This window comes from Dendrobates tinctorius, unplaced genomic scaffold (genome assembly GCF_039654945.1).
Source record: "Dendrobates tinctorius isolate UK_male_01 unplaced genomic scaffold, ASM3965494v1 ptg000176l, whole genome shotgun sequence".
Lineage (NCBI taxonomy): Eukaryota > Metazoa > Chordata > Amphibia > Anura > Dendrobatidae > Dendrobates > Dendrobates tinctorius.
The window spans coordinates 2,222,645-2,366,823 of record NW_027361843.1 but is presented as its reverse complement, the minus strand read 5'-3'; positions in this window follow the sequence as shown (position 1 = coordinate 2,366,823).

Sequence of the window (144,179 nt, the reverse complement as noted above, 5' to 3'; positions counted from 1 at the left end):
AAAATCCATTGAAATATGGGTCCATGGCCTCCTGGGCACCGGCAAAGGCATCAACAACCCACTAGAGCGAGAACAAGGTTTAGACCGGGAGCAAGTCCCACAGGACTGCACAAAATTCCTGACATCACGAGACAAGGCGGACCACCAAAAAGACCGACTCACCAAATCTCTAGTACCAAAAATACCTGGATGACCAGCCAATGTGGAGCAATGAACCTCAGACATCACTCTCTTCCTCCACTGGTCAGGAACATACAATTTTCCAATGGGACAACGCTCAGGTTTGTCCTCCTGAAATTCTTCCAGAACACGTCTCAAATCGGGCGAGATGGCAGAAAGAACTACCCCCTCACCTAAGATGGTAGCAGGCTTGGTCACAATAGGAGAATCAGCAAAGAAACTCCTAGAGAGGGCGTCTGCCTTGACATTCTTAGTGCCCGGAAGAAAAGAGACCACAAAATCAAAACGTGTGAAAAACAAGGCCCACCTAGCCTGTCTAGGATTCAAGTGTTTGGCCGACTCTAGGTAAATCAAATTCTTGTGGTCAGTAAGGACCACGACTTGATGTTTAGCTCCCTCCAACCAATGTCTCCACTCCTCAAATGCCCATTTCATGGCTAACAGTTCCCGATTCCCCACATCATAGTTACGTTCGGATGGGGAGAACTTTCGGGAAAAGAAAGCACAGGGATTCATTTTAGATGTTACAGGATCTTTTTGGGACAAAACAGCTCCTGCACCAATCTCAGAAGCGTCCACCTCTACCTGAAACGGGAGTGAGACATCAGGTTGCCGCAAAACTGGAGCAGAAGTGAACCTTCGCTTCAGCTCCTGAAAAGAAGAAACAGCCTCCGGAGACCAATTCAGCACATCAGCCCCCTTCTTAGTCAAATCAGTCAATGGTTTGGCAATACCAGAAAAATTAGCTATAAATTTACGATAAAAATTAGCAAAACCCAAAAACTTCTGGAGGGCCTTCAAAGAAGTGGGCTGAACCCAATCATAAATGGCCTGTACCTTGGCCGGGTCCATTTCAATAGTTGACAGAGACAAAATAAATCCCAAAAATGAAATCCTCTGTACTCCAAAAAGGCATTTCGATCCCTTGACATACAGGGAATTCTCCCTCAAAATCCGGAACACAGTCCGAACATGTTCCACATGAGAGTCCCAATCCTTGGAAAAGATCAAAATATCATCCAGATAGATGATCAAAAATGTATCCACAAAGTCTCAGAAAATTTCATTCATGAAGCACTGGAAGACAGAAGGGGCATTAGTAAGCCCAAAAGGCATCACCAGGTACTCAAAATGTCCCTCCGGAGTATTAAACGCCATCTTCCATTCATCCCCCTGCTTAATGCGAATAAGATTATATGCCCCCCTGAGGTCAAGCTTGGTAAACCAGCAAGCACCTTTAACTCTGGAGAATAGATAAAAAATCAGGGGTAACAGATACTGATATTTAACAGTAATTTTGTTGAGGGAACGATAGTCAATACAAGGCCTTAATGAACCATCTTTCTTGGCCACAAAAAAAAACCCAGCACCTAAGGGTGAAGAGGATGGTCTAATATGACCTTTCTCCAACGACTCCTTAATATAGGATCGCATAGCCTCGTGCTCGGGTACAGATTAATTGAAAAGCCGACCCTTGGGAAATTTACACCCAGGGCTCAGCTCAATTGCACAGTCATAACTCCTATGAGGAGGCAAAGACGCAGACTCATTCTCACTAAATACATCATAAAAATCAGCCAAATAGTCAGGAACATCATGCGACTGGGGAGAGGTGGAGAAAATAGGAGCGTCACTAAGGGCACACCGACAACCCCAACTCACCACAGACACAGATTTCCAATCCGAAACTGGATTATGGATTTGCAACCAGGGAAACCCCAGAACGATGGTATCATGCAAATTATGCAACACCAAAAATCTGCAATTTTTTTGATGGTCTGGGGCGACCCGCATTACCATCTGGGTCCAAAACTGAGGTTTATTCTTCGCCAAAGGAGTAGCATCAATACCCCTCAAAGGGATAGGCGTCCGCAGAGGTGTCATAGGAAACCCACAACGTTTAGCAAAATCCAAGTCCATCAGGTTCAGAGCTGCTCCCGAATCCACAAAAGCCTTAGCGGAAAATGTGGACAGGGAGCAGATCAGAGTAATTGCCAGAAGAAACTTAGGTTGAACACCACCCACAGCAAATGTGTGTGCAAAACGTTTCTCTCGTTTAGGGCAGACAGAAATAATATGAGAGGCATCTCCACAGAAAAAACACAGCTTATTACACCTTCTGAACTCCTGACGTTGCGCCCTAGACAAAACTCTATCACATTGCATAGGTTCAGACATTTGTTCAACAGGTGGCAACACCTCTCGTGCAGTTTTGCGTTCACGCAAACACCGATCAACCATGTGTAGCACGGTCCCCCGAGGAAGCCCTTTGTGTGCGAAACACGTAGCGGCATTGATGGGACCCCCGGTATTACCACTATGGGTAAGAAAAACTTTCTATAACAATGCAGACGGCTGAATAACAAGTGCTCAGGATTAGTATATAGGGTTAACTGATTTGCCATTGAGTTTTGTAATGGTGCATATAGGGATTTCCACTAGAAAGAGACTATATGTATATGTTAAGATGGAACTTGGGGATATTTTCTCTCCTTTAACCCGCTCCTGTTTGCCAATATTCACCTGATCATGACAATACATGTATGTTTTTTACCGGGTGTTCTGACCATGTTGTCTTCCACCATGTACTGACTCATATTTTGTACTTACTGATATTTTTAATTATTTAATGGTTTAATAAAATATTCATACTTTTTTGCACAAAATACTTTTTTGCACAAAATACTTTTTTGTGTGGATTTCATACTTTGACCATGTAATAATTATCCTTTCGGCATTTTCTAACTCAATCATACCTCTGTTGTGTGCATATAATACTGTCTTAAAGACATATAGTTCTGCTATACACAGTCTTCGAATTACCATTCTGTATACTTGAGAAATAATGCAAAGTATCCAAATAACACTGATTATACTATAGCACTAGCTGGTATGCTTTTTTTGTCCTTGACATTTCTCTCCTTGTTTCACTGCTACTGTTAAGGTCCCATACACGTTAGGATAATGACAGACGAATGGGTATAGAAAACACTGTAATGTGTATGTGGGCACTGGCCAAGTGGTATCAGGGGAGATGTTGGATGGGCATGTCCCATGTTTAGAATGGTCGATTGCTATGTTCTTCCTGAGATAAGCTGCCAGCAGAGATGTCCTTCGGTGCTTTCTCATAGAGAACACAGGAGGACCACTTGATCGAGCAAACATTCTTAACTGTAGGAGAGACGACCGCAACGGCTGTTGGACAAAATAAAGTTCAGCCGACAGCTATCTAATGTATATGGCTGGCTTTAGTCTCTCCATAATGGAGAAAATTTGAGCACTGATGCCTTTGGCTGAGCACATAAACCTGTATGACTGTCCATACCTTATAAACTTACTCCTCTCATTTTCCCCCCGGCACAACAAACACACTAAAACGATTCAGAATAAACAAATTTATTGGAGATTAACCATTTAACAAACAACTCTATTCTTTTATATAACACCCATTGTTGGAGGGGTAAGGTCACAGCTCTCATATTAACTATCAGAAGATTGTGGGGTTATGTCACCGGACTCCCGGCACATGTTACCCAGTCTTGCTCTTCTGCCACCTGCGACTTTCATCATCAATCAAATAGAACACAAATTAAAATCCATCCATTAATCATAGCATGGGAGGAAGGGTGGGCCGCTCTCGATCCACTGGTCAAAGAGGCTGAGCTACATCCGGCCCTACAATTTATACCCCTGCTGAGGGAAACCAGATCCGGAAGGGATACTAATTAACCAATCAGTGCGCCCCTGAGGTAAGAACAAAAAACCCAGCTGTTAACCCTTTAGATGCGCTCCAGAGGGAAAATAGATAAAGAACCTGCACCACATTAACTCCAGATGTACAGTCATTGGCCCCCCGCCTATAAAGCCGGGTTCACTCAGACTGTCCATACCTTATGAATTTACTCCTCTCATTTTCCCCCCGGCGCAACAAACACACTAAAACAATTCAGAATAAACAAATTTATTGGAGAGTAACCATTTAACAAGCAACTCTCTTCTTTTATATAACACCCATTGTTGGAGGGGTAAGGTCGCAGCTCTCATATTAACCATCAGAAGATTGTGGGGTTATGTCACCGGACTCCCGGCACATGTTACCCAGTCTTTCTCTTCCGCCAAAGAGTAGCGACTCCACAGAGCTACGACCCCCCCACCCACTGAAAATAATGCCTCCTCAATACCGTCACGCAATCCCGTCAAGAAAATATCCAACCCAATTTCCGTTAAATGCACTCCATCCGCTCGCAAAAACCTGGCATTATTGCCCTCTAACTGCTTGTGCCTAACAACAAAACCCCGCTTAAAATGCACAAAACGAGATATACGAGGATTTACAACTCTTCTTGACCTCTCAATTATTTCAGACCAAACTATCACCAACTGAGAGAAAAGACCCGAAAACTTATCCATATCCGCCCTCATTAACGTTAAAAGCTCTGTCAACTGCATTGATCCCAAATCATTCCCCCCTGCATGAACTACCAGGATAATAGGCGAGGTCACTACTCTTGATATTTGCACAACTTCCAGAAGCACCTGAGACCACAACAATCCTCAAATACCTCTCCAATTCACGTCCAAATTATAAAAACCCAGAGACTTCCCGCCAGGATGCAACTCTGCTCTCCGCTCGGCCCAAAAGACGTATGAATGTCTCAAGATCCACACACTCGGCCTGGCATGACATAAAATGAAAAAGAATGTTAGAAGGTTAGAATTACATAACACTCAACTTACAGTTAACAGTTCCGGTCTGATATATCTGAAAAAACACACCGAATGCCACCTGCCTATCCTCATTCTTTCCTCGTCTCTAAAGCCTGCCCGAGCTGCTTCTGTCGCTGCGCCAATTCTGAAAGAATGAGTGCCAAATTTGCCCGAAGGAAGCCCCAACAGTCCTAAAATACGCCGCATCAATACCGAAAACTGAAATATAGTTAACGGGGCCCCGTTCGCATGCACAAAAAACAATGTACTCTTATTGGGCCTAACCTCCAAATACCTTTTTACCAAATCAATCGGGCATACAGGGCCTTGAATGGAAAACAGTGAAAACCATAAACGACAACCCATAGGATCCGTTTTTGACCACCGAATACGAATCCGGACTCCCCCATTACACAAAATCACATCATTGTGTTGCAAACCCCCAAGTGCCCTAGCCGACGGGGCCACCAGCTCACTAACTCGCAAAGCCCAAAAAAACGCCACGGCAAACGCCGCGGAGAGCATTATAGCTTCAAAAGAAGAGCTGCAACCTGCATTTGTACCCTCAATAATCATAGCCAACAAGGAAAAAGAAATAGGCCGCTTTGCGTTTTTTGGTATACTCAGTTTCTTCCAACCTTTTAACGCTTGCTGTAAAACAAAAGATTTTGTAACATCATCCCAATCCTGAAGCTTACAATGAAAAGCAAAACCTATTAACTTATTTCTTGCCAGCGTAGCAGACGACCCATTGGATGCAAATGTTGAAGATATCCCAATGTCGCCTCCAACCTTGCCTCTTTGGAAGATCCCACCGGGAGATTTCCCACAAATTTTAACCAATGTTCCCAAGCCTTACCATATGCATTCCAGGTTGACGGAGCTACCGAGGCCCGTACCAACGACATTAAGATGTTTCTGGTATTTTATACAGGTATCCTGGGCACCGCATTCCTACCCGGTTGAATGCTGGAGCGAGCTCCCGAAACTTCTGAAAATCAAAGCGTGACAATGAATCAGCCATAGCGTTTTCAATACCTGGCACATGCCGAGAGCAGAACCAAATATTCAAATGCAAACATTACAATACAAGGAACCGAATCAGCCCTTATAACCGGAATGGAAGATGACGACAAATGATTAACCACGTGAACCACATTTTCATTGTCGCTCCAGAAACAAATCTGGGAATTCCGCAGCTGATCCCCCATATCTCTACTGCCACAACCAATGGAAAGAGTTCCAGCAAGGTAAGATTTTTTGTCCACTCATTTTTTAGCCATTTTCCTGACCACCTTTCCGCGCACCACTGGCTGCGAAAAATTACACCAAAGCCTGTAAAACCAGCCGTATCCGCAAACAATGATATCTCTTGACAAGACTTTTCCTCCTCCTGAAAACAAGTGCGACCATTATATTCCAACAAAAAATTCCTCCAAACCCTTAAATCCTCCAACAACGGACGTCCCAGCCGAACCCTGTGGTGAGGGAGTTTAACACCCCGTGTGGCTATGGCCAAACGTCGAGAAAAAATTCTGCCCATAGGCATTAACCCAACATGCAAATGCCAACAAACCCAAGAGCGATTGCATTTGAACCAGTCACTTTCTTTTGCGACAGAAAACCATCAATCAAATCCACTAACTTTAAAAAATTTTCCATCAGTAAACAAAAAACCATTTCCACTGTGTCAATCTCTATTCCTAAAAAGAAAGACAAGAGATTGGGCCAACCATTTTTTCTTCATTTAGCGGAACTCCAAAAACACTCATGATATCCAAAATTTTGCCACAGACATCAGATTCAGCCGGTCCTATAAACAAAAAAATCGTCCAAATAATGCGTAATCCACTGTGACCCAGCTTCCACTCTCGTGACCCATTCCAGAAAACTGCTGAATAACTCAAGATATCTACATGAAATAGAACAACCCATTGGGAGGCAAGTGTCATAATAATAAGCACCATCAACAAAACAACCCAATAAATGATGGCAATCAGGGTGAATGGGTAACAGCCGAAAAGCAGATGAAATGTCCGACTTAGACAATAGTGCCCCGCGCCCTGCTTGTCGCACCAACTTTATCGCCTTATCGAAAGACGCATAAACCACTGAAGCCTCTTCAGCACTAATACCGTCATTCACCGATGAACCCTTTGGGTGCCATAGGTGATGAATCAACCTGAACTCTCCTGGCTCTTTTTTGGGCACAATTCCTAAAGGCGAAACCCTGAGATTCGAAAATGGGAGCGAACCAAACGGCCCCATCATACACCCCAATGACACCTCCTTCCTTATTTTCTGAGCCAAAACTAGCGGAAGCTCCCTTGCAGATTTTAAATTTGATGAGAACGATGCAAATTCAGAAAACTTGAATGGTATGAAAAAACCATGCTTGAAACTCACTCTCAACTGCGCCGCTCCTACTTCATTGGGATACCTGCTTAACCATGGCTCCATCGTGGTGATTTTCACCGGAGTCCTTGCTATCTTGTTGGGACGTTGTCCTAGCAACTGGACCTTTTGTGATACTTCGTGTACATTTTGTGACTGAATGCGAGCCACCTCATGATGAGCATTCGTGCTTATATTTGCAAAGTCCATAAAACCTGCAGTGACCCTCATTAAACAACCAACACGTTCCCGGCTTCTGTATGGCGACTGGCCCCAAAGCCAGGTTGTTGGCTGGGAGCCCCCGAATGAAAGGGCTGACTACTCTTCTGGGACATCATTAAACTCAACCAAGAATCCGTAGCCTTAACACCCCAACCCAGCTGCGGGTTAATAGCTAACCTTTGCCGAAAATCATCATCATATCTCTACCACGCTGACTCACCATGAGTCTTATATGAGTTATAAATACTATCCATGTATAGAAACAACTCCGAGCAATGCTCAGGATGCTTCTTACCCATAACACAACCCAATACAAAAATACTTGAAGCCAATTATTCATTGTTTTCGCAACTTTTTGTCGCCGCTCAAACGGCCTGTCCATCTGCCGCCTCTCACGGTCAACTGTGTTTTGTTCTGGAGACACAAATGACCAAATATCCACATAATCATTAGACCAAATTTTTTCTATGGTCTCTTGTTCTAAATGAGAACCTAGAGGGGCTATACCACAATAAAATACATCCCTGTGAATATCCGCTCTTAATGACGGAGCCGGTTGCTTGGCCACCTTTTCTCCTAATAGCAATTTCGGGTTTAATATCAATTTCTTTCCCTTCAAAATACTCCTTAAATTTTCCATGGTCACAAATCTCTCCTCCGATCCCCCCAGGCTCCCGCATAATTAAACTCACCACTTGACGCCTCAGGAACGGGAATTGCCGACTGACCTGCAACCTCTTCTTCCACGTGCACTCTCCGCTGCTCCTGCCGGGTCTGCTCTGCCTGCCGAGTCGATGCCCAACTCCTGCCTCGCGACCCCAATGAAGATGATGAATGAGGACGTGAAGATCTTGAAAAGCGACTGCACCTGGACCCCGATCTCCTCCTACGACGACGACTGTGACGACTATGACAGCTAACCGCCCCTTTACCAGAGTCAGAGGAAGAGGACAAAGACCTTCTGCGTCTCCTTTTCTCCATGCTCCTACGCCTCAATGTTTCCACCGAAATTTCCATGTTAGATACTCCTGCAGTAGCTAGACCCCCAGTAGGGGCAGTTAACAAACCCTGCTGGTGAGGAATACTCCATGCTCACAAATTACTAGCAATGGCTGAATTTATTGCTATATCCGATACTGATAAACCTATTTGGGACTGATTCTGCTTCGGAGTCAACATCACCCCACCTGCTTGTGAGGTAATGCCCGAACCCGCCGCCACTGAAGGTGTCACTATTGCCAGCGGAAGAGGAGCAGCCTGTGAGGCAATGGCCATAGGGAAAAACCACTGCGGCTGTAAATTTTGCAGCACCTGTGACTGCACAGGCTGCCCAGCTAATGTATCCATCCCCAGCCACATCATAGCCTCTTGCTGTCCACTTATTCCTTGGCTCTTTTTGTTAGCCATATTCTCTGCTGCTTGTACCACATTTTGCTGCTGTGCAGCATTATCTTGTCCCTCCTCAGCCCTGTTATTCCTAATTGGCGCTCTGATAACCCCCCATTTCCACTGTTATTCTGTTCCCCTCTAATGTTTCAGTGGCCGCTGTCTGTATTTTTTCTCCCTCACTCTGCACGTTATTAGTTGCAGGCTGCTGTGGCGTCAGAGCACCTTTCTTAACAGAGAGCCGAGACACAGGATGGCCGTGCTTTTCAACTTTCCCGCCACCTTTTCCTCCTCTCCTTCACACGAGGCATGACCACAGACAAGCCTCCCGCGTCTGAGGCTGCCGGCGTCTCGCTTACAGACGCGGCTGTGCCGCGCGCTGCCAGGCTGAGCATTTCCTGGGCTCCAACGCTCCCGAGGATGGGACCCACCCCCTGACCGCCGACTCCCCGCTGCTGTATTCAGCTGCATCGCCACCAGTGCCTGCATTAATGCCACTATCCAACCCAGGCCCTCCTTGCCTATCCTTTCCCTAATTTCAGCCTCCCATGCTGCCATCCCTGCACGCACCTCCCATGGTTGTTCCTTTCCGCTGAAAGACCTGGCTAGTCATTGCTTGCATTGAGAAACATGTGATGGTGTCTCCGCGGCTGTTGATTTACATGTTTTTGCATATTTCCCATAAGGGATGGGGGCATTGCTCTAGCATCACTGCGTTGAAAAACATGTGATGGTGTCTCCGCAGTGTTGGATGTTGATCTCCATGAGGTCATTCATCCTCATTTTTCAGAGACTACTTCATGTACGCATCATGGGGATTCCTTACACACAGCCCACATCATATCCATTATTTATTTTTTTTTGCATACTCTTATTTTATTATTTATGAAAAGTTACAAAATTTGCTAAGTTCAACCTTAAGTACCAAAGATACAAAGGAATAAAACTTGTATGATATACAAAGTTCTAAGAAAATAAAACAAATGAATACAATAATATTGTAACCCCACCAAAAATTCCAGAATAGAGTAAATTATAGAATCTATTATTTACTTACCTAAAATTGTCCATCATCCACTTCCGTCCGGACGTCATCGAATCCCACAATCCACCTTGCCACACCAGAAGTACACCGACCGCCATATTGGAATACCCAAGTGATGGGTATTCCAATATGGCACCCGCTGGTGGTACCAGGCCCTTGCGCAGTACCACCAGTGGGACGCCGCCGGGACACCCACGCCGGACCCCCCCGGATCACCGCCAGGATCTGCCGCCGGATCGCCACCAGGACTCGCCCCCGGACTCCCGGCTAGGACCTGCCACCTGACTACACGCGCTGGATCCCGCTGCTGCCTACCCACCCACCTCTGTTCAGTCACAGCCGGCAGGAAAGATTACGGCTTGCGGCCTGTGCTGGAGATGGGGTGCAGGCGCCCTCTGGTGGCATCGCACTCCATCTCCAGCACAGGCCGCAAATCACCATCTTTCCTACCGGCTATGACTGCACGGAGGTGGGTGGGCAGGCAGTGGTGGGACACACACTCAACACACACACACTGCCCTCCCAATGCGATAGCATTGGGCCCACATCTAGTGGAACGAAAAAGAAGATGAAAGAGTAAAGATAAGAAGACAGACTTATATCCCATGGTGGTCAGTAAAAAGAAGCAATACTGCTCAAACTTTTTAAGCAGGCTCAACCTAAAAGTGGTGTGTGCTGGGGAGAATCTATAAAATATTACCATGAGAACCATACAGAATGGAAAGAGTCTGAGGAATTCTGAGATTAGCTCCTCATTCTCATTATATGAAGTAATTCAGATAACCATTCCCTAAGAGAAGGAATTACTTTGGATTTTGAATGCCGCAGAATAATCATCTTTCTGGCAGTTAGGAAGTGTTTCAGAATGCCTTTATATACCTGTGCTGCAGACTAACAAATTGTTTGACACAGGGCTAGATGGTAGGCAATGATGTATTACAGGTCTCTACACAGAAGATTACTTCATATGTTGAACACTGAACCGGAGTGTTGATAGACCTCCTGAGCTGTATATCAGCTTTGTAGAAAACTGAACAATGGCTCATTTTCTAGGGCTCAAAGCATCACGCAGGGCCAGCTCCAGGTTTTCGGAGTTCCTGGATGAAAGAGTCTCAGTGGGCCCCTTTAACACATACCATGATTCATGATGCACAGATAGGAAATATAGGTATAGTACAATGTCAAAGATTTCACTTACTTCTTACATTACATGAGTGATATCTATTGCAGAGTGTGTGTGCTGTGGGGATTCAAAAGTCTTCAGTCACACAGAGTGACTGCAGACTTTTCATCTTAGACTGGACAGTATAGCCCTTAATACAGTATTATGGGCACTGCATAGTCCTCTATACAGAATAATGAGCGCTATATATTGCTCCATACAGTATTATGTGCACCACATAGTCCTCTTTACTGTATTATGGGCACCACATTGTCTTCCATACAGTATTATGGGCACCATATAGTCTAGTCTTCTATGCAGTATTATGGGTTCCAGATAGTCTTCCATACCGTATTATGGACACCACAAAGTCCTCCATACAGTATTATATATACACAGTATATATATAGTCCAGTCAAAATACGAAAAAAAATCCTTTACCCTGAACAAATTCCAAGAAAGCGTTTTATTGTTTTTTTTGGTAGTATTACATGTAGGGAAAAACATACTAAAAGTTTATCAAGATAGGGTTACCACAAAGGGTCCAAATGTGACGTCAAAGAATATGGCCGCCAAAGCTGTAAAATGTTAAATGCGACTCGCCTTTCAGTGTCTATCATATTTCTTTTACAATTACTACTATTATATTTATTATTTAACGATTCATTTATCTTCTTTTACAGAGCTGAGAATGATGGAAAGTCAATAAACTTGCCCCTTATGCAGCCATGAAGTAGAAGATGACGGAGAAAGAGTGGTGATTGGTGCGAAAGGAGCTGAAGGGATCAATAAAGCCAGTATTGAGAGGGGCTTTAGCACTGTGGTAGCTACTGGAGCAGTGGTGCACAAGAGATGTCGTATGAACTACATAAACAAGAAGCAAATAGACTTGCATAAGAAAGCTACTTCTGTTCATCGTTCACCTGCCAAGAGAGGTACACAGGTGTCTACTGGATCCTATGATAGCACGATGCAGTGTTTGTTCTGTGGACATGAAGTGGTAAAGACAAGATCTAGTAGTGATTTCGATGACTATAGCTTTGTTAAAACGGATGGATTTGTAAGGTCCATCTTGTCACATTGCAAACAGCGTAATGATGACTGGGCAATCACCATTCAAGGGAGAATCGCGTACTTTGGGAAGGACTTACATGCTGCAGACTGTCTGTATCATCGTTCATGTGACATTAACTTTCGGACAAATTACGGAATTCCTATGCGTCATGGTGGTGGATCTACTACAAAGAAACCATGGAAGGTAGGGAGGCCGATGAACATGGACCAACAGCAAGCGTTCTTGAGAATGTGTGCATTTCTCGAGGACAATGATGAAGAGTAACTGACTGTCACAGATCTTGCAAAGAAAATGACAGAGTATCTTGTAAAAGGAGACAGTGCCGCCTATAGTAATAAATAGCTGAGGTATAGGCTGGAGGAGAGGTATGGCGATTTGCTGTTCATAGCAGAGTGTGAAGGGTTGCCTAACATAGTAACGTTCCTTGAAAAGACCAGAATAATCCTGAGGGACTATTTCCGTAGTCAGGAAACAGATGAAGAAGCCCAGAAGAGAGCCATCATAGAGACTGCGGCCAAACTAATCAAGAGCGATATCAAGTCTAAGATCCCATCTTCAACCGATGAATATCCGAAGACTTCTTCGCTTGAATGTCAGTCTGCCTTAGATTATCTCCCCCTGAGTTTGCTTTGCTTGCTTGAAACCCTCTTTGTTGGAAAGGACATTCACAGGAAGGTCGCAAGCATTGGACAATCAGTTGTCCAGGCTGTACGTCCCAGGGCTGTAGTAGCTCCATTGCAGCTTGGGTTAGCAGTCCAGCTCCATCATCATTTCAGGTCTCGATTTCTTGTAGACAGTCTCTCAGCCATGGGATATTGTTCATCATATTCGGAAGTTCAGCGATTCGAGGAAAACGCTACCGCTTTTGTTGGCCAGGATGTACTCGGTGGTACCATAGACAGACTGGATATGGCACTGCTGTTCGCTGCGGACAACGTCGATCATAATATCACGTTAGATGGGAAGGGGACTTTCCACGGCATGGGGATGGTAGCTACTGTGACTCCAGGAAGGAAGGTCAGTCGCACTGTTCTCAGACGGAAGACTGCGGACTTGGAGACAGTTGAACAAAGCAGAGTTGATGTAAGGGAATACCGTTTTGCAAAACACTCGCAGAAACATAAAATTCAAGCCCTTGCCATTTCTCGACGCCACTGACCATCGTGTTGATGTATTGTGGGAGATGCCTTTACGCTTCAAACAGCCTGCACTGAGCTGGAATGGAATGATGCACATGCTACATAAAGACTGTGATCATCCAGGGTCATCTTCGGTAATCCTCCTGCCCATCATTGACATGTATTCCAGAGACAAGTCATGTATCTTCTCTACTCTTGAGTATCTGTGCAACCTTGCTGATAAACACTGATCCGCTGCAGTTGTTACATTCGATCAGCCACTCTACTGGAAAGCATCAGAAATCAAACACGAGATGCCTGAAGACAGCCCGATTCGAGATGTTGTCCTGATGCTCGGGAGCTTCCACACATTGATGAATCTTATGGGTGCCATAGGAACGTTGATTGATGGGAGTGGAATCAAAGAGATCTTGGGAACAATTTACGGTGACAATGCTGTGCAACACATCATGACTGGAAAGGCAGTTCAGCGTGCAGTTCGTGGCCATCTCCTCCTTGATCAGTGTCTTACTCAGCAAGTTGCAGACAAAGTACTTTGCGACCATCCCGGTTTTGCAGACCTGTTGCAAGAACTTGAGCAGTTGTATGCTCGGACACTGACAGGAGAGAGTGACTTGAATTCGGTCATCACTTCTACCTGCCTTAGTGAAATTGTCCACCTCTTGTCCACCAAAAGAAACAGATTATCCGCTCACTCTTGCACCAGTAAACTATGGATGAATTACCAACAGATGGTTGGAATTGCAAGGGAGCTTATCGAGGCCGATCGTACAGGATCCTGGCTAATGCACCTTCATGCTGTAGCCAAATGTTTGCCCATTCTTGCAGCTGCTGGGCATGGGAACTATGTGAAGGCCGCCTACCTTTACCTCCAGTCTATGACCACTCTGGAAGATGATATGCCATCAGTCTTCCATAGATTTATGAATGGCTTGCATGTTGTAAGGCGGACTGATCAGTACTGGGCAGGCCTGGGTTGCGACCTAGTCATCGAGCAAGCTCTGATGCGCTCCCTAAAAGCTGCAGGAGGACTCAACAGAGGAAGTGGAATGTCAGAACATCAGAGGGCCTTGTGGACTCTGTCTGTGCCCATGTGCTCTTCCTACAGTGATGCAATGCAGGGTTTCACTCGCCAGAGCTTTGTCACCAGTGAACAACACAAGGAGGCAAGAATGTCAAGGACGAGAAGAGATCATGAAGACCTGGAAAAAATTGCAGATAAATTCGAGACCTTTTCACCTTTCTCTGATGAAGTGTCTCTTCGCAGCATTATCACCGGTGTCAATGCGAATAAGGATGTGAATGTCCATAACCTGTTCACCATTGGCAGAGAAATAGTGGCAACAATGGAGGGCCAATCACTGTTTTCAGTTAAGTACAAGCGGTCAATGAAAGCCAAGACCCTGGCATCCAGTGAGGCTATTGACGTTGCTAAGGACAAAACAATAGACCCCGCTCTTTTGTTCCAAAGGTTTCTTGTGGTGTCTCAAACTGCTGATCTTTCCCTTGATGAGGTGATGGCCTATGAACTTTCACCATACCCACCATCCCTCTTTGAGGCAAAACATCTCTTACGCAAACCAAAGCACAACTGATGGCTGCTATAAAAGAATAGAGTTCAGATAATGCAGTACTCAAGGATGTACCAGAAGTGGAACATTATGTTCTTGACGGAGGTTCTCTTCTCCATCGACTGAAGTAGTCAGAAGGAAAGACATATTGTTCAATCGCTGAAGACTATGCATCTTTCACACTAAAGCACTATGGTAAATCTACGATAGTATTTGATGGTTACATTGGAGGACCAAACACTAAGGACATTACCCATCAGCGACTGTGCAAAAAACGACAAGTAACAAAGTGAACATTGCTGAAGGAACAAAATTTGTCGGGAAAAAGGAGGACTTCCTTTCAAATGTGGAGAACAAACAGTCTCTTATCAATCTCGTTTCACAGCGCATGAATGGCAGAGGTTGCCACGCAATGCAATCAGAGGGGGATGCAGATGTGGAGATTGTTAAGGCAGCAGTGTCAATTTCATCCAACAAAATTACTAGTCTCATTGGCGAAGATACAGATCTTTTGGTGTTGTTACTTCATCACGCGTCAACCAGCGATGGCAACAAGCTTTATTTCTACTCAGATAAAGGGAGTCCTGCCACAGTATACGACATTAAGGTTATGAAGAAGTTCCTGGGAAACCATGTTTGCAGCAGTCTTCTGTTCCTTCATGCATTCACGGGTTGCAATATCACTTCCGCGGTTTTTGGAATCGGAAAAAAACTCGGCCTACACAAGGTTTTGAAGGGAGACTCGGTCTTAAATAGCTGTGCTAAAATCTTTTCCACACCTAACAAAAACAGAGCTGAGATTGAAGACATTGGGTGTAAAGCGATGGTGGCATTGTTCGGGGGCAAACCTGGAGTCAATCTGTCTGCAATGAGGTATTCTACTCTCTGCAAAAAAGTTGGTTCAGCCAAAATCTTTGTTACACCTGAACGACTGCCACCGACCTCCTCTGCAACAAAGTATCATGCCCTTCGGAGTTACCTCCAAGTGATCCTTTGGATGGACAATGGTGAGGCCATGGACACTACTGAATGGGGATGGGAATTGCAGAACAACAGTCTAGTTCCAGTGATGATGGATACTTCACCCACGCCAGAAACACTTCTGAAAATAATTCACTGCAATTGTTCTCATGGTTGTAGTACACTTCGGTGCACTTGCAAAAGACCTGTTCACGGGTAAGCGGACCATGTCAAGAAGGGCATTGTTACAATATGAGTGAGGAAGCAGTGTCTGATGATGAAAATAGTGACTATTGACCTGACACGCTTATTCAGTGATGAAGTAGGTCTTAAAATGCATTGTGTATTAATTCTATAATTTCTAGAAATGTACATATATGTCATGACGTCATTGATGACGTCATGAGCTCGCCTGTCCTTGTAGTTAGTATAAAACTTTGTATAAAAATTGTTATATGAAAATATATAGTATACAAAATGCAAACTCTTCTGTAACTTAAAGCTACAGCTTTCAAATAGGGAAATATTCGTTATTTTTAGTGCGATGGCTGTCATCGTCTTATGACGTTATAGTTAGGACCTTTGTGGTGATCAATTTTTGGAAAAGTTTTAATATGTTGTTCCTCACATATAATAGTAATAAAAAAATCATAAAACGCTTTCTTGGAATTTGTTCCGGGTCGAACCGTATTTTGACTGGACTAATACAGTATAACTGTCATGATCTGAATTTGATCTGACAGTTTTAAAAGCACAGAGTGAACTTTTTTCCTTTTGGCAAGTTGCCAAAGTGACTTGATTGTCCCCGGTGGTGGTTAGTGGTATCGCACTTTAGGTTTAATGCGCACATAATTATTAATCAGGTGTGGGGCTCTATAAATGAGTCTCAGGGTGTGTAGTCACGGCTGGTGATATTCATTCATTCATTCATTCATTCATTGATTCTGAGTTGGTGAAAGCCTGGTGGAAGGATGGAGCTGAAGAGGAGTCCTGTGCAGTCAGCCAGAGGAGACGAGTGGCAGCTAATGGTGTCTGCAGGAATTGCTGGCATGGTGTGGAGGAGTCGCAGTTTATGGTGTCGGCAGGAAGTGCGTGCATGGCTTGGTGGAATGGCGACTATGGAGAGAGTTGCACTCGGCATGCTCGACTTGGTTGCCGAGAGCTGGACTCAAGCATGCTTAGATTCTTGGCAGAGGCTGACTCATCCTTGGGACTCTGTGACTGGACTGCTGCAACTGGTGATGGACTCTGCTCCAAGGCTGCACTATGGTGTAGGATCCAGGATGGTGATGGATCCGGGTGGAGGAGAAGACGCACGCAGGTGGTGGGGCTCTGTTGCAGGAGCATAAGCACAGAGCATCAAGCTAAGTGGTGCTTCCCCTGTATTGTCTTCTTTCCTTTTGTGTCTCTAGTGCAGTGGTGGGATTAGTCTCCGCACCGACCGATTCCCTAGTGAGGGTTAGGGTCAGGGCGAGCAAGGGTTTAAGGTTCGCGTGTGGCGACAGGTGCGGAGCCTGTATAGGGAATGTGAGGAGTGCAGGGACACTGGCTCAGGGGAGTGCAGGTGGTCTCCATGTCCCCATTCCCTATTGCAGGGCCCACCATTGTTAAAGTGACCCAGGTCCCCCTTATTATTTATTTAAACTCGCCTTACTGGAGGCGGGGTTTCCAGAATGTATGTATAACGTGTAATTCCTAAATTCGCCAGGTGGAGGCGGCGTATCCATCTGCACGTTTTATTATTTAAATTTGCCCCACAGGAGGTGCTGTAACCAGGGTCACGTGTGTTATGGGTCCGCCTTGTTGTATCATCTGCGTCCAGACACACGTGACCATGACATTATCACCAGCCCAACAGTTTTTTTTTGTTTTTTTTCTGGTGAGCTTTGGCCATGTGGAAACCTGTGAGTAATTGCTGCCGTGCCTCACTGAGGTGAGTGGGGAGCGGCAAGGTGTGTTAGAGCCGCTGCAGCAGCAGTTATCTGGGTCTGGGGCCTCTGCTGAGAAAAAAAAAAAAATGGCGGCTGTGATCTGGCTAAAAGCCCCTAGAGTCGCTGCTGGGGAGCGGGACTTGCCCATGCACGCGGGCGTACCCAGGCAGGTGGGAGGAATGGTGCCCCACGGAGCTGCTTGGTATTCCCCGAGGTGAAGGGGTACATTCCAGTGATGAGCAGACTGGTGTAGAGTCCGCGGGGCTCACGCCAAATCTTTAATGCCATCCCCTCCTGGTCATGTGGAGGCAACCAGTGAGTGTATATTTCCTCCATATCCGTTCCCTCTCCTCCTGGTGTGAGCAGCAGGTGTGCTGTGGGGGAGTAGGGACAAATCTCAACCCTCGCCATTAACCAACCCTGGGAGGCGTAGACCTCATGGTAAGAGGGTTGGAGGGTGGTGTCCCGTGGTGAATAGCGGGGGTGTGAGTGTGGTGACACAGGGGGACGCCTCTGTTGTCGTGTCCAGAATGAGTTCACCAAATATATGACAAACGAATGTGTGCAATAAACGATCAGGTCCGGACCTGTGTGTGAACGAGCATGTATGGGTGCCACCAAAAAACATCTTGTGGAAGTGTGTTGTGGAGTCTGATCAGCTCATAACAAACAAACATACACATACATAAACTCGTTCCCCAGGTCGGCGCTGTGGAGATGAGTGGTGCCTCCAAAATGAACTTTGTTGCCAATACCAGCGGTGTGTTGTCATAAACCTGAAGTGTCAGGTAGTGGTGGAGTGAACTCAGGATCTGGGCGTCCCCGCTGTAGGTGTTTCCCTAATGAGGGGTGGTCTTGAGGGTCCAGAGGCCCCTCATTAAGGAGGGGTACTGTCATGATCTGAATTTGATCTGACAGTTTTAAAAGCACAGAGTGAACTTTTTTCCTTTTGGCAAGTTGCCAAAGTGACTTGACTGTCCCCGGTGGTGGTTAGTGGTATCGCACTTTAGGTTTAATGCGCACATAATTATTAATCAGGTGTGGGGCTCTATAAATGAGTCTCAGGGTGTGTAATCACGGCTGGTGATATTCATTCATTCATTCATTGATTCTGAGTTGGTGAGAGCCTGGTGGAAGGATGGAACTGAGGAGGAGTCCTGCGCAGCTTAGCCAGGGGGGACGTGTGTCAGCTATGGTGTCTGGACGAAGGGCTGGCATCGCGTGGTGGGGTCGCAGTGATGGTGTCGGCAGGAAGTGTCTGCATGGACTGGTGGAGTGGCGACTATGGAGAGTGGCACTCACCATGTGGGACTTGGCTGCTGAGCTGGACTCAAGCATGCTTGCCTTCGTGGCAGAAGCTGAACTCATCTTTGGGACTCTGTTACTAAGCAGCAGCAACTGGTGGTGGACTCTGCTCCAAGGCTGCACTATGGTGAAGGATCCTGTTATGGTGATGGATCCAGGTGGAGGAGAAGACGCACGCAGGTGGAGGGCTCTGTTGCAGGAGCATAAGCACAGAGCATAAAGCTAAGTGGTGTCCCCCTGTATTGTCTCTTTCCCTCATGTGTGTTTTTAGTGCAGTGGTGGGATTAGTCTCCTCACCGCCCTATTCCCTAGTGAGGGTTTAGGGTCAGGGCGAGCAAGGGCTTTGAGGTACGCGTGCGGCGCCCGGTGCGGAACCGGCATAGGGAACGTTAGGAGTGTAGGGACACTGGCTCAGGGGAGCTCAGGAGGTCTCCACTTCCCTTTTCCCTATCGCAGGGCCCACCATTGTTAATGTTTCCCAGGTCCCCCTTATTATTTATTTAAATTCGCCTTACTGGAGGCGGGGTTTCCAGAATGTATGTATAACGTGTAATTCCTAAATTCGCCAGGTGGAGGCGGCGTATCCATCTGCACGTTTTATTATTTAAATTCGCCCCACTGGAGGCGCTGTATCCAGGGTCACGTGTGTTATGGGTCCGCCTTGCGGTAACATCTGCGTCCAGACACACGTGACCGTGACAATAACCACTTTATACCTTGTAATGAGTAAACTTTAGTACACCACCTGGAAAAATTCATCCCCGTGGAATACAGAAGTGAGCAGGATGGAGCCGGACTAAAGACTTTTATGAAAAAGGAGGAAAAATAAGTTCTAAAGGACAAAACAAGAATCTCCTGGAGGACAGACAGCAACCACCAGGCAGCACCAGGTCTGACATCCAGAGGACAGCAAGTACCCTCAGGTAGGACCATCCTCAGCCTCACCACACTCATAATCTTGCCAGAACTTAAAACTATCAGAAATAAGAATTAGAATTATAAAAATGGAAAATGTTAATTTGGAACAAGGGAAACAGAACAAAGTAAATACTGATAGAGAGCCGGAGACACAAGGCAGCAGGGGGTCAAAGATCCTGGAGATAACACACCCTGAAGGGCAGAGGAACAGTCATACAAAGAAAGCCATAAAAACTGCCACAATTAGAGAAAACCCAGAGACGCTCTATGCTGACTTTACATCTAGTGAGGAAGATAAATGGAAAACCAATGTGTTATTCTTCACAGAGCATCTCCCGGCCTGGCACACCGCCCTGTGCAAGCAATATCAACACACAACCAAGTCTGATACCAATAATGGCCAGCAGATTAGAGTCAGAAACCATAAAGACGATGAGTGCAGCTCACTTACCATTACTCTATACAACAGTGGCACCGTCCTGGTACAAGGGACTGAGGACAATCTGGAGCAATTTGAAGACAGGTTCCCTCATATTAAACTCCAGGCCCAATCCCACAAAGAACAACAAACCACAGACACCTCTGATGTCCACAGGCCAACAGAGACACCACTGCTCCCAATGCTTCACACCCCTCCCCCCAGGCCCTCAGAGACTGTTTATCTCAACTAGAAAGAGAATTTGTACAATTTAAGGAAGACCATCTGAGAAACACTGGTGATAGAAATGCTAATGACCACATAGTTAACGAGATAAACAAACTGAAATGTGAATACAGGTCAGCCCTGCAGGAAATAAGAGCCGCAATGTGTGAACTGCAGAAAGAAAATGCCAGGCTGAGACAGGAGATAGAAAAGCTGAAAGCACCAACACCTGGACATCTGAGCCAGGAGGGGGCCATAGAAATGAGGAGTGCAGAGGACATGACCTCCACTGACCAGGAGGCTGAGAGGCCAAACAACCCCAATATGGAGGAACCCGAGTCTGATCAAAGTGAGCCAGAAATAAAAACCATAGAAGAGAGAAGAGAACCTGCTACTAGCATAATCTCCAGCACAGACCCCCATCAGCAGCCACATCCCGCCCAACAACAATACAAAGTCCTGACACCGTCCTCATAAAGGACTCAAATGGGAAATACCTGAATACAAGGCGGCTATTCCCAGGAAAAAGGGTCAATAAAATCCGCTGTGCAACTATTGAGCAGGTGAAAGCGGTCATCAATAATCCACAGTTTTCCAACCTAAACCATATCATTATACACACGGGTACAAACAAGCTGCCAGACCAGCACCAGCAGATCTCAGGACAACTGGCCCAACTAGCAAAGACGGCACAACTAAAATTCCCTGACAGCAAAATCATTCTGTCATCTCTGCTCCCAAGAAAGGATATATCCAGCCACACCATCCAGAACATCAATATGGACCTAACAGCAAGAATGAAATCTGTGCCAGGAGTGATTCTGGCACAACACCCCTCCATAAATCACCATCACCTCTATGACAGTAAGCACCTGAACAAATCAGGGGTCAGCCTTCTGGCCAAAGAGCTGAAGGACATTGTACTAAACAGAGACCACCCTAGGCCTGGAGCCAACACCAACCAGAATCCTGTGAAAAGACCCCCGACAATAAGAAGGAAAGAAACAATTATATCAAAGGGAGCTGAAAACATACACCCTCACCCAAAATTGGACCATCAGAGGAGGAGACCACCATGGAGGAGTTCACCGACCTCACACAGAGACATGCGAAACAGAGGCATACAGAGCAGAGACATACAGAGCAGAGATATGGAGGAGATAAAAGACTCTACTTAACACAGTGTGCAGGAAACTAATGTGACTGGACAGAACCAACACCATTAATAAATCAGTCAGAGATCCGGTGTGTTCTACACAGCCATACTCATTATAGAATCATAGAATCATAGAATCGTAGAGTTGGAAGGGACCTCCTGGGCCATCTGGTCCAACCCCCTGCTCAAAGCAGGATTCGCTAAATCATCCCAGTCAGATGTCTGTCCAGCCTCTGTTTGAAGACTTCCATTGAAGGAGAACTCACAACTTCTCGTGGCAGCCTGTTCCACTCATTGATCACTCTAACTGTCAAAAAGTTTTTTCTAATATCTAATCTGTGTCTCCTCCCATTCAGTTTCATCCCATTGCTTCTAGTCTTTCCTTGTGCAAAAGAGAATAAAGTTGATCCTTCTACAATGTGACAGCCCTTTAGATATTTGTAGACAGCTATTAAGTCTCCTCTCAGTCTTCTCTTTTGCAAACTAAACATTCCCAAATCCTGCAACCTTTCCTCATAAGACAGGGTTTGCAGACCGGTCACCATTCTGGTCGCTCTTTTCTGAACTTGCTCCAGTTTGTTGATGTCTTTTTTAAAATGTGGTGCCCAAAACTGGACACAATATTCCAGATGAGGTCTGACCAAAGAGGAGTAGAGGGAAATAATGACTTCACGTGATCTAGACTGTATGCTTCTGTTAATACATCCTAGAATTTCATTTGCCTTTTTTGCTGCTGCATCACACTGTTGACTCATATTCAGTCTGTGATCTATTAGTATACCCAAGTCTTTTTCACATGTGCTGTTGCTTAGCCCTATTCCTCCCATTCTATATATGCTTTTTTCATTTTTATTGCCCAGATGTAGTACTTTGCATTTCTCCCTGTTAAAAACCATTCTGTTAGTTGCTGCCCACTTATCCAGTTTATTTAAATCTTTTTGAATCCTCTCTCTCTCTTCTCTAGTATTAGCTATCCCTCCTAGCTTTGTGTCATCAGCAAATTTAATCAGTTTACCCTCAATTCCTTCATCTAAATCGTTGATAAAGATGTTGAACAATACAGGGCCCAGGACAGAGCCCTGTGGTACCCCACTTGAGACATTCTTCCAACTGGATGTGCAGCCATTTACGACCACTCTTTGGGTCCGATCACTAAGCCAGTTATGAATCCACCTAACAGTTGCCTTGTCCATTCCATACTTAGTCATTTTTTCAATAAGGATTGTATGAGAGACTTTGTCAAATGCTTTGCTGAAGTCAAGATATACTATATCTACAGCATTTCCTTGATCCACCCAATCAGTAATACCGTCATAGAAGGAAATTAAATTAGTCTGACATGACTTATTAGTTACAAACCCATGCTGACTCTGTTTAATCACTTCATTCTTATCCAGGTATTGACATACATGTTGTTTAATAATTTGTTCAAAGATCTTTCCTGGTATAGAAGTCAGACTCACTGGCCTATAGTTGCCTGGGTCCACCTTCTTCCCCTTTTTGAAGATAGGAAAAACATTTGCTCTTCTCCAGTCTTCTGGCACTTCTCCTGTTCTCCAAGAATTTTCAAAGATTATGGAGAGGGGTTCAAAAATTTCTTCTGCTATCTCCTTCAGTACTCTGGGGTGTAATTCATCTGGACCTGGAGACTTGAATTCATTTAGGTTAGCTAAGTGTTTCCTCACTATCTTTCTGTTTATAGATATCCTGGATTCTTCTATTCCCTTAATAGGACAGTGAATAACAGTTGATGTTACATTTCTTTTCTGAGAGAAAACAGATGAAAAATAGGAATTTAAAAGTTCAGCCTTCTCAACATCCTGTCTTACCATTTCATCATTTTCATCCTGTAAAAATCCTATAGCATCTTTGACTTTCCTTTTACTTTTGACATATCCCCAAAATCCTTTATTATTGCTTTTGACATCTCTTGCAAGCCTCAATTCATTTTCAGCTTTAGAAAATCTTATTTGTGCCCTGCAGGTTCTGCAGACAGCATTATATTCTTCTTTAGATATGCCTCCCTCTTTCCATTTTATAAACATTTTTTTCTTCCTTTTTAGCATGTGCTTAAGTTCTGTGTTCATCCATCCTGGTTTCCTTAAATGCTTCCTATTCTTCCCTCTTTTCGGAATTGTTAACAACTGTGCTTTGAGAATTTCATTTTTCAAGATTTCCCATCCTTCCTGGACATTTTTGTCTTTAAGGATATCCAGCCATTGGATCCCTCCAATTCTCTTTCTGAATCCCTTAAAATCTGCCTTTCTGAAATCTAACCTTGACGTCTGAGTGTTCACAGGTCTTCCGCCTCTAGTTATCCAAAATTCTAAAATAGCATGGTCGCTACCTCCTAGGGTCCCAGCCACTTTTACCTCCTCAACCATTTCCTCCCTGTTTATAAGGATTAGATCCAAGGTAGCAGTTCCCCTTGTTTTCTCCCTTACCTTTTGGAAGATAAAGTTGTCAGCAAGAGAGGATAAGAATTTCCTTGACCTGTTAGTTTTGCCTGAGAGAGATTCCCAACAAATGTCTGGATAGTTGAAATCTCCCATGACATTACAAGGTATATACACCCAAGATATATAGAAAAAATGACCTCACTTACAATCAGCAGCTGGAATATTCAGGGTCTCAACACCTCAGCCTTTGGATGTAAAACAAATGACCCTGACTTTATACAAAGACTGAGAAATATAGACAATCAGATCCTCCTGGAAACATGGACCAGAGCCGAAGACGAATCTCTGGTGCCCATCAGATTCAGGGAAATCTCTGTCCTTGCCCTGAAAAATAAAAACATCAAACAGGGCCGGAGCTCAGGAGGAATACTGATCTGGTATAAAGAGCTCCACCAGTACATCAAACCGGTGAAGAGAGAAGGCAGCCACATATGGATCAGGATCAGCAGCTCCATCTTCACCTCTCAGTCTGATGTCCACCTCTGCGCCACCTATATACCACCACCAGAGTCACCCTACTTCAATCCAGACTACTTCGAGATCTTACAAAGAGAAGCCGCCCACTATTAGGGCCTGGGCAAAGTTCTCATCTTTGGAGACGTCAATGCAAGAACAGGGAGAGAAAATGACTTCCTGACCACGGATGGGAACATCTACATATTTGGAGAAGAGAATGACGGCCAAGACACAGTAGTCACAGAGAGAAACAGCTATGACAGTACAGTCAACAAAAGTGGTAAAAAGCTCCTGAACGTATGCAGAAGTTTAGGACTTCATATTCTTAATGGACGAACCAAAGGAGACTCCTTAGGGAGGTGTACACTAAACTCCCATGTAGGGAGAAGTGTAGTATATTATGCCATTACAGATATGAACCTGGTAAATATCAGCGTCTTCATAGTCTCCCCACAAACGCACCTGTCAGACCACAGCCAACTTCTTCTGTACCTGAAATCTACAGAGAAACCATCCACTCAAAAGCCTGAGCAGAGCGGCCTCTTCACCCGGCCTCCATCCTATAAATGGCACAAAATGTCGGCATTAAAGTATAAAGAGGCTCCCAGCTGACCGGAAATACAGCGGATGCTCCACCACTTCTACAACTACAAGTACCAGCCTAACCCAAAGGGAGTGAGTCAAGCTGCAAAAGAACTCAACAATATACTGTATTCTATGCAATGGCCAGACTGTCTGACCTTAAAAAAGTCAACTACAAGAGACCAAAAGAAAAACAGATCAACGGATGGTTTGACAGAGAATGTAAAGCTGTACGGAAGACCCTGAGAACAGCCTCAAACAAGAAACACAGAGACCCCAACCACCCGGGTCTGAGGGAAGCCTATGAAACCATACAAAGGCAGTACAAAACCATCCTCAGGAGGAAGAAGCAGATTTACATCTCTACCAAGCTTAACCAACTCCAAGATGCCCTCCAAGACAACTCCTTCTGGGAACTATGGAACCACATGGGCACAAAACAACATCCATATCCAAAATGGCAACATCTGGCTCCAGTACTTCAGAGACCTCTATAAAGACATTCCAAAGCAAAAACTAAGCCAAGAACAGGAAAGCATAATGGCAAAACTAAAAGCAATGGAGGAAAAAGTAAAAATTTTCCAAAACCCCGTGGATGTACCTATTACATTACAGGAATTAGCAGAGAGAATTTCTTCCATAAGATGTAGAAAAGCCGGTGGCCTGGATGGAATCCTATCAGAAATGCTAAAGTACAGCCCACCAGAAATACAGGCTGCAATGGTTAAACTCTTCAATATTGTGCTAAGTACTGGCTACTTCCCTCGTACGTACCTGGAATCAAGGCCTCATCACACCCATCCACAAGAATGGGGACAGGTATGACCCAGCCAACTACAGAGGCATATGTGTCAGCAGCAACCTGGTAAAACTGTTCAACAGCATCCTGAACAAGAGGATCCTCAGCTTCCTCACTGAGCACAATGTCCTCAGCAAGAGCCAAGCAGGGTTCATGCAAGACCACCGCACTACTGACCACATCTACACCCTGCACTGCCTCATTCAGAGCCATGTCCACAATACAAACAGGAGGAAGATATACGCCTGTTTCGTGGACTTTAAAAAGGCCTTTGATTCGGTGTGGCACCCAGGCTTATTCCTGAAACTGCTGGAGAGTGGAATAGGAGGAAAGACCTACGATGTTATCAAAAGCTCCTACACCGAGAACCTCTGCAGTGTGAGTGTGAACGGCAGAAGAACGGCCTATTTCCAGCAGAGCCGTGGAGTCAGACAAGGCTGCAGCCTAAGCCCAACACTCTTCAACGTTTACATCAACGAGCTAGCTACCGCTCTGGAATCTTCGACAGCACCAGGTCTCCACGACGCGCAGGTGAAATTCCTGCAGTATGCAGATGACCTGTTGCTTCTGTCATCAACCGAGAAAGGCCTCCAAGACAACCTGAAAATCTTAGAGAAATTCAGCTCCACCTGGGCACTACCGGTCAACCTAAAGAAAACCAACATCATGGTGTTCCAGAAGAGAAAGAGAAAATCAGACCAGCACCCTTCATTTGTCCTCAACAACTGCGCCTTTACAGGAACGGACAAATATACCTACCTAGGCCTAGAGATTCACCGGTCAGGGAGCTTCAAACAAGCCATAGAGACCCTGAAAGACAAGGCATGCAAAACCTTCTATGCCATCCAAAGAAAACTCTACCATCTAAAGCCACCAGTGAGGGTCTGGTTAAAAATCTTCGACTGTATCATCGCCCCAATCCTCCTGTATGACAGCAAAGTCTGGGGTCCTCACCCCTACCCAGACTGGTCAAGGTGGTATTCAAGCCCAACATAAATATTCCACCTGGAATTCTGCAAGCACCTTCTCCAAGTCCATGGGAGCACCTCCAACAGTGCCTGCCGGGCCGAGCTGGGCAGATTCCCTCTACACCTAATGGTTCTAAAGAGGGCATTGTCATTCTGGGCTCACCTACGTAGGAGCAATCCAAGCTCCCATCACCTTAAAGTCCTGATACATGTAGGTGAAACAGAAAAACAAGGACCCTCGGAACAGCTTACCCAAACCCAACCTGACCAGAACACCAATCACAGCAACCTGACAAAAGCTGGAATCAGGAAGATGGTAGACAAAGGCCAGGAGAGGTACGCAAGTGACTGGAAGAACGACATCATCAGCTCACAGAAACTGACCATGTACCGGAGTCTACAGAGAGACTACAGACTGGCCCCATATCTGGAGAAACTCCCGGACCCCAGAGACCGCAAGATCCTGAGCCAGTATAGACTCAGTGCCCACAGTCTGGCCATCGAATCTGGCCAACACAGGCAGAGCTACAAGCCCAGGGAGGAAAGACTGTGCCAACACTGTGACCAGGAGGCCCTGGAGGATGAGACCCACGTCCTGCTACACTGCTCCAAATACTCAGCAGTGAGGGACACTCACTTCAGGAGACTCTCACATCTCTTCCCGGATTTCATCACCTTGAAGGAGGAAGAGAAAACATATATCCTACTGGGGGAAGAAGAGAGAGCAGTGGAGAAAGCAGCGCAATATGTGAGAGAATGTCATAGACTGCGAGAAAGAGAACTATGATATGCCATGTACTTCTATGGCCCCCACCCTGGATATGCCCCATCCCTCATCCACCTTCCCTATGCCATGGACTTCTATAGCCCCATCCTGGATCTGCCCCATGCACCTTTCCTACAGTCCCTATCCCCATTCCCTTCTGTACACTTGCTTTGGCAAAACTAATGTGTATTTAGTCCTGCCAATAAAGCTTATTTGAATTTGAATTTTGGACACCATATAGTCCTCTATACAGTATTATGGGCCCCATATATTGCTCCATACAGAATAATGGGCACCATATAATGCTTTATACAGTATAATGGCCCCATATGTTGCACCATATACAGTAGTATGTAATGGCCCCATATAATGCTCCATACAGTATAATGGGCCTCATGTCCCCCTTAGAAAAAGACAGTATACCGGAGAAACGTGTGTCAGGACACTTGTCCTGGTAGTTAGAATCTAATTTGAGAAAGTCAGAGCCAACTTCGCGCCTGAATAATTTAGCGGTACATTACCTTACCGCTGCCACAGGAACATAGCAACTATAGTGTCTCTCAGGCAGCATTCACCCCCATTTCACGTGCGTCAGTTCCAGAAAATATCCTTTGGGTATGGTTACACAGTAACATCAGCATGACTGTGCTCTCACATACCGTATATTTTAACCATTATCAGTGGTAATTAATTGTTTAGGTGTAGTTTCTATGATAAAAACACTCTATTGCTGGAACTGTGGATGCAAATTATTATTATATTTTCAATTATATATGTAATCCTCACAAGGCGCTCGAACAGATAATAACCTATCACTTCAATACATATGTAGCGATATTGCCATATGAGTCATAAACTGACTTGATTTATATTAACCATTGCCTTTACCCATTTGTCATGGACTCTGGCACAATTCTTATGGGGATAAATCTGACTAATAATTTAAAGGGACAATAGTCAAGAATTCTAATGTAATGCCATCTAATTTCCCACATTTATCACATTTATACACTACAAGGAATTAGTGGGTCACATTCAAATCCTCCTGTGGCCCAGAATATATCCATATTGGATGCATGTAAATATTTATTTACATCACCAATTTTTAAATACAGTATATGGAATAAAAGTTAAATTCTAATTGCACATTCTTTTTTCTCCTTGAATTTAATCTATAACACACCAGTGATGTACACCAATGTGTAATTCTGTCTTACGAAAATTGATCAACCTTTAAATAGTATATAATGGCCCCATATATTGTTCCATATAGTATATAATGGCCCCATATATTGTCCATACAGTATCATGGCCCCACATAATGCTCCATACAGTATAATGGTCCCTTATATTGCTCCATACAGAATAATGGCCCCAAATAGTGTTCATACAATATAATGGTCCCCATATAGTGTTCTGTATATAAAAAATAAATAATCAAATACTCACCTCTCCTCATTACCCGAAGCTCTGATGTTCTCAACATATTCTAGCACTCTGCACTGCTTGGCAGAGAGCACATTGTAGTGATGTCATTGTGCCCACTGCCTTGAGGTGTCACAGAGAGTCAGAAGATGCTGAAGATAATTGAACTACGGGGAATGAGGAGAGGTGAGAATTTGAGGAGACTCTCCTTGACTCATGGCCCCATAGTGTGTCGGTGTCCCCGATGGCGAGTGGATCCCCTGTTCCTACAGAGGCCTGGGTGGTGATGACGGCCCTGGCCTCAAGAATGTATTGGCAAATGAGCATCTCATAAAAGTTCATGTTGTAGAACAAAGGTAAGTCAAATGTCCAGTTTGCATTCTATGTGATGTCTCCAACCTTCTTCAAGAATTCATACAGATGTCCTAAGTCCAACATGGAGAGTGAGAGACATCAAGTCCTATGTGTGTTTGTATGTTGGAAAGCTGTAAGTAACTTTGTATGGGTAGGTAAGCTAGACTAATATTCTTTATTTCAGAAATCTGAAAGCCTACAAACAGCTTCAAATATGAAAATATTGATTGAAGGTATAAATATCATATTAATACTTTTTTAAAATAATTATATACATGAGGAGCTTAGCATCTATCCATCTGCCCTTTGCTGCCCTAAGGAGAGATGTGACAGATCCACTTTAAGCTTTTTAAGAGGACACCAAGACACTTGCTAGTCCCAGCAAATAAGATTGCTTTTTCATAGCCTCTGGTATTCTAAATGGTTTCTGCAAGTCTGCCTTTTTTCTTTCTTTTCTTTTCATTTTTAAACTTTCCATAAATGGTATAAAATAAAAGTCACATTGGAAACTATGAAAATATTTCTTTGTTTTCTGTTATAGATGTTATAGAACAAACAAAAGTTTTCAGAACACTATTTTGTTAATTGTACATCCAATGTTGCCGTTTTAATTTGTTTGATTAAAATTTCAGCCCTATGGCTATTAGGTAGAGAATCACATGAAATGTGGTTTGTGTGGAACAGAATTGAGCATACTGGATACTTTCTTAGAGATATAAACTTGCTGAGTGTCAAGTGGATGAAATGCCTCTTTTCAGCTCAATATGCCTTAGGCTTGTAAGGTAATTTGCAAGATATTATTCAGTGAGAGATAGAAAACAATGCGATTTTTTTTCCCCGAGGGACATTTATGTCATGACTAGAACAAGTAAATTTTAGCCCTGTATTGTCAATAAGTGTATCATTTAAGATAGTAAGAAAACACAAATCTGAACAATTTTCACTTAGGAGACTGCAAGTAAATGGTATTCCAGATTAAGCCAAAATGGGGCATTCTGAGTCATGAGATGGTGAAGACTTTTGGGTACATTGACGCATTAAATGCAGGCAGCAATGATCAATGTTGTGTTATATGAACAACTTGATGGCAAAGATGTTAGAAAAATTCTTAAACTAATGCATGAAGTGTAATTAAATGCATTATCTGGGAACTCAAAATGGATAATCTATAATAATAAATGCCCTAACCAGCTTCCGGTTGTAACAACTTCCGTCCAGTTGTAACCGGTGACGTCACCACACACACACGCACATGTTAACCCTCAACACACCACACCGCCTCAACACACACTCCTCTCACCTTTCACCTCCACTCATGTCCACTCACTCTTTCACTCCACATACGTTCCTTTCTCTCACTCCGTTTCTCATACTCACACCGTCATCGTCGCTGCCCCGACATCTTCCTCCGCCGCCGCAATCCAGGATCCAAACGTTCTCCAGGCCGCCGACATGTTCTTGCAGGACGCCATCTTGGATTTCGTGAAATCCCGCGATATTCAAGATGGCGTGGACGACATCGGGATCAAAAAAGATGGCGTCGGCGAAATGTCGCGAGATTACGCCGACGCCATTTTGGATCCCGATGTCGCCCATGCCAGTGACATGTTGTTGCGGCGACGCCATCTTGAATATCGCGGGACTTCACGAAATCCAAAATGGCGTCCCGCAAGAACATGTCGCTGGCGTGGGCGACATCGGGATCCAAAATGGCGTCGGCGTTATCTCGCGAGATTTCGCCGACGCTATCTTTTTGGATCCCGATGTCGTCCACGCCAGCGACATGATGTTGCGGCGACGCCATCTTGAATATCGCGGGATTTCACGAAATCCAAGATGGCGTCCCGCAAGAACATGTCGGCGGCCTGGAGAACGTCTGGATCCTGGATCGCGGCGGCGGAGGAAGATGTCGGGGCAGCGACGATGACGGTGTGAGTATGAGAAACGGAGTGAGAGAAAGGAATGTATGTGGAGTGAAAGAGTGAGTGGACATGAGTGGAGGTGAAAGGTGAGAGGAGTGTGTGTTGAGGCGGTGTGGTGTGTTGAGGGTTAACATGGCAAGAGGTGTTAACGACGTCGGCGAAATCTCGCGAGATTTCGCCGACGCCATCTTGCATTCGTGAAATTGCGTCATTTACCTCACGCCGACTTGCTGTGCGGACGCTTGGCATTGCCTGTACCACCATAACTACTGCTGCCTTGGTCCTATGCCTGTTTACTGCCGGTGTCTAATTACTGGACCAATTTGTCTCTACTGCCATAACTATTGCTACCTTGCTACTCTGCCGGTGTCTAATTACAGGGCTAATTTGCCTCTACCGCCATAACTACTGCTGCCTTGCTCCTCTGCCGGTGTCTAATTACAGGGCCAATTTGCCTGTACTGCCATAACTATTGCTACCTTGCTCCTCTGCCGGTGTCTAATTACAGGGCCAATTTGCCTATACCGCCATAACTACTGCTGCCTTGCTCCTCTGCCGGTGTCTAATTACAGGACCAATTTGCCTATACCGCCATAACTACTGCTGCCTTGCTCCTCTGCCGGTGTCTAATTACAGGGCTAATTTGCCTCTACCGCCATAACTACTGCTGCCTTACTCCTCTGCCGGTGTCTAATTACAGGGCCAATTTGCCTCTACCGCCATAACTACTGCTGCCTTGCTCCTCTGCCGGTGTCTAATTACAGGGCCAATTTGCCTATACCGCCATAACTGCTGCTGCCTTGCTCCTCTGCCGGTGTCTAATTACAGGGCTAATTTGCCTACCGCCATAACTACTGCTGCCTTGCTACTCTGCCGGTGTCTAATTACAGGGCCAATTTGCCTCTACCGCCATAACTACTGCTGCCTTGCTCCTCTGCCGGTGTCTAATTAAAGGGCTAATTTGCCTCTACCACCATAACTACTGCTGCCTTGCTCCTCTGCCGGTGTCTAATTACAGGGCCAATTTGCCTATACCGCCATAACTACTGCTGCCTTGCTCCTCTGCCGGTGTCTAATTACAGGGCTAATTTGCCTACCGCCATAACTACTGCTGCCTTGCTACTCTGCCGGTGTCTAATTACAGGGCCAATTTGCCTCTACCGCCATAACTACTGCTGCCTTGCTCCTCTGCCGGTGTCTAATTACAGGGCTAATTTGCCTCTACCGCCATAACTACTGCTGCCTTGCTCCTCTGCCGGTGTCTAATTACAGGGCCAATTTGCCTCTACCGCCATAACTACTGCTGCCTTGCTCCTCTGCCGGTGTCTAATTAAAGGGCTAATTTGCCTCTACAGCCATAACTACTGCTGCCTTGCTCCTCTGCCGGTGTCTAATTACAGGGCTAATTTGCCTCTACCGCCATAAATACTGCTGCATTGCTCCTATGCCGGTGTCTAATTACAGGATCAATTTGCCTCTACCGCCATAACTACTGCTGCCTTGCTCCTCTGTCGGTGTCTAATTACAGGGCCAATTTGCCTCTACCGCCATAACTACTGCTGCCTTGCTCCTCTGCCGGTGTCTAATTACAGGATCAATTTGCCTCTACCGCCATAACTACTGCTGCCTTGCTCCTCTGCCGGTGTCTAATTACAAGGCCAATTTGCCTCTACCGCCATAACTACTGCTGCCTTGCTCCTCTGCCGGTGTCTAATTACAGGATCAATTTGCCTCTACCGCCATAACTACTGCTGCCTTGCTCCTCTGCCGGTGTCTATTTACAGGGCCAATTTGCCTCTACCGCCATAACTACTGCTGCCTTGCTCCTCTGCCGGTGTCTAATTACAGGGCTAATTTGCCTCTACCGCCATAACTACTGCTGCCTTGCTCCTCTGCCGGTGTCTAATTACAGGGCTAATTTGCCTCTACCGCCATAACTACTGCTGCCTTGCTCCTCTGCCGGTGTCTAATTACAGGATCAATTTGCCTCTACCGCCATAACTACTGCTGCCTTGCACCTCTGCCGGTGTCTAATTACAGGGCCAATTTGCCTCTACCGCCATAACTACTGCTGCCTTGCTCCTCTGCCGGTGTCTAATTACAGGATCAATTTGCCTCTACCGCCATAACTACTGCTGCCTTGCTCCTCTGCCGCTGTCTAATTACAGGGCCAATTTGCCTCTACCGCCATAACTACTGCTGCCTTGCTCCTCTGCCGGTGTCTAATTACAGGGCCAATTTGCCTCTACCGCCATAACTACTGCTGCCTTGCTCCTCTGCCGGTGTCTAATTACAGGGCTAATTTGCCTCTACCGCCATAACTACTGCTGCCTTGCTCCTCTGCCGGTGTCTAATTACAGGGCTAATTTGCCTCTACCGCCATAACTACTGCTGCATTGCTCCTCTGCCGGTGTCTAATTACAGGGCCAATTTGCCTATACCGCCATAACTACTGCTGCCTTGCTCCTCTGCCGGTGTCTAATTACAGGGCCAATTTGCCTCTACCGCCATAACTACTGCTGCCTTGCTCCTCTGCCGGTGTCTAATTACAGGGCCAATTTGCCTCTACCGCCATAACTACTGCTGCCTTGCTCCTCTGCCGGTGTCTAATTACAGGATCAATTTGCCTCTACCGCCATAACTACTGCTGCCTTGCTTCTCTGCCGGTGTCTAATTACAGGGCCAATTTGCCTCTACCGGCTTAACTAGAGTTGAGCGAAACGGGTCGAAAAAATTCAAAAGTCGCCGACTTTTGGCAAAGTCGGGTTTCATGAAATGAAACCCGACCCTAGGATGAGGTCGGCCACGAGGTCGGCGACTTACGCGCCAAAGTCGCGTTTCAAAAGTTTGTTTTGCGCTCTTTTTCAGCCAATCAGGATCCACGGACACTGTGGGCAACGTGATGACATAGGCACGGGTCACCACCATCTTTCAGAAGGGCATGCAAGTGATTGGCTTGCTTTGGTGGGCATCACAGGGGGTATAAAAGAGCGTGCACGCCGACCACCATCTTACTTCTGCCGATCTTAGCATAGGGAGAGGTTGCTGCTGATTCTGTAGGGAGAGCGTTAGGCAGGGAAGAAGACAAAAAAACTGCTTCTGCTGCTAGCGATTTGGCCTGCACAACACACCAGTCACTGTGTGTGCAGTGCAAGGGGAGGCTATATAGTGGTGTATCAGTGGTGTTGTTTGTTGGGCTGCCTTCTAAGGCTTCCTGACAGGCTGGCATTGCTGTTTACCCACTGCTCTGCAAACTGCTTTTTTAAAAGCAATCCAATCTCCCTTATCCTCTAGTCACTTTGGTCACAGCTGCGCTATCGAGCCTGTCACATAGCGCTCAGATATTCATTGGGCCTCACACAATCCAAAAGTGTCCAGTGTCCAAAAGTGTGTGCAGATATTCAAAATCTCCCTTATCCTCTAGTCACTTTTGTCACAGCAGTGCCATCGAGCCTGTCACATAGCGCTGAGATATCAGTGGGCCTCACACAATCCAAAAGTGTCCAGTGTCCAAAAGTGTGTGCAGATATTCAAAATCTCCCTTATCCTCTAGTCACTTAGGTCACAGCAGTGCCATCGAGCCTGTCACATAGCGCTGAGATAACAGTGGGCCTCACACAATCCAAAAGTGTCCACTGTCCAAAAGTGTGTGCAGATATTCAAAATCTCCCTTATCCTCTAGTCACTTAGGTCACAGCAGTGCCATCGAGCCTGTCACATAGCGCTGAGATAACAGTGGGCCTCACACAATCCAAAAGTGTCCACTGTCCAAAAGTGTGTGCAGATATTCAAAATCTCCCTTATCCTCTAGTCACTTTTGTCACAGCAGTGCCATCGAGCCTGTCACATAGCGCTGAGATATCAGTGGGCCTCACACAATCCAAAAGTGTCCAGCGTCCAAAAGTGTGTGCAGATATTCAAAATCTCCCTTATCCTCTAGTCACTTTTGTCACAGCAGTGCCATCGAGCCTGTCACATAGCGCTCAGATATCAGTGGGCCTCACACAATCCAAAAGTGTCCAGTGTCCAAAAGTGTGTGCAGATATTCAAAATCTCCCTTATCCTCTAGTCACTTTTGTCATAGTAGTGCCATCGAGCCTGTCACATAGCGCTGAGATATCAGTGGGCCTCACACAATCCAAAAGTGTCCAGTGTCCAAAATTGTGTGCAGATATTCAAAATCTCCCTTATCCTCTAGTCACTTTTGTCACAGCAGTGCCATCGAGCCTGTCACATAGCGCTGAGATATCAGTGGGCCTCACACAATCCAAAAGTGTCCAGTGTCCAAAAGTGTGTGCAGATATTCAAAATCTCCCTTATCCTCTAGTCACTTTTGTCACAGCAGTGCCATCGAGCCTGTCACATAGCGCTGAGATATCAGTGGGCCTCACACAATCCAAAAGTGTCCAGTGTCCAAAAGTGTGTGCAGATATTCAAAATCTCCCTTATCCTCTAGTCACTTTTGTCACAGCAGTGCCATCGAGCCTGTCACATAGCGCTCAGATATCAGTGGGCCTCACACAATCCAAAAGTGTCCAGTGTCCAAAAGTGTGTGCAGATATTCAAAATCTCCCCTGTCCTATAGACACCTTGTACCTTGTTTTACATTACTATATAGTTTGTTGGATTTTGTCTACATTTCTACCAAAAATGAGGAAGGCTGGTGGAAGAGGCCGTGGAATTGGGTGGGGGTTGGCAGCTGGTAATGATGGTGTTGGTGGTGGATCTGATGGTAGTGGCAAGAGAAAAATAGGACCGAATGCAGGAGGTGCTGACCCTGCGTCATCGTCTGGCTACATAAGGCCTCGAACGCTTAGTTTTCTAGGAGTTGGCAAACCGCTTTTAAAGCCAGAGCATCAGGAAAAAGTTTTGTCTTACATTGCTGACTCAGCCTCCAGCTCTATCGCCTCCTCTTCTTCAGTTGTAAAAAGTAAAAGCACTGAGTCGTCATTGGAGGCTCATGTTCATGAACCACACCTTTCCTTGTGTCCTTCACCCCAACCAAGATTGAAGGATGACGCAGGCCATACTACTGATTAATCCATGGAGCTGTTTTCACATACCATGCCTGGATTATCAAGTGAAATGGTGAATTACCCAGGCCAAGATGAATCTGACATGGAGTGCACTGATGCACAGCCGCTGATGGATGATTCTGCTGGTACATTCACTCAGAGCACTACATTGTCCTCGCAGTGTACAGAGCCAGATTCTGACCCTGATGAGACTCAGGTGCCCCTTCCCGCACACTATACCACCATACACGGTGACACAGAGGAAGGTGCACATGACATAGAAGAGGAGGTGATGGATGACCCAGTTGTTGACCCAGATTGGCATCCATTGGGGGAAGAGGGTGCTGCTTCCAATAGCTCAGATGAGGAGCATCCACAGCAGACATCGACATCGCAACAGCTGTTATCTGGCAGGCCCGGAGCACTCCAAAGACAGGTTCCAAACATCAAAAGAGTTGCTGGACAGCTTGTCCAGAGGGTCAAAAGATCACAGCGTGCTAGGCCGCAAAATGTCTGCCAAAGTAGGAAGAGTGCAGTGTGGCACTTTTTTGAACAAAATCCTCATGATCAGGCCAAGGTTATCTGTAAGAAGTGCGCAAAGACCTTTAGCCGAGGGAAAAATCTGAAAAATTTGAATACCAGTTGCATGCTTAGACATTTAACCAGCATGCACTTGCAAGCGTGGACACAACACCAAACCTCAAGTGCCACATGTGCAACTGATCACAACGAAGGTAGTCAGCAACGCTACATTGTTTCCCCCACTGTAAGCCCACCGGTTAGCACAGCAGCAAATGTTGAGGTGTCGTTGCAAGACCACAGCAGTCAGGGAATCCCACTGTTATATCAACGAAAGACTGATTCTAGGCCATCAGAAAGAACACCAACTCCATCACCATCATCAACCCTCTCTCAGTCCGCCCTGTCCACCGCTACTTCCACCATATGCAGCTCTCAAGTCCAGCTCACCCTCCCAGACACTGTGAGTAGGTCAAGAAAGTACTCAGTCTCTCATCCGCGTACACTGGGTTTGAACGCCCACATTGCCAAACTAATCTCGTTTGAGATGATGCCCTTTCGGTTGGTGGAAAGCACAGCTTTCCGCGAACTCATGGCCTATGCAGTACCACGCTATGACCTACCCAGTCACCACTTCTTCTCTCGCAAAGCCATCCCAGCCCTCCACCATCATGTGAAAGACCGCATTGTCCATGCACTCAAGCAGTCAGTGAGCGGAAAGGTGCACCTCACAACTGATGCATGGTCCAGTCGGCATGGCCAGGGCCGTTACGTGTCCATCACTGCGCACTGGGTTAATGTGGTGGATGCAGGGTCCACAGGGGACAGCGGTGGTGGGACAGTGCTGCCTAGCCCATGGTATAGGAAACAGTTGGCTGTAGGCGTTCGACCCTCCTCCTCCTCCTCCTCCTCCTCCAGAAGCGAAAGCTCGTCCACAGAGCGCAGTCGTACGAGCACTCCATCTGCAGCTGCCACTGTTGCACACGATGTGTCCCCCTATCGAGCAGCTAGTGGAAAGCGTCAGCAGGCTGTGTTGCAGATGATGTGTTTGGGCGACAGACACACCGCCGAGGTGCTGGCCGAGTACTTGAAGCGACAAACTGAGTCATGGCTGGGCAGTGTACATCTTGAGGCAGGCAAGGTAGCTAATGATAACGGCCGTAATTTTGTGGCAGCCATAGCCCTTTCAAAACTCAGCCACATACCTTGCTTGGCTCACACCTTGAACCTGGTGGTGCAGTGCTTCCTCAAAAATTATCCGGAGTTAACAGCCCTGCTCCATAAGGTGCGAAGACTGTGCGCGCACATCCGCCGGTCGCCTGTACACTCCGTTCGTATGCAGAAGCTGCAGCGATTGCTCCACCTTCCCAACCACCGCCTCATTATCGACATTGCAACAATGTGGAACTCCACCCTGCACATGGTGGAGCGGCTGTGCGAGCAGAGGCAGGCCATAATGCATTTGTGGGAGGATACACGGCCAGGCACTTTGAGAGCAGACATGGAGTTGACAGGTGTGCATTGGTCAAAGCTGAAAGATCTTTGTAAAGTCCTTCAGTGTTTTGAGGAATGCACACGGCTGGTAAGCGCAGACGACGCCATCCTAAGCATGAGCATCCCACTTATGCGTCTGCTCATGCAAACTTTGACGCACCTTAAGGAGCAGGCGTCTGCAGCCAATGTTGATGAGGAGGAAGAGGAGGAGGGAATCCTTGATGACATTCAGCCATTGTCTGCTCAGGGACCTCTCCTGGACGAGGTGGAGGAAGAAGAGGAGGAGGAGGATGATGATGGGGATGATTACTTAGGGGAGGAGGATGCATCTCGTGGGGCAAGTGAAAATGTTGGCGTGGCAAGGTCTGGTACAGGGTTTGTGCGTGACTGGAGGGATGTGGATTTGCCAGAAAGTGCTCCTCCACCCAGCACTCGCAGTGCATCATTGACACCGGGAACATTGGCCCACATGTCAGATTATGCCTTGCGGATCCTAAAAAGGGACCCCCGCATTGCCAAATGATGAACGATGACGACTACTGGTTGGCCAGCATCCTGGATCCACGCTATAAAGGCAAATTACAAAACATCATGCCACAGGAGAACCTTGACCTAATATTGGCTAATAAACAAGCAACTCTGGTAAATCGGTTGCTTGAGGCATTCCCAGCACACAGCAGCGGTGATGGTTCTCACACGAGCCGTACGGGCGGGGGGCAGCTTGGCAGAGGTGTTCGTGGTGCACACAGCAGAAGTGGCGTTGGAGACAGGGGTTTCATGACAATGTTGTGGACTGATTTTTCAAATACCGCTCACACAACTGGTAATACTGCATCGATGGAAAGTGACAGGAGACAGCAGTTGTCAACTATGGTTACAAACTACTTTTCCTCCCATATCGATGTTCTCCCACACAGGTCATTCCCCTTTGACTATTGGGCCGCTAAACTGGACACCTGGCCTGAATTGGCACAATATGCCTTACAGGAGCTCGCTTGCCCAGCTGCAAGTGTGCTATCGGAAAGAGTCTTCAGTGCAGCTGGATCAATCCTGACAGAAGAAAGGACCCGTCTGTCAACCCAAAATGTGGATGATCTAACCTTCATTAAAATGAACCACGCATGGGTTTCCAAGGATTTTGTCCCACCTTCCCCTGATGACACATAGGGTGACAGAAAAATGGCTTGCTTTGGTCCACCTCTTCCTGGTACTTCACCTATTTCGCCTTTTGCATCAGCTGAATGTCCAACATCAACATATGCCACTTTCTAAAACTCCCAAACTGTGCTGCCTCCCCCCCATGGCCGGGGTCACCACCTAGCGCACGACACCGTGCGAGTGCCGTTGCCCTGGACAGGTGGGTAGGCCGACTCTTGGGCGCGGGCACTGGCACAGGGTCCCTCATAGTGCAATCAAGTGTCTCTGACGGTGGTGGTGCACACCCGCCGTCAGACACACCGCTGTACTATGAGGGGCCCAGTGCCAGTACCGACGCCCACGAGTGGGCCCCCTTGCTTGGGCAGGGCCCCAGCATTTGCAATCTTTACCTCTCCCTGCTCCTCCGCTGTGTAATCTGGGCCGTCAAATCCATACTGTGCCTGACACCGTCTGAGCCTGCCTCCTGATGTATAGACACATATTTTGAATGTGTACGCTATCCATACATGTTATCCGGGGATACGGTACCCTTTCTAACCTTTGTGCAATCATGTGCAATCCATACTGGGCCTAACACCGTCTGAGCCTGCCTCATGCTGTATAGACATATATTTTGAATGTGTACGCTATCCATACATGTTATCCGGTGATACGGTACCCTTTCTAACCTTTGTGCAATCATGTGCAATCCATACTGGGCCTAACACCGTCTGAGCCTGCCTCATGCTGTATAGACATATATTTTGAATGTGTACGCTATCCATACATGTTATCCGGTGATACGGTACCCTTTCTAACCTTTGTGCAATCACGTGCAATCCATACTGGGCCTAACACCATCTGAGCCTGCCTCATGCTGTATAGACATATATTTTGAATGTGTACGCTATCCATACATGTTATCCGGGGATACGGTACCCTTTCTAACCTTTGTGCAATCACGTGCAATCCATACTGGGCCTAACACCGTCTGAGCCTGCCTCCTGAGGCATATATTTTGAATGTGTACGCTATCCATACATGTTATCTGGGGATACGGTACCCTTTCTAACCTTTGTGCAATCACGTGCAATCCATACTGGGCCTAACACCGTCTGAGCCTGCCTCATGCTGTATAGACATATATTTTGAATGTGTACGCTATCCATACATGTTATCCGGGGATACGGTACCCTTTCTAACCTTTGTGCAATCACGTGCAATCCATACTGGGCCTAACACCGTCTGAGCCTGCCTCCTGAGACATATATTTTGAATGTGTACGCTATCTATACATGTTATCTGGGGATACGGTACCCTTTCTAACCTTTGTGCAATCACGTGCAATCCATACTGGGCCTAACACCGTCTGAGCCTGCCTCATGCTGTATAGACATATATTTTGAATGTGTACGCTATCCATACATGTTATCCGGTGATACGGTACCCTTTCTAACCTTTGTGCAATCACGTGCAATCCATACTGGGCCTAACACCGTCTGAGCCTGCCTCCTGAGACATATATTTTGAATGTGTACGCTATCCATACATGTTATCTGGGGATACGGTACCCTTTCTCACCTTTGTGCAATCACGTGTAATCCATACTGGGCGTGAGAACGGCTGGCGAGCTGTTAAGCAAGCTACAGCACCTGTCCAGACAAGTACAGGGATTCCCTAGCGAGGAGACTTATTTGATTGTTTTCAATGTTGGGACAGCAATTTTTGGGGAGCACTATACTCTGGAGAATGATAGATGGGGCCCACCATACACTGGAACATTCCAAAGGTGGACATCAGACACTGGAGCAGCATTTACAGGGCCCATTATACACTAGAGCATTAGAAATGGGGCCCATTATGTTTGGAGCATTATTTGGGCCCATAAGACAGTGGAGCTTCATCCATGGGGACCAACATATACTGTAGCATTATGTGGAGCTCATCATATACTGTATACTGTTTCAAACATTATATGGGACCAATGATTCTGTATGGAGAAATAGATGGGCCTCGTCATGAGATGTAAAAAGTGAGGTATTTTTCATTGGACTATACCGCTATTTCTCTGCCGTATCGGAGCATGATGAGTTGTGGTATGTGTTAAAGGGGCGCTCTTTCGCCCAGGGCACATGAAAACCTGGAGCCAGCCCTCCCCCCCCACAGTTTGTAGCCAAATAACCCCCATTTTTCAGTGCGTAACTTGTATTATTTAGTTAATTAAGGTTAAAAAGCTTAAGAAAGAAGAATTGATGCTTTTGGCATTCAAATGGGCACTGTAGGTGTGTTTCCTGTCCTCCTCTCACTGCCGACTTTTATTCCCCATTGACTTACATTGGGTTTCGTGTTTCGGGACGACCCCGACTTTTCCCTATAATCGGACGATCTTGCTCGACCCGACTTTTGGAAAAGTCGGGTTTCACGAAACGCGACCCTAAAAAACCAAAAGTCGCTCAACTCTAGGCTTAACTACTGCTGCCTTGCTCCTCTGCCGGTGTCTAATTACAGGGCCAATTTGCCTCTACCGCCATAACTACTGCTGCCTTGCTCCTCTGCCGGTGTCTAATTACAGGATCAATTTGCCTCTACCGCCATAACTACTGCTGCCTTGCTCCTCTGCCGGTGTCTAATTACAGGGCCAATTTGCCTCTACCGCCATAAGTACTGCTGCCTTGCTCCTCTGACTGTTCACTGCCTGTGTCTAATTACAGGGCCAATTTGCCTCTACCGCCATAACTACTGCTGCCTTGCTCCTCTGCCGGTGTCTAATTACAGGGCCAATTTGCCTCTACCGCCATAACTACTGCTGCCTTCCTCCTCTGCCGGTGTCTAATTACAGGGCCAATTTGCCTCTACCGGCTTAACTACTGCTGCCTTGCTCCTCTGCCGGTGTCTAACTACAGGGCCAATTTGCCACTACCACTTCATAACTACTGCTGGGCAATTACAGGGTCAATTACTATCTGTTTACTCTACAATACTCCAGGACGCCTTCTTCACTGCCAGATAACTGCCAAATAGACTCCTTTACCTGTGCCAACATGAGTCATAACAAAAAGTATGCCAATGCCAGTGAAAGGAAAGGAGCTTTAGCACTACGACAAAAACAACGCCGTGCTAATGAGACTCCTGAGGAAAAACACCATCGCCTTGAGAAGATTAAGGCTTATAAACGCCGTCGCCTCACACACGAATCCCCTAACTCTAAATCCATAAGATTGGCTGAAGAAGCCTCTGCACGCCGTCACTGCCGACAACAGACGGCCTCTTCCTCTTCATTATTATTAGACTCACAACAGGATGCCTCCACATCAGCATGTGGAACAATTTACTGCTACACTTCATCCCATATGCCGTTCACTGACATAACTAATCAGCAATCTGTTTCTGCCCTATCAATACCACCATTCAATACCGATGCACAGTATGCCAATGCCAGTGAAAGGAAAGCAGCTTTAGCACTACGACAAAAACAACGCCGTGCTAATGAGACTCCTGAGGAAAAACAGCATCGACTTGACAAAAATAAGGCTTATAAACGCCGTCGTCTCACACACGAATCCCCTAACTCTCTAAATCTATTACATTGGCTGAAGAAGCCTCTACACGCCATCACCGCCAACAACAGACGGCTTCTTCCTCATCATTATTAGTAGACTCAAAACAGGATGCTTCCACATCAGCATGTGGAACAAGTTACTACCACACTTCATCCTATATGCCGTTCACTGACATAACTAATCAGCAATCTGTTTCTGCCCTGTCAATACCACCATTAGTCAATACCAACGCACAGTTTCTTCACATACAAGCTGCAGTTAGCCCACAGAAAGTGCAACCAAGACAAATATACGTCGGTCTCAAAACTAGGCGCACCCCATCGGTTGGACATGCACTTCTACTACAACCTCACATTTTCACTAATGATGAAAATAGTATTACCGAACACAGCTGTGGTGACATGACCCATGTATGTGAGCATTGCGAAGCTTTGCATTTTGTAGCAGAGATACCTTCTGATAACAACTTTACGCTCTGCTGTCAGAAGGGTAAAGTCCATGTACCCATACTACAATATCCTGATGTCTTTACACGTTTGCTGAAAGGGCAAAGTGAATTTAGCAAAAATTTCATGGATAATATTCGAAGTATTAACAGTTCCTTTGCTTTTGCCTCCATGGGTGCAAATATTTCACCACCTCCTGGATATGGCCCATACTCTTTCCGCATACATGGCCAGATCTATCATAGAACTGGAACACTACATCCCTCAGATGACCAGCAACGCGCATTTGCCCAACTTTACATTCTCGATACCACTACCGCAAACGAACAACGCTTACGATGTAAAGAAAATCAAAAATGTCATCCTACATTGATGAACATTATTGCCCTTCAAATCCAAACTATTAATCCTTTTGTGGAAGCTTATGAAATGTTACGTGATGTGGAAGAACAAGAAAAAATTAAATCTCTACAAAACGGAACTGTCATGCCAAACATCACTATGGCTATTAAACAAGATCGTACTCAAGACCCTCGACGCTACAATAATCCCACTGTCAGTGAAGTAGCAGTCGTGTTTCAAAATGACAATGGTGAGCCACTAATGTCCACTCGCAGGATTTCAGAACACTCAAGATGGCATGGCCGCAAGAACATGTCGCCGGCGTGGACAATGTCGGGATCCAGGATGGCGCCGGCGGAAGAAGATGTCGGGGATCGTGGAGCAGCGACAATGACGGTGTGAGTATGAGAGACGGAGTGAGAGAAAGGGTCGTATGTGGAGTGAAAGAGTGAATGGACGTGAGTGGAGATGGTGAAAGGTGAGAGGAGTGTGTGTTGAGGCGGTGTGGTGTGTTGAGGAGGTGTGTGTGTATTGAGGGTTAACATGGCAAGAGGTGTGTCAGTATCCTCTCGATGCGATAGCATCGGGCCTTAATCTACTATAATAAATGCGCTAAGCAGCTTCTGGGTTGTAACAACTTCCGTCCAGTTGTAACTGGTGACGTCACAGCACACCTCTTGCCATGTTAACCCTCAACACACCACTCCTCAACACACACTCCTCTCACCTTTCACTATCTCCACTAATGTCCACTCGCAGGATTTCAGAATACTCAAGATGGCATGGCCGCAAGAACATGTCGCCGGCGTGGACAACGTCGGGATCCAGGATGGCGCCGGCGGAAGAAGATGTCGGGGATCATGGAGCAGCGACGATGACAGTGTGAGTATGAGAGACGGAGTGAGAGAAAGGGTCGTATGTGGAGTGAAAGAGTGAGTGGATGTGAGTGGAGATGGTGAAAGGTGAGAGGAGTGTGTGTTGAGGAGGTGTGTGTGTATTGAGGGTTAACATGGCAAGAGGTGTGTCACTATCCTCTTGATGCGATAGCATCGGGCCTTAATCTAGTTGATAAATAAGGGTCCTAACTCTCAGAACCTATGTTGATCAGCTGTAGCTCTTAAAAGAGAACCCTATCCTCCTCCTTTTATTGTCTAACAGGTGCAGTTCCATACTTTTTGTAGTAGTTGTGTCTAGTACAGATGAGCAAATTTGTTCGGATTTTGTCCCCGAATCTGATTTTGACATATTCGGGCCATATTCGAACACTATTTGAGCCAAATGTATGTCTTTTGATCGGTTCTGAACATATTCAGTAATTTCTACTCCCATTGACTCTAATGACATTCGGCTGTGTTCGACGAATATTGCAAAAACAATAATCAATTCCGATCGTATTCAGAACTGAATCTGAGCAAATTCACTCATCTCTAGTATCTAGTACTGCACCTCAAAGGAATACATAGTTTGATTTCTGCAGTTATATATAGCTGTCGATTAGGTGAACAAAGACACAAAGAAAAGAAAAGTTCACAAGCTCTTTAATAAAAAAAAAATGCTTTAGCTGCTGACCTACTTTAGTTTTTTTTATTAAACTCCATATTGTTTAGGCATGTCTGACCATGTAATGTTTTTATCAGTAGCATATGGCACAGCTTCTACTATGATTATGTACTCCGTGTGATCCGAAATGTGTAAATGAGATTCACACACTTCTAAGACTAATCAAGCATAAAAAGCAAATTGAGTAAAATAAAACTAATTCTCATTATTTCCAAATACTTCTTAGAGAAATAAGAAATAATGATACTGCTGCAGTTGTATAGGTGATAAATTCAATTTATGTTGACTTTTCAGTCATTACAGGTGTCAGAGCCTGCATATGGATGTTGTCACATTCTTTGCCTTTCTTCTCTACTGAGAAATTGGAAGACCAAATTTTAACAGAAATTATTTTACAGCATGCTGGCAATAGAGGTGCTCAATTTCTTGTAAATTAATAACATTAAAAACTAGTAAATTAATTACAAAAGCTTCTAGAAACAGATAATAATAATCTTTATACAGCGCTAACATATTCCGCAGCGCTTTACAGTTTGCACACATTATCATTGCTGTCCGCGATGGTGCTTACAATCTACATTCCTTATCAGTATTTTTGTTATGAATGAGTCACCGAGGAGGAAAAAACAAAAAGCAAGCTAAGCCCAGAAAACCGGAGAGGTTGGTAACTAGCAGATTGCAGACCCCTGATCCTATCCGCACAACTAGCAGTAGCCGTGGAGCGTGCCTACGGTGGTCCTAGATGCCTCGTCACGGCCGGAGAACTAAATGAGCCTAAAGAAAGAAAGGGAAAATCTAAACTGCCCCAGAGCAGACCCCAAAGCAATAGACAGCCCCCAACATGTATTGTCGGTGAAACAAGATGAAAACACAAACACAGATAGAAAGATAGGCTGAGCAAACGATAGGGCCCTCACTAACTAGAAAGGACAGGAAAGAAAAGCTGTTTTCTGCAATCACACAAAAAACCCCGCCAAAATGTCCAACACGACTGATAGAAAAAAGCCCTGAAGGCGCTAGACTTCAATTCCCTATATCAGCACTCAGGTATATTCTGAAGACAGAGCAAAAGAGATCAACTGATCAGAGACAAAATGGGGATTTAGCCCAGTCCCAGCCAGGGCTGGCTGAACACAAAAACTAAGTAAACCAGACAAAAACTCATATGAACAATAGCAGAGAAAACTTAGCTTTAAGAAGGCAGGAACTAAACTGGAAACCAGAAGCCACAGTCAGGAAAAATCACCAGCAAGAAACTAGGGAGTTGGCTGCCTTAAATCCAATCAGAAACTCCTGATACCCAATCGCAATCCTCTTCCTCAGGTGGCCGGTCTCTGCCATTTAGATCAGCTTCATTACCTCCCTTCATCAACAGAGGGAGTCCAGAAAGAGAACTCACTACTCCTCTGTCAGCACAGCCATAACCCTCACCAGAAGCCAGAGGCAAACCCGAAAATGAGCTCACAACAATGTTTTTGGAATATGGGAGGAAACCGGAGTACCCGGAGGAAACTCACGCAAACATGGGGAGAACATACAAACTCCTTGCAGATGTTATTCTTGGTGGGATTTGAACCGAGGACTCCAGTGCTGCAAAGCTGCAGTGCTAACTGTCCTTTATGACCTGAAGATTCCTAAAACCTACACCTGATGATCCACAATTATTTGCCTCTATGATGGTTCATTAATTTACTTCCTATTTTGGTTAGCCTCTAATATTGGACATCAAGGCTCTGATTCATCAAGAATCAAGTTCTTCACGCCTATATTAATGAGGGGGTTTGCTAGCGTCTGATGCTCCTGATTCATTAAGAAGCGAATACCTCTAAATGAATTAGACATCTTTGAAAAGTGGTGTGTGCCTCAACACAAATTTTACTTCACTCAGAGACTGTGGTAAGATTTCTGATGTAAGATACACCACAACTTGTCATGAATTACAGGTGTGTCTCATCAAAAGGTTAATTTATTTGTGTTCTTCAACACAAAAAGTGAAACTAATATCTTATGTAGAGTCATTACAAACAGAGTGATCTATTTCAAGTGTTTATTTCTGTTAATGTTGATGATTATGTCTAACAGCCAATGGAAACCCAAAAGTCATTATCTCAGTAAATTAGAACACTTTATAACACCAGCTTGAAAAAATGATTTTAAAATACAAAATATTGGCCTACTGAAATGTATGTTCAGTAAATGCACTCAATACTTGGTCGGGTCTCCTTTTGCATCAATTACTGCATCAATGCGGCGTAACATGGAGGCGATCAGACTGTAGCACTGCTGAGGTGTTATGGAAGTCCATGTTGCTTTGATAGCAGCCTTCAGGTCATCTGCATTGTTGGGTCTGGTCTCTCTCATCTTCCTCTTGCCAATACCCCATAGATTGTCTATGGAGTTAAGGTCAGGCAAATTTGCTGGCCAATCAAGCACAGTGATACTGTTGTTTTTAAACCAGGTATTGGTATTTTGACCGTGTGGACAGGTGCCAAGCCCTGCTGGAGAATGAAATTTCCATCTCCAAAAAGCTTGTCGGCAGAGGGAAGCATGAAGTACTCTAAGATTTCCTGGTAGACAGCTGCGCTGATTTTGGTCTTGATAAAACAGAGTGGCCCTATACCAGCAGATGACATGGCTTGCCAAACCATCACTGATTGTGGAAACTTCACACTAGACCTCAAGCAGCTTGGATTGTGTGCCTCTCCACTCTTTCTCCAAACTCTGGAACCTTGATTTCCAAATGAAATGCAAAATTTACTTTAATGTGAAAACAACACCTTGGACCACTGAGCAACAGTCCAGTTCTTTTTCTTCTTGGCCCAGGTAAGACCTTTCTGGCATTGTCTATTGGTCATGAGTACTTTGACACAAGGAATGCAGCACTTGTAGCCCATGTCCTGGATACATCTGTGTGTGGTGGCTCTTGACACAATGACTCCAGCAGCTGTCCACTCCTTGTGAATCTCCCCCAAATTTTTGAATGGCCTTTTCTTAACAATTCTTTCAAGGCTGCGGCTATCCCGGTTGTGCACCTTTTTCTACCATACTTTTTCCTTCCACTCAACTTTCCATTAATATGCTTGGATACAGCACTCTGTGAACAGCCAGCTTCTTTAGCAATGACCTTTTGTGGTTTATCCTCCTTGTGGAGTTTGTCAATGACTGACTTCTGGACATCTGTCAAGTCAGCAGTCTTCCCCATGATTGTGGAGCCTACTGAAACAGACTAAGGGATCTTTTTAAACGCTTAGGAAGACTTTGCAGGTGTTTTTTGTTAATTATTCTAATTTACTGAGATAATTACTTTTGGGTTTTCATTGGCTGTAAGCCATAGTCATCAGCATTAACAGAAATAAACACTTGATCACTCTGTTTGTATTGACTATATAATATATGAATTTAACTTTTTGTATTGAAGAACTGAAATAAATTAACTTTTTGATGATATTTTAATTTTTGAGAAGCACCTGTATGTATATATATATATATATATATATATTGTATATATATATAATATACAGTGCTGAGTCTAAATGAGTACACACCAACAGATTTGTCAGTGTTATAGATGTAATGGTAAAATAGAACCAGTGTAAAAAGCCTTCTCTTGGAAGGGGACGTGTCACCCTCATTTTGAAGGATAAACATGACTTCACCATAATTTGGAAAGAGAATAAGAGCTAGCAGTCTAAACACTCAAAATGACCCCGTGTTCAGTCATGACCCCCTGCTGTGAATAGGCAATTGAAGTGGGTGATTCGATGGAAGGGTAGACACAAAATTTATACCAAAGGCTGGGAGGAAACACTTTTAGCACCTGTGGAGATCAGGCTTTTTATGTTCAAAAGAACTACATGCAGACTCTTTAGAGCCAAATTATGAATATTCTTTTTTTGTGACTGGTGTAGGTCCTATAGTTATGGAAAACAACATGTTTTCGGCATCGTGACGAAGTGGCAAATGAAATGCATTTATTTACCTCATTGTGAGGTCTGCACATAAGCCCCGAATTTATATCAGCCAGATGGACAAAGATGGAAATGCCATATCTCCTATCTATAGAAAGTTAAAATCATGGTGGGAAATATACATGGCATTTATATATCCTGCTTGGGACCTCCGGGGGAAAAGATATCCTTAAGCAGAAGCGTATCTAGAGGGGGCAGCTGGGGCATGTGCCAGCCAGCAGGTGGGCACAGTCGGGCCATCCTGAGAGTCGGCAGTTCTCTGACAGCCGTCACAGAGAAGCTGCAGCATGCCAGCTGCCAGTGTTTAATTGTACTCATATCTTAATTGAGGCTCTGACCACTGGGTCAAAGCAACGCTAGCACCGTGATCAGGTCATGTGATCTTGCCGCTGACGTCACTCGCCAGGTCCCAGAAGCCTGAAGAACATCGGTAGTAAGTGCTCCACACTATACCTGAAGACACCAAAGATAAAATGTAAGTGTGGGGGGTGATAATTCTGTGGGGGGGGGATTTATTCTGTGTGTGGGGGAGATTTACTCTGTGGGGGGGATTTATTCTGTGTGGGGGATTTATTCTGCTGGGGGGATTTATTCAGTTGGGGAAGATTTATTCTGTAGGGAGAATATTTATTCCATGAGGGATGATTTAATATGTAAGGAGAATTTATTCTGTGGGGGTGTTTATTCTGCGGGGGAAGATTTATTCTGTGTAGGAAAGATTTATTCTGTGTGGGGAATATTTCTTCTGTGTTGGGAAGATTTATTCTGTGTGGGGAAGATTTATTCTGTGGGGGGATTTATTCTGTGGGAGGATTTATTCTGTAGGGGAAGATTTATTCTGTGTAGAGAAGGTTTATTATGTTGGGGGGTGATTTATTCTGTAGGGTGGATTTATTCTGTGGGGGATTTACTCTGTTAGGAAATATTTATTCTGTGAGGGAAATATTAAATCTGTGAGGGAAAAATTTAGTGAATGAGGGGGGAAGATTTGAGGACACAAGTTTGGGGAACAAGGGAGGGACAGGTGCAGACACAATATGGAGAACAGGAAAGATTTGAAACCACATAGGAGGCAAGTGGGTAGATGGGTAGCATGTATGAAGAAATATTATGGGGGATGGGTGCATTCACAGTTTGTTGATTGGGAGATATGGGTGCAGACATAGTATGGGGAGTGGGGAATTGGTGCAAACGCAGAATGTGGAATATGGGTGTGAACGCAGTATTAAGGGGATTATGGGTGCAGACACAGTTTGGGAAGTCGGAGGTATTTGTGAGGAGACAGTATGGTATTACAGGGGTGATGTGAGAGAAGACAGCATGAGCAAGGAGGGGGAAATATGTGATGAGACTATTGATGGGAATAATGTGAGGAGACAGTATGGGGGAATAAAAGTGGGAATGGCCACAGAGTAAAGACTGTGCAGTGTGGGGGGTAGCATGGGGGAACAATGTAAGGTCCCAGCCAGGGAGGGGGAGTGTGGTGAGGGGGCATAGTATAGAGACTGGGCCTATAGGGGGGACACAAAGTGAAGAGGAGCCCCTATGTGGAAAGGAGAAGGCAGCATGTACCATAAGAGGGTAATATTTTGTGTGAGGAATATAGTGAGGGGCAATTATTTATTCCGGGCTCAGCATAGGGCAGATATTTATTTTGACACTGTTATCTCTAAGGTCATCATGTGGGGTTGTGCTGCACAGGACCAGAGATGATGGAAGTCTGCAGAGAAGAACTGTGGATGAGAAAAGTTAACATGGCATCTGGACAAAATGAAGATAAAAAGAAAGATGCTGTCTCTGGAGTCGTTCATCTAAAAAGGTGCCTAGATGTAGATGTTTTTGTGATACTAATTCTCATATTTCTATTTCTGTTAGAAGCATTAAAGGGGTCTTCCAAGTTTGTGATGAGTCTTTTAGTCATTCTTTGTTACTGCAGACTTCTGAATTCTCACCCTGCACACTGCACGCTATCAGGATTCTCTGATGCTGGAAATTTAAATACATGTGGTCATGTGCTGACTAGACATGAGTGACCTCCCTCAATGAAAATGAATTGAGAGAGGCCAGATATGTCTAGTCAGAATGTGGCCAGAAGTATACAAATCACATATTTGTGCTGACATGACCGTCCACTCTTACCACCGGCAAGGGAGAGTCCTAAAAGTGTGCAGTACATGCACTGTAAGAATGCAGAAGCCTGCAGTCACATAGAATGACTGCATACTTTCATCTCAAACCTGTACAAGCCTTTTAGTTATAAAATGAAGCCCTGTAGTATGCCAAATCTAACAGCATGTCATATGCTCACTGTCAGGATTCAGCTCTGCTTGCAGGTTCCTGCCACTTCACTCATATGCGATTTTCATGCTTAGGGTCATGTGGCAACAAGCTTCTCTTCCTGCTTCTTTCAGTTTATCACTGAACATTGAGAGAATTTGGGAGTGCAGCTCGTCGGCACGTTGCTAAGTGTGCAAATCGGATATGTGCTTTGGGGGGTGCCAAACTGAATTCTTGTCCCGTGTGCCAGAAAACCTAGATATACCTTTGCCTTAACATTGGGGATGTCATAATTTTTGGGGACATAGAAGCATGCCATTGACCAGCTCACATCTGAACTCACTAAGTGGAGTTATGTGGGAGTGATTTATTTTTTATCTATTAAAAGTAGATTCTGAATTCTAATCATTGTCCAGTGCTGCAAGATAAAGCTTGCTGTAGGATTGTTCGTGAGTTTGATATACTGTCACCACTCAACACTTTTCTTTTATGGTATTCCTGATCATGTCATCTGTCATGGTATAGCCTTGTGTACATAATATAGACAAGGAGGCATTTAATAGATTTGGGTTTCTCTCATCCTCTTCCACCATTTCACTCAGTTTGTTTTTGAGAGGGCCAATAGTATGATTTTTGAGTCTCTTACTCTTTATGTAGCTGAAGAATAATTGTGTATAATTTTTACTTTCTTTGGCAATGATACTATTTGTTTCAATTTTTGCTGCCTTTATTTGATTTTTATATAATTTATATTCCTATTTAGCCACAGTGCCTTTCACTTATTTCTGCCTTGTTTATTCAGGATGCTTATAAAAGTTTGCTGTTTGCTTTGTCTACTTTTCTTTTAAACGGCATTGACTCAGTTTATGGCATTACCATCATATCTTAGGCCTCTTTCACACTTCAGTTTTTCACAATCAGTCACAATCCGCCAGGTTTTGAATAAAACGGATCCGCAATTTTCTTTTGAGGATCCGTTTTTTTCCCCATTGACTTCCATTATAGGCGGATTGTGACGGATTGCCGTCCGTTGCATCCGTTTTTTTTGCGGATCCGCCAAAAGTTGCTGTCCGTCACCATCCTCAAAGATTTCAAAACGGAGCTTGCAACGTTTTTTTCTCTGGCGGATCCTCCAGACACTCATTTAACCCGAAATTCTCTCTCTCTCTCTCTCTCTCTCTCCCAGGCTGCGATTCCTTTAAAATTCTTCATTTGTCGGATCCGTAAAAAACACGGACGGGTGGCATCCGTTGTCATCAGTACTAAAACAGATCCGCCATCCGTCCTTTTGGCGGATTTTGACTGATGCAAAAAACTGAAGTGTGAAAGAGGCCTAAGCTGACAAAACTCAGTCTCCCTGAAGTTAATTCATCAAATTAGGTGTCAATAGTAAATCTTATGTTATAGGGACTGAATATTTTTTTTTTCATTTTGAGAACCTGATGTACGTAGATGGGCATGATATATAATATAGACTCTCATGACATTTTACATAATCATCTAATACTAGTGATATCATAAAATAAATATATTGCCCTATGCCCAACGACATTGTAATTAGTAAAAATGCTCTTTGTTCTTTATTTGTAGAATGCATTTGGTACTTTGCTGGAACATTGAGTCAAAAACCTGATTGTAATGACTGAACATTCTTCACATTGCTTACAGCCATGAAATACCAAGAGCTGGGATTGCACTGTCCCCCTTATGTGACCTTCTCTCTGTTTTTATATGTTCAATAAAGACGCTTGTGAAAGCAGCTCCTACACTATGTGCATACCAAAGGATATTGTTTGCACAAAATATGCATACTCCTACATGATGAGTGTCCACCTATGATGGACACCATCATAAGTTCTAACAATATCTGCACTTCATTTACAATGTAAGGCTTTTAACCCCTTCACCACGAAGCCTGTTTTCACTTTCCTAATCAGACCAATTTTTTCAATTCTGACCACTGTCAATTTATGAGGTCATACCTCAGGAATGCTTCAGTAGATCTTACTGATTCTGAGAATGTTTTTTGCTAAATATTGTACTTCTTGACAATTGTCAAATTTCTTTGATATGACTTACATTTATTTGTGAAAAACAATTTGGCAAACATTTTGAAAATTTTGCAATTTTCAAACTTTTAATTTTATCTCCTTTAAATGTCTACTTTATATCAGCACAATTTTTGAAGCATTATTTTTTTGTTAGGAAGATAGAAGTGTTAAAATTTGATCAGCAATTTTTCATTTTCACAACAAAATTTACAAAATCATTATTTTAGGGACCACCTCACATTTGAAGTGACTTTGAGGGATCTACAGTCATGGCCAAAAGTATTGCACCCCTGCAATTCTGTCAGATAATATTCAGTTTCTTCCTGAAAATGATTGCAAACACAAATTCTTTGGTATTATTACCTTCATTTAATTTGTCTTAAATGAAAAAACACAAAAGAGAACGAAGCAAAAAGCAAAACATTGATCATTTCACACAAAACTCCAAAAATGGGCCGGACAAAAGTATTGGCACCCTCAGCCTAATACTTGGTTGCACAACCTTTAGCCAAAATAACTGCGACCAACCGCTTCCGGTAACCATCAATGAGTTTCTTACAATGCTCTGCTGGAATTTTAGACCATTCTTCTTTGGCAAACTACTCCAGGTCCCTGATATTTGAAGGGTGCCTTCTCCAAACTGCCATTTTTAGATCTCTCCACAGGTGTTCTATGGGATTCAGGTCTGGACTCATTGCTGGCCACCTTAGAAGTCTCCAGTGCTTTCTCTCAAACCATTTTCTAGTGCTTTTTGAAGTGTGTTTTGGGTTATTGTCCTGCTGGAAGACCCATGACCTCTGAGGTAGACCCAGCTTTCTCACACTGGGCCCTAAATTATGCTGCAAAATTTGCTGGTAGTCTTCTGACTTCATAATGCCATGCACACGGTCAAGCAGTCCAGTGCCAGAGGCAGCAAAGCAACCCCAAAACATCAGGGAACCTCCGCCATGTTTGACTGTAGGGACCGTGTACTTTTCTTTGAATGCCTCTTTTTTCTCCTGTAAACTCTATGTTGATGCTTTTGCCCTAAAAGCTCTACTTTTGTCTCATCTGACCAAAGAACATTCTTCCAAAATGTTTTAGGCTTTTTCAGGTAAGTTTTGGCAAACTCCAGCCTGGCTTTTTTATGTCTCGGGGTAAGAAGTGGAGTCTTCCTGGGTCTCCTACCATACAGTCCCTTTTCATTCAGTTGCCGACGGATAGTACGGGTTGACACTGTTGTAACCTCGGACTGCAGGGCAGCTTGAACTTGTTTGGATGTTAGTGGAGGTTCTTTATCCAACATCCGCACAATCTTGCGTTGAAATCTCTTGTCAATTTTTCTTTTCCGGCCACATCTAGGGAGGTTAGCTACAGTGCCATGGGCTTTAAACTTCTTGATGACACTGCGCACGGTAGACACAGGAACATTCAGGTCTTTGGAGATGGACTTGTAGCCTTGAGATTGCTCATGCTTCCTCACAATTTGGTTTCTCAAGTCCTCAGACAGTTCTTTGGTCTTCTTTCTTTTCTCCATGCTCAATGTGGTACACACAAGGACACAGGACAGAGGTTGAGTCAACTTTAATCCATGTCAACTGGCTGCAAGTGTGATTTAGTTATTGCCAACACCTGTTAGGTTCCACAGGTAAGTTACAGGTGCTGTTAATTACACAAATTAGAGAAGCATCACATGATTTTTCGCACAGTGCCAATACTTTTGTCCACCCTCTTTTTTATGTTTGGTGTGGAATTATATCCAATTTGGCTTTAGGACAATTCTTTTTGTGTTTTTTCATTTAAGACAAATTAAATGAAGATAATAATACCAAAGAATTTGTGTTTGCAAACATTTTCAGGAAGAAACTGAGTATTATCTGACAGAATTGCAGGGGTGTCAATACTTATGGCCATGACTGTATATGACAGGAAATACCCAAAAATGACACCATTCTAAAAACTGCACCTCTCAAGGTGCTCAAAACCACATTCAAGAAGTTTATTAACCCTTCTGGCACTTCAGAGGAATTAACGGAATGTGGAAGGAAAAAATAAACAACTAACTTTCACAAAAAATTTCCTTTAGACCTATTTTTTAAGAAAATGGAAGACAATTTGTTGTGCAATTTCACCTGAGCATTCGGATATCCCATATGTGGGGGAAAACCACTTTTTGGGTGCACAGCAGAGCTCGGAAGGGAAGGAGCGCTATTTGACTTTTTGAATGTAAAATTTGCTGGCATAATTAGCGGACGCCATGTCGTATTTTGAGAGCCCCTGATGTGCCTAAGCAGTGAAAAAAACCCTCAAGTGACACCATTTTGGAAACTTGACCCCTCAGGAAATTTATCTAGATGTGTATTGAGTACCTCTAAACTCTAGGTGCTTCACAGAAGTTTGTAATGATGATCCGTAAAAATTATAAAAATCTAATTTTTCCCACAAAAATGAATTTTAGCTCAAAATTTTGTATTGTCATCAGGGTAACAGGAAAAATTGCATCATAAAATTTGTTGTGCAACTTCTCCTGAGTATGCTGATACCAAATATGTGGAGGAAAACTTCTGTTTAGGTGCATGGCAAGGCTTGGAAGGGAAGGAGGGCCATTTGACTCTTTGAATGCAAAATTTACTGGAATAATTAGCAGATGCTGTGTTGCATTTGGTGAGCTCCTGATGTGCTTAAACAGCGGAAACCACCACAAGTGACACTTGGAAACTAGACCCCTCAGGGAACTTATCTAGCTGTGTATTGACCACCTTGAACCCCCAGGTGCTTCACAGAAGTTTATAATGTTGAGCCGTGAAAATAAAAAAAAAAAATCACATTTTTCCCACAAAAACTATTTTGAGCCCCAAAATTCACAAGGGTAACAGGAAAAAAATGGACCCCAAAATTTCTTTTGCAATTTCTCTTCAGTCCATCAATACCCAATATGTAGTCGAAAACTACTTTTGAGGTACAGTGCAAAGCTCAGAAGGGAAGACGGGCAATATTACTGTGAAGATTTTGCAGCACTGGTTTGATGGTGCCATGTCACATTGACAGAGCCCCTGAGGTGCAAGAACAGCAGAATCCCCCATAAGTGACCCCATTTTACAAAGTACACCTTTCAATGAATTCTTCTAAGGGTGCAGGGATCATATTGACACCACAGGTGGGCCACAAAATTTTATACCAGTGGGCAGTGAAGAAAAAATAATTTACATTTTATCACCAAAATTGTGGGTTAGCCCCAAATTTTGCATTTCGATACTGTAAAATGGGTAAAAATGGCATCAAAATTTGTCCCTGCTGAATATAGAAATATCCTACATACGGCTGTACGGTACTGCTTAGCCACACATTTGTGAGACTGGGGAGGGATGGAGCCCTATTTCCCTCCTGGTGTGCAGATTTTTCTAAAATAATTTTTGGTCTTCATGTATACAGAGCCCCAAAGAGCTAGAAAAGCAGAATCCCCCCTCAAATGACCACATTTATATTCCTTTTGGGAATTTACCTACAGGTGTAGTGACGATTTTAACTCCATGGATGTTTCCCAGAAGTAAGCAGTAGTGGATGTTGTTGAGTGAAAATTGCAAACTGTCATTTTAGTGAGCAGTATGTTGAAGTGACAAGTATGTTGAAATGACCATACATTGTAGTGACAAGTACATTATGCCCAGCCTGTGCTTCTGGAGACACGCACCCGTAAATTAGCTGGGCTCTCAACACCACAGAAATGCCAAACATGTGTGTGCTAAATGTTGTTTAGGCACACTGGGGCTGAGAAGGGAGGGAGCATTTGGATTTGGGAGCTCAGAACTTGCTGAATTTCTTTTGAGGGGTGAGGAGCCATTTTACTTTTCCAAAACCTTTGCACTATCTGTAACATGGAAGCCCCCTATATTTCCACTGACAGGTGATAGCCCTGAATCGTGACTTGCTTTTTTGTGTATTGAGATGAAGCTTTTATTGGGAACATTTTACATAACATTTAGTATCACATTTATCCGGCGCTCTATGCTGAGCACTTTCTTTGGGGTTTCCATCTAAATCTCTGAGTGACTAGACAGCTGGAACCCCCAATGGAGCCATTCACTATAACGAAGCAGCAGAGTTATTCTGGACTCCGTCTGGCCAGCATTGTCCTTCTTTTCAGAAGTGCACAAAACTGTGGTCGACTGCTCTTTAATGCTCTCCTAAAAAAGACAGACACCACTGGATCATAGGCCAGACAGTGTCCACAGTGCCTCCATCTGCCTCATTATAGGGAATCTTCCTCCGGGATTCCATTTGAATTATGTATTTCAGAGATTTACAAGAAACCCCCATGTAAGCACTCATCACAGGATAAATATGAGCCAAGCCTTACTACAATCTTTGGGAGACAGAATGAACAAATCAACAGTAAGTGAAGAATTAGTTTTATTTATTTTTTGTGCCATTCTTTGTGCAGTATAAGTGATTATGTGACTTTATTCTTTGAGTAGGTGCAATTACAGTGATAACTAGTGTTGAGCATTCCGATACCGCAAGTATCGGGTATCGGCCAATATTAGCGGTATCGGAATTCCGATACTGACTTCCGATACTTTTGTCATATCGGATTCCGGAATCGGAATCGGAAGTTCACATCATGCTATGAGCCTGCTTGCTTTGATTAAGCCAATGGGAATCCTCCGAAGTGTGGGCACATCCTGTTAGGCATGTAGGTATGTTAACTATTGGCATGGCTGTGATTGGCTGCCGAAATGATGTCATGATGCACTATAAAAGCCACCGCAGCCGCCATTTCTGGTTCACTCTGCTGTGAATTCAGTTAGGGACAGGCTGCTGTAGAAGACTGAGGGACAGTTAGAAATAGCGATTCCACCAAACATCTAGTGCTTTACCCAGGCTACATAAACCACCACTGTAGCCTTCTTTGCCCTAGCAGCAGTGTTCACAGCTGTCTGCAAGGGCTGTGTGAGTGCAGCTCACGCTGTGGAGTGGGTCCTGCAGCCACGTCAGGCTGTAGGCCACCCAGTGTGATCACTGCTGCCTCATACATCTTTTAATTTTTGAGCTGCATTTTTTACATAATTTCAATCTAGTGTGCTTCCATCCGTATCCATATACGTTGGTTGCAAACACTAGTAGTAGACAGCGGAGCCTTTCTGCAGCCTTTCAGTGCTAGTGTCCACTTTGCTGCACTGTTCACGGCTGTCTGAGAGGTCTCTGACTGTGTGTGAGTGCAGCTCACGCTGAGTAGTGTGTCCTGCAGCTACGTCTGGTTGTAGGACGCTCAGCGTGTCACTGCCTCACACATTTTTCTTTTATTGCAGCTCATTTTTTCTTCTATTAGTGTGCATCCATCCGTCTCCATCTACGGTGGTTGCAAACACTATATAGGAGTACACAGCGGAGCCTTTCTGCAGCCTGTCAGTTCCAGTGCCCACTTAGCTGCACTGTTCACGGCTGTCTGAGAGGTCTCTGACTGTGTGTGAGTGCAGCTCACGCAGAGTAGAGTGTCCTGCAGCTACGTCTGGTTGTAGGACGCTCAACGTGCGTCACTGCCTCACACATATTTGTCTTTGAGTGCAGCTCATTTTTTCTTCTCCTATTAGTGTGCATCCATCCGTATCCATCAACATTGGTTGGTTGCAAACACTATATAGGAGTAGATAGAGGAGCCTTTTTTTCTGGCTTGTACCCTACCGGCACAGCCAGATTAGTATTACCCAATTTTTTTGGAGCCTCATCTTTTGCATTGTAGGTTACCTGCCTGCATTGTAATAGCTCCAAAAAGTTGGTGATACTATCAGTTTCAATTCTTTGTTCACATACTTTGAGTTTGTTTCCAACAAAGAAACCACAAAAAAAGTTCACCAAACACTACATTTGGAACTTGTGTAGGCCACATCAGCTCCTATTAAAGTGTAGTCCACACACACACACTTCATAAAATTAGTGTTTCTTGTACCTGTAACCAGCTGTTCAGGAATAAGCACACTAAGGCCCCCCTTTGTACTTTTCTGCCTATCTTAAGCAGTCTGGCAAGATGAAGAAGGCAGGGAGTAAGGCGCGTGGGCGTGGGCGTGGAGTTTCAGCAGGGAGAGGACGTGGGGATTCTGCAGGGAGAGGACGTGGGGATTCTGCAGGTAGAGGACGTGGGGATTCTGGGCCTGCTGCGGGCACCAGTGGATCAGCATCCCCCAGTTTTAGCAGGCAACAGTCCTTTATGCGCAGCTTTGTAGGACCTCAACGTACCCCACTGCTGCGGGAGGAACAAATTGAAGCCGTTGTCGGATGGATGGCAGCTAACACATCGACTTCAATTACTTCCACAGCCTCTCAGGACCAGAGCACCGAAGAGCAACCATCTGTCTCTTCACCACCTGCCAAAGTGCCCAGGCAGTCAGAGAGACATGGACAGGAGCCATCACAGTCTCTACTTCTGTTCTCGGAATCTGTTGGCTTGGAAAGAGGGGGCCAGCCAAGCAGCATTCCTGAATGTGAAGAAGAGGGAGTATGCAGTGATGCGCAACTTCTTTGTCCCTCTGAATCTGAAGAGGCGAGTGGGCCAGTGCCTATGGTCAGCACACCTCAGTACGCATGAGATGATGACGAGACTCAGTTGCCACTTTCTGGTGCGTACGGTGCTGGCGAGACAACCCCGGAGAAGCAGCTGTTTGAAGAGGGGAGGGAAGATGATGAGGTCCTTGACCCATCATGGCGTGAGGAACAGGAAGGTGGTGGGAGCAGCTCGGAGGAAGAGATTCCCCTACCGGCCAAAACAGGAGGCAGAGGGAGGGGGAAGACTTGGTTGCCTGTACCCTCCACTTCCGCACCCGTTAGGAGCATTCCTCATTCCAAAGGCAAAACGGGCGCTCCCAAGACTTGCAGTGCGTGGTCCTTTTTTGACACAGTTGCAGATGACATTTTCTTTGTCAAATGCAAGCTGTGTCATCAGATAGTCAAAAGAGGGAGAAATGTCAGCAACCTCAATACCACAAATATGTGGAAACATGTGCGCACCAAGCACGAGTTGGAGTTGCAGAGACACCCTGAAGACGTAGGCCAACGTACAGCACCACCTACCACCTCTTCAGTTCGTGTTGGGGCCTCTTCCTCCAGCTCACACACTGCTGGTTCGGCTTCCTCACAGGATCGCCAAGGAAGAACCTCTGCCACTGTTGTCCGGAGACCCTGTCAGATTCCACCCATAGCAGCACGTTCCCATCCATCACAGCCATCGGTAGCACAGGCATGGGATAAAAGGCGCCCTTACTCGGCAAACCATCCCCGAGCACAGTCTCTGAATGCTGGCATTGCCAAACTTCTGGCAGTTGAAATGCTGTCATTCAGGCTGGTGGACACTGACACCTTCCGGGACTTAATGGCATTGGCAGTCCCCCAATACAACGTGCCCAGCCGCTTTTATTTCAGCAGGCGAGCCGTCCCTGCCCTGCAGAAACATGTTGAGGGCAAAATAAAACATGCGCTACTAAACGCCGTTAGTAGCAAGGTCCACCTGACCACCGATGCGTGGACCAGTAACCATGGACAGGGATGATACCTTTCCCTCACTGCCCACTGGGTCAATGTTGTGGAGCCGGGTACAGATCTGGAGAGTGGCGCTGTACGTGTTCTTCCAACGCCACGGATTGCAGGACTCCAGTCTGTACACATAGACTCCTCCTCCTACTCAAGTTCCTCAGAAACAGCAGAGCAGGAGCCTGTTACGACCGATATGAGCACAGCCGTGGCCAAACGTCAACAGGCTGTACTCAAATTAATTTCTTTGGGGAATCGAAGCCACACAGCGCAGGAGCTCTGGAATGCTATCAAGCTGGAGAGCAATGTGTGGTTTGGGCCAGCGAATCTCCAGCCGGGCTTGGTAGTGTGTGACAATGGCAGAAATCTGGTGGCAGCTCTTGGCCTAGGCAACCTCACACACATCCCATGTCTGGCACATGTGCTTAACTTGGTCATGCAGAGCTTTCTGAGGGACTATCCGGATCTTGATGCACTGTTGCACAAGGTCCGCATAGAGTGCGCTCACTTGCGGCGTTCCAGCACGGCAAGATCGCGCCTCGCTGCTCTGCAGTGACGATTTGGCCTTCCGGAACATCGCATCATATGTGACCTACCCACCCGGTGGAATTCAATGTTACATATGTTGGAGCCGTTGTGTGAGCAGCAGGCAGCAGTCATGGAGTACCAGCTGCATCAGGCGCAAACAAGTCGCACTGTGCGCCGTTCACACTTCAGCACCATTGAGTGGGCCTCTATGAAGGACATCTGCCTCGTTTTGCGTGCCTTCGATGAATCCACACGGATGGCGAGTGCAGATGATGCACTAGTCAGCATGACTGTCCCCCTTATCTGCCTGCTTCAACAAACACTGCAAGCACTAAGGGATGAGGTTTCGGAAGAGGTGGAGGATGAGGAGTCCCAAATGCCATCTGCTTCTGGACAGTCTGCGCTACGTGTTTCCTCACAAAGGCCTAGGCAGGGGACACTTTGTGAGGAGGATGAGGAGGAGTTGATGGAGGAGGAAGACATCTCTCCAGAGGAGGGAGGTACACAAACCTCTACTCAGTATGTACAGCGAGGGTGGGGTGATGCAGAGCAGGCCGAGGTCACGCCTCAAACAGGGGACAGCGGTTCTTTGGCAGTTGGGAGTCTGCAGCACATGGTTGATTTCATGCTGCAGTGCCTGAGAAACGACCGCCACATCGCCCACATTCTCGTCTCGGCTGATTATTGGGTGTACACCCTCCTAGATCCTCGCTACCGGGACAGCGTACAAAGGCTCATACCAACGTTGAACCGGGAGCGTAAACTGCGGGAGTACGAAGAGTCACTGGTGCAGTCCATAATGTTTTCCATTCCACCCGACAGCATTGTTGCTAGTGCTTTACAAAGCAGCTCTGTGCGTCGAGGCAGTGGAGGAAACTCTGCACAAAGAGGGAGCAGAGGCAGCGCCGCAGCACAAGGCAAGACCACTATGGCCCAAATGTGGCAAAGTTTTGTGTGTCCACCACAATTGTCTATACCATCAGCGACGCCTCGAGTCAGCAGGAGGCAACGCTTCCGTCAGATGGTGTCAGACTACATGTCTTGCCCTGTCACTGTACTCCCAGATGGCTCTTCCCCCTTCAAGTTTTGGGTCTCTAAGCTGGATACATGGCCAGAGCTTAGCCAGTATGCATTGGAGGTGCTGGCTTGCCCTGCTGCCAGTGTATTATCGGAACGTGTCTTTAGTGCCGCAGGTGGTGTACTAACAGACCGTCGCACGCGACTATCTTCCAATAATGTTGACCGGCTGACTTTTCTGAAAATGAACAAGGCCTGGATCTCCAAAGACTTTGCCATTCCTCTTACACACTAAATTAGTGGTTGGCAACTGTATCCAGGTCTGCTGGTGTGTTCATTTTTCTACCACCTGAACTATAATCCCTGTGCTTCAACACAGCCAGTTGTCGCTCAGATGTGTCGTCTGCACAGAGAAACACACTAGCTCCTGTGTTAGTGGGGTTCAGTAACGCCAGCTGATCCCCTACTGTGTGGACGGCAAAGTCACCAGCTCCATCAACATTCAAACCACTACTGATTTTTAACCGTGCCCAACTTAGGTCTCTGGCTCCACTGTCTCTACTATTTCCCCTGACCTCCAACCCCGCCATCTACATCTCTGAAGTGGCATCAGCACAATCTACACTTGTTCCTGTGGCTCAGTCCCATCAGTTTATCCCCTGATGTGTGTCCGGCAAGGTCTCCTGCTCTGTCCACATTCCCATAACCAGTAGTGGGAATGAGGACAGAGCTGGCGAACTTGCCGGACAAACATCAGGGGATCAACTGACGGGACTGAGCACCAGTAACACAGGAACAAGTGTAGATTGTGCTGACGCCACTTCAGAGATGTAGCTGGCGGGGTTGGAGGCCAGGGTAAATAGTAGAGACAGTGGAACCAGAGGCCTAAGTGGAGCATGGTTAGAATCAGTAGTAGTCAACAACCTCCATAAAAACCGCTGCCCATTGGCCTCTGCATGCGGCATGCGTAATCCTGGGCTCCAACAGTGTCAGTTGGTGTTCAGAAGTGTTGTCTCCACAGAGCCAAACACATTCGTTCAAGTGTTAGTGGGGTTCAGCACTGCCAGCTGTTCCCCTGCTGTGGAGATGGCAAGTCTCCTGCTGCCTTCACCTGCCAAAATCCAGTAGGCCCCAGCCTGCTCCACGCCTAATCCTGGGCTCCAACAGCGTCAGTTGGTGTTCAGAAGTGTCGTCTCCACAGAGCCAAACACATTCGTTTGAGTGTTAGTGGGGTTCAGCACTGCCAGCTGTTCCCCTGCTGTGGAGATGGCAAGTCTCCTGCTGCCTTCACCTGCCAAAAGCAACAGGCCCCAGCCTGCTCCTCGCCTAATCCTGGGCTCCAACAGCGTCAGTTGGTGTTCAGAAGTGTCGTCTCCACAGAGCCAAACACATTCGTTCAAGTGTTAGTGGGGTTCAGCACTGCCAGCTGTTCCCCTGCTGTGGAGATGGCAAGTCTCCTGCTGCCTTCACCTGCCAAAAGCAACAGGCCCCAGCCTGCTCCTCGCCTAATCCTGGGCTCCAACAGCGTCAGTTGGTGTTCAGAAGTGTCGTCTCCACAGAGCCAAACACATTCGTTCAAGTGTTAGTGGGGTTCAGCACTGCCAGCTGTTCCCCTGCTGTGGAGATGGCAAGTCTCCTGCTGCCTACACCTGCCAAAATCCAGTAGGCCCCAGCCTGCTCCACGCCTGATCCTGGGCTCCAACAGCGTCAGTTGGTGTTCAGAAGTGTCATCTCCACAGAGCCAAACACATTTGTTCGAGTGTTAGTGGGGTTCAGCACTGCCAGCTGTTCCCCTGCTGTGGAGATGGCAAGTCTCCTGCTGCCTTCACCTGCCAAAAGCAACAGGCCCCAGCCTGCTCCTCGCCTAATCCTGGGCTCCAACAGCGTCAGTTGGTGTTCAGAAGTGTCATCTCCACAGAGCCAAACACATTCGTTCGAGTGTTAGTGGGGTTCAGCACTGCCAGCTGTTCCCCTGCTGTGGAGATGGCAGTCTCTCCTGCTGTCTCCACATTCCAAATACAGTAGGCCTCTGCCTACACCCTCCTATTTCCTGGGCTTCAACACAGCCAGTTGTAGCTCGGAAGTGCCGTCCACACGGAAAGAGACACTTGCTCCCGTGTCTCAGTGGGGTTCAGTAACGTCAGCTGATCCCCTGCTGTGTGGATGGCAGTCTCTCCTGCTGTCACCACATTCCAAATACAGTAGGCCTCTGCCTACACCCTCCTATTTCCTGGGCTTCAACACAGCCAGTTGTAGCTCGGAAGTGCCGTCCACACGGAAAGAGATACTTGCTCCCGTGTCTCAGTGGGGTTCAGTAACGTCAGCTGATCCCCTGCTGTGTGGATGGCAGTCTCTCCTGCTGTCTCCACATTCCAAATACAGTAGGCCTCTGCCTACACCCTCCTATTTCCTGGGCTTCAACACAGCCAGTTGTAGCTCGGAAGTGCCGTCCACACGGAAAGAGACACTTGCTCCCGTGTCTCAGTGGGGTTCAGTAACGTCAGCTGATCCCCTGCTGTGTGTATGGCAGTCTCTCCTGCTGTCTTCACATTCCAAATACAGTAGGCCTCTGCCTACACCCTCCTATTTCCTGGGCTTCAACACAGCCAGTTGTAGCTCGGAAGTGCCGTCCACACGGAAAGAGACACTTGCTCCCGTGTCTCAGTGGGGTTCAGTAACGTCAGCTGATCCCCTGCTGTGTGGATGGCAAAGTCTCCTGCTGCCTACACAGTCGTACCACTACTGATTTTTAACCGTGCTCCAATTAGGCCTGTGGCTCCACTGTCTCTCGTATTTCCCCTGTCCTCCAACCCTGCCAGTTACAGCTCCGAAGTGGCGTCTGCACAATCCACACTTGTTCCTGTGTTACAGGTGTTCAGTCTGGTCAGTTAATCCCCTGATATGTGTCCGGCAATGTCGCCTGCTCTGTCCACATTCCCATAACTAGTTATGGGAATGTGGACAGAGCAGGCGACATTGCCGGACACACATCAGGGGATTAACTGACCGGACTGAACACCTGTTACACAGGAACAAGTGTGGATTGTGCAGACGCCACTTCGGAGCTGTAACTGGCGGGGTTGGAGGACAGGGGAAATACGAAAATCAGTGAAGCCACAGGCCTAAGTGGAGTTTGGTTAAAATTAGTAGAAGTCTACAACCGATCTTAAAATTTCTTCAATGCAGCCTCAGCCTGCTCCGTGCTTGTCCCTGGGCTTCAACACAGCCAGTTGTTGCTCGGAAGTGCCGTCTTCACAGAGTAAAACACTAGCTCCTGTGTTTGTGGGGTTCAGTAACGTCAGCTGTTCCCCTGCTGTTTTGATGGCAATCTGTCCTGCTGCCTCCCAATTGACAGCACATCAGGCCTCAGCCTGCTAAGTGCTTGTCCCTGAGCTCCAACATCGCCAGTTGCTGCTCATAACTGACTTTGGCACAGGTACTCCCTCCTGCCCAGCTTGGTTCCAGCCCTGCCTGCTGTTTCCGGGAAGTGTCAATGTCAGTTTGCCACTCCAAGTTGCCATGTCGTGTTGCGGTTGGGTTAGCCGAGGCTAGGGTGCCAGCAGTTTAGGTGCTTCCTATGTGGACTGCGGGTTCTGGTAAGAAAGGCTTGTTCCGTAGTGCCAGTAGGACAAGCACCCCCTGTAGGACTGTGTGATTCGGTAACTGCAGCCAGCTTGCGGCATGCCAACTTTGCTTTTCAGGGGAAACTTCTGCTACCCCGCCGGGTTCCAGCACCGTCAGCTGGTTCTCGTCAGAGCCTTTGGCCTAGGTGCCTCCATCTCGGTATCCGAGTTCCGGCAACGTCTGCTGGTCCTTGGTAGTGCTTTGTAGCACAGGTACCTCCTGCTTAGTAACCGGGTTCCAGCACCGTCAGCTGGTCCTCGGTTGTGCCATTGGCTCTTATTCCTTCTGCTGCCCCTCCGGGTGCCAGCACTGTAAGCTGGTCCTCGCTATTTCCATTTGCTCTTGCAGCTTATGCTACCCCTCCGGGTTCCAGCACCGTCAGCTGGTTCTCGTCAGAGCCTTTGGCCTAGGTGCCTCCATCTCGGTATCCGAGTTCCGGCAACGTCTGCTGGTCCTTGGTAGTGCTTTGTAGCACAGGTACCTCCTGCTTAGTAACCGGGTTCCAGCACCGTCAGCTGGTCCTCGGTAGTGCCATTGGCTCTTGTTCCTTCTGCTGCCCCTCCGGGTGCCAGTACCGTCAGCTGGTTCAAGAGGACAAAGAACAGGAAGACAACCACCAAGATGCAGAACAACAAGAGAGAGAAGACAAAGAAGCATAAAAAAACAAAGCAGAAGAACATTAAGCATAAGACTAATACTCTGAGCAAATGATATTATCTTATTTATAAGCAGAAGAAGACTAAGCAGTGTATGGGGGTGAGTCCGTTCCTCCTCGTGGTGCCCATGGAAAAGGCCTGCTGCTGCAGGCCAAACTGAACGCGGACAAATCCTGTTGTAAATCTTTTGTGACAGGCAGAACGGAAGGTGTAAACTTCTAACTTTTCTAGATAACAACTACAGGAATGCCTGACACAAACAAGAATATGATGAAGAAGAATAGGAAGAAGATGAAGAAGTTGAATATGTAGAATAATAATTGTTGAATAAGAAGAATATGAAGAATGTAAGAAAAGGAAGAAGAAGAAGAATGTAAAAAAAGGAAGTAGAAGAATTTAAAAAAAGGAAGAAGAAGAAGAATGTAAAAAAAGGAATAAGAAGAAGAATGTAAAAAAAGGAAGTAGAAGAATGTAAAAAAAGGAAGAAGAAGAAGAATATAAAAAAAGGAGTAAGAAGAAGAAGAAGAAGGTAAAAAAAGGAAGAAGAATAAGAAAGAAGAAGAAAGAAGAAAGAAGAAGACATACATGTCTGGCAAAATATAAATGAGGCTAACATAGTCAATAGCTTTGTAACTCCTAACGTCTTTAAAAAAAAAGTTTAATTCCTGCTATTCCATTTGATTGGGCTAAACCTCTATGGCTTTAATGTCTCCTCCACCTCCCACAATACATTCTACATTATTCTTAGTTGTTTTTCTTCAAGTAGAATTAACCTACAAGGAAAGAAAGGTTTTTTTTTAATTCCGATATTTTGGCCCCATTGACTTGCATTGGTTCCCGGTATCGGAATCGGCGATACCGATACTTTTTTTTAAGATCGGCCGATCCATTCCGATCCGATATTTTCAAGTATCGGCTGGTATCGCTCAACTCTAGTGATAACATATTTATATTTTTTTATGTTTGGCTGCCATTTGACTTTTGAAGCACAAAATTGGCTGGAATAGATAGCAAACACCATGCAGGGCAACTGATGTACCTAAACCATGGAAATCCCCCACAAGTTTACCCATTTTGGATAATCCACTTCTCAAGAAATTTATCAAGAGGTGTGGTTAGCACCTTGAACCCACAAGTGCTTCACAGAATTTTATAACCTTGAGCCTTGAAAATAAAAAAATAAATTTTTTCTCACAAAAATGATACTTTAATCCCAAATTTTTCAATTTCACAAAGGTAAACAGGAGAAAACAATATGTTGCACAATTTCTCCCGTGCATGCCAATACCTCAAATGTGGTCAAGAACTATTTTTGAGGCACAGTACAAAGCTCAGAAAGGTAGGAGCGCCATATTATAGAGAAGATTTTGCTGTTTTGGTTTGAGAGTGCAATGCTACATTGGCAGGGCCCTTGAGGTGCCAGAACAACAGAACTCTCCCGAAAGTGACCTCATTGTGCAAACTACACTCCTCAATGAGTGCATCTAAGGGTGCAGTGATTATACTGCTGACACAAGTGTATCACAGTCACAGAACCTTATACGATTGAGTGGAGAAGAAAAAATAACAATATTATTGGTACAAAAATTGCTTTTGAGGCCCAGATTTTACATTTTCACAAAGGAAAGTGAGTAAAAACGGCACCAAAATTTAGTAACAATTTCTTGTGAATGTGGCTATGCCCCATATGTGTTTATACAGTACTGTCGGATCATAAGCTAGACTGCGTCCACAGTGCCTCCATCTGCCTCATTATAGGGAATCTTCCTCCGGGGATTCCATCTGAATTATGTATTTCAGAGATTTACACGAAACCCTAGTGTAAGCACTCATCACAGGATAAATGTGAGCCGAGCCTTACTACAATCTTTGGGAGACAGAATGAACAAATATCTATTTATACTCACAAAAGTATTAATAAAAGTTAGTTAGTAAGTTATATACACCCCAAAATGGTGCTATTTATGAACACAACTCATCCTGCAAAAAACAAGTCCTCCTACAGCTCAGTTGTCAAAAAAAAAAGTATGGCTCTTGGAATGCATTAGTAAAATGTGTAAAAATATTAGGTTATTATGAACAAATTAAACCCAACCACAAGGAGATAAAGAGGGTTTCCAAAATCCCATTGGCATACACATTTTAAAAATAGTAAACAGAAGTTTACTCAATGACCCCTGATCTAGAGTCCGATCTTCCCCACTGGCTGTTATTTGCTGATAGGTTGCAGAAGTGACATCACAATAATAGTCCATATAATCACTGCAGCCTATCACTGGATTCAGTGGCTTATGCCGACTACCATACCATCACCATTGAGCGCAGTGACCGGCTGTCATAGCCATGTGCACTGTAGTCGTGACGTCTTCGCTGTTGTAGAAAAACTACTTGATGGACAACCTTTGCTTACCAGTGTAACAGGGTTTAATTAGAGTTGAAGTACAACACTGAATTTCTAAATTTTCTAAATGTTTCTTGATTTTCTTGTACCTTTAAATAAACAACATATATCACACAATTTTTAAAAGTTCAATTAGGTCCCGGATGAAATCTTAATATTGGTTTAGCTTCCACACTCTGGATAATTAAAATGTATGTTTTGTTTAATGAGAGGGAGTAACACATAGCTTTGTCAGCCCTTTTCCCTGCTAAAGAAATATTCAACCTAATTACAGATTTAAATCTGAAAAAGAATTTTTCACTTACCAGCTTGAAAGTTTTATTCAATTTCTGTTAAGAATTTGATGAAATAACTAATAGGAAACACATGCTGTTATGAACAGGATTCAATCGGTTTCTGCAGTTTCCAGAGCCTTTTGTTCCCAGCAGTTTTATCATAATTCACCTTTGTATCAAAGGCATTATTCACAATAAAAATAATACCGATTTTAAAAGGTGATATGACAGAGCATAAGATAATGTGAAGGTGACATAATAGTTGTGACAGGAAAATTATTGATGTGCTGTATTCCTTTCTAGCGCCAATAATATATTTTATGTTCTCAAACAACCTGCAATTACTAGCAATTACTCTGTATTCACTTTTTATGGCATGTGTAAGCAAAAACACATTTGATTACAAAGCAAAACAGTAATTTTATCTGTTCTGAAAACTAATATGACCTTCAGAATGCTTACATCATGTATATTCATTGAAAATAACAATTTTAAAATAATAAAAATTGCAAATTGTAAAATGTAAAAGCAATTGACAAAACTAATAACTAATTAGAAGTTTGGAGAATTGTCTTACAGGGAAAAAATATAGGGGCATAACTGACAAAGTAATGTTGTAATATTCATTCATGGGATACCAGCACAGATTTAATTCGTGACATTTTTTGTCTATGGTCCTCAACCAATTTTGATTAGAGCCTAATAGGATATTGCCTTTCTGTGTAAGCTGCAGTGATATTTTCTGTTAATATTAAATATGATGGTCAATGTCTTGTTGCTTCCCAAGGCGATTAGTGTAATGAAATGACAGCAATATATTCTTACATACCAGATTTCGTTTTGGGAATATTTTGTGGATGGAGACTCACCCAACACATTCCATCACATGTATGTCCACTTTAACTGCATATACTTGAGATGAGTGCATCTGTCCGCAGAGAATAGAGTTTGATTCCAATTTTCTGAAATTTGTGATTCCGGTTGAATTTGAACACTTTTGATTCATTAAAAAAAGAAAACTTGCCCAGCACAATTTCCCCCACTGGAAAAACATCACAGTGGGCTAAAGTAGTTTTGCATGTTAAAGCTGGTGTCCCCATAATGCCCAATAGTTATAACATCTCATCCTAATTTATAAAAGTGGATTATCACATTTTACACAGTGGTGGTCAGTATACCATTCATGATATGGGTCACTCTAGATCAATGGTTCCCAGAAGAGGACAGTTGGGTGCATGATTTGTGAAATGTACAACAAAGTTGGATACTGTATTTAATCTCCAGATTCACTGGGCAAGATAGAGCATATTGAAATTATATGCATTATTCTTGTGGGCCTCTCTCTTTCTCTTTTTTTAGCGTAAATCAAAATTTTTGGAAAATTTGTCAAAGCTGACGAATTCAGATTATAAATTATCCACTCATCTCTAATATATACCTTTGTATGGGCACCCATGTACAGTAGATTGATTGGCCATATGTATTTATGTTTCTGTTATAGCATGATATGGTAATCAAGCTTTATGCCAGGTGCCAATTTTATGTTGCAGCTCTCTTTAAAAAGTTGCATGTATGCAAAAATGTGTGCGTTTTTACAGGATTTAATAGAAAGGGCTGTGTAAACCCCCAAAGTGGACTGGAGAACATTCCTTTTGTGAGAATAGAGAACAAGGAACAGACTATCACAACTCACGTTTTGCAGTTTGTTGTTACCCTGGGTATCTTCTGGGAAAAGCAGGGTGTTTTAGTATTACTAGTATTACTAGTATTACTGGTATTACTAGTTACTCACTGTGTTTAAAGGTACTGTCACACTTAGCGATGTACCAGCGATCCCGACCAGTGATATGACGCGGTCAGGATCGCTGGTACATCGGTCGCTAGTGAGCTGCCACACAGGCAGATCTCACCAGCGACATCGCAGGGGTCGGGGGTCGCTACTTACCTGTCAGACGAGGCGATCCTGACGTCCTTCCGCCCGCGTCGACGCGTCGCTTGTCGTCACAGCAGAAAGCCCAGCAGGAAGCTGATGACGAGAAACGGCCCAGGACATTCTCACACGATCAGCGATAACCAGCGAGGGAGTGGTCGGAGGTAAGTATCAGACATAGCGATATCGCTATAACATCACAAAAACCAGTGACGTTATAGCGATATTGCTAGCGATATCGCTTAGTGTGACAGGCCCTTAAGACAAAATGGACGGATGAATTCTGATACCTAGAAGATACAGTTTGCTGTAGTTTGGTACCTTTTTCAAAGGAGAACCTCTCTTGGGTAAAATCAACACCATTTCTGTGACATCAGGTCAAGTACTTTTCTTTTATTATCCCTTTTTATTTTATGTAATTGTACTGTATATACTATATTGTTTTGACAACTTTTGAAAAAAGGTTTGTATATTTATATAAACATTGCATACTTTTGAATTAAATATATAAAATTAAATAGCTTTGTTCCTCTTGCTGACATCCCTGAAGCTATATGCAATTTAAAACAGGCGTCCAACCGGCCTCAATAAGCGATTGGCTTTGGAAGCTATGTTTCTTGGGTTATTGCGGAGCTTGGCAGTGATCATAAAAGAGTATATATATGCTACAGTATATGTCAAAATTGGATGTGTATATACTATACATTCATTGTGAGCTGCCCAATCGTCAGTGATTTGCGTGATTGTCCTCGTGGTTGGAGGAAGTGGAGTGCTGGTTCACGACAACTTGGAAACAGTGGAGAGATAGCTGCGAGATTACCTGGCTGTTCCGCTAACCAATTTTTTATCAGCAGGGGGATATCTGCAAGATCCCCAGGCTAGTTCCATGATGTTTGGTGGCAAAGATGGGATTTCTGCGTGATCCCTCCGCTGATTCCTGACACAGAGTTCAACATAGTGCAACAGATATAAAGATATATAGTCTGCATGGGTGGCAAATATCTGAAAATGTTAAACAAGAGGAAGCATTGTAAAACTATCCAATATTTTGGTGTCCTTGGGACTTGTGATTTGCAAGAACATGGAAAATTTGGGTAAACCACAATTCTTAAAGGGGTTTTCCACTACTGGACAACCTTGGCTTAATCAGTTCAGGGCCCTATTAAAAAAAAAAAAAGAAATAGCAAAAACAATGTCTTGTCACCGTCACCTGACAGGAATATCGACACCAACATCACAGGAATAGCATCAGTAGTGGACTACCCCTTTGAATAAAACTTTTTGTATACTACTGTACATGCATATAATTGTATATAAAGAGTATAACTTCTATAACTACTATACCGTAATATTAAAATAAAGCAACTATTTTTTTCCAATCAAACTTTTTTTTTCATTAGAAATAGAAATTGCACATAGTGATAGAAAAAAAAAAAGCAAAAGATTCTCTCGTGGTTCTCTAGTTCAGTAGTTTGCTTGGTGTTTGTTGCACATTTGTTAATTAAAGCTAAGTTTCCATAGTAACTATATTCCTTAGAGTTCGTAACAAAGCTCCATACATTTACATAAAATGCGTCGCTAAGCTTAACACTGAAAATATACAGGCTCGAGCATAAAGAATTCTGTTGGCTTAATTGCCTGTTACATAAGATATGGAATTACACTATTAAGTTACCATTATTCATGTGGCATATTTTACCCTATTTGTTTTTCCAAATGTGTTTTGTGGTCAATTTTTATCGCATGCTTTATGTAGTAGTTTATGCACCAGACGTACCTGAAATAGTAAGCTGAGCGGGCTCGTTAAACATGCAGTGAATGTTGCTAAAAGCATTACACAGGGAGCATTGATCTTTAAGCAGACTAACCTTTTAGTAGGTACTGTGAACAATGAGTCAGGATCGAGAACATTTCTCTCCTGCATCACCTCCTAGTGGTTGCGGACACGAAGATTCAGAAGAAAGTTGCATAAAACATCTGTACATCTGTTCATAATGATCTGAATTGCAGTGTAAATTTTGTAATCACTTCTAAGCAGCAAATTCTTTGAAAGAATACAAAAAAAAATCCCTTTGCATATGTTTTATTTCACAGTTTTAGTTTTTTAAGAGTCATAAATGTTTTGCTTTTCCACAAAGTTTTTTTTTTTGTGTGCGAGATGAAATGTAGCTTAGAATGGCTTTATATAATTTCACAGATTTTGTACTGAAAAACTGGAAAAATTATCTCTTTATGATGGAATGTTGAAAAAAATAAAAAAACACTGATTCCGGCAGTCAATCAGTGCGCAGAAACTATACACAATGCCATGACACAAAGTCTTCTGTGATTGGTTTCTGAAGTCACCTGTCCCTGGCCATATGAAAAGGGGACATCTTGTTTTGCTGGTGCCATTGTCTCAGTGTCCCAGTGCAGAGACGGCGATCATGCGACTGTGGCTGCTGAAAGTGAACTTGTCGGTTAAATAGATAGGATCCTGTCCTGTGTGAAATCTATCTTCCAGCATCTAAGTAGATTGTACAAAAACTGTATGGCAATCTCTGGATGCCCCATTTGCTACTCAAATCGTTTGTGCTAAAACTGTGTTTCAGTTGCAAATCAGAAGGCCAGATTTCCACGTAAAAATCATTAGGCCTAATATTGTGGTGCACCCACAAGGCCCAATTAGCTACTCCAAATCGTTTGTGATAAAACTGTATTTCAGTGGCAAAGATGATAATGTGAATGAAAGCTCAACTGAACAAACACCATCTCGTCCTATCCAAAGACCACTGACAACATCTTTTAGTGACCGGCCCACTCGACTCTTTTTCTTTGGCAGCCGCACAGCGGTACGCCTTGTAGATGAGGCTCAGAAAGAGCATGGCAAGTACTGCATCAAATGACCTCTTCTCCTCTCCCTACACCTTATCATCACACACAGTACAATCCTCTAAGGTGGGACCCCAATCACCCTTGTTTCTCCCCACATCAAAAATTTCCAAATGCCCAACTGATTGTGGGGAACCTCAGATGGACCATTCTGCATAGCTGTTCATGCATTCTATTCCATGAGCATCAGAAGTCTGCTCCAAAGAATCACAGAATCCAGAGGAGGAAAGCATCTGCATCGATGCCCAACATCTTTTCATGTTGGATCCGGGGCCAGACAAAGTAGTGTCTGAGAAGAATCCAGACCCTGATCACCAGATGTTAACCACCAAGGGTGAAGGTGATCCTGATGAGACTCAGATACCAGAGGCACACAGGGACTGTACTATGGTGTCAGGGCAGGAAGAGGAGAAGGGTGACTCTCAGGGTGATGAGTGTGAGAACAGAGAGGATGACAGGTAGGTTGTAGATCTCACTTGGTGTGAACCCAGGGGTACACAGCAAAGTAGCTCAGCAGAGAATTTGGAGGAGAAGAAGGAAGATGAGTAGGTTACGATACAACTTCCACACAGACACAAAGTGAAGCAACCATGACAAGCACTGCATCTTCAACCCCGTCTCTGGCTGTGGCCACCAGCAGTCGCAAGTGTGCAGTTCACAGATGCAACAAGGGTTGCCTAGCCTGGGCCTTTTTTGAGACCAAAAAGGAAGACCCAACACATGTTAAATATCAGTCAAATTTAAAAAAAATAATTTCAGTAGAGGCAAAAATTGCAATAATTTAACAACTACATGCATGAATCGGAACATGCACGATCAACATGCCTTATTGTGGGAATTTCACTGGGCTAAAATGAGGACTAGCGTGCCTCGCCAACCACAGGCCATACCATCAACCTCATCTGCTGCTTCTTCCTCCTCTGTCACTATTCCAAGTCTTCTCACACAGGTTTCTGGCCACAGAAACTACAATAGTTTAACCACCACAGTCGGGGTAAGTGAGAGCCGGTCAGCTGTTATGGCAGTAAACATGACTGCTGTTTTTGTGTCAACTAGCACAGCACATCTTTCTCAATCCATTATAACTAGAGTTGAGCGATACCGTCCGATACTTCAAAGTATCGGATCGGAATGGATCGGCCGATCTTAAAAAAAAGTATCGGTATCGCCGATTCCGATACCGGAAGTCCCATTCAAGTCTATGGGACTTCCGGTATCGGAATAAGAAAAACCCTATTTTTGCCTTGTACAGCCTCTCTGGGGTCTGTACGGGCCTTTCGGGGGGCTGTGCCGGCCTGCCAGGGGGTCTGTGCAGGCTCCGGTGGGCTGTGCCGGCCTGCCGGGGGGCTGTGACGGCCTGCCGGGGGGGCTGTGCAGGCTCCGGTGGGCTGTGCCGGCCTGCCGGGGGGCTGTGCCGGCCTGCCGGTGGTCTGTGCAGGCTCCGGGGGGCTGTGCAGGCATCGTCTGATGGGACTACAAGTCCCATCGGGCGATGCCTGCTACCATGACAGTGATTGACACATTAGCCAATGATGGGACAGTAGTAGTCCTATCATCCGGCTAATGTGTTGAATGTAAAAAAAAAAAAAAAATTACATGCTACATACATACAACATGCATACTACATATATACTACATGTAACATACATACTACATATATACTACATGCAATATGCATACTACATGCATGCTACATACATGCTACATACTACATACATGCTACATTCATACTACATATATACTACATGCATGCAACATACATACTACATATATACTACATGCATGCAACATACATACTACATATATACTACATGCATGCAACATGCATACTACATATATACTACATGTAACATACATACTACATATATACTACATGCATACTACATACATGCTACATACTACATGCATGCTACATACATACTACATGCATGCTACATACATACTACATGCATGCTACATGCATGCTACATACATACTACATGCTACATACATACTACATACATACTACATATATACTACATATATACTACATACATACTACATGCATGCTACATACATACTACATGCATGCTACATACATACTACATGCTACATACATACTACATACATACTACATACATACTACATATATACTACATGCATGCTACATACATACTACATGCTACATACATACTACATATATACTACATGCATACTAAATACATGCTACATACTACATGCATGCTACATACATACTACATGCATGCTACATGCATGCTACATACATACTACATGCATGCTACATACATACTACATGCATGCTACATACATACTACATGCATGCTACATACATACTACATGCATGCTACATACATACTACATGCTACATACATACTACATATATACTACATATATACAACATGCATGCTACATACATACTACATGCTACATACATACTACATATATACTACATGCATGCTACATACATACTACATATATACTACATGCATGCTACATAAAATACATTCATACAATACATACATAGACATACAGTACATATAACATAGAGTAACATACTTACCAATACTTGTCACATTGTTCCCCGAAGCCATTGTCGTGTACGGAATAAATATTAACATAACAAACCACAAAAATACTCACCCATGATCCGAAGCAGTCCACGAGTGTGTCCCACGACGATCTTGGGTAGAGAACTGCAGCATCAGCTGATGCTGCCGCTCTCTACGGGCTGCAGGAATCCAATGACGGAAGGTAGGTATCCTTCCGCACTGTATTCCTCCGCCACTTAAAAAAAAAAGTCCCTAGTCTCACTTTATGCCATTGCTGCGTGGGAAATTCCCATGCAGCAATGGCATAAAGTGAGACTAGGGACTTTTTTTTTTAAGTGGCGGAGGAATACAGTGCGGAAGGATACCTACCTTCCGTCATTGGATTCCTGCAGCCCGTAGAGAGCGGCTGCATCAGCTGATGCTGCAGTTCTCTACCCAAGATCGTCATGAGACACACTCGTGGACTGCTTCGGATCATGGGTGAGTATTTTTGTGGTTTGTTATGTTAATATTTATTCTGGAAAAGACAATGGCTTCGGGGAACAATGTGACAAGTATTGGTAAGTATGTTACTCTATGTTATATGTACTGTATGTCTATGTATGTAGCATGCATGTAGTATATATGTAGTATGTATGTAGCATGTAGTATGTATGTAGCATGCATGTAGTATATATGTAGTATGTATGTAGTATGTATGTAGCATGTAGTATGTATGTAGCATGCATGTAGTATGTATGTAGCATGCATGTAGTATGTATGTAGTATATATGTAGTAGGTAGGTAGCATGCATGTAGTATATATGTAGTATGTATGTAGCATGTAGTATGTATGTAGCATGCATGTAGTATGTATGTAGCATACATGTAGTATGTATGTAGTATATATGTAGTATGTATGTAGCATGCATGTAGTATATATGTAGTATGTATGTAGTATGTATGTAGCATGCATGTAGTATGTATGTAGCATGCATGCAGTATATATGTAGTATGTATGCAGTATGTATGTAACATGCATGTAGTATGTATGTAGCATGCAGTATGTATGTAGTATGTATGTAGCATGCATGTAGTATATATGTAGTATGTATGTAGTATGTATGTAGCATGTAGTATGTATGTAGCATATAGTATGTATGTAGCATGCATGTAGTATGTATGTAGCATGCATGTATGTATGTAGCATGCATGTAGTATGTATGTAGCATGCATGTAGCATGCATGTAGCATGCATGTAGTATGTAGCATGTATGTAGTATGAATGTAGTATATATGTAGTATGTATGTTACATGTAGTATATATGTAGTATGCATGTTGCATGCATGTAGTATATATGTAGTATGTATGTTGCATGCATGTAGTATATATGTAGTATGAATGTAGCATGTATGTAGCATGTAGCATGCATGTAGCATGCATGTAGCATGCATGTTGCATGTAGTATATATGTAGTATGTATGTTACATGTAGTATATATGTAGTATGCATGTTGTACATATGTAGCATGTAATTTTTTTTTTTTTTACATTCAACACTAGAGTTGAGCGAAACGGGTCGAAAAAATTCAAAAGTCCCCGACTTTTGGCAAAGTCGGGTTTCATGAAACGAAACCCGACCCTAGGATGAGGTCGGCCACGAGGTCGGCGACTTACGCGCCAAAGTCGCGTTTCAAAAGTTTGTTTTGCGCTCTTTTTCAGCGAATCAGGATCCACGGACACTGTGGGCAACGTGATGACCTAGGCACGGGTCACCACCATCTTTCAGAAGGGCATGCAAGTGATTGGCTTGCTTTGGTGGGCGTCACAGGGGGTATAAAAGGGCGTGCACGCCTACCACCATCTTACTTCTGCCGATCTTAGTATAGGGAGAGGTTGCTGCTGATTCTGTAGGGAGAGCGTTAGGCAGGGAAGAAGACAAAAAAACTGCTTCTGCTGCTAGAGATTTGGCCTGCACAACACACAAGTCACTGTGTGTGCAGTGCAAGGGGAGGCTATATAGTGGTGTATCAGTGGTGTTGGTTGTTGGGCTGCCTTTTAAGGCTTCCTGACACGCTGGCATTGCTGTTTACCCACTGCTCCGCAAACTGCTTTTTTAAAAGCAATCCAATCTCCCTTATCCTCTAGTCACTTTTGTCACAGCTGTGCCATCGAGCGTGTCACATAGCGCTCAGATATCAGTGGGCCTCACACAATTCACAAGTGTCCAGTGTCCAAAAGTGTGCGCAGAGATTCAAAATCTCCATTATCCTCTCGTCACTTTGGTCACAGGCAGCTGTGCCATCGAGCGTGTCACATAGCGCTCAGATATCAGTGGGCCTCACACAATCCACAAGTGTCCAGTGTCCAAAAGTGTGCGCAGAGATTCAAAATCTCCATTATCCTCTCGTCACTTTGGTCACAGGCAGCTGTGCCATCGAGCGTGTCACATAGCGCTCAGATATCAGTGGGCCTCACACAATCCACAAGTGTCCAGTGTCCAAAAGTGTGCGCAGAGATTCAAAATCTCCATTATCCTCTCGTCACTTTGGTCACAGGCAGCTGTGCCATCGAGCGTGTCACATAGCGCTCAGATATCAGTGGGCCTCACACAATCCACAAGTGTCCAGTGTCCAAAAGTGTGCGCAGAGATTCAAAATCTCCATTATCCTCTCGTCACTTTGGTCACAGGCAGCTGTGCCATCGAGCGTGTCACATAGCGCTCAGATATCAGTGGGCCTCACACAATCCACAAGTGTCCAGTGTCCAAAAGTGTGCGCAGAGATTCAAAATCTCCATTATCCTCTCGTCACTTTGGTCACAGGCAGCTGTGCCATCGAGCCTGTCACATAGCGCTCAGATATCAGTGGGCCTCACACAATCCACAAGTGTCCAGTGTCCAAAAGTGTGCGCAGAGATTCAAAATCTCCATTATCCTCTCGTCACTTTGGTCACAGGCAGCTGTGCCATCGAGCGTGTCACATAGCGCTCAGATATCAGTGGGCCTCACACAATCCAAAAGTGTCAACTGTCCACAAGTGTGTGCAGAAATTCTAAATCTCCCCTGTCCTATAGACACCTTGTACCTTGTTTTACATTACTATATAGTTTGTTGGATTTTGTCTACATTTCTACCAAAAATGAGGAAGGCTGGTGGAAGAGGCCGTGGAATTGGGCGGGGGTTGGCAGCTGGTAATGATGGTGTTGGTGGTGGATCTGATGGTAGTGGCAAGAGCAAAATAGGACCGAATGCAGGAGGTGCTGACCCTGCGTCATCGTCTGTCTACATAAGGCCTCGAACGCTTAGTTTTCTAGGAGTTGGCAAACCGCTTTTAAAGGCAGAGCATCAGGAAAAAGTTGTCTTACATTGCTGACTCAGCCTCCAGCTCTATCGCCTCCTCTTCTTCAGTTGTAAAAAGTAAAAGCACTGAGTCGTCATTGGAGGCTCATGTTCATGAACCACACCTTTCCTTGTGTCCTTCACCCCAACCAAGATTGAAGGATGACGCAGGCCATACTACTGATTACTCCATGGAGCTGTTTTCACATACCATGCCTGGATTATCAAGTCAAATGGTGAATTACCCAGGCCAAGATGAATCTGACATGGAGTGCACTGATGCACAGCCGCTGATGGATGATTCTGCTGGTACATTCACTCAGAGCACTACATTGTCCTCGCAGTGTACAGAGCCAGATTTTGACCCTGATGAGACTCAGGTGCCCCTTCCCGCACACTATACCACCATACACGGTGACACAGAGAAAGGTGCACATGACATAGAAGAGGAGGTGATGGATGACCCAGTTGTTGACCCAGATTGGCATCCATTGGGGGAAGAGGGTGCTGCTTCCAATAGCTCAGATGAGGAGCATCCACTGCAGACATCGACATCGCAACAGCTGTTATCTGGCAGGCCCGGAGCACTCCAAAGACAGGTTCCAAACATCAAAAGAGTTGCTGGACAGCTTGTCCAGAGGGTCAAAAGATCACAGCGTGCTAGGCCGCAAAATGTCTGCCAAAGTAGGAAGAGTGCAGTGTGGCACTTTTTTGAACAAAATCCTCATGATCAGGCCAAGGTTATCTGTAAGAAGTGCGCAAAGACCTTTAGCCGAGGGAAAAATCTGAAAAATTTGAATACCAGTTGCATGCTTAGACATTTAACCAGCATGCACTTGCAAGCGTGGACACAACACCAAACCTCAAGTGCCACATGTGCAACTGATCACAACGAAGGTAGTCAGCAACGCTACATTGTTTCCCCCACTGTAAGCCCACCGGTTAGCACAGCAGCAAATGTTGAGGTGTCGTTGCAAGGCCACAGCAGTCAGGGAATCCCACTGTTATATCAACGAAAGACTGATTCTAGGCCATCAGAAAGAACACCAACTCCATCACCATCATCAACCCTCTCTCAGTCCGCCCTGTCCACCGCTACTTCCACCATATGCAGCTCTCAAGTCCAGCTCACCCTCCCAGACACTATGAGTAGGTCAAGAAAGTACTCAGTCTCTCATCCGCGTACACTGGGTTTGAACGCCCACATTGCCAAACTAATCTCGTTTGAGATGATGCCCTTTCGGTTGGTGGAAAGCACAGCTTTCCGCGAACTCATGGCCTATGCAGTACCACGCTATGACCTAGCCAGTCGCCACTTCTTCTCTCGCAAAGCCATCCCAGCCCTCCACCATCATGTGAAAGACCGCATTGTCCATGCACTCAAGCACCTCACAACTGATGCATGGTCCAGTCGGCATGGCCAGGGCCGTTACGTGTCCATCACTGCGCACTGGGTTAATGTGGTGGATGCAGGGTCCACAGGGGACAGCGGTGGTGGGACAGTGCTGCCTAGCCCACGGTATAGGAAACAGTTGGCTGTAGGCGTTCGACCCTCCTCCTCCTCCTCCAGAAGCGAAAGCTCGTCCACAGAGCGCAGTCGTACGAGCACTCCATCTGCAGCTGCCACTGTTGCACACGATGTGTCCCCCTATCGAGCAGCTAGTGGAAAGCGTCAGAAGGCTGTGTTGCAGATGATGTGTTTGGGCGACAGACACACCGCCGAGGTGCTGGCCGAGTACTTGAAGCGACAAACTGAGTCATGGCTGGGCAGTGTACATCTTGAGGCAGGCAAGGTAGTTAGTGATAACGGGCGTAATTTTGTGGCAGCCATAGCCCTTTCAAAACTCAGCCACATACCTTGCTTGGCTCACACCTTGAACCTGGTGGTGCAGTGCTTCCTCAAAAATTATCCGGAGTTAACAGCCCTGCTCCAGAAGGTGCGAAGACTGTGCGCGCACATCCGCCGGTCGCCTGTACACTCCGTTCGTATGCAGAAGCTGCAGCGATTGCTCCACCTTCCCAACCACCGCCTCATTATCGACATTGCAACAAGGTGGAACTCCACCCTGCACATGGTGGAGCGGCTGTGCGAGCAGAGGCAGGCCATAATGCATTTGTGGGAGGATACACGGCCAGGCACTTTGAGAGCAGACATGGAGTTGACAGGCGTGCAGTGGTCGAAGCTGAAAGGCCTTTGTAAAGTCCTTCAGTGTTTTGAGGAATGCACACGGCTGGTAAGCGCAGACGACGCCATCCTAAGCATGAGCATCCCACTTATGCGTCTGCTCATGCAAACTTTGACGCACCTTAAGGAGCAGGCGTCTGCAGCCAATGTTGATGAGGAGGAAGAGGAGGAGGGAATCCTTGATGACATTCAGCCATTGTCTGCTCAGGGACCTCTCCTGGACGAGGTGGAGGAAGAAGAGGAGGAGGAGGAGGATGATGGGGATGATTACTTAGGGGAGGAGGATGCATCTCGTGGGGCAAGTGAAAATGTTGGCGTGGCAAGGTCTGGTAGAGGGTTTGTGCGTGACTGGAGGGATGTGGATTTGCCAGAAAGTGCTCCTCCACCCAGCACTCGCAGTGCATCATTGACACCGGGAACATTGGCCCACATGTCAGATTATGCCTTGTGGATCCTAAAAAGGGACCCCCGCATTGCCAAAATGATGAACGATGACGACTACTGGTTGGCCAGCATCCTGGATCCACGCTATAAAGGCAAATTACAAAACATCATGCCACAGGAGAACCTTGACCTAATATTGGCTAATAAACAAGCAACTCTGGTAAATCGGTTGCTTGAGGCATTCCCAGCACACAGCAGCGGTGATGGTTCTCACACGAGCCGTACGGGCCGGGGGCAGCTTGGCAGAGGTGTTCGTGGTGCACACAGCAGAAGTGGCGTTGGAGACAGGGGTTTCATGACAATGTTGTGGACTGATTTTTCAAATACCGCTCACACAACTGGTAATACTGCATCGATGGAAAGTGACAGGAGACAGCAGTTGTCAACTATGGTTACAAACTACTTTTCCTCCCATATCGATGTTCTCCCACACAGGTCATTCCCCTTTGACTATTGGGCCGCTAAACTGGACACCTGGCCTGAATTGGCCCAATATGCCTTACAGGAGCTCGCTTGCCCAGCTGCAAGTGTGCTATCGGAAAGAGTCTTCAGTGCAGCTGGATCAATCCTGACAGAAAAAAGGACCCGTCTGTCAACCCAAAATGTGGATGATCTAACCTTCATTAAAATGAACCACGCATGGGTTTCCAAGGATTTTGTCCCACCTTCCCCTGATGACACATAGGGTGACAGAAAAATGGCTTGCTTTGGTCCACCTCTTCCTGGTACTTCACCTATTTCGCCTTTTGCATCAGCTGAATGTCCAACATCAACATATGCCACTTTCTAAAACTCCCAAACTGTGCTGCCTCCCCCCCATGGCCGGGGTCACCACCTAGCGCACGACACCGTGCGAGTGCCGTTGCCCTGGACAGGTGGGTAGGCCGACTCTTGGGCGCGGGCACTGGCACAGGGTCCCTCATAGTGCAATCAAGTGTCTCTGATGGTGGTGGTGCACACCCGCCGTCAGACACACCGCTGTACTATGAGGGGCCCAGTGCCAGTACCGACGCCCACGAGTGGGCCCCCCTTGCTTGGGCAGGGCCCCAGCATTTGCAATCTTTACCTCTCCCTGCTCCTCCGCAGTGTAATCTGGGCCGTCAAATCCATACTGTGCCTGACACCGTCTGAGCCTGCCTCCTGAGACATATATTTTGAATGTGTACGCTATCCATACATGTTATCCGGGGATACGGTACCCTTTCTAACCTTTGTGCAATCACGTGCAATCCATACTGGGCCTAACACCGTCTGAGCCTGCCTCCTGAGACATATATTTTGAATGTGTACGCTATCCATACATGTTATCCGGGGATATGGTACCCTTTCTAACCTTTGTGCAATCACGTGCAATCCATACTGGGCCTAACACCGTCTGAGCCTGCCTCCTGAGACATATATTTTGAATGTGTACGCTATCCATACATGTTATCCGGGGATACGGTACCCTTTCTAACCTTTGTGCAATCACGTGCAATCCATACTGGGCGTGAGAACGGCTGGTGAGCTGTTAAGCAAGCTACAGCACCTGTCCAGACAAGTACAGGGATTCCCTAGCGAGGAGACTTATTTGATTGTTTTCAATGTTGGGACAGCAATTTTTGGGGAGCACTATACTCTGGAGAATGATAGATGGGGCCCACCATACACTGGAACATTCCAAAGGTGGACATCAGACACTGGAGCAGCATTTACAGGGCCCATTATACACTAGAGCATTAGAAATGGGGCCCATTATGTTTGGAGCATTATTTGGGCCCATAAGACAGTGGAGCTTCATCCATGGGGACCAACATATACTGTAGCATTATGTGGAGCTCATCATATACTGTTTCAAACATTATATGGGACCAATGATTCTGTATGGAGAAATAGATGGGCCTCGTCATGAGATGTAAAAAGTGAGGTATTTTTCATTGTACTATACCGCTATTTATCTGCCGTATCGGAGCATGATGAGTTGTGGTATGTGTTAAAGGGGCGCTCTTTCGCCCAGGGCACATGAAAACCTGCAGCCAGCCCTCCCCCCCCACAACTTTAGCCAAATAACCCCCATTTTTCAGTGCGTAACTTATATTATGAAGTTAATTAAGGTTGACAAGCTTAAGTAAGAAGAATTGATGCTTTTGGCATTCAAATGGGCACTGTAGGTGTGTTTCCTGTCCTCCTCTCACTGCCGACTTTTATTCCCCATTGACTTACATTGGGTTTCGTGTTTCGGGACGACCCCGACTTTTCCCTATAATCGGACGATCTTGCTCGACCCGACTTTTGGAAAAGTCGGGTTTCACGAAACGAAACGCGACCCTAAAAAACCAAAAGTCGCTCAGCTCTATTCAACACATTAGCCGGATGATAGGACTACTACTGTCCCATCATTGGCTAATGTGTCAATCACTGTCATGGTAGCAGGCATCGCCTGATGGGACTTGTAGTCACATCGGACGATGCCTGCACAGACCCCCGAATCCTGCACAGACCACCGGCAGGCCGGCACAGCCCCCCCGGCAGGCCGGCACAGCCCCCCGGAGCCTGCACAGACCACCGGCAGGCCGGCACAGCCCCCCGGAGCCTGCACAGACCACCGGCAGGCCGGCACAGCCCCCCGGCAGGCCGGCACAGACCACCGGAGCCTGCACAGCCCCCCGGCAGGCCGGCAGAGACCCCCGGAAGGCCCGAAATGACGGCGCATCATGATGCGCACACACCGCGCATCATGATGACGTCAGGCTGTCAATCAACTTTGAACTTCCGATTCCGATACCGACATCCGATATTGAAAAAATATCGGATGTCGGTATCGGAATTCCGATACAGCAAGTATACTTGCGGTATCGGAATGCTCAACACTAATTATAACATCTCTGCCTGCACCTCACTCACAGTGCAGCAGTTTGTCCTGTTCTCCATACTCTGCCCTCTCTCAGCACAGCAGCCAGCCCTGCAGTTGTGGTCATGTAGAAGAATATTTCCTACTACACATGGCGAAGATAAGGCTGGTTTCACACTAGCGTTTTTTAGCGCGGTGCTTCGTGCGCGTCCATGCGCATGCGTCCTGCGCCCCTATCTTTAACATGGGGGCGCATGGTCTAGCGTTTGCACTTGTTCGTATGCGTTTTCATGCTTATGAGTTTTTTTGTAGTGTGCGCCTAGGCGCGCCGGACGCAATCTGTTGCATTTTTGGTCCGTCTGACCTGCCTCAAAAAAACGTATGAGCAAGCTTGCGCACGGAATGCGCAAAAAAAATCACATTACATTAAATCGCAAGCATTTTAAGAGTTAACATGGCTAGAAACTGGTTAAAACGCATGCGCCTAAAAAAAGGAAACGCATACAAAATGCATGATGCGTTTTTTGCATGCGATTCTATTGTGCACGAAGCGCAGCGCTAAAAAATGCTAGTGTGAAATTAGCCTAAGAGCTTGAACTCCACCATCTCAAATCTGTTCACCACAGAAATGCTGACTTTCTGCCTGGTAGATACAGATGTTTGAGAAAGTTCATGGCCATTGCAGTTCCCCAGTACCAGTTGCCCAGTCGCCAATATTTCTCTGAGAAAGCTGTGCCTGCACTACAGCAGCATGTCATCGACAACATCATCCATGCCCTGAAAAAATCTATGTCTGTCAGGGTGCATTTCACAACTGACCTGGAAGAACAAACATGGGCAGAGGTGTTACATCTCGCTGACTGGGCACTGGGTGACTTTGGTGGCTGTGGGGGCAGGCAGTCAAGGGCCTGCTCCACAAGTCTTGGAATTCCCAAGGCTTGCGAGACAAACCCCTGTATCTAACAGTTCCTCTTCTGCTTTCCCCAGCAATAGAAAAAATAGAAGTGGATCCAGCTGACTCACAGGGCTTATTTTTATTGGATGATCCTTAAAAAATTCAAAATGACAAAACAGACATCTCAGATGGCACAGCAATGACAGTGTATATAGTATTGGTGATAATTTGAATCTCACTAGAGATTTGAGGGCGCTGAACTATTGTCTCAGGCCCAGTAGAGATTACACCTCAATGTAACAGGCTGAAATTGAATAGTGTATGACAAGGTGGAGGGTGTATGTAGTATTGGGGAGAATTTGAATCTCACTAGAGATATGAGGATGCTGAACTATTGTCTCAGGCCAGTAGAGATTACACCTCAATGTACCAGGCTGAAATTGGATGGTGTATGACAAGGTGGAGGGTGTATGTAGCATTGGTGAAAATTTGAATCTCACTACAGATTTGAGGATGCTGAACTATTGTCTCAGGCCCAGTAGAGATTACACCTCAATGTAACTGTCACGTGCCCTGTCCTGTGTGACACGGCCTGCAGGCCGATAACTACAACAACAGGACACGGCACGTGTAATTATCCTGTGTGATACAGCCCACAGGCCGGTAACTAAAACAACAAGACACAGGGAAAGGGGAAACAGTTACAACCGTGGGCCCTGCGATAGGGCACGGGGAACGTGGAGACCTCCTGCACTCCCCTGAGTCAGTGTCCCTCACATTCCTAAGGTTCCTTATGCCGGTTTCTCACCGGACGCCGATCAGGATACCTGTCACCCTAGCACACCCTACACCTATCCCTTGCTAGGGAGCTGGGTGGTGCAGGCACTGGCCCTACCACTGTACTAATACACACTAGGGAAAAATACAAACAGGGAAAACACCAAAACACTTATCTTGCTCTGCTGCAGCACCAGGCAGCAGAGTGCATCACCGGATTAACCTTTCGCAGTGGCTCGACACCTCAGAGCCAGCTGCCACCTTCACCATCTCACTCTGCTGCGGACACCGGGCAGAGTTCACACCAGTTGCATCAGTGGCTCCAACCTTCCAGCCAGCTTCTCCCTTCACTGTGGTTGGAATCCCAAAAAGACGCTATCACTAACACCTGCTCATAGACCATGTGACCGTATATAGAAAAAGGGAATGGTCAAATGATCAGGGGCAAAAGCTGCTATAACTCCAGTGACCACTGGGGGCAAAAGGTAAAGCAAAGAAAACATCAAGTGCAATGACACTTGTGGCCACCGGGGCAAAACCAAACCTGAGCAAACAGCTCAAAGAAAAAAATGGTTACTTATGCATTTATCTGTCATGATCCAACCTGGATCATGACAGCAACAAGCTGAAATTGGATGGTGTATGACAAGGTGGAGGGTGTATATAGTATTGGTGAGAATTTGAATCTCACTAGAGATTTGAGGACGCTGAACTATTGTCTCAGGCCCAGTAGAGATTACACTTCAATGTAACAGGCTGAAATTGGATGGTGTATGACAAGGTGGAGGGTGTATATAGTATTGGGGAGAATTTGGATCTCACTAGAGATTTTAGGAGGCAGACAATGATGCTCTCAGTCCAAGTATGGACGCAGGCAGCCTAATAAGCAGGACTGCGGCACACAAAAGGGTGGAAAAATGAACACTTGATAACTGTGCAGAAAAGAGGAAGAAAAGTATTTTTGCTTTTAAAAAAGCAGTTTGCACAGCAGTGTGCAAACAGCAATGCAGCTATCAGGGAGCCTTATCAGGCAGCCTAATAACCAACAGAGCTGATGCACAAAAATATAGCCTCCCCTGTCACTGGACACAAACTGTTGTGTTGTACAGTGGAAATCGCTAACAGCAGAAGCAGTTTTTTGGTTCTTCTTCCCTGCCTAATGCTCTCCCTTATTCTGAATCAGCAGCAGCAACCTCTCCCTAATGCTAAGATCGGCAGAAGTAAGATGGCGGTCGGTGTGCACGCCCTTTTATAGCCCCTGTGACGCCACACAAAGCCAGCCAATCACTTGCATGCCCTTCTCAAAGATGGTGGTGACCGATGCCTATGTCATCACGTTGCCCACAGTGTGCGTCCTCCATCATTGGCTGAAAAAGGGCGCTGGAAGCATCATTTGAAACGCAACTTTGGCGCTCGGGTCGCCGACCTCACGCTATGGTCGGGTTTCGTTTCATGAAACCTTACTTCAGCGAAAGTCACCGACTTTTGAATTTGAGCGACCCGTTATGCTCAACTCTAGTTGGAAGCAGAGAAGGATGGAGAAGGGATAACAATATCTCAAATTTCCAGACTGTCAACACACAAGCGGGTACCATGGGAGTGTGGTTTACAGCTATCAAGGGGGGCTCATGGTACCAGTCAAACTGTTAATGAGGATGCAGGAGCCAAAGGAACAAATGGAGGAGGACAAGGTGATGGACATTCAGGAGATGAAGAGGATAATGATCCGCTCTCTGTTATCCGTGGTTGGCAGGAGGGGACCGAGGAAGCAACATTGAGAGTTACCTTGCCACCAACATACCACGGACCTCATGGAAATGCCCAACACATGAATGCCTTCTTGCTGCACTATCTTCAACATATTCCAACTCAGACAAAATAAGCATTTATTTATTTGTCCTTTATATATGAAGGGATATCTCGCAACAAGGGACATAATAACCAATCCATGTAGTGGGAGAGGGGTTCTGTGATGCTCCTATCCCAGATACGATGTGATGGCCTGGTGGAGACAGAAGAGATTTGTGGATTTTGGGGATGTAATATCAAGGAGGTTTATGGGGAAACTCAAGTAGAAGACTTTCTTTCTTTTTTTGTTAAAATTCACAATTCTACTTGTTTCCTATGTAGGGAATGCAATTCATTCTTAAACTTACATGTGGGATCTTGTCGCAGTTTACAATATGTGGTTTTATCTGACAACTGTCTATTTGCCTCCGCTAAATATTGCACCTTAGTTATTAAGACAGTATTACCGCCCTTATCTGCTGCTCCGACAACGGTGTCAGACCAGCTTTTTATGTCAGATAGGGCTTGTTTTTCTGCAGCAGACAAGTTCGGTGATAAGTTTGGTGTGGGTTTATAACAAGCAGGTACACCGAGTCACTGGATACACCCCTTACTCGCTGCTATTTGGCTGAGAAGGCAAGGGAATCAAGGAGGTGGAGTTAAATCCGGAAGAGAAGCAACCACGGACAGGGGTCTCCTTGTGGGTCCGGAACCACCGGCATCGGCTGCAAACCCTGCACCGAATTGTCCACACAAAACTTCAGGACCTGGAACATCCAGGAGGGACTCTACCTCAATCCATCGACCTCCAGGCCGGAGATTGGGTACTCGTACGAGATCAGTGCCCTCAGAACAAGTTGGCACCCCGCTGGGAAGAAAATCGCTATCGGGTGTTGCGCCGAGAAAGCCCCGATGGGCCCGTGTACGAAATACAATCTGAAAAAAGTGGGGACCACCCTACACGTACCGTACACCGTAATATGTTATGACCCTGTACCTCCACCGACCCCGCACGAACTGAGGCCACTCCTCAGGTCTCAGAACCTCCACCAGCAGTATGGGATGAGGACGACGAGGAAGACCTTCCAGCAGTTCAAGCCAACCAGCACTCCAGCCCGCGGTGGCGGCCTGTCCACTGCCGCCCGCAGCTCGGCTCTGGCCTGCGGCTGCCGCCTGTTCACCACCACCCGCAGCCCGTCTCCATCTTGTGGCTGCGGCCTCCATTGTCCGGTCCCCAGGCAATGCCATACCGCCTCCACCGGGAGGCGCAACACAGAGAAACTCTCCAGGGGCCTGCTGTGCCCCCACTTCACCTGGGCGTTGGAACGCCCAAAGTCTCCGCCAGATCCTCATAGGCTGGGCCCAGTGGCTGAAACGCCGAAGCATCACTGACTATCACTCTGCCAGACTTCAGAGAGGATAAGTGACACGTTGTAGTTAATATTCAGGGCCTGTAGTTGGCCATACTGCGGCCCTATAGTGACCGGTCTTTGCTGGGTTTGTCGTGTTCGTGTTACCAGTGTATTCTTGTTTTGATCCCTGCGAAGATAACTGTTGTTAGCATGTTTGGTTGCTCAAGAGGGCCCCTATAGGCATCTATATACTGTATATATATATATATATATATATATAAATAAAAGTTACATCTTAAAGTTCATCCCGTCTCGTCAATGCATCCTACGTACCTGCTATTACTACACGGGCATGCTCAGTAGGCTGCAAGAAGGACTTAGTACCCAGAGCTGCTCGCTGCTGGCTAGTGCCGATTGCTATAGCTGAACCAGAGGTGGCAGCAGCAACCAACCTGACAGCACTAGCCTGAGCAAAACACTGGGATCAATGTCTCTGCTGAGCAGCTCCCTCTGCAGTCGAGACTGAATGAGAGACCGCAGAAGTCAAGGCTCGGGATTCCTCCTGTGAAGAGCAAGAAACCCGACGCCTAACATTTATATTCAGTTTTAAATTCGGTCCCATGGATAAAAGTATCCGTTCAGTAATAAGGAAAAATAGGCACATGCTTAAGAAAGATGGTGCCATATTCGAAGTTGCGGCAAGGGGTCCCATTTTTGCATGCAGACATTCGACTAGTCTGAGGGACATTCTGGTACAGAATCGAATAAAAAGTGATCAAAAACATTGGTTAAAAACAAGTGTCCCAAAAGGAAATTGTAAATGTGGACAGTGCTCTTTTTGTCCCTTTTATATAACAGGCAACCGCTTACAGATTGGTCCGATTTCACATTATGTTCGTGATTTTATCACTTGTAGAACCATTTTTATAGTCTATGTCTTATTTTGTCCATGCAAGTATTTCTACATTGGAAGAACAATATGGCCATTTTTTGTTAGGAGCATTGGAATTCTATTCGTACAGGAAAAGGAGTCCCGCATTTAATAACACGCATGAGAGATCATCATGGAGGGAGATTTATTGCAGTTTGTGGGCTTAGAACAGGTCGTGTTACATGAACAAGGTGGCGATATTCATAAGCTCCTATTAAGAAGGGCGTCAAGATGGATCATGTGCAATAGCGCATTGGGACCTACAGGGTTCAAATGATAGAATTGACATGTCAGTTTTTTTGTAACAGTCCTATGACATTCTTCCCTGTATACTAATATGTTGTCTATTGTGAATTTGTATTTTAATGTTTTTCTGTTTTCCATGACTGGTTTTATTAAAATAGGTATTTTGTTTCCGTCTTCATTACATAAGGGGGAGGTGGTTCCACCTGTGATAGGTATATACCTCACCACTTCCTTCCTCCCGTAGGACCTGCTGAAGCACTAGTGTGCAAAACGATCGTCGTCCAGCTCTTTGTTCCACTAACTACTCTCCTGACCTGGATGTTTTAAAATTGCCGAAATAAAGTGAATTTTAAGGACAGTGAGTCCCACTCTTTCCTCTTTTGTTGCATGGACTATTGTCAACATGATGCCCATATTCTTAGGGTTAGAAATAGTGCTGACTACTGGGTTGCCACTCTGTTAGATCCACGGTGCAAGAGTAAATTTAACCAGATGCATCCCCCTATTGGATAGGGATGTGTGCATGCTGGATTATCGCAACACACTTGTGGACAAACTTAAGGGTGTTTTTCCCCAAGACAGCAGTGAGGCATACAATGTGCATCCCAGTTCTAGACGTACAACCCCGGGAATGTCAAGGCGTCATCGCAAAAACTTTAGTAGCAGTGTGAGTGGTATAAGCAATTTCGTTTAACACATTTTTTAGCCCAGCCTGTGCACCAGCAGAACATAGTAAAAATATGTCACAATGTGGATGATTGGAGAGGATGGTGCAGAAGTATCTGGAGCTCAATATCAATGCCTATAGAGGGGGGTTTAGATCCTTTTGCATTTTGTACTTCAAAAATGGAATAGTGATCTGAGCTCGCCTGTCACGCCTTGGAAGTTTTGTCATACCCGGCAGCCAATGTTCTCTCAGAACATGTCTTCAGCGCTGCTGGTGGTATCCTGATGGATAAGTGTAGACCACCTAACTTTCAACAAAATGAACAAGTCATGATTCTCCAATGACTTTTGCACCCCAGTCACAGACTGGGCAGACTAGGAGATGGTGTTGTTTTTAGTGTCATGTATTGATCTTGCATTATTGCAGTCTGTGCCATCTTTGTGGTGTCTTCTGTGCCTGTTATTGCTACTGCTGCTAATGTTACAAACAATTTTTTGAAATGTGGAGACTCCAAGTTGGGTCTCCAACTGGTGGGTTGCCTGTACAAGTAGGGCTAGCAGACAGGCAGGCCTGGACTCACTTTCAGTCAACTACCTGTGTTACTTTCCTTAAAATTTTCTAACATTAGTGCTTCTCACATTTTTGTACCAATAGTACTGTATGAAACTGATGCTTGTGTGAAAAAAAGGTGTTGCATGAGGTATCAGGACTCCCAGGAAGAAGATTTAAACTGCTCTCTTGGCCACCAAATCTTAATAGAAATTACAGTTCAAAGCTCTAAATGCTAGTCCAGACCCTGATACCTCATTTATGGCACATGGCTGACTTCGGCTATGCCATTATCAAATTTCTACTGCTGGTAAATTGAAACCTTGTTTCCTCTTGTCTGCTTCTAATTTTGGCAAATGTTTGTACTCCAATTTGGGTCTCCTTCATGTATGGTGCTTGTTGCAGTATGGTTCCCAGAACGGCAGGCTGCAGTTACTTTTACTCAACTACTAGTGTTACTATCCTTAAATTTTTCTAACATTAGTGCTCTAACAAGCTGATATTTCTGCCACCTGATTGTGACTGAGCAAAAAAGAAATTTGAGCTGTTGCATGATGTATCAAGGCTTTAGGCACAGCCGGCCTACACTGATCCCTCACCCACCCAGTCTTAATTTAAACTTAAATTCAAAGCTCTAAATGCTGGTCCATAGCCTAATACCACATGCATGGTCTATTGCTGAATGCTGCTGTGCCATTATAAAATGTTCTACTGTGGGTCAGTTGACCAGTCACCTGGCTGTGTTACTATCCTTACATTTTTCTACCAATAGTAATCTATGTGGATGGAAAATTTAAAAAAAATGGATCTGTTGCATGAGGTATCTGAGCTCCCAGCAAAGAAGACTTACACTGCTCCCTTTACCACCAAGTCCTCATTGAAACTTCAAATCTAAGCTGTAAATTCTGGGCCAGACCCAGATATCTCATGCACGACCCATGGCTAACTGCTGCTGTGCCATTTGCAAATTTATACTGTGGGTCAATTAATGCCAGTTTTCATGGTGTCTACCCCTAATTTTAGCTGTTTAGCTTTTTGTTAACCCCTAAGGTGTCGTATACACGTTTGGTTTGGCCTCCCATCTAATCTAATGTTCTGTGAATGTTTAATTGTTCGGTGAATCTAACCTTGAAAGGTTTACTCATCTCCATGTCAAGAGGGTGACAGTGGATTCCATGCTCCACGTGGGAGCACTTCACTCTGAACCCCTTTCCTGTTTCGTTTTGGGTAATTTACCTGCTGAATTGGTACTGGGGTTTCCATGGCTGCTTTTTTACAACTGTTATTGATTGGTACCAGAATTAAATTGCTAAATGGAGTCCCAATTGTTACAAAAAATGCCTAAAGTTGGTACAAATATGCTCTGCTAGACTGAAGAGTCTTCCAGTGTACCTGGAGGACTTAGGAGATGTGTTCTCGGAAAGAAAGGTGAAGGTACTACCTCCACATTGTCCTTATGATTGTGCTATTAATCTTGTCTGCAATGCCAAGTTAACTAAAGTACACCTTTAGAATTTGCCTGGGCCTGAATGGGCCGCCACGAAATACTATGTTAATGAAAGTTTATGGAAAGGTCATATCTGTCCTTCCTCTTCCCCTGTAGCCTCAGGATATTTCTTTGTAAAAAAGAAAGATGGTGGTCTTTGTCCTGGCCTCGATTTTCGAGAACTAAACAAAATCATGGTTAAGAATACATACCCACTTCCAATCATCCCCTACCTACTGTATATAATCAGCTGAAGGGGGCTAATTGTTTTTTTAAACTTAATCTTACAGGGGCTTGTTACAATTTGATACGCATCCGGAGGGTGATGAGTAAAAAAGGCTGTTTTTAACATCTGAGTGTTAATTTGAAAATCTTGTCATGTTGGGTTATCCAATGCACCTGCTGTGTTAGGGCTAGTGAAATGCACCAAATAATATGAAGATGGTAATAAGGTGCGTTCGCAGCCCGGGGTCCACCGTGCAGAGATGTTAACTGCTGCTCGGTAATGGCAGATACAAAATGGCGATATCGCACTGGACTCACGTGGGTTAAATGCCACCCAGTGTGTAGTAGTGACGAGCTCTGATGCTTCACAGAGCCATGGAACAGCACAACACAGATGCCGTACTCTGTTGACTGTTACAGGGTACCGCTGAGTCAGCGCTAGTGTTCGGTCACAAGACTGTCCCAAGAACGCGGGGTAAGAGCCTCTCTAATCCCACTAAGCTTGCGGCGATGCACCTGCAAATGCCACTAATTGACACTGACTACTGTGGAGTGCAGACAAAGTGCACAGTGGCGTACATGCAAGCCACTACTTAGCGCTGATGCTAGACCATGACTCTGCCTCCTACCTGCACTATCAGCCTAGGCACTAACTGGCAAGGCTGAACAACTCATGCGTACCAAGGGTAGGGGTTTTATAATGAGTCATTCACCAGAGACATTCATAGGTGCATACAACACTCACTCCACATGGTCTATACTAGCACATGGCCGTGTGATCCTTTTATAACCGCAGCCTTCCAGGAGCTTGCTGATGGCCCAATCCGAACTGCTTGAGGACCTGAGCATGTGACCTCCGACCACCAATGAGCGGTCATCTCACGGGCATGCTCAGATGGAGAAAAGCAGGACATAGTCCCAGGAGCATCTGCTCACTGCTGACTAGTGCTGAATGCTATAATTAAATCTGGGGCAGCAGCAGCAACCAGACGCATAGCATTAGCTTGAGTAAGAAGCTGGGACCAAAGTCTCTGCTGAGCAGGAACCTCTGCGGATGAAGAGGAATGGAAGACTGCAGAGGACATGGCTTGAGGTTCCCCCTGTGCAGTGGTGGGAACTCGACACCTAACATGCTGTTTTTCAAAATTTTATAGCCCCCATTGTCAGCAGAAGGGTTGCAAATGGGCCCTGGGAAGGTACATGCAATAATAGACTGAGTTAAACTTTGTGATGTTAAAGCATTGCAGCTTTTTCTTGGATTCACCAACTATTATTGAAAATTCATCAAGGGTTATTCTTAGATCGCTGAACCTCTTACTGACATTACACGTAAGAGGCAAATCTTAAGGTTTGGTCGCCAGATGCTATTAGGGCTTTTGAAAGATTAAAAGAGTGTTTCATGTCTATTCCTGTTCTCATTCAGCCCAATCTCCAAGAATCTTTCATTGTGTAGGTGAATGCTTTGGAGGTTGGGGTAGGAGCCATTTTATCGCAGGCGTCCAAAACTCTGAATAGCCTACGCCAATGTGCATTTTTTTCAAAAAAATTCTTGTCTACTGAAAAAAATTATGATGTGTGAAATGATGAGTTACTGTTAAATTGACCTTTGAGAAATAGAGGCAATTCTTGGAATGGGCAGATCATCAAGTTACTGTGGTCAGTGATCCCCCCACTAAGTACTGTCATGAATCCTCTGCCAGTGTGTCTTAGACACAGTGAGTGACAGATTTACTGCCCAATGGAATCAGGGTCGCGCTGAGCTGTCAGTATCATAAGAAACAGGTCAGTTTTCCAATCTAGTGCAGGGGTATGCTGTACTCTCAATATTTTACTTAACAACTCATTTATTCAATATACTGCAGGGACGTGGTGAGCTATAGATATTTTAAAGACAGCTTAGATGTCCAATCTGAGGCTGGGTGGTGCTGAGATTCCTTCAGATGTTCCCTATTTTTAGTGATTACTCAGCGGTTTAGCTAAGCTGTCAATCCCAGACCTCAGCCAGTTGTGTTTTTCTCAGTGCTCTGAACTCATACATTCTGGTCTCTTGTTGCTGGATTTGCCTTTTAACTATCAGTTTGTTGTATTAGCCACTTTGCCTTGATGCTCGCTGACCTGTGACCTGACTATGCCTTTTGTCTCTTTCCTATTTTTATAATATAAAAAGATGGGTAAACTGGAAGAGTAAAGTTTGGGGTCCGTACTGAACACCTACTGCTCCAACAGGGACCCCAAACATGTACTTCACCGGGAAGTCCATGTTACTGTTTGGGTTTGGCACCCCAAACACCAGGTGTTTCTCACACTGTCATCTGCATAACAGAGCGAGAAGCACCGGCGGAACTGTTCGGCAATAAGATTAATACCACCAGTCAGAGAACTATGGCTCCCACACTGTCAGGTGACAGCATGAACCCATAAAAGTTTACCTATGATAACAGGTGCCAGCTGATGGCACTGCTGCTCCTATCAGCCTACACCTGTCACTAATAACAGCGAGAGCAGGCGGCAGCTGATGGGAGTATTAATAAATAAACTAAACAATTGGCCTAAGTTCCCCTATATTTTTGGTAACCAGCCAGGCAAAACTGATGGCTGCAGGCTGGGCTGCAATGCTCAGTTGTCTGCTGTAGCAAGGCTGGTTATCAATAATAGTGGGGTCCCCACATCATTTTTTAAATTTTTTTCAATAAATAATTAAAAAATGTGGGAGTTCCCCTATTTTTGACAACCAGCCAAGCTAAAGCTGACAGCTTTGGGCTGGCATTCCTAGGCTGGTAAGAGGCCATGGATATTGGCCCCGCTGGTCCTAGAAATAGCAGCCCGCAGCTGCCTCAGAGAAGGCGCATCTACTAGATATGCCAATTCTGAGACTTTGCCAGACTCTTCCCATTTGCCCTGTAGTGGTGGCAAGTGGGTTCATATTTGTGGGGTTTATTTCACCTTTTTATTATCCAGTGACATCAAGACCACAGCTTAGTAATGGAGAAGCGTCTACAAGACACCTATCCATTACTAATCCTATAGTTATATTGTAAATAGACACACCAAATTAATAGTCTTATTTGAAACAAACAAAACACACTTTTACTTTTTTTAAATATAACAAACACAGTTCTATAGCTATAGAAAATAGTCTTTTCTTTGTTTTATGCAACTATAGTTTTTGCTATTAAATATGTGTTTTATCACTGATTCACATCTAGGTCAAGTCAGTCATTAATCAGGACTGGCCACTTTATTTTGCTTCATCTACTGGGAGGAACATTTTAAAACACTTATGCTTGTAATTATTGCTACGATATCTAGGCTGACATACTATATTTAATTTTCTGTGTCAGTCAGTCCATTGGTCATTACATAATTTGTGTGCAGAGGCATACAAATTATTTCTGGACTTGTGTCACCTTTTTGGGCATCCTTTTCAGTTAAAAGCAATCTGTCTGAAAGTTTTTGCTCCCCATCTGAGAGCAGCATGATGTGGTGGAAAAGACTCTGATTCCGGAGATGTTAATCTAAAGCTGTGTGCTACAGTCTTGAAAAAAAATCACTGTTTTATCTTCTGCAGATCCACCAGTTCTCTGAGTGGTGAGCTCTGTATAACCCCACCCACAGTATTGATAGGTGACTTTGTATACACAGTGCATAAGCAGAAAGCTGCCAATCAACAATATTGGAGGAGTTATACAGAGCTCATGAATATGGAGGATTACATGGAAGCAGGTTTACTAGTCCTCTAGTGATAATTTTCTGCTGATAAAACAGTGATTTTAATAAAACTACATAAAGCAGAGCTGTAAGTGACACATCACTAGAATCAGGGTCTCTGCCACTACATTATGCTGCTATCATATTAGGTATTAATACAGAATATCATACCTGTACTTTGTCAAATTATTGGACTTAGATCCGAAAGGGGCAACTCTATAAGCAGACACACTAACAGAGAACCAAATGAGTTCAAAAATGCCCAAATTATACCATTATATAGTCATAGGTAATGGTATAATTTGGGCATTTTTGAACTCATTTGGTTCTCTGTTAGTGTATCATAGTAGGTAGCAAAAACATGGTGGCAGATTCCCTTTAAGATCATACACATATTAACACTAGCGTTGGGCAGACAAGCAATTACCACATTCAACTTGCACTTTTTGATCTGCATGGATTATCAGGGGACAGTGTGTACAGTGCAACTGTAATTTAATAGCTACACAGTTGTTTCTAAGGCAAGGTTCACATAGCGTTAACACAGCCCGTTCAACGCATAGCGTTGATGGGCTGCGGTAACGCTATAGCATAACATGATATACATTATGCTATACCGCTAGCGCTGATGATTCGTCAGCGTTAGCAGTGACGGAGCCTCAGACGCTGCAGCCCGTGTCCGAGGCTCAGTCGGTGTTTGACGGCACATCGCGAACGCATGCCGCTTTACGGCATATGTCGCAATGCGCCACATAATGGGGGTCTATGGTAGCGTTAATGGACTGCGCTACACCGCGTTATACTGTGGTGTAATGCAGTCCGTTAAACGGACTGCCTCAACGCAGTGTGACCCCAGCCTAAGACAGCAGAGTGTTTCATAAGCATCTAATTTTTCACAAATTTAAAGAAGTTGAACAGCCTCAGTAGAAAAGTCTGCAGTTTCTCTATGTATTGCGAGTCTGCAGACAGGCAATACATGCATCGCACACTGTCGCGACCCCCCTGTATCCCCCATGCAGGATGGCGCTCACTAAACTTTCCTCTAATTCTCAATTTCCCAGAGGAGAAGAGTCTAGTTGGCATGTGACTAAAAGTATGAAAATTTCATACATGCAGTCACATGACTTTCCTACCGGCACATACAATTCAGCAGAATTGTGATATAGTACAAGAACATGCTTAACACATATAAATCTTTAGAAACCCATAAAAAATGCTGGTTTATTACAAAAACACATTTTGTTAGCAAATAATGACCATCAATACAATTTTTTTCATTAATTGCTTAAGAACCAAGCCACTATGTATGTTAATTAGCAGGCCTCATTTTTTTTTAAATGTGACCAACGAAACGCATCAACAGATTCCACTGACTATGAGAATGTTTTTTCGTGACATATTGTACTTCATGATAGTGGTAAAATTTGTTCAATATGGTTTGCCTTTATTTGTGAAAATATTGGAAATTTGGAGAAAATTTTGAAAATTTCACAATTTTCAAATTTTTTAATGTTATGCCCTTAACACATCAAATATTTAATAAATAACATTTACCACAAATCCACTTTACATCAGCACAATTTTTGAAACATATTTATTTTTGTTAGAAAATTAGAAGTGTTAAAATTTGATCAGCAATTTCACATTTTTACAACAAAATGTACAAAACCAGCTTTTTAAGGACCACATCACATTTGAAGTGACTTTGGGGGATCTATAGGTGCATCTCACAAAATTAGAGTATCATCAAAAAGTTAATTTATTTTAGTTCTTCAATACAAAAAGTGAAACTCATATATTATATAGAGTCATTACAGAGTAATCTATTTCAAGTGTTTATTTCTGTTAATGTTGATGATTATGGCTTACAGCCAATAAAAAACAAAAGTCATTATCTCAGTAAATTAGAATACTTTATAACACTAGCTTAAAAAATGATTTTAAAATCCAAAATGTTGGCCTACTGAAATGTATGTTCAGTAAATGGACTTGGTCGGGGCTCCTTTTGCATCAATTACTGCATCAATGCGGCGTGACATGGAGGCGATCAGCCTGTGGCACTGCTGAGGTGTTATGGAACCCCAGGTTGCTTTGATAGCAGCCTTCAGCTCTTCTGTATTGCTGTGTCTGATGTCTCTCATCTTCCTCTTGACAATACCCCATAGATTCTCTATGGGGTTAAGGTCAGGCAAATTTGCTGGCCAATCAAGCAAAGTGATACTGTTGTTTTAAACCAGGTATTGGTATTGTCCACACTGCCACAGGTGTCAAGTCCTGCTGGAGAATGAAATTTCAATCTTCAAAAAGCTTGTCAGCAGCAAAGCATTTGATAAAGTATCTCATTCTATCCTTATTGAAAAAAAATGACCATTTATGGCAGGGTTGGGAAATCTTTTTTCTAACAAGGGTCATTTGGATATTTATACCATCCTTCGGGCGCAGTACAATCTCCGCCCACACAGTACATCCTGACTCTGGCACTGGTGTCAGGATGTAATCTTTCATTGCATGCCCTTCAGTGTTCAGTAGTGAGCATTGCATGTGTGTGCTCACAGACCAAGAAGAAATTCATGAGCTGGTGGCAATCAAAATACAGCAACCTGCCAAAGCTCTGTCGTCCCTGGGAATCTGCCCAGGGGCAGGATTAAAGGTCATCGAGGGCCATAAATGGCCCGGGGGCATGAGGTTCCCCACCCCGATGTATGGGATTGACAAGGCTATGGTTAGGTGGATTCATAACTGGTTCAGTGATTGTACTTAAAGAGTGGCAATAAATGGTTGCACATCCATTTGGAAGAATGTTTCAAGTGGGGTACCACAAGGCTCTGTACTGGTTCCAGTGTTGTTCAACATTTTTATAAATAATCTAGATAAGAGAACTAGAGGTAAACTGATCAAATCTGCAGATGTTGCAAAACTAGGAGGGATAGCTAAAACTAGAGAAAACCTTCAAAAGGATTCAGAAGCATCTAGATAAGTTTGAACAGTGGGCAATGACTAATAGAATGGTATTTAAGAAGGAGAAATGCAAGATTCTACATCTGGGCAAGAAAAACGAAAATTACATTTACAGAATGGGAAGAATAGAAGTAACCAACAGCATGAGTGAAAAAGACCTGGGTATACTAATAGATCACAGACTGCACATGAGTCAACAGTGTGATGCATCTGCAAAAAAGGCAAACACAGATCTACAATGTATTAAGATAAGCATAGTCTAGATCACATGATGTAATTGTCACAACCACAGGGGTCGGTCCAGTGAACGGCACAACACCAACAACGGGGATGGAAAAAGGAAGAGGAAGGCCCTAACAATACGGAATGAAGGATTGGGCACCTCCTGACACAGCCTGTGCCTATCACTAAGCTCTCCTAGTGCCCAATGCGGGTCCTTGCTCCCACCTTCCTCACATGCCTAATCCCTAGTTGTCACCTTAATAAACCTTGGCTAGTGCACTAAATGGATCATTACAGTAATTATCCCCATCTACTCTTCCTTCGTCAGGCCTCATCTGGAATACTGTGTCCAGTCCTGGGCACCACATTTTAAAAATGGCATTGAAAAACTGGAGCAAGTTCAGAGAAAAGCTACCAGGATAGTGAGCGGACTAAATAAAGGCTTTTTTTAATTTTCCTATATCGTGTGCTGGAACTACAAAAGTTTTTTTGTCACCAAGAATTTTCTCCCAGATGGGGATGGATTCATTCCGTGCACCGAGATCATGGAAAGGAGGACTGGGCAGGCTGGACCAGGTGAGCTGAAGATTAATTCTATATTGCCTGAGCGGAGTGCACAGTATTTCCCACGAGGAATGGGTAAAATATCTTGGAATGTTTAGCTAGCAAAAAAGAAGGCCAAGAGGAAACTTAATAGCTGTCTACAAATATTTGAAGGGATGTCACAATGTAGAGGGCTCATCATTATTCTCATTTGCACAAGGAAAAACGAGAAGCAATGGAATGAAACTGACAGGGAGAAGATACAGATTAGATATTAGAAAAAACATTTTGACAGTGAGGGTGATCAATGAGTGGAACAGGTTGCCACAAAAGATTATGAGTTCTCCTTCAATGGAAGTCTTCAAACAGAGACTGAGCAGACATCTGTCTATGATGGTTTAGTGAATCCTGCGCTGCATTGAGCAGGGGTTGGACACGATGACCCTTGATAGAGTGGTATGGTTTGGAGGATCTGGGAGGTAAACTAGAGATTTTTCAGGTTTCATCTTCCAGTTGAGATTTATTTAATTATATAGACATTATTAGCAATGTGTACAAAGGTTTGCAATGGAAAATCTACCTTTTCCTGTTTTTATCCTCCCCCTCTGTTTGTTTGCTTTAATTTCCTTAAATATGTTATAATGTATACAATATAACCTATTAATGGAATACCAAATTTTGTACTCATTTATATATTTTTGCTTCTTTCTACTGTATTGTAATGTTTGAACATATTTGAATAAAAGATATTTTAAAAAAAGCATAGCTTCATCTTTCTGTGTCTCTCTCTACCTGTTTCCTCACTCTGCTCCTCACTCCTACCCCCTCCTTTCTCCACAGAGTGTAATTGGAACCTGACTATTGTTACAATGTGTTGCAGACTGTTTTGTCTTGATCAATACTGAGCAGTGAGTGAATGAAGAGTTCAAGAGACAGTGCGTGGGGAGGAAGAGGCTCATAAATGAAGACAGAAGCAGAATTCTCTGATAAGATATATTGCACAGTTTTATATTTACTTGTACTTTTAGGCTATGTGCACACATGTGGAATTCCCTGCCGCGGGAAATATGTGAGAAAACCGCATTTTAAATTCTCGCCTATTTCCCGCTGAAAAACTAGTGACTTGCAAGCGTAATTAGCTTGAAAAATGCTAGCGTTTTCCAAGCGATCTGTAGCATCGCTTGGAAAACTGATTGACAGGTTGGTCACACTCGTCAAACATAGTGTTTGACGAGTGTGACCAACTTTTTGCTATTGAGGCTGCCTATGCAGCATCAGTAGTAAAAAGATCTAATGTTAAAAATATTAAAAAAATAAAAAAATTGTCATATTTTCACCTTCCAGTGTCCCACGCAGCGTTCCCGATCATTGCGATGCTCCCGGCAACTCCCGTTCCCAGCGATGCCTTGCAACAATGACCCTAGATGACGTAGCGGTCTCACGAGACCGCGACGGTATCGCGAGACCGCAACGTCATCAAAGGTCATTGTCATCCCACCAAGGACAACATCTGCAAGGAGTTTGTATGTTCTCCCCGTGTTTGCGTGGGTTTCCTCCGGGCACTCCGGTTTCCTCCCACATTCTAAAGACATACTAATAGGGAATTTAGATTGTGAGCCCCATCGGGGACAGTGATGATGATGTGTGCAAAATGTAAAGCGCTGCGGAATATGTTAGCGCTATATAAAAATAAAGATTATTATTATTATTATTATTATTATACTAGAAAACTTGGAAATCTTCTTTTACATAGTCCTCCATATTCCTGAGCTCTGAATAACCCTGCCCCCCACCACTGATTGGCAGCTTTATGCTTATGCACAGTGTACACAGAAAGCTGACAATCAGTGATGTGTGTGGAGTTATACCAAGCTCAACATTCAGAGCACTGGTAGATATACAGCATAAAAAACTGTGATGAAAAACTGCAGCAACCAGTAAAGTAAGTGATATATGTCTGGAATCAGGGTCTCCATCCCTATACCAGATGGGGTAGCAAAAACCAGGTGATAGATTCCCTTTATTGACTTTTGCTGATATTCAGTTTATAAATTGAATTATGACTCATATACAGTATGCTGAACAGAAAACCATATATTGGTAATCAAAAACATGGGTGAACATACAAATCCCCTTAAAAGCAAATTTTATTAGATATGCATTAAAAAACACCTTCCCAGTGAATTTACTGGCAAATGCCAAAATGAAGAAAGACCTAATCTGAAATGCTGCACAGCCCTATAATACAGCTATCTGATACCTTCCTAACCATGGAGGTTGGCACCCTACAAGTACAATTTTGGCGCCCCCACTCAACTAGGACTGTCCCTCGCTCCCCTACCAGTCCCTAATATGACAGGAGGGAAAACAATGACCAGATAGTACAGTAATGAAATAATCAAAATGCCCTAGGGCTAGTGCAGGATCTCAGGCAAATAATATACAAACATTAAAAACCAAATATATCCACGTCATGATATCACATGATCCATAAATATGCCACAAAAGCATCCAATGAGTACCAAAAGGCCCCCCTCTCTCTTTCAGGGATATATAGTTTGATAAGAAAAGGTAGAAATGGTCACTTATCATGTGTGGAAGAACCCCGACTCGTTTCTCCTCCTATAGCGGTTCATCAGGAGGAATGACCGATATTATTAATGTCCATGGCTGATACCAAGCAACATCTTGGTATCAGCCATGGACATCATGTTTTCCCTCCTGTCATATTAGGGACTGGTAGGGGAGCGAGGGACAGTCCTAGTTGAGTGGGGGCGCCAAAATTGTACTTGTAGGGTGCCAACCTCCATGGTTAGGAAGGTATCAGATAGCTGTATTATAGGGCTGTGCAGCATTTCAGATTAGGTCTTTCTTCATTTTGGCATTTGCCAGTAAATTCACTGGGAAGGTGTTTTTTAATGCATATCTAGTAAAATTTGCTTTTAAGTGGATTTGTATGTTCACTCATATACAGTATGCCCCCGTTCAAGAAAATGTTATTTACCGATATTAAACTAATATTGGATAACCGGGCACTTGGCAGTTATTATGTGTGAATCTATGGTAAGAACAAAGTAAGATTTCTAGATCATAAAAATGTGTATTTCCTGTGTACATTTATCGATGTCAAAAATTTACAAGGAAAGTATCAAATATAATAAATATGCTACAGTAACAATCAATTTTAACAATAATTGGAAAAATTCTCTATTTTAGTCTCAGCTTTTGCACTGGCTAAGGCTAGTTTCACACTTGCTTTTTTTTGCAGCGCGTTTTTCCCGCAAAAAAACGCATTGAAAAAACGCATACATAAGCATACAACTGCTGCGTTTTTTTCAAGCATTTTTATGAGCATGCATGAAAAAAACGCAGCGTTTTTATGCGTTTGTATGCGTTTTTAGCGCGTTTTTACCGCGTTTGCGTTTTTTTCCAGCATTTTTAGGTGGCCCCTCACACTACCCAAACCATGACTTTACTAACCCTAACCCTGACCCTAACCCTAACCCTAACCCTGACCCTAACCCTAACCCTAACCCTGACCCTAACCCTTAACCAAATCATACTTAACCCTAACCCAAACCCTAAACCCTAACTAACCCTAACCCTAACCCTGACCCTAACCCTAACCCTAACCCTGACCCTAACCCTAACCCTAACCCTAACCCTAACCCTGACCCTAACCCTAACCCTAACCCTGACCCTAACCCTTAACAAAACCATACTTAACCCTAACCCTGACCCTAACCCTAACCCTAACCCTAACCCTAATCCTGACCCTAACCCTGACCCTAACCCTAACCCTAACCCTAACCCTGACCCTGACCCTTAACAAAACCATACTTAACCCTAATCCTGACCCTAACCCTGACCCTAATCCTTAACAAAACCATACTTAACCCTAATCCTGACCCTAACCCTGACCCTAACCCTAACCCTAACCCTGACCCTAACCCTAACCCTAACCCTGACCCTAACCCTTAACAAAACCATACTTAACCCTAATCCTGACCCTAACCCTGACCCTAATCCTTAACAAAACCATACTTAACCCTAATCCTGACCCTAACCCTGACCCTAATCCTTAACAAAACCATACTTAACCCTAATCCTGACCCTAACCCTGACCCTAATCCTTAACAAAACCATACTTAACCCTAATCCTGACCCTAACCCTGACCCTAACCCTAACCCTAACCCTAACCCTGACCCTAACCCTAACCCTAACCCTGACCCTAACCCTTAACAAAACCATACTTAACCCTAATCCTGACCCTAACCCTGACCCTAATCCTTAACAAAACCATACTTAACCCTAATCCTGACCCTAACCCTGACCCTAACCCTAACCCTAACCCTAACCCTGACCCTAACCCTAACCCTAACCCTAACCCTGACCCTAACCCTTAACAAAACCATACTTAACCCTAATCCTGACCCTAACCATGACCCTAATCCTTAACAAAACCATACTTAACCCTAACCCTGACCCTAACCCTAACCCTAACCCTGACCCTGACCATAACCCTAACCCTAAACCCCCTTAACTAACCCTAACTCTAACCCAAACCCCTAAATTCCATGGTTTAAAAAAAAAAACGCATATGCAAAAAAACGCATACATGAGCATGCCAGTGCGCACATATGCGCATCCATAGGCTATAATGGCCATTTTTAGCGCAAAACGTGCGCATATGTGCGCATGCGCTTTTTTGCAGGGCCAAAAAATGCAACATGCTGCGTCTGGAAAATCCCAACTCACACCCCAAAAAAACGCAGCGCATGAAAATCGCATACATGCGCTGACCAGTGCGCAGGTATGCGCACCCATGTTAAATATAGGGGAAAAAACGCATGCGCAGGTGTGCGTTTTTTTCCAGCGCTAAAAAACGCAAATGTGAAACCAGCCTAAGCAGAATAATAACAGACTAAAATACAACATACAAATTCCAAAAACATGCAGCTGCAATTATTCTATCTGCCCAATTCATATTTTGAAAGCGAGTTCATATTAAGTTGCCCCCTTCAGCTCCTTTTCCTCTCCCCTATGTTTCTATTTTTCTGCTCTGATGAAAACTGGAATTATCGGAGGAATTAGAATTTTATCTGGTGGAGCAGAGGGTATGTTGTACAGTTGTATTGAACACCTGCATGAGGTATAGGTATAAATAGCTTCCATTGCTAAAAACATCATGACTTTTCTGTTAGATTATTACTGTTAAAGATGTTTGTATTGTTTACCCAGCTAACGTTTGGTGTTTGAACAATTCTAAGCATCTCCCTGTGACTCTGCTCTGATACTCCTATATGTGAAAACAGAAATAAAGAAAAAGAAAAAAACTCTGTATAGTATAATAGAAATAATCATAGACATACAGAATGAACATAATTGTATTTTATCAGTTATGGAGGCTGGAATATTTGTGACTTTTAAAATAACTGTGTAACTTCATATTTGTAAAAATAGAATTAAAGTAATTTATTTATTCATTGACCTGCTAAATTTTTTAAACATTAATCCAATGAAGTCAGATTATTTTTTTCTTTACAAACATAGTAAAAAAATCAGGGAAAATGTTTTAATGAACAACTGGAAAATCAAAATTAAAAATTTCTAAAAATTGTAGGTAATATATGTCTTCATCCACCTGCCAGACTACTAATATGACCACATTAACAAAAAAAACAAAGACAGAAGCATAATAATTAAATGCTCTGTAGTAAATAAACAAATAGCATAGTGCATGAAAATAACATTTGGTACTTATTAACATGTTTTTTGATGAAGAAAATGCGAAAGCCATCCCACCACTCCATGGTGACCGTAATTGGGACAGTCCTAACTCTAATATTAAAAACCCTACCGTTTGTCAAGTGACATGCATGTAGATAAGGGCTGAGAAGGACTCGACTCAACTAGTAGGCACACAGCCATGGGAGACCACATCAATATAATGCCCAGCTCAAAGGCATGACAGGCCACACCTTTTATATGCACATGATGCAAACAGACTGAAAAAACCCAAAGTATGAACTGGGATATAAACTGGTGTGCATGCAGCATGCAAATGCATATTCATAATAGCCATTGAACAGTAAAAAACAAAGACCACATTATAACAACATTAGCAGCATCTAGTGTGAACTGGGTAATGGCATTAATCATTTTAAAATTCTCATATACAGCTATAAATAAACAATGCACATACTGTATAAGCTGTTGGAATGTGTTTGGTGCAGCAACTCCCTTCCTGTCTGAGTGTTTAGTTGCTAGATTTCTATGCTGTTTATAAAGTTAGATAAAAAAAAACTCCCAGAGCCTCACACAGGTAGAGCATGTGACAGTATTTCCTGTTTGTCTGTGTATGAGAGAAGCAGCCTGCTGTAGATGCTGCACAGATAGAGACACACAAGTGATTTATTCCTGTTCTGTTAAGCTTATCAAATATTGTTCCTGTTTGTTCCTGAATAAAGAAGCTCTGTTGTCACATGCTTGGAGTATCCTGAATAATCTGCTGCCAACAGGTTATGGACCCAGAGTGACACAGAACCCCAGAGTAACACAGCAACAGAAGCCCAGAGCAAAACAACACAGAGCAACAGAAAAGATGTCCACTAGAAGCAATCCTGTCAAACTCTCAGTGCCAAGCCTCACTAACCAGAACTATCAGTCCTGGAAATTCAAGGTGAAGATGCTGCTCATAAGAGAAGGTACATGGAAATATACTCAGGAACAAGTGGGTTATCCATTACCAGATGATTGGCTAGAGAAGGATCAGAAAGCACAAAGCACAATCTCCCTCAGTGTAGATCAGGATTCCCCAACTCCGGTCCTCAAGGCCCACCAACAGGTCATGTTTTCAGGATTTCTTTAGTATTGCCCAGGTGATAATTGCATCACCTGTACAATACAAGGGAAATCCTGAAAACATGACCTGCTGCTGGGCCTTCAGGACTGGAGTTGGGGAACCCTGGTGTAGGTGATATTCAGATTGTGGATATATGCAAGTATGCAACTGCAAAGATGTGGGATGAGTTACAGAAAGTGCATGAAAGATGAAATCTCAACAATAACCTTTATCTCATGAGAAAGCTCTATCAGTCTAAACTAAGTGATGGACAAAATATGCAGGATTATAGAGAGAGACTGTGGGGAGTCTCAGGGGTATTGGAGGAGAAATTAAAGATTTTCATGTTGCTGCACTTCTATTAAGTGGGCTTCCAGAGAGTTATGACACACCCGTGACTGTACTAGATGCACAGCCAGATGATGAGCTGACACTAGAGTATGTTAAAAGCAAACTTGTGGGCGAATTCAAGAGAAAAATGCAGCATGTAAGCAGCAGTAATGAATCCAGAGCAGAAACAGAATTAAAGACACAGGATTTCCCTAAATATAAGAACAATTAAAGAGAAACTCGTGAATGTTTTGTCTGTAAAAAGCCTGGCCACCTTAAAGCAGACTGCAGAATTTGGAAAGCAAGAATGAGTCAGCTTAAAAAGCAGAACAGTCATCAAAGGGTTAAAACAGCTGTAAAGGAAGGTTCTGTATGTGTTGAAGCTGCATTTAATGCCAGTACAGGCCCATCTGCAAAGCATATATGGTGTATAGATTCTGGTGCAAGCATTCATATGACAAATAACAAGGATTTCTTCACTGACCTTAATGAAAGCAAGTCAGAAAAAGTCATCTTAGCTAAGGGTCACTTTATGACTTCAGAAGAAGTAGGAGATTGCTTCCTATACTGCCCAGTTTCCTCAGCATAAAGAAGATCCCAGTAAAGGATGTTCTCTGTGTTCCCAGCCTTGAAAGCAATCTTCTGTCAGTAAAGAAGCTCACGTTAAAGGGAAATGTAGTTACTTTTAGAGATAACAGGTGCATCATCTCAAAGAAGGGTCACACTCTTGCAGAAGGAAAAATCCAAGATAAACTTTATCAGCTAAAATGCAAAGAAATAGTATTGCAGTGCTAGACAAGATCTACATAAGAACTGTATCCATGTATGGCACAGACGTCTTGGACACAGAGACCCAGAAGCAGTAAGGTTGCTGGCTCAACTAGCAAATGGTATTGAAATCAAACAGTGCAGTCAAATTATGAAGTGCACTAGCTGTCTTAAAGGGAAAATGTCCAGAAAATCCTTTCATAAAATAAGCAACACTAGATCTGCACAGCCACTGGATCTGATACATACAGATGTATGTGGTCCAATGAGTGTTCAACCTGCTAGCAAGAAGAGATATTTTCTCACATTTATTGATGACTACTCCAGATTTACAGTCGCCTACCTGCTTCACAGTAAGGACGAAGTTCCACAGAAATTTGAAAAATATCTTGCTGTAGTGTTTAGCAAATTTGGAGGAATGCCAAAAGCCCTGCGTGCAGATAATGGAACCTAATATACAAGTGGTAAGGTGCAAACCACTTTGAAAAAGGATGGAATCGTGTTCCAGACTACCATTCCACACAACCCAGTACAAAATGTCATTGCAGAGAGAAAGAACAGTACTCTCTGTGAAAGTGGAAGAAGTATGTTATTTGATGCGAATCTACCTACAATATATTGGGGAGAAGCCATCATGACAGCTTGCTATCTTCAAAACTGAATGCCAGGTAAAGCCACAAATAAAACTCCATATGAGCTATGGAACTTTGAGATGCCTAACCTGAAGCACCTCAGGATATTTGGAAGCAAAACGTTTGTGCATGTTCCCAAAGAAAAACATTCCAAGTGGGAATCACATGCAAAGCAAGGAGTCCTGGTGGGCTATAGTGAAATTCAAAAGGGATACAGAATCCTTCACCCTGAGAACAACACAGCAAGAATCAGCAGAGATATAGTGATTGATGAAAACTCTATCGCTCAAATTCCATGAAGGTACACCAGTTATTCAACCTAAGAAGCAAGAACAAGAATCTCAATCACCAAACCCAGATGCCGAAAAGGAAAACACTGAAGTGTAGATAAGCTCTGAAGCCACCAAGGAAGACACAGAAGAACCAAGTCAACCTCCAGTCAGGAGATCAGAAAGGCCAAACAAAGGTATCCCAGCTAGACGCCTTACTTATATGGTCAGAACACTTCCTGAACCAGAGCCACAGTCATGGCAAGAGATGCAAAAACTGCCTGTCCACGAGAAGCAGAAGTGGATAAATGCTGCTAATGAATAGATGGAGTCCCTTCAGCAACTCCAGACATGGGAGCTTACTGAGGAAGGAAAAAGAGATATCGGATGTAAGTGGCTCTTCAAAAATAAATATGACTTAAAAGGTAAAGTTCACCGGTTAAAGGCAAGATTGGTCGCAAAAGGGTACTCACAATAGTTTGGTGAAGATTATGGTGCTACTCAGCAATGAGAGCTACAGACAAGCAGTGGGGGCGCCTCTGTAAATAGCAACCAAAACTCGAGCGGATATCACAACCATAGTTAAGGTACTATCACACTTAGCGATGCACCAGCGATCCCAAGCAGCGATATGACGCGGTCAGGATCGCTGGTGCATCGCTAAGTGGTCGCTAGTGAGCTGCCACACAGGCAGATCTCACCAGCGACATCGCAGAGGACGGGGGTCGCTACTTACCTGTCACACTAGGCGATCCTGACGTCCTCCCGCCCACGTCCACGCTCGTCGCTGGTCTCTCCACAGGAAGCCCAGCAGGAAGCTGACGACGAGAAACGGTCCAGGACATTCTCGCGCGATCAGTGATAACAAGCGGGGGAGCCGGTCGGAGGTAAGTATCAGACATAGCGATGTTGCTAGCAATATCGCTATAACATCACAAAACCTGTGACATTATAGCGATATTGCTAGCGATATCGCTTAGTGTGACAGGTCCTTTAGAATTCTCCGCTGACATGTAAGCAAGCCACGTCAAAGAGACTGGAATGCAATTAGGAGAATTCTTCAATATCTTAAAAAACTCAAAGGCTAAATCTTAAGATATCTGCATCAGGAAATCTCTGCATCAAAGGTTATGTGGATGCAGATTGGGCTGCAGATTCAAGTGATCGGAAATCAGCAAGTGGTTACTTGTTCAAGTTAGGAGAAAATTCAATTCCTTGGTCCAGCAGAAAACAAGTGTCAGTCGCATTATCTAATACAGAAGCAGAATGTATGTCTGCTGCTCAAGCAAGCCAATAAATACCGCAATTTGGTTGAAACAACTTTTGAAAGATTTGAGCAAGCCATTAGCTCAGCCCACAGTTATCTATGAGGACAACCAAGGATGCATTAAACTTTCCAGCAGTGAGAAGATTAGTGCAAGGACTAAGCGCATTGATGTAAAGCATCAACACTTACATGACTTAGTGGAACGTGGTGTGCTCGAGTTTGTTTTTTTGCGAGTCTGACAAAATGATAGCTGATGGTATGACAAAGCCATTATCAAGAGCCAAGTTTCTGGACTTCAGAAGCGCAATGGCACTAACAGGATAAGTAGTAGTTGCGTGGGGGTGTTGGAACATGTTTGGTGCAACATCTCCATTCCTGTATATGAGTATTTAGTTGCTAGATTTGTATGCTGTTTATAAAGCTGGAGCAAAAAACCTCCCAGAGGCTCACACAGGGATCGCATGTGACTGTATTTCTTGTTTTTCTGTGTCTGAGTATGAGAGAAGCAACCTGCTGTAATGCTGCACAGATAGAGACACGCAAATGATTTATTCCTGATCTGTTAAGCTTATCATATATCGTTCCTGTTTGTTCCTGAATAAAGAAGCTCTGTAGTCACACGCTTGGAGAGTATCCTGAATAATCCGGAGCCAACATAAACTATAAAGCCACCACAAGCCTGGTAATCACACACAACAGACATTGAGAACAACAATATAGGGCAACTAGGACCTTGTTAAGGCTGTTCCTGTCTTTGGGCTGCACACTTATTGCGCAGTATCAAAATGCAATAAATATAGCCTTAAGTTAAGCAAAACTCTCTATGGCCAGGTGGGAGAATACATATCTCTGTATGACACCTCTGAAAGAAATTAATTCTGATGACGTGACTTCCTTCTTGTCTGAAATGGAGAACAAGACCATCTGGAGAGGTTTTTGATGTGTTTAAATAATAAAGAATGGAGTGTATGAGTCATTTGGGAAATCATCAGAGAAGAAATGAATATATTCTACAATCATGTTTGTTACTGTCCATTTGAGGAAAGCTGAAAAGGTAAAGAGAATGTTAACGAAAAATTGGCATGTATTAAAAACAGATAAGGTATTGGCATCTGCAATTCCTGATAAAGTAAAGATAGCATAGAAGAAAGCAGACAAGCACAAGCAAAGATCAATTAGTACACAGATATTTGAAAAATGAAGAAAAATATAAGGATGGGATAAAGGTTTTTTTTACTGAAAGAAATGAAAAACCTTGCAGAACTCTTAAAGATAAAAAAACAAGTAATATACTTTGCTAAAATGGAGAAATAAACATGTGAAATTAAAGTACTAATTACATATAATTAAATATAATGCAAAAATGTGCTGCATTGTGATGGTTACTAATTGGACTCTTCATTACTTTTAAGGTACTGTTTATTCCCTGTGTATAAGCTGACCCGAGTATAAGCCCAGGCACCAAATTTTGCAACGAAAAACTGTGAAAATGTATTGACTCAAGTACAAACCGAGTGCCACTCTATGATAAGGAGGGTTTAAACAGAGTTCACCAACTTCTCTAGATGGAAGCAGAGATGAGAGAGAGTTGAATATCCAGCTCACAAGCAGACCAGCAGTAATACAGCGAAACAACCACTAGGTGGCAGCAGAATAGTCAGAGAGCAAAGTCGTAACCAGAATAACGTAGTACAAAGAGGGAAATCCAAAGCACTGACAGGAGAGAGAAACAGGTAAGAACCGGTCAGTAGCAGAGGTATCAGAAGGGAGAGACAAATCAAGTCAGGGCCAAGCCAAAGTCAAATACCGGGGAGTCGAAAACAACAGAGAGATAAGGAGCAGGGGCGGGCAGAAGGAAGGTAAACAGACACAGGTAGGGTCAGGTGTACGCTGCAGGACAAATCAGGAACTCAGAGCCAGCTACACACGCCAAAGGCAAGCAATATAACTGGCACTGCACACATGTTGCAGAACAGATATATAATAGAACTGACAAAGGAATGAGGTGGGAAAATTAACCACTGACATGACCAGACTGGGAAAACAAAATCCATCCTGGATCATGACATCGAGTATGCATTGTCCCCTCATCTCTATCCTGGTATGCATGACTCCTCATTAGAGATGAGCGAATATTTGAATAATCAGTTCTGCTCAAGATTGCTGAATTTGCAATATTCGCCAATTTAATCAACTGTTTAATCGCCGAATATAGCCGAACATACACAGCACAAAAGCTGGTGTTTCCCACGCTGTGTGACAGCATAGGAAACACCAGCATAGTGCTTCTGATCAGCAGTGAAATCATCCCCGCCGGTCAGAGAGCCACGGTTCCCATGCTGTCAAAAGACAGCATGAGCTCTTAGCTGTGATCGGAGGCATAGTTTACCTCCGGTCACTGGTGTCAGCTGATGGGACTAATGCTGTCAGCTTCATCAAGGCTGGTTATTAAGACTAGAGGGGTGCCCATGCCATAATTTTTAATTATTTAAATAATTAAAAAAGGCGTGGGATCCATCTATTTTTGACAACCAGCCTTGCTAAGGCTCACAGCAGGGGGCTGGTATTCTCAGGCTGGTAATATAGCCTTTTATTAGAAATAAGACTAAACACAGTTTTCCTTTTTTATTTAAAAACATACACAGGTATACTCACCTAACGCCTAATTCCACCGAAGCCCTTGTTCTCCTGTAATAAAATTAAAAAAACAACAATATCCCTCACCTCTCCATCGTTCTGTCCCAAGCCGTAATCCATGTCTGGGGGGATTAATAGTTTTCAACCTGGAAGGTGCCAAGATGTGATCGCCCAGGCTGGGAAACACTGGTGACTGAGCTGCTGTGAGTGCAACATCAGTGAATGGCGGTGACGTCATCCAGGCTACCTCCTTGGTAAATTCAAAAAAGTTCATTTTTTTCTCATTAATGTACACTTTGCACCCCATCTTGACTGAATAAAACAGGTGTAGAAATATTTGCAAATTTATTAAAAAAGAAAACTGAAATGTCAAATGGTTATAAATATTCAGACCCTTTGCTCAGTATTGAGTAGAAGCATCCTTTTGAGCTAATACAGCCTGGATTTGGGGATCCTCTGCCATTCTTCCTTGCAGATCCTCTCCAGTTCTGTCAAGTTGGATGGTGAACGTTGGTGGCCATTTTCAGTTCTCTCCAGAGATTCTCATTTGGGTTTAGGCCAGGGCTCTGGCTGGGCCAGTCAAGAATGGTCACAGAGTTGTTCTGAAGCTACTTCTTTGCTATTTTAGCTGTGTGCTTAGGGTCGCTCTCTTGTTGGAAGGTGAACCATTGGCCAAGTCTGAGGGCCAGAGCACTCTTTAAGAGGTTTTCATCCAGGATATCTCTGTACTTGGTCGCATTCATGATTCTGTCAATTGCAACCAGTCTTCCAGTCCCTGCAACTCAAAAACACCCCATAGCATGATGCTGCCACCACCAAGTTTCACTGCTGGGACTGTATTGAGCAGGTGATGAGCAGTGCCCAGTTTTCTCCACACATACCAGTTAGAATTATCACCAAAAAGTTCGATCTTCATCTCATCAGACCAGAGAATCTTATTTCTCATAGTCTGGGAGTCCTTCAAGTGCTTTTTAGTAAACTCTATGCGGGCTTTTCATATGTCTTGCACTGAGGAGAGGCTTCCGTCGGGCCACTCTGCCATAAAGGCCTGACTCATGGAGGATGCAGTGATAGCTGACTTTGTGGAACTTTCTCCCATCTCCCTACTGCATCTGTGGAGCTCAGCCACAGTGATCTTGGGGTTCTTCTTTATCTCTCTCACCAAGGCTCTTCTCCCACAATTGCTCAGTTTAGCTGGACGGCCAGGACTAGGAAGACGTCTGGTGTTCCCAGACTTCCATATAAGGATTATGGAGGCCACTGTGCACTTAGGAACCTTGAGTACTGCAGAAATTCCAGTTCCTTTGACCTCATGATTTTCATTTGTTCTGGCAAGCACTGTGAGCGGTGAGGTCTTATATAGACAGGTGTGTGCCTTTACAAATCAAGTCCTATCAGTTTAATTAAACACAGCTAAACTCCAATGAAGGAGTAGAACCATCTCAAGGAGGATCACAAGGAAATGGACAGCATGTGACTTAAATATGAGTGTCTGAGCAAAGGGTGTGAATACATATGGCCATGTGATATTTCAGCTTTTCTTTTTTAATAAATGCAAAAAATTTTACATTTCTGTTTTTTTCAGTTAAGATGGGGTGCAGAGTGTACATTAATGAGAAAAAAATGAAATTTTTTGAATTTGACAAATGGGTGCAATGAAACAAAGAGCAAAAAATTTAAAGGGGCCTGAATACTTTCCGTACCCACTATACATATATATAACATAGATAGATGGGTAGAAGAAAAGCCGACAATTCATCTGCTGTGTACTGTAAAATCACTGCCGGAGCCGACAGGATAGAAAAGATGGATTACATACAGTAAATACACATAGAATAGGTAGATATACAGATATCTGTGACAGATACAATTAGTACAGTGTGTGCAGCTTACTGTACATGTATTTAATTAATAAAAGATTATTTTTTGGAAAAAAATGGCATGGGCTCCTGCACAATTTTTGTAACCAGCAGAGGGAAAGCCGACGGCTGGGGGCCAATGTTTATAGCCTGGGAAGTTGGTAATACCCATGGAGCTTTCCAGGCTTTTAACATCAGCTCACAACTGTATGCTTAGCCTTTACTAGCTATTAAAATGGGAAACCCTAAAAAAAAATGACGTAGGGTCCCCCTATAATTAATAGCCAGCAAAGGCTATGCAGACAGCTGCGGGCTGATATTAATAGGCTAGGAAGGGATCATGGATCCTGCTCCCCCTCAGACTAGAAACATCAGCTCTCAGCTGCCCCAGAAAAGGGCGCATCTCTAAGATGCGCCAATTCTGGCACTTAGCCTCGCTATTAATATTTGCCCTGTAGCGGTGGCAAGTAGGTGATAGTTGGGGGTGTTGATGTCACCTTTGTACTCTCAGGTAACATCAAGCCACGAGGTTAGTAATGGAAAGGCGCCAATAAGATGCTCTCATTACTAACCCATAGTCACATTGTATGAAAACACAGACACACAGAAAAAAGTCCTTTCATTGAAAAAAAGACACGGACTCCTTTAATCATCTTAATTAGACCATACTTATGACCTTGCACTACCTGAGCCACTTGTGTGGGTTGTAGAACCCATCTCATGCTACCACGAGTGTGAAAGCACAACCAACATTCAAAATGACCAAAACATCAGCCAGAAACCATTGGTACTGAGATGTGGTCTGTGGTCCCCACCTGCAGAACCACTCCTTTATTGAGGGTATCTTGATAATTGCCAATAATTTCCATCTGTTGTCTATTCAGTTTGCAAAACAGCATGTGAAATTGATTGTCAATCAGTGTTGCTTCCTAAGTGGACAGTTTGATTTCACAGAACTTTGATTTACTGGAGTTATATTCTGTTGTTTAAGTGTTCCCTTTATTTTTTTTGAGCAGTATATACAGTTAGGTCCATATATATTTGGACAGAGACAACATTTTTCTAATTTTGGTTCTAGACATTACCACAATGATTTTTAAACAAAACAATTCAGATGCAGTTGAAGTTCAGACTTTCAGCTTTCATTTGAGGGTATCCACATTAAAATTGGATGAAGGGTTTAGGAGTTACAGCTCCTTAACATGTGCCACCCTGTTTTTAAAGGGACCAAAAGGAATTGGACAATTGACTCCAAGGCTATTTCATGTACAGGTGTGGGCAATCCCTTCGATGTCATTCTCAATTAAGCAAATAAAAGGCCTGGAGTTGATTTGAGGTGTGGTGCTTGCATTTGGAAGGTTTTGCTGTGAAGGAAACCAGCGGTCAAAGGAGCTCTCCATGCAGGTGAAACAAGCCATCCTTAAGCTGCAAAAACAGAAAAAAAACATCCGAGAAATTGCTACAACATTAGGAGAGGCAAAATCTACAGTTTGATACATCCTGAGAAAGAAAGAAAGTACTGGTGAACTCATCAATGCAAAAAGACCTGGGCGCCCACGGAAGACACCAGTGGTGGATGATCGCAGAATAATCTCCATGGTGAACAGAAACCCCTTCACAACAGCCAACCAAGTGAACAACACTCTCCAGGAGGTAGGCGTATCAATATCCAAATCTACCATAAAGCGAAGACTGCATGAAAGTAAATACAGAGGGTTCACTGCATGGTGCAAGCCACTCATAATCATCAAGAATCAAAAGGCTAGACTGGACTTTGCTAAAAACATCTAAAAAAGCCAGCACAGTTTTGGAAGAACATTCTTTGGACAGATGAAACCAAGATCAACCTCTACCAGAATGATGGAAAGAGAAAAGTATGGCAAAGGCGTGGTACAGCTCATGATCCAAAGCATACCACATCATCTGTAAAACACAGCGGAGGCAGTGTGATGGCTTGGCCATGCATGGCTGCCAGTGGCACTGGGTCACTAGTGTTTATTTATGATGTGACACAGGACAGAAGCAGTCAAATGAATTCTGAGGTATTCAGAGCCATACTGTGTGCTCAAATCCAGCCAAATGCAGCCAAACTGATTGGTCGTCATTTCATACTACAGATGGACAATGACCCAAAACATAAAGCCAAAGCAACCCAGGAGTTTGTTAAAGCAAAGTGTCATGATACCAGTGCTTGGTGACCGACACTGCTGGGGTTAATGTTCTGACCTCAGTGCAGACTCTCACCTGCACATCTGGGACCTATTATGGTGGCCTCTCATTGGTTCTGGGGAGGCTTCTTATAGCCTCAGGAAGCTCCCATCCCCCGTCAGTTATACTTTTACCCTTGGCATTGTGTGGTGACCCCTGAGTGTGTTAGTGCTGTGTTCTGGTTGCTTGATTCTCTGTGTATGACTCGGTCTGTTCTCTGGATTCTGCTTTGGATTCTGCTTGGTACCTTCTACGTCTGTTTGGTTTTGATCTCTGCTTGGCTCTGACTATCCGTTCTGTCTCATCCCTGGTACTTTATTGAGATCTTGTGTATGACCTTTGGCTTTGTCTGACCTCCCGTCTGTTTATCCCTCCTGTACCTCGCTTGCCTGTATTGTGCATGATCCCCGCTTTGCCCAACTTTAAGTTTTCTACCTTCTTTGAAAGCAGGACGCTAAGCCCTGCTCCCTTGCAGTCACATGACCGTTCACATGACCGTAGGTCCTGTGCCTGCTTTCTAAACTTCTACATTCAGGTCCCATGGATCTTTATTTTCCGGCTGTTCTTGTCCCCAGGAGTCCCTACGGTGCGGGTGAGTCCCTGTTTAGCGGAGGCTGTACGCCGCCGCTGTCAGGACCCTGACATTATAACTGACCATTAAGTTTTTGGGGTTTTTTTTATGCAGAGAGTTATGGATCCCATACAGTCTCTGGCTGACCAGATAAAAAGTCTGAGTCAGATGTTTCAGGGTTTCTCTCTGGAGCAGCAAGCTCTGGCTCGTTCTCAGCAGCAGTTTTCTGAAACAGTGCGGGGAGCTCTAGCTGCTGGGTCTCTGGGGGCTGGGGCAAGTGATGTTGTTTTGGTATCCCCAGAACCACCTGTTAAACTGCCTGAATTTTTTCTGGAAACAAAAAGGAGTTCAGGGTCTTCATGGAGGGGTGCAAACTTTTTTTTAGTTTGAGACCACGTTCCTCTGGGGACGAAAGTCAGAAGGTTGGGGTCATTATGTCTCTGTTAAGAGGGTCCCCACAAGCTTGGGCTTTCTCCCTTCCTCCCACTGCCCCTGAGAGAGTATCTGTGAATGCATTCTTTGAGGCCCTCGGGCACATTTATGATGAGCCTGACCGAGTGCGATTGGCAGAGGACATGGTGATGAGCGTCTGTCAGGGGAGACACTCAGCTGAGTGCTTTTGTACTGAATTCCGCCACTGGGCCGCAGAGATCTCTTGGAATGACGCCGCACTCCGAGGACTCTTTCACAGAGGCTTGTCCGAGCGGCTGCAGGATGCCTTGGCGTTACATCCCCCACCTAACTCTCTCGAGGACGCCATGACCCAGGCTGTACGGATGGACCGCAGGCTGCGGGCCAGAGGGGTGATGCAGGTGGAAACTCCATTGTTCCCCAGTGGAAAAGAGACTGCCCCTGAGCTCATGGATGTAGGCGCCCTCTCCCTGAAGGATACGGAGAGGAAATGCCGGAAGGACAAGCAGTTATGCTTTTACTGCGGTAAAACGGGACATTGGAAAAGGGAGTGTCCTGACTGCATGTGGAACTGTTTGTGGACGGTAGTTCTTTTTCCTCTACAGCCTTCGTGGACTGCGGATCATCAATTAACCTCATTGACTCCCAATTGGTCACACACTGTAAGATAGGGACAGTTAGGCTCAAGGTTCCGATCAAGGTGATGGCCATTGACTCCTCTCCCCTCACTAAGGAGGGAATTCTCTTTATGTCTGACTTGTTTTCACTCAGAGTGGGCGCTACTCAGGTGGAAAACCTAAGTTGTTTTGTTCTGGACAATCTACCTGCAGGCTTGGTGCTGGGAATGCCCTGGTTACAACGTCATAACCCAGTTATTAACTGGAAAACGGGGGAGATTGTTCAATGGGGGGGTTAATGATTTTAAGTTATGTGATAAATCCACACTGCTGGTTTAACCTGTTAAATCTGTGTCTGTATCATCTGTCGAGCTGGAAGGTATTCCGGAATGCCTGAAGGACTTCAAAGATGTATTCTCCGAAAGCGAGGCCGAGACATTACCGCCACATAGACCCTTTGACTGCGCTATTGAGCTGGTCCCCGGGGTTAAATTACCTAAAGTCCGTCTGTTTAATTTGTCCGGTCCTGAGCACTTGGCTATGAAGGAGACGTCCCTGTCTCGATTTTCAGGAGCTTAATCAGATTACGGTAAGGAATACGTACCCCCTTCCGTTGATTCCCGATTTGTGTAACCAACTATCAGGGGCAAAGTGGTTTTCTAAACTGGATCTTCAGGGGGCATATAATTTGATAAGGGTCCGAGAGGGGGATGAATGGAAAACCGCGTTCCTCACGCCCGAGGGACTGTTTGAAAATTTAGTCATGCCATTTGGTCTTACCAACGCCCCCGCCATATTTCAGAATTTCATCAACGTGGTATTCTCAGATCTCATTGGTCGTTTTGTCGCTATCTACTTAGATGATATTTTTATATACTCCTCCGACAAGCATTCTCATTTGGAACATGTACGAACTGTTCTCCAAAAACTGAGAGAAAATCATCTGTATGCCAAATTGGAGAAATGTGTATTCTGCGTGCAAGAATTGTTATTTTTGGGATTAATTGTATCCGGTGAGGGCTTTCGCATGGACCCCAAGAAGGTACAGGCCATTGCAGATAGGGTGCAACCCCGAGATCTTAAGGGTCTTCAGCGCTTCTTGGGGTTCGCCAATTATTACCGCAAATTTATCCGGGGGTTTTCGCTAGTGGTCAAACCTCTCACGGATCTAACATGCAAAGGTGCGGATGTGAGAAATTGGTCCTCGCTCGCAAAAGAGGCCTTTGCGACGCTGAAAAAATGTTTTATGTCTCCTCCTGTCTTGGTACAGCCCGATCCTTCCAAACCATTTGTGGTAGAGGTGGATGCCTCCGAGGTGGGGGTGGGGGCAGTGTTATCTCAAGGGTCTGCCACTCTTACCAACCTCAGGCCATGTGCTTTCTTTTCCAGGAAGTTCTCTGCTGCTGAAAGAAATTATGATGTAGGCAATATAGAGCTTCTTGCGGTCAAGTTGGCGTTTGAGGAATGGAGGCACTTTTTGGAGGGGGCCAGTCACCCGGTTACTGTGATCACTGATCACAAAAATTTGTCATACATTGAGCCTGCTAAAAGATTAACGCCCAGACAGGCCCGTTGGTCACTTTTTTTTTCTCGTTTCCAGTTTACTATTACTTTCCATCCAGGGTCAAAGAATGTCAAGGCTGACACCTTATCTCGTAGTTTTCACCCTGTGTCTGCCCCTGAGCCACCGTCCTCCATCCTGCACCCTGGGGTGGTGTTAGCAGGGATCTCGTCTGAATTGGAATGGGAAATTGAGGGGACCCAGTCGCTGGCTCCTGCGGCCAAGCCAGGGGGCAAGTTGTTTGTCCTAGAGCAACTTCGCTTTAAACTCTTGCAAGAGTTCCACGAATCCAAGTTGTGTGCTCACCCTGGTATATCAGCCATGCGACTGGCAGTGGCTAGGATCTTCTGGTGGCCTACTCTTGGTTCTGATATAAAGAAATTCATTTCTGGTTGTGGGGTCTGCGCTCGTTCTAAAAGCTCCCATAGCCGGCGGGGGGGGAGCTGATGCCCTTGGAAGTTCCTGAAAGACCGTGGACCCTTCTGTCCATGGATTTTTTTACCAATCTTCCCTCTTCCAGGGGTAATACGGTGGTATAAGTTTTTTGCGGACATGAAGCGAACACCTGGTCCCATGTTTCAGGTTGGAGAGAAAATTTGGCTCTCCACGAGAAACATTAAGTTAAAGATTCCGTCAGCCAAGTTGGGCCCCAAATTCATTGGCCCATACAAGATTGTGGAAAAAATCAACCCAGTAGCGTACAGGCTGTGCCTTCCACCCTCTTTCAAGATCCCTAACGTCTTCCATAGATCTCTACTGAAACCGTTTGAAGCAGTCCGGGGAGAATCCGAGTCCGCTGCTCCTCCGGTTTCGGTTGAGGGACATGTGAAATATGAGATAGGTCACATCATAGATTCTAGGTTGGTACGGCGGTCAGTACAGTACCTAGTTCATTGGAAGGGGTATGGGCCAGAGGAGAGGTCCTGGGTGCCGGCCCGGTTGATGCATGCGGATCGTCTGGTTCGGGCTTTTCATGCTAGATACCCGGGCAAGCCTCTGGGTCCAGAGGTTCGGTTTTGATCTCTGCTTGGCTCTGACTATCCGTTCTGTCTCATCCCTGGTACTTTACTGAGATCTTGTGTATGACCTTTGGCTTTGTCTGACCTCCCGTCTGTTTATCCCTCCTGTACCCCGCTTGCCTGTATTGTGCATGACCCCCGCTTTGCCCGACTTTGAGTTTTCTACCTTCTTTGAAAGCAGGACGCTAAGCCCCGCTCCCTTGCAGTCACATGACCGTTCTCATGACCGTAGGTCCTGTGCCTGCTTTCTAAACTTCTACATTCAGGTCCCGTGCATCTTTATTTTCCGGCTGTTCTTGTCCCCAGGAGTCCCTACGGTGCGGGTGAGTCCCTGCTTAGCGGAGGCTGTACGCCAGCACTGTCAGGACCCTGACACAAAGAAGTGGAATATTCTTAAATGGCCAAGTCAGTCACATGATCTCGACCCAATTGAGCATGCATTTTACTTGTTAAAGACTCAACTTCAGACAGAAAGGCCCACAAACAATCAGCAACTGAAAGCCACCGCAGTGAAGGCCTGGCAGAGCATCAAAAAGGAGGAAACACAGTGTCTGGTGATGTCCATGAGTTTAAGACTTCAGGCAGTCACTGCCAACAAAGGGTTTTCAACCAAGTACTAGAAATGAATATTTTATTTACAATTATTTAATCTGTCAAATTCCTTTTGGTCCCTTTAAAAACAGGGTGGCACATGTTAAGGAGCTGCAACTCCTACACCCTTCATCCAATTTTAATGTGGATACCCTCAAATGAAAGCTGAAAGTCTGAACTTCAACTGCATCTGAATTGTTTTGTTTAAAATTTATTGTGGTAATGTTTAGAACCAAAATTAGAAAAATGTTGTCTCTGTCCAAATATATATGGACCTAACTGTATATAACAGTTGTAGCTGTTTGCAACAGTAAGCTGCACCTGAGAAATGGTCAAAATAACAAAACATGCAGTGCTTGCAGACCTCAAATAATGCTAAGAAAGCAAGTGCATAATCATGTAGAAACAACAATACTAATGTTTTAACTCAGGAAGAGTTCAGAAATCAATATTTTATGGAATAACCATGATTTTTAATCACAGCTTTCATGCGTCTTGGCATGCTTTCCACCAGTCTTTCACACTGCTTTTGGGTGACCTTATGCCACTCCTGGTACAAAAATTTAAGCAGTTCTTCATTGTTTGATGGCTTGTGATTATCCATCTTCCTCTTGATTACATTCCAGAGGTTTTCAATGGGGTTCAGGTCTGGAGATTGGGCTGGCCATTACAGGGATTTGATGTGGTGGTCCTTCATCCACACATTATTTGACCTAGCTGTGTGGCATGGTGCATTGTCCTGCTGGAAAAAAAACATTCCACAGAGTTGGGGAACATTGCCTGAGCAGAAGGAATCAACTGTTTTTCCAGGATAACTTTGTATGCGGCCTGATTCATATGTTCTTCGCAAACATCAACATGCTTAATTCCAGCCTTCCCCGGGAAGGGGGGAGAGAGAGAGAGAGGGAGAGAGACTTTTTTCTCTGTCCGCCAGTAATGATTTCAGGGTTAAATTTCCTCCTGACTTCATTCCTCCGGGCATGCGCTGTATAAAAATGCGGATCCTGCAGTGAAAAAACATTACATGGTCCGTCCAGGCATCTCGGCGGACGCAAAAAAATTGACAGAGCCGCAAAAAAACGGATCCAACGGATGGCCATCCGTCAAGATCCGCCGGTAATGCAAGTCAATGGGGGAAAAAATGGATCAGCCAAAAAAAATGGCGGATCCGTTTTTTGCAAAAACGGCGGATTTTGACTGATGGTCAAAAACGGAAGTGTGAAACAGGCCTAACCATTAAACAACCAGGTGTGGGGCAAAGCTGAAAATTAGACTCATCAGAGAATATTACCTTACTCCAGTCCTCTATGGTCCAATCCTTATGGTCTTTGAAAAACTTCAGTGTTTCCGTGCGATCGCCGCACACATCAAATTGCCGCATGCAGACGCATCCGCATCCAACACATGTCCCTGCGTACCCAATGTTAAAGATAGGTATGCAGGGAAATGCTGGATGCATGTGATGGTAGGCAGAGCATGGGTGGAGCTTCACGGAGGAATAAAGGAGGAAGTGGCTGCCATCCGTAGCCCTCCTGAACACTAGTATGAAACTAGCCTTACCTGGATGTAAAAGTCTACTCCCCATTTTCATTCACTGTGTGCGCCTGTCACAGACGTGGTTTGTGGAACCACTGTGCCATGGCCCACAGAGAGCCTGGAGGGGTGTGAATAAGCAAGCACCAAACTGTTCACTAGAGCCTCTGATGGTGAGGTTAGGCTATGCTCCCAATGCATGCCAGGTGCCACTCCAGGACAGACCAATGGACGCGCTGCAGCTGGACCCAGTAAGACAGACTGGATGGTACAGCAGGCAGAGTTCATAGCAGAGTGCAGCAGCCAGGATCCACACCAGAGTGCAGCAGCCAGGATCTGCACCAGAGAGCAGCAGCCAGGATCTGCACCAGAGAGCAGCAAGCAGAATCTGCACCAGAGAGCAGCAAGCAGGATCTGCACCAGAGAGCAGCAAGCAGGATCCGCACCAAAGTGCAGCAAGCAGGATCCGCATCAAAGTGCAGCAAGCAGGATCCGCACCAGAGTGCAGCAGCCAGGATCCGCACCAGAGTGCAGCAGCCAGGATCCGCACCAGAAAGCAGCAGCCAGGATCCGCACCAGAGAGCAGCAGCCAGGATCTGCACCAGAGAGCAGCAGCCAGGATCTGCACCAGAGAGCAGCAGCCAGGATCTGCACCAGAGAGCAGCAGCCAGGATCTGCACCAGAGAGCAGCAAGCAGGATCTGCACCAGAGAGCAGCAAGCAGGATCTGCACCAAAGTGCAGCAAGCAGGATCCGCACCAGAGTGCAGCAGCCAGGATCCGCACCAGAGTGCAGCAGCCAGGATCCGCACCAGAGTGCAGCAGCCAGGATCCGCACCAGAGTGCAGCAGCCAGGATCCGCACCAGAGTGCAGCAGCCAGGATCCGCACCAGAGTGCAGCAGCCAGGATCCGCACCAGAGTGCAGCAGCCAGGATCCGCACCAGAGTGCAGCAGCCAGGATCCGCACCAGAGAGCAGCAGCCAGGATCTGCACCAGAGAGCAGCAAGCAGAATCTGCACCAGAGAGCAGCAAGCAGGATCTGCACCAGAGAGCAGCAAGCAGGATCCGCACCAAAGTGCAGGAAGCAGGATCTGCAGCAGAGTGCAGCAGCCAGGATCCGCAACAGAGTGCAGCAGCCAGGATCCGCACCAGAGTGCAGCAGCCAGGATCCGCACCAGAGTGCAGCAGCCAGGATCCGCACCAGAGAGCAGCAGCCAGGATCCGCACCAGAGAGCAGCAGGCAGGAAGTGCACCAGAGAGCAGCAGCCAGGATCTGCACCAGAGTGCAGCAAGCAGGATCTGCACCAGAGAGCAGCAGCCAGGATCTGCACCAGAGAGCAGCAAGCAGGATCTGCACCAGAGAGCAGCAGCCAGGATCTGCACCAGAGAGCAGCAGCCAGGATCTGCACCAGAGAGCAGCAGCCAGGATCTGCGCCAGAGAGCAGCAGCCAGGATCTGCGCCAGAGAGCAGCAGCCAGGATCTGCGCCAGAGAGCAGCAAGCAGGATCTGCACCAAAGTGCAGCAAGCAGGATCTGCACCAGAGTGCAGCAGCCAGGATCTGCACCAGAGAGCACAGCCAGGATCTGCACCAGAGAGTAGCAGCCAGGATCTGCACCAGAGAGCAGCAGCCAGGATCTGCACCAGAGAGCAGCAGCCAGGATCTGCACCAGAGAGCAGCAGCCAGGATCTGCACCACAGAGCAGCAGCCAGGATCTGCACCACAGAGCAGCAAGCAGGATCTGCACCAGAGAGCAGCAGGCAGGATCTGCACCAGAGAGCAGCAGGCAGGATCTGCACCAGAGTGCAGCAGGCAGGATCTACACCAGAGTGCAGCAGGCAGGATCTGCACCAGAGTGCAGCAGACAGGATCTGCACCAGAGAGCAGCAGGCAGGATCTGCACCAGAGAGCAGCAGGCAGGAAGTGCACCAGAGAGCAGCAGGCAGGATCTGCACCAGAGTGCAGCAGGGACTGGTATGCAACCTTACGCAACTTAGACTGCTGAACAGGAAGGATGCTCAGGCACCTCTCCAGTGAGAAGGAAGCAATATATACATAATGCCTCTCAGTCATTGGCAGGGGAGGAAATAGGAAGAGCACGTGCTACCCATTTAAGAGGGTGGGAGCGTGCATTCATGCCCTAAGGACATGGCTGGAGGCCTAGCTGGAACTCTGCTGGGAGCATGAAGAGCATGGGGAAGAGGAGAACCGACCGCAGCGCAAGTGAGTGAAATGACATGCCTGGCCAGAGACCCTGCCTGTTAGAGCAGGGATCTGGCGTGGTGCTAACAGTGCCAAATAGTCTAAGACCCTGCTATCTACCTTGCACATGGTAGTGATGATGGGGAGCTCCCTCCTGCATCTAACCCTTCGTAGGATTGGTGCTGCTACAGGGGAGTTGACAAAAGGACGGGAAGGGCTTCTGCTACGGTGTCTTTTCACTTCCTCTGTAGCTGGTGCTGCTGCTGCTGGTGCAGGGGGTGATGATGTTGCTGTCGAGTCCAATGATTGCCCTGCTACTGATCCAGCCTCCTCACCGGATTCAGTGACTGGATATAACAGGCTGGCCTCTGACTCCGAGGCCGTCTCCCTGCCCCATAAAATATGTCATGTTGTTGATAATACCAAAACAAAAAAATTAAGAATAATGATGTGCAAGAGTTAAATAAGCCATAACTTATGGTCTTTAGTCCATAATAGGGGCAAGAAAATTCAGACGGTCCATATAAATATATATATATATATATATATATATACATATATATATATATATATATATATATACAGTGGGGAAAAAAAGTATTTAGTCAGTCAGCAATAGTGCAAGTTCCACCACTTAAAAAGATGAGAGGCGTCTGTAATTTACATCATAGGTAGACCTCAACTATGGGAGACAAACTGAGAAAAAAAAATCCAGAAAATCACATTGTCTGTTTTTTTTTCATTTTATTTGCATATTATGGCGGAAAATAAGTATTTGGTCAGAAACAAGCAATCAAGATTTCTGGCTCTCACAGACCTGTAACTTCTTCTTTAAGAGTCTCCTCTTTCCTCCCCTCATTACCTGTAGTAATGGCACCTGTTTAAACTTGTTATCAGTATAAAAAGACACCTGTGCACACCCTCAAACAGTCTGACTCCAAACTCCACTATGGTGAAGACCAAAGAGCTGTCAAAGGACACCAGAAACAAAATTGTAGCCCTGCACCAGGCTGGGAAGACTGAATCTGCAATAGCCAACCAGCTTGGAGTGAAGAAATCAACTGTGGGAGCAATAATTAGAAAATGGAAGACATACAAGACCACTGATAATCTCCCTCGATCTGGTGCTCCACGCAAAATCCCACCCCGTGGGGTCAGAATGATCACAAGAACGGTGAGCAAAAATCCCAGAACCACGCGGGGGGACCTAGTGAATGAACTGCAGAGAGCTGGGATCAATGTAACAAGGCCTACCATAAGTAACACACAACGCCACCATGGACTCAGATCCTGCAGTGCCAGAGGTGTCCCACTGCTTAAGCCTGTACATGTCCGGGCCCGTCTGAAGTTTGCTAGAGAGCATTTGGATGATCCAGAGGAGTTTTGGGAGAATGTCCTATGGTCTGATGAAACCAAACTGGAACTGTTTGGTAGAAACACAACTTGTCGTGTTTGGAGGAAAAAGAATACTGAGTTGCATCCATCAAACACCATACCTACTGTAAAGCATGGTGGTGGAAACATCATGCTTTGGGGCTGTTTCTCTGCAAAGGGGCCAGGATGACTGATCCGGGTACATGAAAGAATGAATGGGGCCATGTATCGTGAGATTTTGAGTGCAAACCTCCTTCCATCAGCAAGGGCATTGAAGATGAAACATGGCTGGGTCTTTCAACATGACAATGATCCAAAGCACACCGCCAGGGCAACGAAGGAGTGGCTTTGTAAGAAGCATTTCAAGGTCCTGGAGTGGCCTAGCCAGTCTCCAGATCTCAACCCTATAGAAAACCTTTGGAGGGAGTTGAAAGTCCGTGTTGCCAAGCGAAAAGCCAAAAACATCACTGCTCTAGAGGAGATCTGCATGGAGGAATGGGCCAACATACCAACAACAGTGTGTGGCAACCTTGTGAAGACTTACAGAAAACGTTTGACCTCTGTCATTGCCAACAAAGGATATATCACAAAGTATTGAGATGAAATTTTGTTTCTGACCAAATACTTATTTTCCACCATAATATGCAAATAAAATGAAAAAAAAAACAGACAATGTGATTTTCTGGATTTTTTTTTCTCAGTTTGTCTCCCATAGTTGAGGTCTACCTATGATGTAAATTACAGACGCCTCTCATCTTTTTAAGTGGTGGAACTTGCACTATTGCTGACTGACTAAATACTTTTTTTCCCCACTGTATATATAGGGTCACATTCTTGACGCTGCCAAACCACTTTTTGACCCGCTGTTGCTGCTCCAGTCTATATCTATTCTGACAGCTGCGCCAATGTCGGGTGATATCTTTACAAAAAGAGAAACATTAAGTAAATTATTTTAATTATTAAACCAAAAAGAAACAGATTAAGCCATACTTATTAAAAAAAAGGCTTGAATGTAAAAAAAATAATCGTAACAGTGTGCATGTGTGCCCATAACAATTTAAAATTATTGTGTTGAGCTGACACCGTTTCTTTATAGACAAATTACAAATTTTAGTATGCTGTTTGTTTAGCTAAACCAAAAATTAAAAAAAAAACAGTTCTATGACATGCAAAAATACATATTGTAATGTTTTGGGGTACTTAATAATGGTAGTGTAAGGGGGTGAAGCACAAGAAAAATCAGAAGGGGGTTACCTCCTCTGCTCCGTGTCCGGAACTAGTTAGCTGGGCAGCAGGGTTGCTGGGGGGGAGACTTTTGGACCTGGACTGACTGCATCATGGGCCTGTCAAAAAAACCAAAACTGAACTGGAGTAGACTTGAATGACATGTATGATGTAAAACCATGTTCACACTGGCCATAAAAGCAAGCAAAACCAAAGTGTAGTTCACTTATAGTCCCTCTGAAGCTGGGTGTCCGTTTGGGACGCAGAGACTCTGCCACTATTCACACTAGGTAGGTTTTAACCGTTAGTGTAGTTACTGTCTCAAATGGGTACACCTTGTCATGGTGGGACAGCTTTATACTTTTTTGATCAAAATAGTGTTTACCAAGTACCCTATGTTATTTAATGCACTTGCTTTTTTACTTATTTATTTTCATTAGGCCTGGATCACACTTCCGTTTTTTCAAATACGTCAAAATCCACCGTTTTCCGTTAAAAAACGGATCCGCCATTTTTTGGGAGGATCCGTTTTTTTTGTCCCATAGACTTCCATTAGCGGCTACCGCGGATCCGTAAAAAAAACGGATCCGTTTGCGGCAAAACGGAAATGGATCCGTTTTTTCACACTTTGGCGGATGCAAAAAAACGGATGTGTGAAACAGGCCTTAGGTTATATACACACATTGTTTTTTCCTTTGGTTTATCATGGGCCTGTCAGTAGCAGTGGGGAAGGGGAAGTTGTGCTGGACAGGAAGCAGTGCAGGCTGAGGGCACGAAAGGAGAGCGAGCGCAAGGCAGAGCAGCGTGCGCAGCAAAGAACACAGTGGAAGAGAGAGAACTCCCGGTCAGAGGGATAAGACATGAGGACGTGACATAGATACTGCTGTCCGTGAGTACGTGAACGTGGAGTCCCCATTGGCTAGAGGAGTACGTCCTCCTGACCGTGCAGAAATGGAGACCCGCGCGTGCAGCCCCAGTGGTAACAGGTCAGAGCCCCTGATTCCTGCAGAGAGACTTAACAAAAGACTGAGCATCGTTTTGGCGGAGAGACTGTTAGTTTCAAAGCAGAGACTCATAGCAAGGGAGACTACAGCATTTACAGAAACTACAGAGACCACAAGTGCCGCTGCTGTCGGCGCCTACATTGGAGAAGACGACCCTTCAAGCAAGATTTCTTCAGACTGATAAGTTGCAAGAATACCTGTTAATTACCATTGTCTTGCTTTACTGTTCGATAACTTTTTCCAGTTTGCATAAACCGTTAAATCACTATTACCTTGCCAGTTTAACCCCCATTGTTTTCTCCCTGTGAGGAGATTTTGATCCCTGTAAGTAAACCCTTTAATTTTTGGTCTGTCTCTGTCCCGTGGTAACATACCCAGCACCTGCATGTTATCACAGTAGTTTGGTCCTCTTGTGAGCTTCCTTGATAATTTGGATGCATGCAGTTGTACGAAAAGGATTCATCCCTTCTGCTACAGTCATGATAGGTTAGTCCTCTTTTGTCCCATAGCTCTGGGCGCTCCTGCACAAGGACAATCAACATCTCCACATTTATATGTGGTGCCATGAAAGCGTGTGTTTTTTTTTTATAGGTTGCCAGGGTGGTTTTGGCTTACAACTTCCTGCAATGGGCTGATGCAATTTCCTGGCACATTTGAAAATTTTTCAAGAAAATCGCATGGCATTCGGATTGTCTGAGTGTGGTTCGATTAAAAAATTGCATCCATTGACTTCTATTGGTGAATGTGATCCAATTTTTGCATACAATCACAGCAAGTTGCCATTTTTCTCCAGTCCGATTGTGATCCAAGCTAAAAAAAAACGCAGATGACCACAGTCATAGACTAACATTGGTCCAAATGCAATACGATTTTTTATCGGATTGCATTCGTCCAATTTATTCGCAAACGTGAGCGAGCCATAACATTAAAAACGGCAAAGACAGAAAAAATAGACTATTTTTAACTTTATACAAAATTCTCGAACCATGTGCGGTAAGTTAATGAATTTGCCTCAAAAATCATCAGAGAATGCCGAAAAAAAAGTGGCTTAAAAAAAAAAGCCAAAGTGCATAGTGTCACAACATATTAACCCCCTGCATTTTGCAAGAGAAGAAAAATGGGACAATGGCTGACATTTATAAATGTTGGAGCAACAGTCTTAGTCCTAATGTAGAGTGCATATGATTCATTAACAGGACACAGTGGGAAAAAAAAGGTGAAAAAAGCCTCTTCCGGTATCATCGTAATTCAGAATGCCATGTTTTTAGGGACTCAGCGGAAGGTACTGGAGACCGACCGCTGCCGCCAGAAGATGGACCATCATTTAAAGGACCCCATCTGAGGACATCTCCCCAGCCACTGCCAGTTCTACAACCCCCCTGCGGGATCATCTGCTGCAGAGGAGCATACAGGACACAATAAGTTCCTTCATTGGACTGCTATTGCTTCACATTTGTTATCCCTATTATTCCTCCTTTAACCATTTACCTACTTGCGAGGAGTGAATACCTTGTTCTATTAAACTGCTACATCTTGTTAACCCTTGCTCTGCCTCCTGTCTGTCACTGCATCCTGCAACCTGCTAACAGATACATGATAGTAAAGTTGTCTTGCCAACAATAATTACTCATATTGCTAAGCACATATGAATTGCAGATTGAAATGTATATAATAATGTGGACACTGGTGATAAAATTATCTTGTGGTACATTCAAGGATTCTTAATTAGGTATTAAAGCGGTGGACTTTTCAGAATGATAATTATATCACATTTTTTCATCAATTTTATGTCTATGAATAATGTGTTCTCTTTGCATAAGAGAACACTACATAAATGACAAAACTTCCTTAGTATGACAACATTGACATTGCTTGTACTGACATTCTGTAAGATTTAATTGAAACTCCACTGAAAAAGTCAGACAGGGGGCAATAATTATTTTATCGCATGAGAAATAAATTAGGCAATCTAAGATAAAGGAGGACTTAAAGGACCTTTCAGCTCTTCTGATGAATCTAGTTTAGTAACTACCTGCATTTTCTTCTACAATTACAATTCTGAAACCTATTTCTTAGCCCCCCATATAAGGCGTATGCCTAAGCAGGCTAAGCTCTCATTCAGACTTCCAGTATCCATTTATGAGTGCTATGTGGGTTTTAATGGATAGCACACGAACCTGTGATAGTCTATGAGCCTTTCACATGTCCGTGATTTTTCGCAAGGCTGGATCAAAATCAGCAAAGCAATTTATGGATGTCATTTGAGTGCGGTTCGATATTCACAAACTGTCACATAGGAGAAGGTAGATACCATAATTTTTTTTCAACACATATGAAAAAACTGTTGAAACTCAGACCACACTCTGATCCAAATCTGATTATTGTCTGATCCAAATAATTGGTGAGAAAATCAGAGGTATGAATAAGACCTAATTGTGACAAAATTGATTGTAAACTTTTACGCATCATTTAAATGTCCATTTTGCATATACTGCATGTAATCTATTTGCATTTCATGGATGCAACATGCAATCATTATAGTTTGCAATGCTGTTTATATGTCTATGGTTCCATAGCAAAAAAAAAAAATCACAAAAACATGTCTGTTTTTGTTCTGAATCACAAATCAAAATCCCCCATACAAGTCCATGCAAATCACTAACAGTCCCCTATTGAGATGGATCTTTGAACATTATGAAGGATTAGAAAAGCTTTACCTTTTTTTTCATGTTCAAGAGAATCACTGATGAAACACTGATGAAAAAAACTGACCAAACACTGATGAAAATCTGATCCAAAAAATCCAGCTCCCCTCATACCGCAACCCCCAATGCACCCACTCCCTACTGTATTTTTGTGCACTTTTTGCGCTTTTTTCGTGTGCACTGGGTTTAGTGCTGAGCATTTGTGCTCTTACGATGACCACAGCGTTCTGATCAGTATTGCTGCTGATCAGTCTGCACGAATGGACTTTTTCTTTTTTTTGCTAGTTAGAGTCTGCAAAGCGATCACACAAACAATAACAAAAAAATATTTACCAGCAATATCACAGGGAACACTTATAACAACAGAAGTTTTATTGATTGCAGATCTAAAGGCGTTATCTACAAGGCCATATGTAAATGTGGGATAGAGTATGTGGGCAAGACAAAAAGGGAGTTTAGGAGAAGAATGGGGGAGTCAACACCAAGGCAATACTCAGGTGGTTAAGTTCATAGGAATTGATCTTATATACACACCAAAGAGGGGAGGAGATTGGGATTGTAAGATATTACAAACAGAGACACACTGGATATACCAGTTACAGAGAGGGCCGGCGTTTGGGGCAGGCAGACAAGGCAGCTGCCCGGGGGTCCCACCTACAAAGGGGGCCCCCTGTGTCTGCAGCCCCTTTATGAAGTGCCCAGAGGGTGTACAGCATTACTTACAATAAATAACACTGTGCATCCTCTGCAGTCCTTGATCGCCTCTCCCAAACCCCCCTCCATCTCCCCTGCAGTGTCAGGGTAGAAGTTGAGAGTGAGGGGGAGGGGCACAGTAGAGGTCAGACCTGGGACAGGATATGTCTGCAGCCCTGTGTGTGTGTGTCACCTCCTCCTCATCATGGCTGCTTCTACATTACTGTCCTGAGATCTGCACAAGTGACATCAGGACCTGGTAAGTATACATATATATGTATATCTGTGTGTGTATATGATTAGACCACAGTGTGTGTGTCTGTATATGTGTATATAGTATGTGTGTACATATATACAATATATAGTATGATTGTGTATATCTGTGGTGCATTTGTGTGTGTATATATATATGCATGTACATACAGTATATAGTATGTGTGTCTGTGTTTATTATTTATGTATACTGCATGTGTGCAGTATGTTCTGAAATATATTGTAAGGTAGCGCTGTCATTTGGGTAGGGGATACTCGCTTGGCAGCCAATAAATCACATCCGGCACAGGTTTTCCATAAAAACAGTCACAGTCCATGCGGTTTATTTAGGCATCATAAACCATGACCAGCAACATAAAGTTCATATTAACAGCATAGCGTCCATAACAGAGCTTCACAATTATATCCCCTCTCAGGGTTTACCTCATGTCTGCTTCTCCATACTGCAGACATTCATTCCCTCCAGGGAACTATCAGGCACTTGCAGCCATTAACACAGCGTTCACTTGCTGGCAGGAAGACAGCCCCAACTCTCTCAGATGGGACCTTCCAAAATGGACCAACCGGGTCCCAGTATTCACCTCATGTGACCTACCCTGGCCACCTTATATGGTCCGTAGCCATGCCCACCAGGTCACATGGCTATGACCTCATCACAGGTCCTTCAACCACTCATACACACTTTACAATAGCGTTCTTAACCACACCCCTGGGTGGATTTGTAGATATCTAGCTACCTAGAGACTTCCCAAACACATTGAAACAGCACCTCAGCAGTATCACTGCTGATCAACATACACACGAGTCTCCATCCCAAGGCCACCCACCTTGAGATACATAACAGTCATTCAGTATTCTGCCACTCATCCTCTCACCTGGGACATCCACACAGCGCCCCCTAGCGGACACAGTGGTCACTACACCACAATATGTATAAAGTGTATATGTACGTGAGCATACTGTATATACTGTATGGAAACTGAATGTTTATGTGTGTCCTTGTACACAATGTATATGCCTGTATACTGTACATACATTTTGTAGTGTATGTTTCTATATTTTTAAAGTATTTATGATGTGTGTACATGTATCATGTATATCTGTGTATACAGTTAGGTCCATATATATTTGGACAGAGACAAAATTTTTCTAATTTTGGTTCTAGACATTACCACAATGAATTTTAAACAAAACAATTCAGATGCAGTTGAAGTTCAGACTTTCAGCTTTCATTTGAGGGTATCCACATTAAAATTGGATGACGGGGTTTAGGAGTTTCTGTTCCTTAAAATGTGCCACCCTGTTTTTAAAGGGACCAAAAGTAATTGGACAATTGACTCCAAGGCTATTTCATGGACAGGTGTGGGCAATCCCTTCGTTACGTCATTCTCAATTAAGCAGATAAAAGGCCTGGAGTTAATTTGAGGTGTGGTGCTTGCATTTGGAAGGTTTTGCTGTGAAGGAAACCAGCGGTCAAAGGAGCTCTCCATGCAGGTGAAACAAGCCATCCTTAAGCTGCAAAAACAGAAAAAACCCATCCGAGAAATTGCTACAACATTAGGAGTGGCAAAATCTAGTTTGGCACATCCTGAGAAAGAAAGAAAGCACTGGTCCCATCAATGCAAAAAGACCTGGGCGCCCACGGAAGACAACAGTGGTGGATGATCGCAGAATAATCTCCATGGTGAAGAGAAACCCCTTCACAACAGCCAACCAAGTGAACAACACTCTCCAGGAGGTAGGTGTCTCAATATCCAAATCTACCATAAAGAGAAAACTGCATGAAAGTAAATACAGAGGGTTCACTGCACGGTGCAAGCCACTCATAAGCATCAAGAATAAAAAGGCTAGACTGGACTTTGCTAAAAAACATCTAAAAAAGCCAGCACAGTTTTGGAAGAACATTCTTTGGACATATGAAACCAAGATCAACCTCTACCAGAATGATGCAAAGAGAAAAGTATGGCGAAGGCGTGGTACAGCTCATGATCCAAAGTATACCACATCATCTGTAAAACATGGCGGAGGCAGTGTGATGACTTGGGCATGCATGGCTGCCAGTAGCACTGGGTCACTAGTGTTTATTGATGATGTGACACAGGACAGAAGCAGCCGAATGAATTCTGAGGTATTCAGAGTCATACCGTGTGCTCAGATCCAGCCAAATGCAGCCAAACTGATTGGTCGTCGTTTCATACTACAGATGGACAATGACCCAAAACATAAAGTCAAAGCAACCCAGGAGTTTATTAAAGCAAAGAAGTGGAATTTTCTTGAATGGCCAAGTCAGTCACCTGATCTCAACCCAATTGAGCATGCATTTCACTTGTTAAAGACTCAACTTCAGACAGAAAGGCCCACAAACAAACAGCAACTGAAAACCACCGCAGTGAAGGCCTGGCAGAGCATCAAAAAGGAGGAAACAGCGTCTGGTGATGTCCATGAGTTTAAGACTTCAGGCAGTCATTGCCAACAAAGGTTTTTCAACCAAGTACTAGAAATGAACATTTTATTTACAATTATTTAATCTGTCCAATTACTTTTGGTCCCTTTAAAAACAGGGTGGCACATGTTAAGGAGCTGAAACTCCTAAACCCTTCATTCAATTTTAATGTGGATACCCTCAAATGAAAGCTGAAAGTCTGAACTTCAACTGCATCTGAATTGTTTTGTTTAAAATTCATTGTGGTATTGTCTAGATCCAAAATTAGAAAAATGTTGTCTCTGTCCAAATATATATGGACCTAACTGTATGTGCTGCATATATAGTTCTGTAACACTAGTGTTGCCATAATAGGAATAAGTAACATATGTCTAATGCCTGTGTTTTACATTAGGGACTGTTCACACTGTCTTTCTTTACTTTACTGCGCTTGGTGGTTTCTGCCTGAATTCCTAATAGAGCCATAGATTGCAATGATAGGAATGGAGTTCACATGAATTCCACAGGTGAAGTTTTTTTTCTGAACTTGTCACAGAAAAGTGGACACTTTTAGACGAAAAAACACAGACTCTGAGGGTATGTGCACACAATCAGTAATTGCTGCGGGTTGGACGCTGTGTACTTGTGCAGCGTCCAGATGTTACAGCATAGTGGATGGGATCTCAAGAAATCCCATTTCCACTATGAATCCACATATGCCTGCTGATCATTCGCAAAGTTGGACATGATAAATATCACCCGTACAATGTATTGGACGCAGTGAATCCGCACGGTTCAGTGATCACATGGGGAGTCACCAGCGTTCAATAGCCGACAGCGGACATGTGCTCTGTCCAAAACGCTGCCAATTGCTGATCGTGTGCACCCAGCGTAAGAAAATAAATCAGTCAATTTCAGAAAAAAAACAAATTCATTTGACCTCTACTTGTCTCAGTGCCGTATGTGGACCCGTCGGGGATTTACATGAATCCTATTTTAGAGGGATTCAGGCAGATCCCCCAGACGCACTGCGAAGAGCAGTGTGAACAGGGCTTAAAGTGAATCTGTCACCCATATTTAGTGATATCATGTAAAGATATCTCCCAATTGTGCATCCCATAAGGATTCTATTAGGATTTTTTAATCCCCCCGACCCCGCACCTTTGAGGCATAAATACCTTTTTTACCTTGTTGGGGATGTATGCAAATCACCGTGGTCCAGTCGGATGAGCGTGGCTTAGTCGCCTTCTCCCCCCCCCTCCTCGGCTTGCTTCACGTAATCTTCATCTGTAAATATCACAGATAACGTTTGTTTCCGCGCTTGCGCATTGTAAAGGCCTCCGGCGCCTGCGCAGAATGCTTTGCCCAACTGTGGGCAAAGCATATAATCGCCCGGTATTTTCCAGCACATTCTATGCCCCGGAAGTCTTCACATGCAGGACACACTTCCGAGGCATAGACCGCGCTGGAAAATACCGGCGCATGTGCAGTAGCGATTATATGCTTCGCCCACAGTTGGGCAAAGCATACTGCGCAGGCGCCGGAGGCCTTTACAATGCGTAAGCGTGGAAACCAACGTTATCTATGATATTCACAAGTGAAGATTACATGCAGCAAGCCGAGGAGGGGGGAGAAGGCGACTAAGCCACACCCATTGGACCGGACTGCGGCGATTTGCATACATCCCCAACAAGATAAAAAAGGTATTTATGCCTCAAAGGTGCGGGTTCGGGGGGAATAAAAAATCCTAATAGAATCCTTATGGGACGCACAATTGGGTGATATCTGTCATGATCCATGCTGGATCAGGACTGATAAAAAGCACAGGTAACCTTTTTTTTTCTTAAGCTGTGCTTAAGTTTGGTTTTTGCCCCGGTGGCCATTAGGATTATTGCACTGTGGTGTCGTTTGTTACCCCCGGTGGTGGTGAGCGTCATTGCACTCTTGTTTCTTTAGTTAAGTGGATATGATTATAATGCAGGTGTGATTGCTCTGTCTCTGCTATAAAAGCGTCACAGGTGTTGCAATCAGTGTTGGTGTTAGTGTTCATTTCAACCATCCTTGGTGGAGGAAGGAGCTGGAGAATGTTCCTTGCTGCACTGTCTTAGCCCTGGTGTGGAAGGAGTCATAGGGGATTTCCTTGTAGCTCTGACAGAGCTTGGTGGCAGTGATTCAGGAGGAGAGCTGCATTCTGGTGGTGGACTCTGTTGCCAGGAGCAAGTACAACAGAGTAAAGCTAAGTAGTGTTTCCCTGTTTGTGCTTTTCCTTAGTGTTTATTAGTACAGCAGTGGGGCCAGTGCCTGCGCCACCCAGCTCCCTAGCAAGGGATAGGTGTAGGGTGTGCTAGGGCGACAGGTTCCTGATCGGCACCTGGTGCAGAACTGGCATAGGGAACGTTAGGAGCGTTAGGGACACTGACTCAGGGGAGTGCAGGAGGTCTCCACGTCCCCTTTCCCTATCGCAGGGCCCACCGTTGTAACTGTTTCCCTTTTCCCCGTGTCTTGTTGTTTTAGTTACCGGCCTGCGGGCTGTGTCATACAGGACAGTATCACGTGCCACGTCTTGTTGTTTTAGTTACTGGCCTGCGTGTCGTGTCACACAGGACGGGTCATCATGACATTATCTTTACATGATATCACTAAATATGGGTGACAATCAGTGTTGGTGTTAGTTTTCATTTCATCCATCCTTGGTGGAGGAAGGAGCTGGAGAACGTTCCTTGCAGCACTGTCTTAGCCCTGGTGTGGAAGGAGTCATAGGGGATTTCCTTGTAGCTCTGACAGAGCTTGGTGGCAGCGATTCAGGAGGAGAGCTGCATTCTGGTGGTGGACTCTGTTGCCAGGAGCAAGTACAACAGAGTAAAGCTAAGTAGTGTTTCCCTGTTTGTGCTTTTCCTTAGTGTGTATTAGTACAGCAGTGGGGCCAGTGCCTGCGCCACCCAGCTCCCTAGCAAGGGATAGGTGTAGGGTGTGCTAGGGAGCTGACTCAGGGGAGTGCAGGAGGTCTCCATGTCCCCTTTCCCTATCGCAGGGCCCACCATTGTAACTGTTTCCCTTTTCCCCGTGTCTTGTTGTTTTAGTTACCGGCCTGCGGGCTGTGTCACACAGGACAGTATCACGTGCCGCGTCTTGTTGTTTTAGTTACCGGCCTGCGTGTCGCGTCACACAGGACGGGTCATCATGACATTATCTTTACATGATATCACTAAATATGGGTGACAGATTCCCTTTAATATACTATTTTAGGGAAGAGTACAGTCTACTATACTATTCCGCACTTTCCCAGGGCAGCAGCCAGACACAGACACCGGCCATACATGGACAGTGGCCAGAAGACATTTTTTTCAACATAAATCTGTTGCTGTCGTCTTTCAGCGTTTCTGATGCGTTTTTTTCCCTATTCAAATGAATGGGACACAAAAATGCAAGTGAAAAGGCTGCAAAAACGCTGAATATTTCCTGCCAACACTGCAGATCATTCCGCAGCAAAAATGGTGCGTGTGAACAGACACTACCCGGGTTTCTGATAATGTAAAAATAATTAGCATGAAATGATAAATCCCCCGTGGCTCCAGCACTGATGCTTCGGGGGTCTCTGCCAGTCTTAGCACTGGGCTGCAGGGGTCTTGTGGCTCCGGGGGTCTCTGCCAGTTTTAGCACTGGGGTGCAGTGGTGTGGCTCCGGGGGGTCTCTGCCAGTGTTAGCACTGGGCTGCAGTGGTCTTGTGGCTCCGGGGGTCTCCGTCAGTCTTAGCACTAGGCTGCAGGGGTCCCATGGCTTCACCTTATATTATAGCTGCAAAGTGAATAATAACCATCAGGAACCCCGAACCATCGGCCACGGAGACAGAGGGTATTTAGCAGAGTAGTTGAGTAGTTTGGGGGATATGTAGGACTTTTTTAATCACCTTTATTCTGCTGCTTGTGAGGTTGGATGTAGAAAAAGATGGCAATTCTGCTAATGTTTCTATTATGTGACTGTACAGCCCCCTTCACACGACCTATCATGTTTTTCATGGATGCCATGTGTCCCCTATTTAACCTATGGTGCTGCACTCATGTCCGTGTTTTCCCAGCAGCACAGATAACAAGGGCCAATACAAGTCTATGGGTCCATTTAAAAATGCCGTCCGTGTGCCGTACATGTGCCGGAAAAACACAGATGGCACATGGACGGCACACTGATTGAAAACACTGGTAACACCGATATCGGTTTAATATGTACGTGTTTTATATGTACATGGGGGCCCCACTTTGAATTTTGCCTAGGGCCGCAACTTGTTTAACTGGCCCTGGTTACAGACCACTGCTCCACAGGGCCTTAATGAACAATTATCATATCAGTGCTTCCAATAAAAAAACAAGGGTATAATAGGGAGAGAAGAGTAGGGTGAGCCGTCGAGGAGTGGGGGCGCCATTGTGCAGGGTCCCTAGGGTGCCAACCTCAACTGTTAGGTAGGGCATAGTTAGTCAGCATGTACTCGGTTTTTAGCTCACTGATATCATCGCAATTCTCCTTTACCTTCCTTGGGGTATCCTCTTGTCTATGCAATACATTGGCCCCTCCCTTATTATTGTCTTCTCCTTTTTCATTTTAAATGTTTCCAGCCATACAAGCATACAATTTTTTGTAAAAATATTTTTTTCTAAAAAGCTTTCAGATATTTAGCAGCTAATGTGCTTTAGTGTATGTGAGCAGTTGTACTTATACACTTCTGCCTAGCGGTGTCCTAGGTGGTTAGTGGTTTTCAGTTAGGTGGTAGGGTACTCTGGTTGTTCCCTTAGGGGAGTAAAAGGTGGACCGGGGAGTATCGAGTCTCTCCAGAGCCACATATAGATACAGCCATTGTGAGCTGTTACATGTCTTTACAGACTGATCTCATGTCTATCAGCACAAATGAGTTTAATAAGGGGTTAATAATAGAGAGACTCGACTGAGTACCAACTTACATGCCCCCTAGTTACGTTTTGGGTCTGTGCAGAGGGGTGCAGGGAACGGAAATTATGCAATCATGTCATCCCGGCCGATGCATTCCACAGCCCGGAAACTCTGAAGAGATGATAAGGCTACAGGGAGGCCTATGCATGTCGTCGTTATGCGATGTGTTCCACGCACCAGACTTGAAGGAAGGGAACCGGATGTGACGCGCCTAAGGTCCTGAGACGCGGTAGCTTTTAAACAAGAGCAGCGCAAGCTGTCATCACCGTATAAGCAAATGACAGAGCGGTGCGTTGGGTGCTAAGAGGGATATAGGACCCTTTTTTATGGGAACTCTCCTGATGAATCATGCTTTGAGGAAACTCGTGAGAGTAACATATGAACCACGACCTTACCCTTAAACAGACAGGCCTAGCACTGGACCCAGGCAGAAGGTAGCTGTCGGAGGGTGAACACCCCGGGAACTGGTGAGATTGTTCTGATTAGATATACAGTTAGGTCCATATATATTTGGACAGAGACAACATTTTTCTAATTTTAGTTCTAGACATTACCACAATGAATTTTAAACAAAACAATTCAGATGCAGTTGAAGTTCAGACTTTCAGTTTTCATTTGAGGGTATCCACATTAAAATTGGATGACGGGGTTTAGGAGTTTCTGCTCCTTAACATGTGCCACCCTGTTTTTGAAGGGACCAAAAGTAATTGGACAATTGACTCCAAGGCTATTTCATGGACAGGTGTGGGCAATCCCTTCGTTACGTCATTCTCAATTAAGCAGATAAAAGGCCTGGAGTTAATTTGAGGTGTGGTGCTTGCATTTGGAAGGTTTTGCTGTGAAGGAAACCAGCGGTCAAAGGAGCTCTCCATGCAAGTGAAACAAGCCATCCTTAAGCTGCAAAAACAGAAAAAACCCATCCGAGAAATTGCTACAACATTAGGAGTGGCAAAATCTACAGTTTGGTACATCCTGAGAAAGAAAGAAAGCACTGGTGAACTCATCAATGCAAAAAGACCTGGGCGCCCATGGAAGACAACAGTGGTGGATGATCACAGAATAATCTCCATGGTGAAGAGAAACCCCTTCACAACAGCCAACCAAGTGAACAACACTCTCCAGGAGGTAGGCGTATCAATATCCAAATCTACCATAAAGAGAAGATTGCATGTAAGTAAATACTGAGGGTTCACTGCACAGTGCAAGCCACTCATAAGCATCAAGAATAAAAAGGCTAGACTGGACCTTGCTAAAAAACATCTAAAAAAGCCAGCACAGTTTTGGAAGAACATTATTTGGACATATGAAACCAAGATCAACCTCTACCAGAATGATGCAAAGAGAAAAGTATGGTGAAGGCGTGGTACAGCTCATGATCCAAAGTATACCACATCATCTCTAAAACATGGCGGAGGCAGTGTGATGGCTTGGGCATGCATGGCTGCCAGTAGCACCGGGTCACTAGTGTTTATTGATGATGTGACACAGGACAGAAGCAGCCGAATGAATTCTGAGGTATTCAGAGTCATACTGTGTGCTCAGATCCAGCCAAATGCAGCCAAACTGATTGGTCGTTGTTTCATACTACAGATGGACAATGACCCAAAACATAAAGTCAAAGCAACCCAGGAGTTTATTAAAGCAAAGAAGTGGAATTTTATTGAATGGCCAAGTCAGTCACCTGATCTCAACCCAATTGAGCATGCATTTCACTTATTAAAGACTCAACTTCAGACAAAAAGGCCCACAAACAAACAGCATCTGAAAACCACCGCAGTGAAGGCCTGGCAGAGCATCAAAAAGGAGGAAACACAGCGTCTGGTGATGTCCATGAGTTTAAGACTTCAGGCAGTCATTG